The 144,179-nt window shown below is 36.2% G+C and overlaps 1 long non-coding RNA gene across 1 annotated transcript; it reads left to right on the forward strand.

Annotated features, from left to right (window-relative positions):
* The first annotated feature begins 5,156 nt into the window (after positions 1 to 5,156).
* On the forward strand, positions 5,157 to 92,882 carry LOC126948373 (uncharacterized). The gene is made up of 3 exons (XR_007723421.1): positions 5,157 to 5,364; positions 47,617 to 47,685; positions 92,585 to 92,882. It is a non-coding gene; the product is annotated as an uncharacterized LOC126948373 (long non-coding RNA).
* The last annotated feature ends 51,297 nt before the right edge of the window (positions 92,883 to 144,179 follow it).

Raw genomic sequence — 144,179 nt, forward strand, 5'->3', positions numbered from 1 at the left:
ATTTCATGTATTTTAAATATGTTTATTAAATGCATGTACTTTTAGGACTATTATGTCCTCCTGATGAATTGACCCCTTTATCATTATGTAACTGCCTTCTTTGTATTAATATTACTCATTGCTCTCAGAACTTCTTTTCTGATATTAATATAGAAATTCCAGCTTGCTTTTGGTTAGTGTTTGCATATTATCTTTCAGCCTGTACTTTTAATCTTTTTTTTCGTATTTCAAGTAGTTTTTCTGGTTAGATGGTAGTTTTTTTTTTTTTTTTTTTAATTCAATTTGACAAGCTCTACCTTCTAATTAGAGTATTTAGACCATTTATTTTCCATGTAATTATTTCTATGTGTAGGTTTAAATCTATATTGGTGTTTTTTTTTCTATTTCTCTTGTCTGTTCTTGTTACTGTCACCCTATTTTTTCTCTTTTAGATAAAATGGACATGTTTTATGATATTTTGTTTTCACTCTTGTCTCAGCATATGCGCCTTTTTGTTTGTTTAGTGTTTACTCCAAAGTTGACAACATGATGTTTAACTTTTCAGAGTTTACCACCAAATAATGTTATTCCACTTCATGTAAAAGTGTAAGAATCTTATGATATAGTATGCTTCTATTTTTCCTCCTCTTCTCTGTTTTTTTACTTTTATAGTTTACTAAACCCTACAATAATGAACCATCATTTTTGCCTTAAACAATTATTATTAAAGCATTTAAAGTGAGAATCTTTATATGCTTAATCATACATTTGCCATTTTTATAACTTTATTGTTTTGTATAGATGCAAATTTCTAATTATATAATTTTACATCTACCTTAAGAACTTGCTTTATCGTTTCTTATGTAATAGCAATAATTTTTTTAGTTTTTGTCTGAAAAATGTATTTAATTATTAAAAGATTTTTTTTTGGGCTTAGATTAGTAAATTGGTGATTTCACTGTTTTGTTTTAGTGCTTTAAAGTATGCTCCATTGTCTTTGACAGTTTCTGATGAAAAGTTGGCTGTAATTCTCATCTTTGTTCTCTTGTAGATGATATGTCTATTTTTCTCCAGCTGCACTCACTAAAGCATGACTCTCTGGGGTCTCTTCTGAATGTCCCCACTGTTCCTGGATGTTTCTTCATTCTAAATGGTGGAAATCTGTCTTTTGAACTATTGTGAACTCTGAAAATTGTTTGCTCTACAGTTTTCCAGTGATTCTTTTCCTGGTCTTAAGTGATTTCTACTCACACGTGGGCAGATCAATTGTGAGTTAATATCTGGAATGGATCTCCATGCAGATCTTTAGATATCTATATTTTGATAGCCTTAGTATCCTCAGTATTGTTTCCCACAAATTTTAGCTGCCTTGGCCTCCCAAAACTGCACTCTGTCTCCCCAACTCAGTGAGATAGCAAAGCTCTGTATGGCTTCCTTCTTTCTCTGCTACTTCTTGGAGACTGCATGGGGTTTCATTTTCTCGTTTCCCATCTCTCAGAGTCATAGTTCAGCGTTCTTGTTATGCATTGCCTGGAAACAGTGTTTTTATATAGTTATTCTGGTTTTCTTAATAAGATGGGCACATAAAGCCTGGTATCTGTTACTTCAATTTGATTTAAGTGGAAACCTATAGTTTCTTTTGAACAAAGATGACCAGTGCCAGCAAATAAGCTTGAATTTTTTTTTTTTTTTTTTTTTTTTTTTTTAATGGGAGATGGAGTCTCTCCCTGTCCACCAGGCTGGAGTCCAGTGGCACAATCTTGGCTCACTGCAACCTCCGCCTCCCGGGTTCAAGCGATTCTCCTGCTTCAGCCTCCTTAGTAGCTGGGTTTACAGGCGTGTGCCACCACACCTGGCTAACTTTTGTATTTTTGGTAGAGACAGGGTTTCTCCATGTTGGTCTGGCTGGTCTCGAACTCCTGACCTCGTGATCCACCTGCCTCAGCCTCCTGAAGTGCTGGGATTACACTTCCGTGGGTGTAGCATGAGCCACCACACCCGACCATAAACTTGAATTTCAGTGATATGCTGATATTGTATATATCTCCATCTGGATAATTTATTCTAAGTATCTACTTCTCTTGTTGATTTATTTTTCACCAGTACCATACCAATGTAATTATTTCATCTATTTTTAATGAATATCAACATTTAAATTATAGTTCATAATTATATAACTGACATCTTTCTAATTTCATGTAAATTTTAAATATCCTTAGAGTGTATCTGTTTGTTTCCAAAGATTGGTAAGATCCACTGGACTCTCAAATTAAATTGCTTTTGGAATTACAAAATCCTTTGCAGAGGTAAGGTGAAAGAGGAATTTCATATTGTCAATATTGTTGCTTTCTGTGAGCTCTTGCTTTTACTGAAAAAATTCGGTTTAGAGATCTTTTTGTCATCTATGCTTGCTGAATGTTTTTCCATTGTGTTGTTCCAGATTTGAAATTCATCTTCATTTACAAAATCTACCCATAAAAGACATAAAAAATTACACCTTATTATAAATATCTGGATTTGGAGAGACAGCACTTCAGTGTAGTACTAACAGATAATTTCACATGAAATATGAGGCATCTCTGTTTTTGAAAGTCCTTTTGTTACTCTAATACCGGATTTTAATTCTGCCACTTCTTTCAGCATCATGTCCTGCCTTTGTTTAATTCAGTATTGCTGCTGTCTTTTTTTTCTCTCTCTCTTCCCCTTGTCAGCCCTCTTCTCTGTAGCCACCTATCCTTACATTTTTGATCATTTATGATGCAAAGCAGATTAGCTATCCTTATTTATATACTGGAGCCTAACATAGCAGGCTCTTTGATCCTACTTTCACCCCAAGTGAATTATCAATGATGTTTTTTCTAAATTAATTCCCTCTGTAAGAATGATTCTGTTGCTCACTGTTAAGATAATGAATTTTCCACCCCACTACCTTTGTGAAAATGATGCTCCATATTTTGTCTTTTAATTTTATATTTTAATGTTTTAAAATTATAAATGCATATTGTTCCTATCTTTAATGGCTGTGGGTAGCACTTCAAATGCTGCTTGCTGCCTTAAACAGTTTGGGGCAAGAGCAACAACAAAGTCTCTGTGTTTATGTGTCATAAGAAAAAATGTTTATATAAAGAGCCATATAGTAAAATATCTATAATAGAAAACCAGTTGCTATATAAAATTCCCAATTCAAGACATAAAATATGAAATACTTATATTCAGTTATTTCCATGAATCTAATCAAGGATTATGTATATTTTTATTTGTTTAACTATCAAGAGAGTTGACTAATTACTAGACAGTTATTAAGTAGTCTTTTCTATAGGGAAATGAAAATATCTGTACACATGAATAGATGAAGTTATATATTGTAGATCCTGTTTCACGTTTGGGTTCTTTTTTCATAGGAGTATATTTGCTTTTATGTTATTTATTCTTTCTTCAAAATTTTGTAAATGTTTTTGTATTTTTCTTTGATCTAATGTATGATGTTTTATTATCAACCTCTGGAGAGTATAACTAAAGACAATTTGGAAAATAACAGTACTGCTTTTTACTCAGTAAAACTCTTTCATCATTGATTTTTGCTGCCCCAAGAATTACTTTTGTGTCACCATTAGTAAATTATTACACTGGGTACCTGAGGCTTGTCAAAAGAAATACTGGCTTGCTACCTATTTCCAATGTGATAATACCTAGTTGAGGTCATAGAATATTCATCAGTGAAATTACTTATAAAGAATGTTTACAAATGAGTTCAAATTTAATACTCTAAATATATTTCAGAAATGAAACAAAGATTCTGAGAGAGCAATTATAGTGAAACAATATTATCAGGAAGGAATCATTAGGTGAGTTTGGAGCAAGTTCTAAAAGAGAGAAAAATAATATTTCAGAAAAGGCATTCAGGTGGGGAGATGCATGTATATAGGAGGATATGAACACAGTATAAACGCAGGATAGCCCTTTTCTATTGGGCTCATACTTAACTATTCTTTTAAGACTTGTAACTGTTAAACCCCTAGGTTTGGAATTAACAAAATCTTGCTTTAAATTCTCTTTTGCCATGCACTGGCTATGTGGCCTTGAACAGTCTCCATTTCTCATTTTTAAAAATGGGGCAAAATCCTCTTCCTTGTGGATAAAATGAAATGGTGTCTTGAAAAGTCTTTAATATGGAGTTGGGCAAATAGTAACTGCTAGTTAATTACATTATAAGTTTCAGTATGCGTTTTCATTATAAACTACTTAGCACATTTTACAGGGCTTATTTGTCACTCTTGCTAGGCTACAAAACATTGAAGGGACAGCTTTTTATATATCAGGTATTATATTAATATTATAGATGTGTGACCAATTTTCATAGAACAAATATTTGGCTAAACTAGAGAATCTTTTTGGAAAAGTGGTTGAAATCAGAGAAGTGACAATTGGGAAAAAAAACTCTTAAAGGCTGAGTAAAGTTTAGATAGCACATAATTGGATTGAATCATGGAATTACGTTTGGCAACATTATTGACAACAGTGATTCAAGGTTATCTCAGGACAGTTTGGACATTTTCTCAATACAGTGCCTAGAAAAAGGCTTTAAAAGAACCCTTTAGATGAGTGATAATAGCAGTCTTAGATAACAATAGAAATTAAGCATAGGCAAAAGGGAAAAGAAAAGAAAGAAGTTGTAGATTAAGAGGAAAGAGCAAAAGCAGTAACAAAATATGAATAGAGAAAAAATGGCAGGTTGACCCAACTTCTTGGCTTCTTTTGCTACCAGAATGCCATAAAGTATTTATTGTTGATTTTCATACTATCGTACAACTACATTGGCAAACGAAAACTTGTTTTATATTTCACGGTCTTCATACTGCCTCCCTTTGTTTTTCTTTTTTTTTTTTTTTGAGACGGAGTCTTGCTCTGTGCCCCAGGCTGGAGTGCAGTGGCGCGATCTCGGCTCACTGCAAGCTCCGCCTCCCGGGTTCACGCCATTCTCCTGCCTCAGCCTCCGGAGTAGCTGGGACTACAGGCGCCCGCCACCTCGCCCGGCTAATTTTCTTGTATTTTTTAGTAGAGACGGGGTTTCACCGTGTTAGCCAGGATGGTCTCGATCTCCTGACCTCGTGATCCGCCCGTCTCGGCCTCCCCAAGTGCTGGGATTACAGGCTTGAGCCACCGCGCCCGGCCCCTTTGTTTTCTCTTAATGGAGTTGTAAATGTTGTGTTCCCAGAGCAAGCACTTCTAAAATAATAGTAGCACGTTTTTTCCTCATTGCACCTTTTAAGTATTCTGACAGCAATTTTATTTGTTAATGACATTAGTCATTATATCTTTAAAATCTTCTTTGTTCAGGTATCAGTTATGCATCTCCTCATTTGACCCACTGCTATATATTTGAAAGTAAGTACTGTCTACTTAATGAAACCTTTCTTTTTCCCTCCCGCCTTGGGGGAGTAAGAAGTTTACTACTTTGACGTCAGTACACACAGTAACTCACCTTCTATTTGTAGACATTCCACTTCTGCCTGATAATTCTACTTTACTAACCTAGAGTTGGATTTGGAAGAGCTCACAGGGTCTTTAGAAATTGACTGGGCTTGGCAATTCATTTCTTACAGTTGCCCTAGGAAAATCAGCTTATTTAACATGTATCTTGGTATTCATTTGAATGAATTTGAAAGGCTGTCTACGAAATTATTCATTTAACAAAGATGATAAAAATTGATCTGTATACTCTTGTCTAATACAGGTGGTTCATTTTTATATTCCTTTTGCTTAAAATCATAAGTTAGTTGTGAAACAACTCTGATATATAGTATTGTTTTTACTAAATTTTTATTTTCACTTAAAAGAAAATTATGAATGACATGTTTTTATGCTAAATGATAAAAAATTCACACAAGTCATTTCTGTAAATGTTGTTATATATATAAAGAATAGTGATTTCGAAATTTGAAAAAAGAATTTTGGAAAAAATCAAATGAATTTCAAAGTCTAATATTTGACAGTATTATAATTTAAATTATTCTTTAGGTTTTTAAAACATATTTTAAAATGTAATATTAGCTAGGAATAAATTGTGAAAAGCTCACTTGCTATAATTACTTTTAATATTAATTTTTAAATGAATTAGATGTTCATATAGTAAAACATATGCTTACAATGTAGGTTGTGATGTGAAGATTTATTTTTTATTTTATTTTCTATAAGAAAAAATGAACACAGCTTTATATTCTCATTAAGATTTATATTTATAGGGGTTTTGGGGGTTGCTGTTTGCATTTTGTCTATAGTTTATTAAATGTTATAGAAGTGACTGCTTGTCTGTGCCACTGGATCATTCTTTTGCCAAAATAAAGCATTATGTATTTTCATCTTTAATTGGAGTGCTTTCAGAACAAGTATCTTAGCAGTTCCTTTTCATATCCTTGGAATTATATTTGCTTATTAGATTTAATTGAAAATAGTGTTGGTACAAATATTAGAATACTTTTCTGGTAAGGTAGTCTAAAATGGCAAGTGTTTCTGGTTTTACTTTTGGTATTCTTTCTCTTTCTTAATCACTTTTAAAATAATTTTATCTTAAGAAAATCTAGATGAGGTAGTTAGCTAATGAATAGCTGATTCTGTATTTGGTTCATTTTGAGAAGTTTTAAATTCAAAGTGAACTTTTAAAATGTACTTTTTCTTTTTTGGAGAGAAGAGATTTGAGTTGTTATCAGACCAAAGTGACACCCAAGTGATATGTGGCACTAAGTTAAATGAAAGCTTGTGATTACTCCTACATTGATGATACAAGGAATTATTCTGTTAACCTTCTCACGTCCCTATACGTGTTTCTTTCAGAAATCTCTAGTATATTGTTTCTGTCACTCACTGATTTCCTCCTGAAAACAGAATGTCATTTTAAAATGTAATTTTAAATGACAGAATGTCATTTTTTAAAATTAAGTAAAGTATTTACATATTATTTTATATACAAGTCCCAATCTCAAATGCCTGTAGAGGCAATATAGGTGAAATAGATGACTGAAGTGTAGAGGTGATCCGTGGTAATTAACAGATGGTATCCATGCTGGTAAGAAAGTAAAAAGTTGCGCAGACTCGAGGAAACTGGAGAATATATGCTCTGTTTAAGAGGAATAATCACTAACCAGCTGTAGTCAGTTTTTACTGTTTGAGAATGATGGCCCAAGATCTTCCTGTTATCTAGGGAAGCTACAAATTGGGATGTATGTGCCTGTGTGTATGTAATTTCCTGATTTTGAAAGTTTGGCAAATTTTTAAAAAATACTGTCTGGACCACCATTGGCCATCAGCTACATATAAGCAAATTGCTTTAGGATCTATCATTTAATGATTTGTCTTTAATACTTTCTGTTTAATACTTTCTGTCCAGTAATGGGAGGCTTAGGGATAGTTTTTTATATAAAATAATTTTAAATACTTTTTGATTCCCAACTTTTTAAACTCATCTTTTAGCTGATTAATGCCATTGCTTCCTAACTGATCTCTTTGCTTGTAGTGTTTCCAAGTCCATTATCACATTTCAGATAGAGGAATGATCTTACTATAAAGTAAATCACAGCCCTGCTTCCCATCTTTTAAAGATTCTTCATTAACCTCAGAATAAAATTTAATCTCCTTAACATGACCTGTAAGACCCTTATTATCTGGCCTATCTAACTTCATCTCTTGCCATTCTTTTTTATATTCCATGTTTTAGCCAGATTTAATTCCTTCAATAGTTAGTTAGGTTTTCTCTTGTTTATAAGCCTCTTTCCCTACCCATTCAACTTAAACCATTAAAAAGTTTACATATATTCTCATTGTATTGAGCACATGGTTATCTCAGTTGCCCTTTCAAAGACCGTAAGCCTGGTAACCTTTTGAGAAAGCAGAAGTAGTTGCACTCACATGATAAGTCTCTTTGTATTCTGCATTTTTTTTAAAGGCAAAAGCTCAATGATTGGAATTATTCAGAGTAGAAAAATCTCTGATGACATTATAAAAATTTATTATAATATCTCTGAGTTAACAAGGTATCCCTCTGTATTTATTTATCTCTCTTTCTCTGTCTCCATCACCTACCACCTGCAAGACAAACACATTCAACATATAAAATATATTAATGAGAGTTTTATTAGAAGCAATAATAATGGTTCAAACCAATATTTGGTAAGTGTGCTTAGTATACAGATTTTATATTCTTAAACATAGGGATAACATTGTCAAAGGAGATAATTTTCTCAGAGGTCTTTGAAACACAAGATAATTTGAAAGCTTCAGTATTACGATTAATATTAGCCCTCAGCAAAGTTTTTGAAATAAGTGAATGAATGAAGGTGCTCTTTTTTTTGAGACAGGGTTTCACTCTTTTTGCCCAGGCTGGAGTGCAATGGTGTGATCTCGGCTCACTGCAATCTCCGCCACCCAGGTTCAAGTGATTCTATTGCCTCAGCATCCTGAATAGCTGGAATTATTAAATGCATGCGCCACTATACCTAGCTAATTTTGTATTTTTAGTAGAGACAGGGTTTCTCCATGTTGGTCAGGCTGGTCTCGAACTCCCAACCTCAGGTAATACGCCTGACTCGGCCTCTCAAAGTGCTGGGATTACAGATGTGAGCCACTATACCTGGCCAGAGTTTTTTTTTTTAATGCTCCCTGTTTTTCATTGATTACCCTTCTCTTACCCTTCTGTTTTCAATATCTCTTTCAAAATGCCTTGTACTAACCAGAATTAAAAGCAAAAATCATATGGTCATCTCAGTAGATCAGAAAAAGCATTCAGTAAACTCCAGCATCCTTTCATGATAAAAACCCTTAACAAACTATGCATCAAAAGGAATATACTTCAAAATAAGGAGAGCCACCTATGACGAATCCACAGCCAACATCATACTGAATGGGAAAAGTTGAAAGCGTTTAACATTTAAGCTGAGAACCAAATCAAGAACACAATGCCCCTTACAATAGCCACACACAAAGAAAGTAAAATACCTAGGAATACATTTAACCAAGGAAGTGAAAGATCTGTACAAGGAGAACTACAAAACACTGATGAAAGAAATTGTAGATGATATAAACAAATGAAAAAACATCCCATGCTCATGGATTGGAAGAATCAATATTGTTAAAGTGACCATACTGCCTAATCTACAGATTCAATGCAATTCCTGTCAAATTACCAACGTCATTTTTCACAGAACTAGAAAAAACAATCCTAAAATTCGTATGGAATCAAGAAAGAGCTCGAATAGCCAAAGCAATCCTAAGCAAAAGGAACAAAGCTGGAGCCCTGACATTACCTGACTTCAAACTATACTACAAGGCTATAGTAACTAAAAGAGCATAGTACTGGTACAAAAATAGGATCAAATCAATGTAACAGAATAGAGAACCCAGAAATAAAGCCATATGCCTACAACCAACTGATCTTTGATAAAGTTGGGAAAAATAAACAATGAAGAAAAGACACTGTATTCAATGAATATTCCTAGGAGAATTGGCTAGCCACATTCAGAAAAATGAAACTGAAACCCTATCTCTCACTTTATACAAAAATTAAGTTGGATTAAAGACTTAGATGTAAAAGCTGACACTGTAAAAATTATTGACGAAAACCCAGGAAAAACTCTTCTGGACATTGGCCTAGGCGAAGAATTTATGCCTAAGTCATCAAAAGCATATGTGACAAAAAAAAAAAAAAAAATAGACAAATAGGATTTAATCAAACTAAAATGCTTCTGCACAGCGAAAGAAATAACCAACAGAGGTAAAAGACAGCTTACAGAATGTGAGAAATTATTATCAAATTATGCTGCCAACAAAGGACTAACATGCAGAATCTACAAGGAACTCAACAAGAAAAACACAACCCCATCACAAAGTGGACAAAGGACATGAACAGACATGTTAAAAAGAGGACATACAAGCAGCCAAGAAACATGAAAAAATGCTCAACATTAGTAATCATCAGAGAAATACAAACTAAAACCACAATAAGATATCATCTCACACCATTTAGAATGGCTATTATTAAAGAATCAAAAAAAACAGCAGGTGTTGGCAAGTATGCAGAGAAAAGGGAACACAAACGCTGTTGGTGGGAATGTAAATTAGTACAACCTCCATGCAAAACAGTATGGAGACGTCTCAAAGAACTAAAAATGGAATTATTTAATTTACCAATCCCACTATTGGTCATCTACTCAGAAGAAATCTTTATAAAAAAAAAAAAAAAAAAAAAAAACACATGCTCTTGAATGTTTATTGCAACACTATTCACACTAGCAAAGTCACGGAATCAACCTAAGTGTCCATCAACAGTTGCATGGATAAATAAAATTGAATACAATTTGGTCATAAAAAAAGAATGAGATGTTGGGGGCCGAGGCAGGTGGATCACTTGAGGTCAGAAGTTCGAGACCAGCCTGGCCAACATGGTGAAATTCCATCTATACGAAAAATACAAAAATTACCCGGGCATGGTGATGCATGCCTATAGTACCAGCTACTCAGAAGGGTGATGCGCAAGAATCACTTGGGCTTGAGACTGGGAAGACAGAGGTTGCAATGAGCCAAGATCGTGCCACTGCACTCCAGCCTGGGTGACGGAGCTAGACCCTGTCTCAAAACAACAACAACAACAACAATAAACATGTCTTTTGTTTGCAGCAACACGGATAGAGCTGGAGGCCTATAGGTAATTATCCTCAGTGAAATATCTCAGAAACAGAAAATCAAATACCACATGTTCTTGCTTATAAGTGGGAACTAATTGATGAGTACACATAGACATAAAGATTTAGTGAATAGACAATGGGACTTCAAAAGGATGTAGAAGGAGAGGGGAATGAGGGTTGAAAAATTATCTGTTGGATACATTGCTTATTATTTGGGTGATGGGTACACTAGAAGTCCAAGCCTCACCATTACACAATGTATGCATGTAACAAACATGCACGTGTATCCACTGAATCTAAAATTTTATTAAAAATATAGCCAGGCGTGGTGGCATGCACCTGTCATCCCAGCTACTTGGGAGGCTGAAGCAGGAGGATCACTTGAACCCAGGAGTTCCAAGCTACATTGAGGTGTGATTGCACCACTACACTCCAGCCTGGGCAACAGAGTGAGACTGTCTCAAAAGAAAAAAATAAAGCTGTGTACAGTGGCATTCTGTTAATACACATCTCATAGACTATAGTGGGATATTTGTCTTATATTTCTTCTGCTTTGTTCTAGTATTAACATAGCCAAAAATTGAATTGACTTGCAGTGAACTGAGTGTTTTATGTCTCTCCTAGTTTCATACGTTGTAAACCTAACCCCCAAGATGATGGTATTAGGAGATGGAGCCTTTGGGAGATGATTAGGTCATGAGGGAAGAGTATTTGTGAACGAGACTAGTGTCCTATAAAATAGACTTCAAGAGCTGAGCTTGTTGGCTCACTCCTGTAATCTCAGCACTTTGGGAAGTTGAGGTGGGAGGATTGCTTCAGGCCAGTAGTTTGAGACCAGCCTGGACAACATAGACTTCCTCTCTCCAAAAAGAAAGAACGAAAAATTACCTGGCCATAATCTCAGTTACATGGGAGGCTGAGCTGGGAGTGAGATTACAGTGAGCCATGATCACACCATTGCAGTCCAGCCCGGGCAACAGTCCAAGACCATGCCTTAAAACTATGAGAAAGAGAGACTCGAGAGAGAGCTCTTGCCCCTTCCACCATGTGAGGACACAGCAAGAAAGCACTGCCTATAAAACAGGAAACGGGCCCTCACCAGAGAGCAAATCTGCTGGTACCTTGCTCTTAGACATTTAGCCTCCAGAACTGTGAGAAATAAATGTCTTGTTAGTCTATAGTATTTTATTATAGCAGCTTGAGTGAACTGAGACAACTGTTTTGGTAATCATCATTAACTTGTAGACACCTAAACTTGTTAGGTGACGAGACTGATGTTTAAGAAACTCATTTGTTTTATTTAACATACTTAAATAATAGCAGTGCCATTAGAAATGATGTAGAGTCTTCTATAAAGAAAACAATCTATATATGTATATTCTGGTTATACTTAATAAATTCAAATTTTTATATCATAACTCTTTTCCTGTTATTTCAGTGTTATTTCGGTTTATTTTACATGAAAAATCACCTCCATCAAAGCAGAGATCAATGATAGGTAACAAATGAATATTCTGAAGTTTGTATCTACATCACTTACACAAATGCATTTTGTTTAAGCTTTCCTGTAATAAAGGTATATAATAGGTTGGTTTAAGTTTGAAAACAGATCCTAACACATAGTGGCAACAATGGATTTACATGAAGAATAATTGCTTGGTGCTACCTGGATGAATAGAAAACAGTTGAAATTTGCTGCCTGCTGGAACTAATCTCACTAACTTTAACCCACTTGAGGCTTTCTACTGCCTATTTATCTCATCCATGGGGATATGTCTTCTTCCTTATTTATGACTTTACTACTCTTAAATTGCCAGGTCATTGCCAATTTGTGTTAAATATTGCAGCATAATTATGTGTCTTACTATTTTAGTCATCATAATCATATGGTTGTATAACATTATTTTGCTTTTTTCCTCTTTTTAAAACTCAGTTTGTGAATGGGGCTCAGCAAGTATGAAGTGTGCCCCATTATCTCTCTTAGAGAAAATTAGACAATTAAAAAAAATTTATGAATGTACTTGGTCTCTTTATTCTTTTTTTGCTTGTATCTTTGTCTTTCTATCTGTTCTTTTTGGACTTCTGAATTAACAACACCTCCTTGAAATATTATCTATTTTTTATGATTGTGCATAATGTCATATAATTAATGTATCATGTGTTAAAAAATTTTACTGAAGTATAATTTAGCTACGTTAAAGTATGATTGCCACTACCTCTTTATTTAATGAGTAATATATCAGATGGCATCCAGCAATACAATTCTTTCCTATTTTTGATGTATCAAGGCTCACATAGAAAATGATGAAATGATAATGTTTATGTAGCATATTGGGGAAAATAGATGAGGATGTTGCTTTAAACTGAAAGTGAACAGATGAGAGTGGAGTGGAGGGTGGATGTTCAGCCTGTCCTAGTCCTGTGAGGCTTGCTTAGGCTTGAAGGGATGTTCACAATATACTGTAGCCGCAGACAAGGTAGGAAGCTCTGTGAATTGAAATAATGTCTTAATACAGTCATACACCTTATGTAACAATGTTTCATTCAGCAAGGGACCACATATATTTAGGTGGTCCCATTAAATTACTAGTTTTTTGAGACAGAGTCCTGCTCTGTTGTGCAGTGGCATCATTATAGCTCACTACAGCCTTGAACTCCTGGGCTTAAGCCATCTTCCCACCTCAGCCTCCTACTGGGCAGCTGGGACCACAGGTACCTGCCACCATGACCAACTAATTAAAAAAAAAAAAGAAAACATTTGTAGAGATTGGGTCTCACCATGTTGCTCAGGCTGGTCTCAAAGTCTTAGCCTCAAGCAGTCCTCCTGCCTTAGCTTCCCAAAGTCCTGGGATTACAGGTGTGAGCCAGCATGGGCAGCCTGTAAGATTATAATAGAACTGAAAAGTTTCTATTGCCTCGTAAAGTTATAGCCATCCTAACATTGTAGCACAAAGCATTTCCTTTTCTGCGTTTAGATATGTTTAGATGTACAAACACTTAGCATTGTGTTACAGTTGCTTAGAGTATTCAGTAGAGTAACATACTGTATGGGTTTGTTGCCTGGAGCAATAGGCCCTACCCTATAGTCTGTGTGTGCAGTAATCTGTACAGTCCACATGTAAATATCGTCTATCATGTTTGCACAAAGACAAAATCACCTAATAGTGCATTTCTCAGAACATATCCTTGTCATTAAGCAACACATGACTGTAATTGGGTAGATGTAGTTGTTTCAGATGAAAAATTGAGAGAGTCTTCTAGAGAATTTGTCTTCATGACTCTGCTAGTCCATTCTTGTATCACTATAAAGGAATGCCTGAGGCTAGGTAATTTATAAAGAAAGGAGGTTTAATTGGCTCACCATTCTGCAGGCTGAACAGGAAGCATGATGCTGCCGTCTACTTCTGGTGAGGCCTCAGGGAGCTTACAATCATGGCAGAATGTCAGATGGTGAGAACGATAGTAAGAGCAAGAGAAGAGGGATGTCTCAGACTTGTTAACAACTAGTTCTCGTGTGAACCCAGTGAGAACTCACTTATTACCAAGGGGATGGTGCAAAACCATTTATGAGGGATTCACCCCCATGATCCAGTCACCCTCCACCAGGTCCCACCTCCAACATTGAGAGTCACATTTCACAGTAAAATTTGTAGGGCACAAACATCCATAGCAGTGATTAATTATAGCTGTATTTTTAATGATGTTTTTAGATAATCAGGAAATTATGTGAAGTCAGAAATAACACAGACAAGTCTTTCAGATGTTTGGATGAATTTTTAACTTTATCCAGATCTCTAGCATCTCTTCAACTTGTTATATCAATACTTTCATTTCTGTACTTAAAAGTGAATAAACAAAACTTTGACTAATAAGAGATACCATTTTTGGGGGCATCCACTATGTCCTGGTCCCCCATGAACATTTTTAATCCTCATCATAATAGGGGAGTATGGATTTTTATTCTGATCTTATATAAGAGTAGTCTGAGTTTCACAGATTTTACTTAGTCAAAAAACTAGCTAGTAAGTAGTGGAACTAGGATCTAAATATAGGATAATCTGATCCTAAAGCCTGAAATAAATGTGTTTGCCATGTCTATAAGGAGGATTTACTGACTTATAGCATTTGTTGAATAATGACTTTTGGGTCTTTAGGTGTAAATTTTCCAGTGCTTCTCCCTCACGTACCAGTTGAGGCTTATACATTTCTGTGTTCACCTCCAACTTTTGTTTCATCATCCCTTTTGCCAATGGTGATATTTTGCACGCATAGTGTAGGGCATACTGGCAATGTCAGTGGACTAGCATTTCTGTGTAAACAGTCATGGCTTTGGCCTCATTAGCATTGGGAACCTAGACCACCAGCTTTCGAATTCTAGCTCTGCTACTTACTAGCTGTGTGACTTTTGGAATGCTTTACAACCTCTTTGTGGCCCAGTTTTCTCATCATTGTATAATGATAGTAATAATAGTACCTACCTTATAAAGGATTGCTTTGACTAGTAAATAGTTAAATAAATGTATAGCACTTGACGTATTTCCTGGCATATAATATATATTGATTATTATAATTTGTGGTAACTGGATCATGATAATTGATGAATCACTTTTATAATTTTTTTTCTGTGTGAAAGAATATTAGAGAAGTATTAGTACATTAATTTAAAAAATAGCCAGCTAGCTTAATAATTGTATTTTGTAACACTGAAATTGTTTTTCTTTTTCTTTTCTTTTCTTTTTTTTTTTTTTTTTTTTTTTTTTTTGAGATGGGGGCTCATTCTGTTACCCAGGCTGGAGTACAATGGTGTGATCTTGGCTCACTGCAACCTCTGTCCCTGCAGGTTCAAGTGATTCTCCTGCCTCGGCCTCCTGAATAGCTGGGATTAAAAGCATGTGCCACCACACCCAGCTAATTTTTGTATTTTTAGTGGAGATGAGATTTTACCATGTTGACCAGGCTGGTCTCAAATTCCTGACCTCAAGTGATCCATCTGCCTCACCTCCCAAAGTGCTGGGATCACAGGCGTGAGCCACTGTGCCCGGCCTGAAATTTTTTAATAGTAGTTTATCACTAAAATAACTTAGGGTCATACTGCAGCTACTAACATTATCTGTTCCCAATTTTGTATGTGTTGTGATATATCTACACAGTAGAGGGTGGAGTGAAAAGAAGTCACAGTGTTTAAGTTGTGATGAAGATGCGCTTATTCAATAATTTATTCTGTTCTATTTCTAATGTAGCAAAATATTTGCATTTCTAGGAAAGAGTTAAGAAAACAGACATGTTAGTAATAGAAAAGAAGGTCTTGGCTGGGCGTGGTGGCTCATGCCTGTAATTCCAGCACTTTGGGAGGCTAAGGGAGGTGGATCATGAGATCAGGAGTTAGAGAACAGCCTGGCGAACATGGTGAAACTGTCTCTACTAAAAATACAAAAATTAGCTGGGTGTGGTGGCACGTGACTGTAATCCCAGCTACTCGGGAGGCTGAGGCAGGAGAGTCGTTTGAATCTGGGAGGCGGAGGTTGCAATGAGCCAAAATTGCGCCATTGTACTCTAGCCTGGGCAACAAGAGTGAAACTCCGTCTCAAAAACAACAACAACAACAATAAGAAAAAAACAAAAAAGAAGGTCTTTTATTTTTGTTTTTAAATGTAAGTAAGCTTTTAATTACCAAAATTTGATGTCTAGACTTTTGTCAAAGCCATCTCAATTGCCAAGGAAATTTAATGACAGGGAGCTTAGGAAGAGATTTTTGTCTAGTTGGGAAAGTCAAAAGAATCTGTCTAATAGAGGCAGGAATTTACATGGGCAGTATAAAAAAATATATTTATAAAACGTTCACCACATTTGCTTGAATTGTATTCAAATGTGAATGTTTCTTATGTTCTGGGATTTCAGGGGTTATCTACAAAAACTCTACCTGGCCTTGGTCCCTTTCTTGCTGTTTCGTATTGGAAAGGGGATGTATCACTTTGAAACTGATGAACTAGACCAGGGGCTGGCAAATTATGGTCCCCAGGCCAAATCTGGCTCAACACCTGTTTTGGTTAATAAACTTTTACTGGAATACAGCCATGCACATTCATTTATATATTGTCAGTAGCAGCTTCACATTTAGACAGCAGACCGAATAGTTGCAACAGGGACCGTGTGGCCAGAAAAGTCAAAAATATTTAGTATTAATATATTTTATTATAAAAAGCTTGTCAATCTAAATTCATACATAAGAGCTTTTCTTGCACTTTGTTTTGTACTATCTCTTTTGAGAATATTTTCTCCACTAGATTTACTCAAAGAAGCAATAGTACTGAATAAAAATGGCTATTGTTTCATATATATTAAATCTTTTCCATTTCATTTAGATTATAAACATTCATAGTGTGCATATTTTTATGGAAATATCCTTCTTATATAAAATATTACAAATGTAGTGGCCAGGCATAGTGGCTCATACCTGTAAGCCCAGCACTTTGAGAGGCCAAGGCATGTAGATCGCCTGAGGTCAGGAGTTCGAGACCAGTCTGGCCAACATGGTGAAACCTTGTCTCTACTAAAAATACAGAAAATTTGGGTGTGGTGGCGTGCACTTGTAGTCCTAGCTACTCGGGACGCTGAGGTACAAGAATTGCTTGAACCTGAGGCAGAGGTTGCAGTGAGCCGAGATCATGCCACTGCACTCCAGCCTGCGTGTATTTTCATACTGCTGATAAAGACATTCCTGAGACTGTGCAATTTACAAAAGAAAGAGCTTTACTGGACTTACAGTTCCACATGGCTAGGGAGGCCTCACAATCACGGCAGAAAGTGAAAGGCACGTCTCACATGGTGGCAGATAAGAGAAGAGAGCTTGTGCAGAGAAACTCCCATTTTTAAAACCATCAGACCTCATGAAAATTATTCACTCCCATGAGAATAGCATGGGAAAAATTTGCCCCCAAGATTAATTACCTCCCACTGCGTCCCTCCCACAACACATGGGAATTCAAGATGAGATTTGGGTGGGGACACAGCCAAACCTTATAATTCTGCCCCTGGCCCCTCACAAATTTCACGTCCCCACATTTCAAAACTAGTCATGCCTTTCCAACAGTCCCCCAAAATCTTATTTCAGCATTAACTCAAAAGTCCACAGTCCAGAGTCTCATCTGAGACAAGGCAAGTCCCTTCCGCCTTTGTGCCTGTAAAATCAAAAACAAGTTAGTTACTTCCTACATACAATGGGGTATAAGAATAAGGTAAATACAGCTATTCTTGATGGGATAAATTGTCCAAAACAGAGGGGCTACAGGCCCCATGCAAGTCTAGAATCCACCGAGGCAGCCAGATTTTAAAGCTCCAAAATGATCTTCTTTGACTCCATGTCTCACATCCAGGTTACACTGATGCAAGAGGTGGGTTCCCATGGTCTTGGGCAGCTCTGCCTCTGTGGCTCTGCAGGGTAAAGCCTCCTTCCCTGCTGCTTTCATGGACTGGTGTTGAGTGTTTGAGGCTTTTCCAGTGCACAGTGCAAGCTGTCAGTGGATCTACCTTTCTGAGGTCTGGAAGATGGTGGTCCTCTTCTCCCAGCTCCACTAGGTGGTGCCCTTGTAGGGACTCTGTGTGAGGGTTCCGACCCCACGTTTCCCTTCAGCACTGCCGTAACAAAGGTTCTCCATGAGAACCCTGCTCCTGCATCAAACTGTGCCTGGACATCCAGGCATTTTCATGCATCCTTTGAAATCTAGGCAGAGGTTACCAGACAGCAATTCTTGACGTCTGTGCACTGGCAGGCTGACATCATGTGGACACTGTCAAGGCTTGAGGTTTGCACCCTCTGAAGCCACAACCCAAGATCTATGTTGGCCCCTTTCAGCCATGGTTAGTGCAGCAGGGACACAGGGCATCAAATCCCTAGGCTGCACACAGCACGGGGACTTGGGGCCTGGCCCACAAAGCCACTTTTTCCTCCCCAACCTCCAGGCCTGTGATGGGAGGGTCTGTTGCAAAGGTCTCTGACATGCCCTGGAGACATTTTCCCCATTGTCTTGGTGATTAACATTTGGCAAATGTTAATCATTACTCATGCAAATTTCTGCAGCCAGCTTGAATTTCTTCTCAGAAAATGGGATTTTCTTTTCTATCGCATTGTCAGGCTGCAAATTTTCCAAACTTTTATGGTTTGTTTCCCTTTTAAAACAGAATGCCTTTAACAACACACAGGTCACCTCTTGAATGCTTTGCTGCCTAGAAATTTCTTCCACCAGATACCGTAAGTCATCTCTCTCAAGTTCAAAGTTCCACAGATCACTAGGACAGAGGCAAAAATGCACCAGTCTCTTTGCTAAAACATAAGAAGAGTCACCTTTGCTCCAGTTCCCAACAAGTTCCTCATCTCGATCTGAGAACACCTTAGCCTGGATTTCATTGTCTATATCATTATCAGCATTTTGGTCAAAGCCATTCAAGTCTCTAGGGAGCTCCAAACTTTCCCGAATGTTCCTGTCTTCTTCTGAGCCCTCCAAACTGTTCCAACCTCTACCTATTACCCAGTTCCAAAATTGCTTCCATGTTTTCAGATATCTTTTCAGCAGCACCCCACTCTGCTAGTACAAATTTACTGTGTTAGTGTGTTTTCATGCTGCTGATAAAGACATACTAGAGACTGGGCAATTTACAAAAGAAAGGTTTATTGGACTTACTGTGTCCAGAATTGGTGGGTTCTTGGTCTCACTGATTTGAAGAATGAACCGTGGACCCTCGCAGTGAGTGTTACAGTTCTTAAAGATGATGTGTCCGGAGTTTGTGCCTTCTGATGTTCGGATGTGTTCGGAGTTTCTTCCTTCTGGTGGGTTCATGGTCTCGCTGGCTTCAGGAGTGAAGCTGCAGACCTTCGTGGTGAGTGTTACAGCTCTTAAGGTGGTGCGTCTGGAGTTGTTCTTTCATCCCATCCGGAGTTGTCCATTCCTCCTGGTGGGTTCATGGTCTTGCTGGCATCAGGAGTGAAGCTGCAGACCTTCGTGGTGAGTGTTATAGCTCTTAAGGCGGCGCGTTTGGAGTGTTCGTTCCTCCCGTCCGGAGTTGTTAATTTCTCCCGGTGGGTTTGTCCTCTCGCTGGCCTCAGGAGTGAAGCTGCAGACCATTGTGGTAAGTGTTACAGCTCATAAAGGCAGTGCGGACCCAAAGAGTGAGCAGCAGCAAGATTTATTGCAAAGAGCGAAAGAACATAGCTTCCACGGTGTGGAAGGGGACCTGAGCAGGTTGCAGTGCTGGCTTGGGCAGCCTGCTTTTATTCCCTTATCTGGCCCCACCCACATCCTGCTGTTTGGTCGATTTTACAGAGAGCTGATTTGTCCATTTTGACAGAATGCTGATTGGTGCGTTTACAATCCCTGAGCTAGACACAGAGTGCTGATTGGTGCATTTATAATCCTTTAGCTAGACACAAAAGTTCTCCAAGTCCCCACTAGATTAGCTAGACACAGAGCACTGGTGCTTTTACAAACCTTGAGCTAGACACAGGGTGCTGATTGGTGCGTTTACAATCCTTTAGCTAGACCTAAGGGTTCTCCAAGTCCCCACCCAACTCAGGAGCCCAGCTGGCTTTGCCTAGTGGATCCGTGCCAGGGCCACAGGTGGCGCTGCCTACCAGTCCCCTGCGGTGCGCCCCTACCCCTCAGCCCTTGGATGGTCAATGGGACTGGGCACTGCGGAGCAGGGGGCAGTGCCTGTTGGGGAGGCTCAGGCCTGGCGGGAGCCCACTGCAGCGGCAGGTGGGGGAGGGGGCTCGGCCATGGCAGGCTGCAGGTCCCTAGCCCTGCCCCGCGGGGAAGTGACTGAGGCCTGCTGAGAATTCAAGTGTGGCGTGGATGAACTGGCAGTTCTGGGGGACCCAGCGCTTCCCCACAGCTGCTGGCCTGGGTGCTAACCCCCTCACTGCCTAGGGCCTGTGGCACCAGCCAGCTGCCCCAAGTGTGGGGCCCACCTGGCCCATGCCCACCCAAACTCGCGCTGGCCTGTGAGCACAGCTCACAGCCCTGGGTCCCGCTCGCGCCTCTCCCTCCACATCTTCCCCAAGCAGAGGGAGCTGGCTACGGCCTCTGCCAGCCCAGAGAGGGGCTCCCACAGTGTAGTGGTGGGCTGAAGGGCTCCTTAAGCTCCTCCAGAGTGGACACCGAGGCTGAGGAGGGCGGAGAGCAAGCAAGGGCTGCCAGCACGCTGTCACCTCTCATTACACTTCCACATGGCTGGGGAGGCCTCACAATCACAGCAGAAGGTGAAAAGCATGTCTCACATGGCAGGAGAGTGGGTGAATTCACACCGAGTGGGTGAATACTTACCCCCCACTGGGTCCCTCCCATAACACGTGCGAATTCAAGTTGAGATTTGGGTGGGGACACAGCCAAACCATATCACTGGGTGTCAAAGGAGACTCCATCTCAAAACGAAAAACCTACACAGAAAGTAGGAAATGTGACTTAAAATATTGAATGGAACAATAATTCATCTCTTGTATGCTCATATTGTTTTGTGAAACCTGAACAAATTGGTTGAAGCAATTTATTGAGGTAAAGCACACTGACCTACAGTTCATACGACTTCTGAAGAAGACAAATACAGTATTAAAGCATTAGGACAAATATACAAGCTAAAATGAACATCATCTAGTTAGCTCACATTTAGTGTAATTAAAAAGAAGCCTAGTTATTGATACTGACATTTTCATTTATTTGGTCCTTTGTTTCTATGCATGGTGTATGTTTCTATTTCTTTTATTTTTTAATCAATTTTTAGTACATTTTCTTTCACGTTTGCTCATTTTTAGTCCTTTAAGTCATTATTTCCATGGCTCTGCATTTTTTTTTTTGTTTGTTTTATTCTTTTGGTTCTGTCTTAGCTTGGAGTCAAAAATTGAGATCAGAACTCAACTAGAGCACTCATTGGTGCAAGAGTGATAGTGGGATTACCATCGACTCATGTCATCTTGTGAAGAGGCACTGTGCATCATCGTTATCATCAACAAATAAAATCCACGTAAAGGCCACCTCTCCAAAGCCTGCTTTCTCTTTTTAAAAGTAAATTTGAATAAACATTATGGGTAGAATTTATCAGGAGCAAAGTTCACTGAGAGTAAATCTTTTGTGAGGATTTTAGAACTTCTTATAATTCATTTACAGGTAAGTGTAGTTTACCTGCTCTAGGGAAATGATGTTTATTATTTAAAAATCAGAAATGAAAGAAGAAACCCCAAAGTAAGATGATTTATTTGCTTTTTGGTAAACTCGATTCTGTTTTGTAACCTTTGAAACATGGATTTTACGAATGATTCTATTAAAATGTATACTCCCTCTAGCGTGTGTTAATCATTATTGCTCTGCTGGGCCTACGGATTACCTGTCTGCATTGTAATGCAACATTGCTTAATATTTACAATAGAAATACATAAGACATCTCATATTTCTGTGAATAAAATGGGATTCACAAGAAATAAGGACTTGCCTCCAGAAACACATTTCAAAATATTAAAGTCCTCATAAAAATTCCTAGCATTATTTAAACCAGTATTGATTTAAACTAATGAAATAAAATATCTGACCACAATTATTGTACTTTAATGCTTGAAAAGGTAGATGAAATCATTGCAAGTACAGTTTTAGTATAAACGGAGCAAAAAATAGGTACTTCATTTATAATTGTGTTCAATGCATCAGACATTTATTAAGTCTCTAATTTGTGAAGGTCCTTTTCAGTTTGTGGGGGAAGGGGAAGGGATGCAGAGATGAAGTCAGATCCCTGTCCTTGGGTAAGGAGGACTGAGACAGACATGAGCATCTATAACTTTTTTTAGAGTATGAAGATCCGTTACTATGACATAAAAGCAGTAAGTGATCCATAAATAAGAAGATGATCCCAAACCAAACTCAGGCCATGAGATTTCTAGCTCTGCCAAGTTTTTATCACTATTGAGAGGTCAGTCTTATAAATATTTGAGTAGAGAAGGAAAGGGGGAAGGTATGGAGATTGCCTAAATTTAGGGGTAAGAGGGACAAAGGCCTTTTTAGAAGGAGCTATCCTAGTGGAATCACATTTAATCATTGAATTCTATATGGAACTCAAAGAGTACTGTTCAAAGAGTTCTGTTCTTGGGTGCTTATAGAATGGTGAGGGAGATAAAAGTATAACTGGTTTCCCCAGCTACTCTGAAGGAAAATTCGGTCGAGCCCCTATTTCACTACCTGATCTATTCTGGATGGAATGTGCTCTGAGAATTTCTGTCTTTCTTTTTTTTCAGCACCTTTTTCCTTCCTTACTGCACGTTCTTAGCTTCAATTTTTCTACTCACTTCTCAACTTCACCAAACTGTATCCCCTGTGGACCTTTGCAGGAAATCTATCACATTAAGCGTAACATGAGAGTTATAAATTTATTGAGGATTTGGTAGTCATAGCTGTGGGATATGATGAAGTTTCCATTCAAATAACCTGATCAATCTTTTATTTTTTAATTCATAATAGCCCCCTCCTTTTTTCCTTTTTCTCTTTTTTTCTCCTTTTTTCCTTTGTTAGATGCCCAGGCATGCCACAGTACCAGGTATAATCAGTACCAGCTCACATTCCTTTCCTTGTTCGGAAAGAGGACTAACTTTCTAGCTCATTACAGACACCCCTTCCCCTTTCCTCTCCACTTTCTTTTACGTGCCCACCTTATCTAAAAAAATCAAATGTTTAGCCAGCCGGGATTAGTTTAGATTGTACAACCTGACCCCAGCCAATGGGGAAAGGGTACAGGGACAGGACTTACCTCAGGAATAAAGGCTCTTGTACCTCTTTGTTTAGGTGTGCTCTCATGGCGACTGGCCAAGGAGGCACCCCTCTGCGCAGAAGTAAAACTGCTTTGCTAAGAATTCTTTGTTTGAGTGTTCAGTTTCCTTAGGAGTTTGAGTGTTATTCCTAACATAGGAAAAGAGATCATACCATTGAGGCCTCTTAGCCTCAACTCCTGTTTTCTCCTCTCTGTTAATCTCTATTGGCTCTTAAAAGCTACAACTCCCAATACATGTTGCTCTCTGACTCACCTAACAAATCCCATCCACCAAGCATAGTCTAGTCTTCTCTTTCTCCACAAAAATCCTGGTGAATATTTCTGAAATTATTCTTATTGTTAAATAAACAATACAGGAACCAGAGAGGAGGTGGAGAGAGGAAGAAGAAACACAAAGGAAATTAGTTTGGAAAAAAAAAAAAAAAAAAAAAACAGATTTAAAGTGTCTAATTGGAGCATAGTGATTACAGTGTATGTCACTTAAAGCTCCATAATAGATCTTACAGCAAATTCTGATTAATCTCATTCCAACTGTGTGGTTGAACAATAAAGCATCATTCCAAAGTATCCTCATTATTTCCTGGTCCAGGAAAGTATTGCTTAAAGAAAAGAGAGGACTTTTCAGAAACAAAACTGTAGTCTTGACATTTTAGAATAAGACATACAACTGGCAAGAAATGCATGCTATCTATAGAATCAATTAAAAACAGACAAGATTATTAGGAAGTCATGCAATTGTTGTGGTTGGATATTAAAAAAACTCATTTTTCTCTATAATATAAACGACAATTTTTATAAAAGCAAGTGCACATATTTATAAATGTGGGGGATGTAGAAAATAAATTTTAATATTGCACATTATATATATTAAAAAATTGGAACAAATTAGTACTTATAAAATATTCAAAGGGCAGAATCTACTATTACATTTCTTATGTCTGTGTACATACGACACAATATTTCTTAGTAAAATGTGCTATGAAACCATTTAAGTAAAACTAGGACATTGTTTAATTTCTAAGGAAAAGTAAAGCATTTTTGCCAGATGTTTTAATTCATAAATATTTCAAAATATAAGCAAAAGAAAATTTTAACCTAAGTTAGTCTTGGGATATAGTCCATTTTTTTGTTTGTTTGGAATGCTATTTAAGTTCAAAGTGCTTTGATGTTACCTGAATTTTTTTTTTACATAATTCCAGATATTGGGCAAATTATTTGAGCAGTTGAATGACATTATCACAGATTCTGTTTCTATTATTCTGCTCTGCCATCCTCACGATGTTGGCTTTGGCTTTAGACTAACTTCCTCCTTGCTCCCAAGATGTCCAGAGCAGTCCTAGCCATCACATCTGTACACAACCACAGGAAACAAAGGATTTTTTTCAGAAGAGTGGAAAACTTAGAAGCCCCAAGAACACCTTTCCTACCATCTGACTGGCTAGCTATGGATAACATATATACCCCTAAATCAATCCCTGGCAAAAGTAATGGGGCCATTATGATTGAGTCTAATCAGGATCGCCTTAAACCTATGCATACAGTCAATCTCTCCAGAGTTGCTTGGAAAGAAAGAAGACACGGAAGATGAATCAGCGTCTTGCAAAGAAGAGAAAAAAGTGATTTGTTTGGGAAGCCAACAGTGTTTTTTGGAGAAAAATTGTATCAGACTACCAGTGGTTCTTAATCTTAGCTGCACATTAGAATCATCTGAGGAATTTTAAAAAATATTGATTTAACTGGTCTGAAGTTACACTATAGCTATTGGCAATAAACACACCCTTCTGGTAATTTTAATGTGTAAGTTTGAGAGCCACTGCTCTAGGTAAATTAAAAATAGAATAAAGAGACAAAATCTTCATGAGTCTGCACACATTTAGATTCTCAAGCAGTTTTGTTTATAAGCCCTACTGAACATTACCTGAAAATTAACAATTGACCAGCAGGGCAAAATTACCAACACAAGATCTTAGACCACAGTTAACTTGCCAAACTGAAATGGTGCTCACTGCCATATTCATGGTATTTATTACAAGAATGTATGATATTAGGGTACTTAAAGTACCCAGACAACTTTTATAGTCAAGCTGAGTTCTAGCTTTATGTAAGTATAGGAATACAGTATCAGTCCCATTTTGGTCAGAAAACTGAGTTGCAAAGTGGCTGTTAGTGGAAGAGACAGAACCAAAGGTAATAGTATTATCCTAACGATAGTGTTCCCTCATTCTACTGTTGTTAGTAATTTTGTTATTGTATTTGAGAAATATCATTTGTTTTGGCTAAAGCAAAGCTTTATAATAGCTACCATTTATTGACAATTTGCTATGACCCAGGAGCTGTACTAGGTGATTTATTCCCACCCTAACTTTTATTTGATCCTCGTGACACTCTTATAAAGTAAATATTACTTTACAGATAAGGAAATTGGAACCCAGGGAGTTCATTATTCCGCCAATGACTCGTATTAGTTCATTTTTCTGGGATCTGGATATGCCCATAAGGCTGTGGGTTACATTGCCATATATAATTTGTTGAGTTTATCAGTTCAACAAATACCTGTTGGTTGACTAACAGCTGATAGGTGCTGGGTTAGGCTCTGGATTGGATTGCATTTTCCCTCTACATTATAATTTACTTTTTTTTTCTTTCTTTAAGAAGTAGGTTTACACCAATTGATTTGCAGCTGCACCAAACACTTAACATCTGATCAAAGAACAATTGAATGAAAAAATGAATTCAATCTTTAGATTGTGATAATTTGGAGTTGCTCTTATTACAAAGACTAATGAAATTTTACCTAGACAAAAATTTCCTTTTCCTTAGGAACATCAAATATAAAAATAAAAGCGTTTTTAAAATGCAGCTTAAAGAATACTACCAGATACTTTCAAGCAAATATTGAGTTTCTGGTATGTATGTCTTGAGTTGTTCTCACACTCCATAATTCTGTTTTTAATAAAAACAGCATTCTTAATGAGAAGAGGTAATTGGTCTGAAAAGCTGACATACATTTAGATACTTGGTTTAGAATGTTTTCTACTGATTGAAAGATAAGGGGAAAATAAACTGGCCCACAGCTATTCAGGACTTGCTACTTTAATTTTTCATAGGGATAACATTTTCCAAATTACTGAGATACGATATTGAAAATGAAGGGCAACCTTCTTGTTGGGTGAAAGTGTTAGAATAGCCCTAATGCAGAATCTCATTAAAGCAACTGTCAGGATTCCTCTATTTTACCATCACCTCCCCTATTCTGTAAGAAGCAACTGTCGTTTTGAGTGAGTGTACTGCCAAAGAGGCATTTACAAATAAATGAAAAATGTCACAATTGATTTCACTCCTTTCAGAATACTGTGTGTCAGCTTTGTCACAAACTGTCTTTGCTACTCTCTGTTTTAGATCTCCCAGCTGGACGTTCAAAATAGCTTTTGATGTTTTAGGGCCTCTTTTATTCGACCCTAGGTAAGCCCTCTATTGGTGACCTTTTATAAATATTTGTAAAGCTGTTTGAACTGTTAGAGAAAATGAAAACCCTTTCTCTCTGTAACTACTGTTTTTGTAAAATAGCATCCAGATGTCAATTGTTTACATACACATTTGGTCATCTGGGGGATTTTATTTCCATTACAAAACATTATAAAATGTTATAATAATATTTCACATTCTCTTCCCCAATACAATGGTTTGTTATTATGCTTAATTTAACAATAATGCAAATAACAATGTTACTTGTAAATAAGACATGGCAAAGTTCTTCCTGTATTTTGAAAGAACTCAACAAGTGTCTAACTTTATCTTGAATAAATAAATCATATGATTTATATGTAATATCAGTGATATATATTCATTGTTGCCATCACTATAAACCAGTCCACCAACACTACTGCCATCATACTAATGTTACTGAAGACTTATACTGAGCCATATGCTTTGCTCAATTCTATGAATTATAGAAATGTATCACAAGGGTGTCTAAATCCTAAATTAATATGGATTTGGAAAAAAGACAACTAATTAGAAATTGCTAGCAGTTTTTTTTTATTATGGATATTAAATTAAAGAGAAGCACATCTTTATATAATTATACTGTAAGAGATTTTAATCAGTATAATTAATTATAGATCATGCTATCATTTGTGATTACTTAGCTTGCTACCGTTGACTTGAAAGATCATGGAATGGACCAATTAGCAATATTCTATTTCTCTTTGAAAATAGAGGTTTAAGCAGTTCATTAATTCAACAAATATTTATTGAGCACTATTAAGTGCCAGGTAGTTTACATTGAAGGCGTGATTGTGAAGAACATGTATCTATTCTTGAAGAGTTTAAAGTCTAGTGAGAGTCAGGGAAACATACAAGTGCAACATAGTGTGATGAGTGGAACAATAGAGATAGCATGGAATACAATATGAGAAATGATGTGGGCACCTAAGCCAGGCTAGGTATGGCTACTCGGGGAGTGATGTGGCAGTAGAATGTGTAAGAATAATTAAATTTTGAAGAAAGGAACAGATTGTGAATGGCCTCAAAGGTCATATTTAAGAATTCAGACATAATCGTGTAAAGTGGCAGTTAAACTGGAAAGATTCATATAATATCGTACAAAGTCAGGCTGGTGATATTCTCACAGAGCCAGCTAACCATGTTTAATAACTAGGAAAGCAGGCTATTCTTCCTTTCACAGCTATATAAATGGAATATATTTTCTAGAATATAAGATCTTTGTGAGCAAGAACCTGGTCTAATTTCCTTGATTCCCCAGGATCTATTGCAGTACTTTACACATACAGGCTCTTAGTATTTATAGTGTGGAATGATAAAATTAAATGTAGATATCTAGAAAATGGATAGGTTGACCCAGTGGAGGCTCCCTCAAAGGTCGACTATTCATAACTATATACTCTTTTTATCCCTGATCAGTTGTCACAAATGGCAAAATTCCTTTCCACATCTCCTTTTTACTTTTAGATTCATAATGAGGGTCTTGTAAACCAAAAATAAAATTCTAAGTCCCCAACCAATTGAATGGACCCCTCCTATTAGCCCATGGCATTCCTAAGTTAACTGTAAAAATTAATTCCAGCCAGGATGGGAAGTGGAGGTTGGACCTGCTTCATTATATTAGCCACCCTTTGGAATTTAGGCACAACTGATCGGCATTTAACATTCAAGTAGAGACCTCAAGACTGACAACGCAGACTCTTTGTAGCAATAAGATACCAACATGACAGCTGGTCCTAAAGGAAATCAAAGCACTTTACCCAAAATAAATTTACTTGACGTATTTTGAAATGACCCTGCAAAGCTTTCCGTAATGGGACACAAGGGGAAAGGAAAAAAGACCTTCCCTTTCCAGGTGTCTTTCCTGATCCAGGAGAGAATTAACTAAGATTCTGGCATTTTTTTTAAGTTGGGTAAGAAACATTTACAATCTATTCTCTCTGAAGCCTGCTACCTGGAGGTTTCATCTGCATAATAAAAACCTTGGTCTCTATAACCCCTTATCTTAATCCAGACCTTCCCTTCTGTTGATTCTAGGTCTTTTGGATAAACTCTTTCAACCAATTACCAATCAGGAAATCTTGGAATCCATCTTTGATGTGGAAGGGTCCATTTTGAGTTGTCCTGCCTTTATGGACTGCACCAGTGTACATCTTAGATATATTGATTGATGCCTTATGTCTCCCTAAAATGTATAAAACTGGGCACATGTTCTCATGACCTTTTGAGGTTCTGTCACAGCCATGTCCTTAACCTTGACAAAACAAACTTCTAAATTTATTGAGATCTGTCTTAGCTACCTTTTAGTTTGCAGGTAGATACCTTAGATACCTTTTTGAAAATCAACATAAGATGCAATTTTTCAAATAAGCAATTTGATAATATGTATCAGTAAAATCTCTGTAAACAAACTAAAGAATTGAATAAAACTAAGACTAAGTAAAGAAAATAATTTTCAGCAAAAGCAATAACCAGTATGTCCAATATTTATTTAACTTTAGAAAGTATATACTCAAATACATTACAAAAGCTTTCTTTTACATACAGAGAGATAAAATGATAACTATCATTAAATTAATCATATATTGTAAGATAATGTACCAAGGAGATACATTTGATTTGTTTTATAATAAATTGTTTAATGAGTCTTTAAAAATTAGGTACTATAATTCACAAATCACAAAATTATTTATTTTAATAGTATGTATCATTTTATATTGTGGACACTTTTGGTTTAGTTTAACCCAATATGGATTCTGTCTTTCTTGCCTTTGTTAAGTTCTTCATTCTAGAGACTTACCTATGACCTGCCTTTCTGGGGTGATTTCTTTAAAATGTGTTATCTTATGGTCACCTTACCTACAGATTTGTCCTTGAAAGCAGTAGAACATTTCTGTGAATTTATTTTTTTTGTGGCCACATCAAATTCTGAAAGGACTGTGAACACTCATCCAAGGCACAGAGTAGTATATCAGCTCTCATTTTTTTAAATTGATCTAAGGATAAAGCATCACGAACTAATAGTTTCAATAAATCCAATAATTTTGGTAGGTCACTTAAAGCATTGTTTTACAAAATGAAAATAATTTTTAAAAATTAAAAACCTGGCTATATAGAATATTCAAGCAATAAAGAAAACATGAACAAAGATGCCAAGATAGAGTATCTGTCAACCTCAGAGTAACTGATGATTGCCCTGTTGTCCATGGGGTAATTGTAACATTTTGCCAAGAGAGTAGTAGGAAGTTCTCAAAAAAAAAAGAAAGAAAGAAAGAAAAAAAGCTGCCTGATGTTTTGAAATAATGGGCATTTATCTATCTTGCTATCAGTCAAAATACAGGGTAAGAATGGCCAAGTATTAAAAAGCCTAATGGAGGAGTACAAAAGTGGCAGAAACAAGTAATATAACTGGGAAGCGTTGAACCAAAAGTTCAAAAAATAGAATTTATTCTACTAAGAGGGGCGAAAAAAAAGCAGATGAGGCCAGGTCTGCCAGTAGGATGTGTAAACACCTGTGAGCTAGGCGTCAGTCAAGGGCTGGCTTCTGGCTAGCTTCTGGCTGGGCCAGGTGGTGGTAACAGTATGCAGCAGAGACTCCCTTGTTTTGGGGTCATTTCCTATGCTTATTCTCTCTGTTGGTTTCCTTCTTTTGCTTCCACCTCCTCATTCTGACAGCACCTGTTCTATAATATTACTTTGGCAGGCAGCCTTAATGTACATTTTAACAAATTCTCTGTGCCAAGTTTTCTCTTTAAGTTACTAAAGGTAATTGTTAAAAAACTTTCAGAGCAAGTGGCATAAAACAAAACTGTTCTATGGAGGCTATAACAGTCAGTCAACTATGCTAGTAGCCGGAAGACTTCTTATGAATTTTAGGTACTACATTAGAAGCTGGCTTGTTGACAGGAAAATCTTTAAAAGTTTTTTATTGTCTCTACAATGGGTCATACATTTATCTCATTTCATTCATGCTAACATGCCCCGTTTGACTTCTGTTTTCCTTTAATAAAGCTATGTAGATTCCCAGGGACTGAGACAAAAGCAGTTGATTTGCATTAGGACAAAGCATTTTCCCAAAAATACAATGTGACTCTTGACAATTTGTTGCCTTGGAGACTAAAAACTTTACATGTGAGTTTTCCGAATGATAGGTATTTTTAATTTATCTATAGAAGATTCAGTAGAATTTTCTTATCTTAATAGCTACTGCCCAACTATGTACCTTTTGCCATATGGAGGTAGAAGGGGAAAATTAAAATGCTTCTCAAAACAGGAATGGCACAGTTCCTGTTTGGAACACATTAGATCTACTGGAAGTAAGGTTTTGCATCCAGTAGAACCAGAGCTTTTCACACATTATTTCCTCTTACCATGTTGCTCTTCTTTAACTCCAAACTCTTATACTGAATATTTATCCCTGAAATATTAAAATTCAGGTAACATTAATTTCAAAGAAACCTTCTCTGAAGCCCCTTTCTCTCAATACCTATTATGCCACACTTCACATTCCATTTAATTTTTATTGGGAATGAAGTGAGATATGAATTATCAAGAGAATTTTCTCATAAATTCTGTTAACAGATTTTTTTGATTGCCATATATCTGAATGATGTTTTTAAAAATTTTTACATTCCAATTTATGTTCTTCTAAATTAGAAAATTGGAATGTGTGACAACATAGCTTGATATGTGCTAAAAGCACAGGTGTCAGAAAGATGAAAGGTGATGGTTGAATAACATGAAGGTTAATAGTCAAGGAATTTGACAGCTTTATAAGAACAACATATTTACTTAATAAATTGAAAGTGGGTTAATCAGTCATTCAGCATATTCTAAGTGTGTAGTATGTGCATGAAAATACACTGGATGCTATGAAACATTTTTTTAAAAGCAGTTAAAAAGCATTAACTTGGCTCCATTTATGATTTTTGTCATTGTGAAATGTAGAATTCAGTATGTTTCTTGCTACACAACTCTTTCCAACTATAGGAAAACAAAATAGGCAGTAAAAAATAAAATAGGCAATGATTAGGGACATATTTAAGTATTTAATATTTACTAATTGTGAGATAAAGACACTGCTGATGATGCAGGGCAGATGAGCACCAAACTTGGGGCTTAGCCTGGGAGGATTCTTGACTTCACTCAGGAAACAATTCAAGAGTGAGTCGGTGGTGGAAGAAAGCATGTCCATTGAAGCAGCAGTGCACAGCAGAGTGACTACTTCTTGCAGAGCAGGGCTAACCCATAGGCAGAGTGCCCAAAGTAGCAGTGTATAGGCTGTTGGCCAACAGTATTTATATCCACTTTTAATTGTGTGCAAATTAAGGGATGGGTTATTCAGAATTCTCTAGAAAACGAACGGCAACTTCCAGGTGCTGGCGTGGCATTGTAAACTGTCATGGTGCTGGTGGAACTGTCTTATGCTGATACACATCAGGGAAACTAGAAGTTGCTTTCAGAGCAATTTGCCACTTCTGTCTGATTTCTTCATTTTATCCTGTCAGGACCAAGAAAGAAGTCCTGCGAATCTACCTCATTCTCTCCTCGGAGAATATATACTCCTCGTTAAGTTTAAGGGAGTTGCAAAGGGCAGAGGTCTCTCTTGTGTTACTGTTTCCTGCTGATCTTATGGGCATGGGCCTTGCTTAGTGTTGGAAGAGTAAACATCTCTGGATGCCTGATCTAAGGGGCTCAAAGGCAAGACGTCTTTATTTCCTTGGTCAGAAGATGGGATGAGTTGGAAGTCTTGTGCCAACATCTTCTTTATATGGAAACTTTATAGTCTGGGAGACTCAAACTATACTGAGAGGTTAAACAAGCACGGGACAAAAATTAGCAGTAACAAGTTAGGTATCAAAGGTCCCAGGAAAGGTAAAAGCCAGACAAGACTTGAGAGGGTACTTTTGATAGTCAACCAGAAAGTTGGGGTCAGTTCCCTGGTTATAGCTATGTAACCAGGTAGCTTGTTTATATATATCCCCACTTGTCCAGAGTAATATACTTACAGCAAGTCTTATTAATAACTGCACAGACTCCACCTTGTTTATCTAGTAAATAGTTGAATGCTAGTCTGTTGTCAAGGACTACATTTGCAAGAGTCTAGGGACTATTGAATTCCCTTTAATGCCTGACCTGTGTTAATGGCCATTGACTATAGGGTTTGAGTCAAGTTTTTTTAGGGTTGGTTCATGGTGGATTAAGCCACCCCAGGGAGCTTCTAATCCTACTGTTGCCCTGATTCCCACCAGAATTAATACTATTACTTATTTCTGGTATTCTTGGGTCTTATGGGGTTGTAAGCCGTGACCCCAGGAGGGATCAAAGTTGAGACCCTGTGGGGTGTGACATCTAAACTGTGCTGCCAAGTAGGGTTTACAGAAATATTTTTCCATTGCTCTAATTAGGATTGTCAAACCACCCTTGTTTTCCACAAAGTTGTGGTACTACCACCTTCCGAGATTAGACAGTTGTTTTTCCCTTGCAAGTTCTGATGTGGGAGGAAGCACCACATATGTTTTTTCAGTTACAAGTAGAATCTGATTTCCTTATCCATGGCCTTGAAAACTTGGTCACTAGGGTTGGATCAGAGCATCATAGGAATCTTCCATTTTCATGTCATTAACACAGCAATGGGTGCAAAAGATAGTATCATTAGTGCACTGGAGGTCCAGGTACCCAGTCTTCCAGGTCCCAATAACAGGGGCAGGGGAAGTTCAGTAGAATTTATTAAGTGGGGGAGAGTTCCACCTAAGAAGTAGAGGACTGGGTATTTGGGGACCACTATGGAAAATTAGGAGATCTGGGGAGATGGCCATGAGATTTTCTGAATGTGCCAGAAGGTGGAATTCTCTATCTTGGGGATGTTGATGACAAATCTGGCAACCATGATGATGATTTCCTGATATTATAATTTTTGAAATATTTGCTATAGAATTTTTTCCCACCCACACTGGATTAAATTAATTGGGAGAGCAAAGAGGATTAATAGAGGCAACATGATGTCTGGTTGGGTCTTAGAGTGGCCTTTACACTCAAAATGGACCAAAGATGTGTTTCCCAGGAGGAGGCAGTTTACCAAAGTAATGGAAAGGAACTATTAAAATCAGGAAGAAGAGAAAAAATGTGTCTATGCCCACCCATAGCATTTTGTTACCACATTTGGCTGAGTGTTGATTCTTTTAAATAGGTAGAGGAGGTCTTCCAGAGGTGTAGGTTGTGGTGTCCTCCTCCTGTGCCTGTGGGGACTCAGAAGAAACAAACTTAACCCTGGACAGGTGCATTCAGCCAGTGATCCCTCCTCAAAGCCCAACAGCAGCAGGAATACCCAACAACACATGATAGGGGCCTTTCCATCCTAGTTGGAATTCATCCTAGGGGAATCCTTCCTTCCAAGTTTTTAATGGGACTAAGTCTCCTAGTTGAATAGGGAAGCTATTCTTTTCCCTTGTGGGAAAGGGCAATATTTTATTTCCATATTTTTGAAGGGCCTTTTGAACCTGACCTAAATTCCAAAGTGGAGGGCATAGTGAGGCACGTGCAACCCCCTGTTTTCCATCATGTGTTGAATTAGTTTTCCAGGTTTCTTAAGCAAATTAAATGCTTTAGGCCAGATGGGAATGGATGTTGTCAGACATCCACTAGCCCTTAAAACCCTTTTTAAGCAATATAAGAATCAAAAATCAAAAGCCAAAAATATGGGTACCCACTAAGAAAAATCAAAAGTACAGAATCAAGTTATACTGGAGGAAAACATATAGACCTCTAAGATAAAATATTTCAGCATCAACTCGTAACAACAGTAAGAACCAGAGGAGAAGAAATTATAGAAACTGTTGAAAAAGCTGAAGGAGAGAGTTATCATCTCAGGCTTTCTCAATACCTTAAGAAAACCTTGTTTTAACATAGAGGATCATTTTTTAGAAAAATTATTATAAACAATTCCCTTTTAATGACAGCCAACTTAATCACATACAAAATCAAACCTTATCACAACTCACACAGACCATTTATAACATGCTTAGATTTTCTGACTTGTCTTACACTACCTATTCCTTAAATAAGCAGTCATTTTACTTTAGGACGATAATTTACCATACAGGATCTTTTTTTCATATACAGTTATTCTCTTTTCTTTATAACCTTTCTTACCATAAATATATCTTCACATCTATAACTTTCTTCACATTTCTCTCCCCTTCTTAACTGGTTCCTTCCTACTTGGTTTCATAACTAACCTTTTCAAGTTCGTAACTTGAATCAACCTTTAGGTAACTTCTAAATTAGACATAATTAATTTTTTCTAAATAAGAATATATCTTAATTCGGTATTTGTTTTTTTTACCTGCCACATGAAGAGGTACCCAGGACTCTTCTGTGGAGATGGTAAGGTGTTAAGTGGGAGTCCTGCTGGAGCACAGGCCCTCTTAGTCTTGGGCTTGATTGGCCTAGGCCCCCTTTGAAGCTTGTAACAGTCCCTTTTTCAATGGCCTTCTTGCTTACGGAAGACACACTGATTCCGGCCTATGGAGCAGTGAGTCAGGGGCTCTCATCTGGACATCTGAGACATCAATCTTGTGACATTTCCTTGGGATGGGTAATCCTGAGTTGCTGGAGGGACTTAAGGCTGCCACTAAAAATTGTGCTTTTGGGCTATTTCCTGTGGTTCCCTCCACCTCTTTTGCCCTGTACCTGTTGTTATAAATTCTAAAGACCATGCTTAATGGTTGACTCATAGAGGTTTGAGCTCTCATTTCTGCCTTTTGTAGCTTCCTCCTAATGTCAGTGATAAACTGAATGATACAGTGCATACCCGGGAGAGCTTGCCCTTCCAGGGAGTCTGGGTTTGCATTAGTATATTTTCTGAGTATCTTAATCAAATGGTCCTGAAACAGAGTGGGATTTTTGTTCTTCTCCTGAGATACTTCTCTAACCTTGTTATAATCAGCTGGTTTAAACATACATTTTAAAATATATTTTATTAAACAAGTCACTATGTGATATCTGTGTTTGAAATCTTGGGATCCCTTCTGATAATCCCATAGAGGGTCTTGGACCATGAAAGCCTGTAAGTAAGAAACTTTTTCCCATTTTTCTTCTTTTTCACAAAGCACATCTAATTGTAAAGTAGTATGATACTACTAAGCTGGGATCACAGCTTCACCCATGTGATAAATGGCATGACCCTGGTTAGGAGCAGCCATTCTGTCAGCATTTTTATGGGCACTACCCAGAATCCTTTGTTTCTTTTTTACACAACAGCAAGTTGACAAAAATATTTGCAAGTCATGCCAAGTTAAGTCAAAGGACATGATCAACTTAACAAACTCCTCTATAAAATTCCCTGGATCCTCTGAAAACTGGTCAATTTTTTTCTTGCTAAAAGCTAAATCAGACATAGCAAAAGGTACAGATACTCTGATTGTCCCCTCATCTCTGTCACCTACCTCACACAATGAACATAGGTTCTATTCTGGGGGCTATTAACACCCCACTCCTGGTAGTACTGGTTGTGCTTACTTCCTTGGGCAGCAAGAGGAAGGGGCTAGTTGGATAAGGGGGAGGGGTGCCTGATGACCTTAGGGTGGAACCCTCTGCTGGAGAACTGGTGGAATCTCACCTCAGAATTGGAATACTAAGGAGGCTATGAGGAGGGCATGGGTCTTCTAGGGGTAGTAGCTAGGAGGGGATCACCAAAGATATCAGGCATGGCTTCTTGGTGCCTGGGAAAACCATGAGTCAGACACATTCTACAATTATCCTTTAAGTCAGGATCATAGTAGAGGACTGTGAAAGCTTATAAATAAGAAACTTTTTCCCATTTTTGTTCTTTTTTACAAAGCACATCTAATTGTAAAGTAGTATGATAGTATAAAGAGACATTTTTTTCTTTTTAAGCATTCTACTTTAAATTCTCTCCAATTGCCTAAAAGGCACCATAGTGGTGAGTTTTTCATCTCCTGGTGATGGGTAAGTGTCCCCTCTGTGTCCCCTTGGGTATTGGGTGAACCGGGAAACAAATCTTCTGGCTAAGTGGTCAATTCAGAGTCCCTGCCATTTGGGTGCCTTGGACAGAAGTACAACTGACCAACTATATACTTGTCCCCCATTCTCTCAGTCCTTTCTCCCCTAATGTCATTGTTTTTTCCAACAACAATTTTATCTTTCACCATGAAATACATGTTTTGTTTGCAGATTTTGCTTTGGCTCCCTGCTAACTGTATTTGTGCAATTTTTTAAGGCAGGGCACTTGGTTGTGAGAGGTCCCCCACTGTTGACTCTGGGATGTTAGTCACATTGTTCTCTGACCCCAACTTGGCTGTTGGGGTTCACTGTTGCCTGTCCCCCAGATGCTCCAGAATTTTCGGCATTTGGTATGGGAACTCTCCTTGGACAATACTCAGGTCCTCTGAGTCCTTTGGCATTTGATACTGTTGGCCACTCCCTGCGTATTCCAGGGTTTTTGGCACTGGCATTCCCTCTAGGATTGTGGGTTAGAGTCTCATCCTAGGGGATTCTTGGTCTTGGCCTCTTCTTGTTTTCTACCCTAAATTTATAATTTTCCATAACAGCATATTCTTTTCTTATTGTCCGTGTATTTACACTTTTTCTTCTATTCTTTGCATACATAAAAATACATCTTTTGTCATACTGTGTTCACTGGCAAATGCAGTCATCTATGGCCCCCTCATTACTTATAATCCATTTTCAGGATGCTTTGCTACAGGAGGTGGGAATTTGCAGGGGAAAATAAGGGAACTCTTGCTAAACTGAGAGAAGCTTCTGTGTCTGATAGAGGTTCTTCTTACACATGGGGACAGTAGAAAGCATCCTGAAAGATGCTGGCTCTGAAATAAGTCTTTGGCTAGTGTTCCAGCGGTGCTGTGTTAGCAGCTCTTTAATGTTACAGACTCTGTGTTACATTGCTGCAGCTTCTGTTGCTGATTTCACCTTGCTGCTTCACCAGCACCTCGTGTTGTCTTCTTGAGCTGCACATTTGGACACTAGATGATGCAGGGCAGACCAGCCCCCAAACAGAGGCTTAGCCCTGGAGGGTTCTTGGCTTCACTCAGAAAGGAATTCGAGAGCGAGCTGGTAGTGAAGTATGCAGGTTTATTGAAGTGACAGTGTACAGCAGAATGACTGCTCCTTGTGGAGCAGGGCTAACCCACAGGCAGTACACCCAGAGTAGTGGCATTGGCTGGCAGTATTTATACCCACTTTTAATTACATACAAATAAAAGGGTGAGTTATTCAGAAATCTCTAGAAAAGTGGCGATAACACACAGATGTTGACATTTCATTTGTAAACTGTCATTGCACTGATGGGAATGTCTTATGCTGATGAACAGCAAGGGCAACTACCTGTTGCCTTCAGCACCATTTGCTGGATCTGGCCAGTTTCTTCATTTCATCCTGTTGGGACTGGGAAAGAAGTCCTGCTGGTCTCCTGCCTCATTATGAGAATAATTAGAGGAGGGCTGAATATGTGTGCTGTGGAATTTTCCGAGAGGGCATTTTAGAGGTGATAACGGCTTGAGCTGGGCTATGACAGATGGGGAGAATTTGGGTGGCTGAGCAGTAAATAGAAAACTTTGTGGGATTACCCAACAGCATGAACCATAGAGGCGGTACTTTAGCAGGTAATGCCAGGGAGATTGATAGTGCAAGAAGGAGACATTAGTGACTTGAACAGAGGATTTGTCCTGGAAAGTTATTAGATGTGAGAAACAGGTACAGCTTTAAACCTAGTTGATGGACAGTTGCATGCTCTTGAGCTGGAAGTGCCATTATAATAATATTATCTTCTGAGGAATTAACTTGAGCTGGGATTAGAGGCAAGATGATTGGCTAGGAGAGAGTTTTGGGCATTATGCACTAGATGAAGTCGGCTGAATGGGAGTGGTAATGGGGGAGTCAATGAAGAAATACAGTCTAAGTAATTAAGCTATATTTCACCGATACTTATTTCTTATTTACAAATATAGTACAACAGTTAACTCATTCCAGAGACAGTAATTAGCAATCAGGTTAAATTACTTTGATTACCTCTTTTACATTTAATTAACAGCATTTTAAGAAAACTGCTTTCTAAGATATTTTATAGTCTATATAATTTCTGTTTTGCTTTTCCTTTATTCTTTCCCTCTCCCTTTCCCTACTTCAGCCCATTTTCTCTGTCCCACTCTTTCCTACTTTCCCTTTTAAAAGGACAAAATTTTAGGGGATATTTTACTAAAGTGAAATGAATCAAAATAATCATGATTTCATGGAAGTATTCTGTAAACATAATTTAAAAGTCACATAGGCTGGCCAGGTGCTGTGGCTCACACCTGTAATCCCAGCACTTTGGGAGGCCGAGGTGGGTGGATCACTTGAGGCCAGGAGTTTGAGGCCAGCCTGGCCAACATGGCGAAACCCTGTCTCTACTAAAGATATAAAAATGCACTGAGTGTGGTGATGTATGCCTGTAATTCCAGCTACTCAGGAAGCTGAGGCAGGAGAATCACTTGAGCCCAGGAGGCAGAGGTTGCAGCAAGCTGAGATCATGCCAAAGCACTACAGCCTGGGTGACAATGAGATTCTGTCTCCAAAAAAAAAAAAAAAAAAAAAAAAAAAAAAGGCTTAAAATGAAACAAAACAAAAATACACCAACAACTCCTCCAATACTTCTCTCACTCTTCCCACCCCAATCCAGTCCTGATTCTAAGAGGCAACCATTTCCAACTGTTCCAGGTTTTTCTTTTGATAGTTCTATGCTTATAAAGTTATTTCTTGATTTTTAAATGGTTTATATTACCCACTGACTTCTTGTTTTATTGGTTGAGAATTTGTTTTTCTAGATCTGACATTCAGCAATATCAAATATTTTTCCTTCATTTTAATTACAAGGTTGTATCACATGTGTTTGTTAAATTAGTAGTTTTTACATTTATAACAACTATGTGAATATTGTTTGAACCAAACCATATATTATGATTTTTTTTCTTTCTCATACATTAAAAAAGTCCTCAAATTCTTTCCTTTTTTTTCAGTTTTTAGCGCATCTTTCACTATTTGTTCCCAAATGCTCCATTACAAATGTCCTAAATGGCTATCAATAATCTTTTAATTTTCTTTTCTTTCTTTCTATTTTTTTTTTTTTTTTTAGACAGAGTCTCACTCTGTTGCCAGGCTGGAGTGCAGTGGTGCAATCTCGTCTCACTCACTGCAACCTCCATCTCCAGGATTCAAGAGATTCTCCTGCTTCAGCCTCCCGGGTAGCTGCGATTACAGGCGTGCGTCACTACGCCCAGCTAATTTTTGTATTTTTTGTAGAGACAGAGTTTCATCGCGTTGGCCAGGATGGTCTTGATCTCCTGACCTTCTCATCTGCCCGCCTCAGCCTCTGAAAGTGCTGGGATTACAGGTGTGAGCTACTGCACCTGGCCTTTATTTTTATTTATTTATTTATTTGAGACAGAGTCTAGCTCTGTTGCCCAGGCTGAAGTGCAGTGGTATGAACATGGCCCACTGTAGCCTTGACCTCCTAGGCTCAAGTGATCTTCTCACCTCAGCCTCCCATGTTTCCAGGACCACAGGCATGTATCATCATGCTTGACTAATTTTTTAAAAACTTTTTGTAGAGACAAGGTCTCGCCATGTTGTCCAGGCTGGTCTTGAAATCCTGGGCTCAAATGATCCTCCTGCTGTGGCCTCCTAAATGTGGGGATTATAGGCACGAGCCACTGTGCCTGGCCTCAATAATTTTTTTAAATGGTCAAATTCACAAAATAACCCTTTAGTTACCTTAAACTTTTTGTTTTTGTTTTGGGCCTGATAATGTTCCTGTTATATCCCTTTATTCTCCTGCATCAATTTTAACTGTCATTTCTAGGCCAGGTAACTGTCATCCTGGAACTTTTCTTTTACGCTTTTATGTGTTAGGATTCTGTGTTACCTGCATCCAGTACCTTCCTAGGAAAGGGTGCCTGGGAAAGTTTTTTGACTTCTTACATGCCTGAAATGTCTTTATTCTGCTCACCTGTGTGATTGATCGTTTGATTTAACATAGGCAGCTGCTTCTCAGAACTTCAAAGCCTTTGTTATCTTGTGGTATTTCTTTTGATAAATCAGAGTCCATGCTGATGGTTGGTGCTTCTTTACTCAGATAATGTTATGATCACTTTGCTGGATAGCTATATGCCTTTTCAAACTGGACTTTCAACTTCGTATTTTTGTTTTGTTTTGTTTTTATTGTTACTATTGTCATATTCCTTCCTGTGATTTCTATCTTCATTTCTGAAACTTATATCAGAAAAATGCTAGCCATCCTGCATTGATTCTCTGATATTCTCTGTATATCTTGTGATTTCCCATTTCCTTTTGTTTCTGATGAGTTCCTTAGTTTTATTTTTTATTATTTTTTTCATAATTTTAGAAACTATTTATTCTGCAATTATTCCTATTGTATGTTATTCTGTTTTTGTTTTATTAATTATATAAATTATATATTAATTTCTATTTTGTTGAAATCTTTCTCACTGTCTGCATTGTCTCTGTTTCTTCCTGTTTTCCTTTTTTTCTGCTTGTTTGTTTTGGTCTTATTCATGTTGAGGCATTTCTCATGTATTTGATAATTGTTAAATACTAATTTTAAGAATGAAACACTAAGAGTTGATAACTATATGCTACTTCTTAGGTAGGATTTGTTTTTTGGTGAGTTTCACTATGAAATGATGAGGAGAAGGCCTTTCCATTTTTACTTATCTGATGATACTTTCTCAGCGGGTAGAAGAAACTAATTGAACAGAAGAAACTATTCTGGGACAGGAAGACAATGAAATTCCCACAAGTCAGTATGTACACTTTACCCAATTCCCTTGTTTTAACTTTGCACTTGGTATTCGCAAGTTTGAGATACTCTGGTTCAGTCTTTCTAGGACGTGTACCTTTGCTTTTTTGTTTGGAAGAGGTGAGAAGAGGGACCAGTCTTCTGGTTCTGCAGTCAGAGGAGGAGACCTTATTTGAACATTCAAGGAGTCCTATTCTTAACCGCTGCAGTTTTCACCTGATTTTCATAATACCTGGTAATGCCACTTGCTGAACCCCTGAGGGGTTCTGTGGTGCAAACTGACATTCCTTATTGATGACTTCCTCTGCACACTCTTATGTTGTACCTTGTGCTCTGCTAATTCAGTTACACTTCTTCTACCCTTTTTCTGTCTTATGACAGGTGTTTTTTGTTGTTTGTTTTTATTTTTGTTTTGTTTTGTAGACAGAGTTTTGCTGTGTTGTTCTTGCTCGAGTGCAGTGGAGTGATCTTGGCTTACTACAGCCTCGACCTCCTAGGCTCAAGCAATCCTCCCGCCTCAGCCTCTGGGGTAGCTGAGACTACAGGTGTGTGCCACCACACCTGGCAAATTTTTATATTTTTTCTAGAGATGGGGTTTCACTATGTTGGCCAGGCTGGTTTACAGGTATGTAAATCTCTTGAATATTATATCTTCTTTCCGGTTCTCTTTGCCTTCATGTGTAGTACTTTTTTTGAAATTTCCCAATTCTTATTTTAGTTGGATTTGGGGATGGAGAAGAGGTAAAGATGTATTTAACCAGAAATTAACTCTTTATTTTCAAAGAGAAGAGTAAGGCATTATATTATTCATTAGATTGATTAGTTTTTGTTGGTTCACAAACTTAATTTTATAATGTGAGACTCGAAAGTGTGTATTTTCTTTCTATAAGTTTTCTCTAGATCATGTTGGCCCAATTCGAATAGCAGTAACATAATCATGAAATGATAGTAAGCATAAGTGAGTACCAACAATGTGGCACTCACTGTCACATAAGTTGCCTTGCATATGCACTCTGATTAGCAGCAGTGACAAGTACATTTTTAAAGGGAATGAATAGGCAGTTTCTGGGTTGATTACCAATAATTTACTTAAAATCATAAAAAGTATCGATTGCTTATACATTGTTAAGCTCTAGGATGTGGATTATAGTGTCCTGAGTGGGAATAGTAGGTTAATTTATAGGTACTTGTGGCAATAGCAAGAAGTTTCAAGAGATGAAGGTGGTGAGCAGGACATGATCACTCTCTCATTTCAATGCCTCCTTGGGCCTAATAATTTAAAAGGATTCACATTCTACAGATAAAAGTTCTTTTCCTTTCTCAGTATTCTGTTTTATTCCTTAGGTCCATATGACCAAATCCTACATTCTTCCTAAGATATCATTTTTCTGTATATTTTTTATCTTCATTTTATACTCCTAGAGCAATAGTTCTGAGTCAAGTCACATTGGGACATAGTTTGGTGAGAATAGTTATAGCTCTTTAAACTTCAGATTAAATAAAAGTTAACATAATTGTGAGCATATTTTGACACGTTCTCTGAAGCCTTTCAACTTATGGCATTTCACAAAATGTTGAAATAGTAAATTACAAAAGAATTAAAATGCTTCACGAATTTGTACCTCACTGATGTCGTCATAATCTTGCAGCATAAAGCTGGAGGTGAAAAGGAACCACCTTTATAAATTACCGAATGAAATGTAAATATGTGCAATCTTTTTGGAAAGCAATTTGGAATATGTATCAACAGCTTTTAAAAAGTGCCTACCTTCTGATCTAGACATCTAATTTTAGAGTTCTCTCCAAAAAAGGAAACCAGAGATGTTAAAACCACATTTAGTTCATTATGAACTGTGTAAACATAAAATTGGAAGCAACCTAAATTCATACAGTGGGAGAACTTTAAGTACATTTTGGTGAAACTGTATAATAGAGTATTATATAGCTCTTGAACACTATGTTTTTAAAGGGTACATAACACACCATATGGAATTTCTGATGTGTTAAGTGAAAAAACAGAATGCAGAATTGTACTCATAGTACAGTATAAAGTGGGTTCAAATTAATGTACATATGCACAGAAAAAAACTAGAAGAAAATAAACCACGCTGCAGATAGTTTTGTCTCTGCATTATTGAATTATAGACAATTTAAATGTTCTCACGAATTCTTACCTACAATTTCTAGATTTTCTAAAGTATGTATTACTTTAAAAATACAAAAAGCATATAGTCTTTAAAAACACTTAGAAAAACAGAAAAAAAAAATCTTATCAGTTTGCTGGTGACAGTAAGTCAGGCTAAATGTTGTTTGGTTCTTCCCTACCTTCATATCATCATCTGGGAATGGTGCTAATAGGATAGAATTGCTCTCTTTACTGCACTGGATTGTTATTAACAATTTTCTGATTTGGGAAAAGGCACTGACTCCTATCATTTATATTGCCTCCTTTCTTCAGTTACCTGAGTCGACTCTCCCATCTTCTATATCTTAAACACAACTATTGAACTGTCATATGATTAGTTGCTAATATATATTTTATTACTATTTTTTGAGACAAGGTCTTACTCTGTTGCCCACCCTAGAGTGCAGTGACACAATCACAGCTCGCTGCAGCCCCAATCTCTCTGGGCTCAGGTGATCCTTCCACCTCAGCCTCCCAAGTAGCTGGAACTACAGTCGTGCAGCACCATGCCCAGCTAATTTTTGTATTTTTTGTAGAGACCGGGTATCAACATGTTGCCCAGGCTGGCCTCCAATGCCTGGGCTCAAATGTTTCACCCGCTTTCGCCTCCCAAAGTGCTGGGATTACAGGTGTGAGCCACCACGTCTGGCTTGCTAATGCATGTTTTAAACTTGTGTATTTTTATTTACAATGCAACTTTAAAGAAATTGGAGCTGTTTTCTGACACGTTTTTAAAACATTTGTTAAAGGTTTCCTAGTACTACAGAGCAGATCTAACATATATAAGAGCTGGAGAACTGAGATGGAGTTGTTATATGTGAAATCACTTAGAAAAGAAAATCAAATGCGAATAGTTTAGCAGGATGACCGAGCCATGTAGACTCCTTGGCCTATGGCAAAGTTCTATGCCAATGATTTTATTTGGAGTCTGGGAACTGATAGCTTGATATAGAATCACCTGCTGTCAATTAAATATACAAATCTATCTTTTTAATAAATAGAATGAACCTTTCTTGTTTGTTTATTCAATAATTGTAACTTGCTATGTCAGATACTAAATTAACATCCTTAAGGAGGTCACAATCTAGGAGGAACATGGGCAAACAGTTCCTTATTTTATGGCATACGCTAACTCTGAAAGTTCAGCAATGATGTTTTAAAATGTTATTTTTTATGAAGTAAAGGAAAAGCAATTTTAGGTAATCATTGGCTTTTATAAACTGAAATGTCATTGACAGCCGGGATTAGAGTAAAAGTATCCCCAAACTGGAGGAATCCCCTCCCCATCCACATCATATAGCATCTCTCTCAGGACCCCCTCTTACTGCAAAACCTAGCCTCTATTCCAACAGTTCTGGGGATGGGCAGCATTTATTCCATAAAAGTGTTTTTTTTTTTTTTTTTTCCCCAGTGTCTCTTTCAAAGAAAAAAATACTTTCTTTTGGTCTAAATTGTGAAAATACCCAAAACATTTGATAGAAATTGAACTCTGTCAACAGTGTTCTTTATACTAAGATCAGGACAATTTCTTGACATCATATTATTTTATTACTAAGTTTGGCTTTTGTTTTACAAATGTAATGTTCATATTTGAATTTTCAGATTGGTTAAATGTTAATGAAAAGCAATCCAGTTAATTTTTAGTAGTGCCTTTTCTCTGTATGCCTTTATTTTATTTTACATTAATAATTCAAGTTTACCCATCAAAATGAAGATTTTTTTCCAAAATTAAAAAAAAAATATGGTTTCCTAGTGACAAATGTTATATATGAGAAAAGTTAGAGGTGTGTAACTGGGTTTTATGAATAAAAAAATGGGGAAAAATCATCCTGATTACCTGTAATTAATATTGGTATCGTGTCTAGACTATTTTTAAGTAAACAGACATTTTTTATGTAATTTAATTACTAATTACAGTGATTTTAAACACCTGAGCTTCCTTTTCACTATCTGTAAAACTCTTTAGAAAATAAAAATTGGCCGGGAGCAGTGACTTATGCCTGTAATCCCAGCACTTTGGGAGGCCGAGGCTGTCAGATCACCTGAGGTCAGGAGTTCAAACCAGCCTGGCTAACATGGTGAAACCCCATCTCTGCTAAAAATACAAAAATTAGCCGGGCGTGGTGGGAGATGCCTGTAATACTGGCTACTTGGGAGGCTGAGGTAGGAGAATTGCTTGAACCCAAGATGAATCTCAGCTACACCAAATTCTTCTAGAATATAAATTATATAAGCAGCACTGCCAGTTTTGAGAGTATAATTTTAATAATAGAATATTTTCAAATGAATATTTAAAAACATATACATTTTTAAGTTCAAAGTGCAGATAATTTGGTCAAATTAAATGATAAATCTCTGTAAGGTGGGGCAATGGATACTGTCTTAGCTTGTTTTCTGTTGTTTGTAACAGAGTACCTGAAAATGGGTAATTTTTAAAGAGAAGGAATTTATTTCTTAAAGTTGTGGAGGCTGAGGAGACCACAGTTAAGGGGCTGCTTCTGGTGACAGTCCTGAACCTGTGCAGGGCATTCCATGAGGAGACATGCTAGCCCAGGTCTCTCTTTCTCTTCTTATAAAGCCAGCAGGTGCACTCCTATGATAACCCATTAATCCATGAATTTATGAATGGATTAATCCATTCCTAAGGGTGCAGCCCTGATGACCCAATCACCTCTTAAAGGCACCATGTCTCAGTACGCCATACTGGGGATTAAATTTCAACTCTTAAAGGCACCGTGTCTCAGTACGCCATACTGGGGATAAAATTTCAACTCTCAAAGGCACCGTGTCTCAGTACGCCATACTGGGGATTAAATTTCAACATGAGTTTTGGAGGGGAGAAATATTCAAACCATAGCAAATACTATGTTCCTGAATATTCAAGAGATGGCACTATGCTGATTTTTTTTCTGTAGTCAGTGTGCAAACATTAAGCATCCAGGAGCAAAGCCTTGATCACTCTATTAAAAATGAAATTATAAAACATATTGGCTGTTTTTGATATGATTATTATAAAATTTTAGAAGACTGCAGCAATTAAACAGCAATGTTAAAATAGTGCTTAAGGCCAGAGGCAAAGATTATATTTGGCACAGCTTCAATAATGAAATATAGTACATTAAAAATACAGATATTTCTAGTTTTGCCACTCTTCCCAATAGATTAAAGAATCTTATGTTTGATCGAATTGAATTGATTACTATCATGTGTGTTAATTTTACAGTTGTGGAAGGGTGCTTTTAACTTTAATATTTTACATTTAACCCAGACGACTTTACATTTTCATCCACTGAAAAGAGGAGAACCAAATAAGTGTCGTCACTGCTGTAGGGTATAGCTTTCTTTTCTTAATTGTAGCTCCTGATATGCTGAAAAGTTGTCACATACTTAGGTTCCTCCTGGACCGAAATCCTATTTGTGACTCTCTTTTTCCATCTGATGATCTCTCAAGGCTTCGAATCTGTCCCCAGATTTCGTTTATATTGTCAAAGCTACATATATGTATATATGTGATGTTTTCAGGTGGTCTGATTCCGCAGCATAGTTAAAAGAGATGATTAAATTAAAGCCACAGACTTGTTTTCTTTTGGCTAAAATATTTCACCTTTGTTAAATAAGCAATTGTTTCCTTTTTTGTTTTTTAGGAGGCCGAGGGAAGAAAAGGATAATTTAAATGAAATTTAGTTTCTATAAAGAAAACGATTAAAAACAAGGTAAGTTTTTATCTTAGATATTTTATCCAGGATAAAGGCAGAGATTCAACCAAATTTTTAATTATAATTAGGTATAGGAAATTAAAGTTTAAAGTATGCTTACAATATGTCCAATTGAGTATTCTGTTTCAAAAAGGAAATTTTATTGAGTTGTTTGTCTTTTGGGGGCAGTTGTTTACTTATTTTCCTTTTAAAATAAGCAATTAATCTAATAACTTTATAGCATTTTAAATAATCATAAAATGTATGTGATAAAGTGACTGCTATATGTTCTGTATATTTTTATCTATTAACTATGGATTGTTTCTAAAAACATGCCTTGAATAATAAAGGATTCTATAGTGTATATGCATTTTAAACATAATATGCTTTGTTTTTGAAGAGATAGCAATCTAAATTTTTTCAATCTGCTCTTGTGTTTAAATGCAAATAAGTTCATTCAGTTTTCTATTGGTGCTGTATTTGATACTACCAACTTTTTATTTACTAATGTAGGACATAAAAGGCACCCCCTATAAAAACATCCCGCAAACTACTCTATGGTTAGTGTATGGCTAATATATTACCAGATATTGTGGACTTTGTACATATTCCTCACGTAAGTTATTCAGATAATTGTTTATATTAGAAAAATGTTATTTATCTAAACCCATTACATCATTTTAAATTAAATGGTTCATGAGAAAGAGCTGGATATAGTTGTTAGAATGTTAGAATCAGGGGTAGCCTTACCAAAAGGCATGTTTCAGACTGACAAAAGTCATGTGCTTGAGTGTAGTGGAGGCTAAGAGAGCCCATGCTCCTGCATCCAGGTCAACTGTCAAGTACCATATTATTTGGTGATCAGAAAGCAATGTTTTAAGCAGTTTACTAATAACTAATATCCAAATATGGTAGTTTGCCACTTAGAGTTTTAACGTGTTTTATGAAATCAATTGCATATTGAGGTTAATGTGTACACATACTAATATTTTCCATTTAATATAATAGGAAATAGACAACTGGTTAGCTTTTTCATGCTGAGTTTTACTGATATTCAGTGGAAGATACCTGAAATCTATTTTGAAAGGCTGATGTGGTGGAAGGAACATAGGCTTTGGTATCCACAGTCCTTGGGTCAAATTCTGCCACTGCTACATTTATGTATATTTGGAGAAGTTTCTTAAGTGTTTGAGCTTCAGTTTTTTTTCTATGTAGAATGAGAATAATATTCCTCTTTTACAGTTGTTTGAAGATTCATAAAAATACACATACAACATTCTAGTGCCTTGTGGATACTAATCGTATTAGTGAAGCCTATTACGAATACTAATAATCTATAATAATTAACTATGTAAGACAATAATAATAGCAAATTTTCTATATTGTCTTACAATCATTGGAACACTTTCAAATACAACATATATAATCTTCCCGAAAACTCAGAGAAGGATCTTATTATTGTTGGCATCTCCTATATACAATTCAGGAAGGTAATGCTCAGGGAGATTAATTGACATGACTAGTAAATGATGAAGTAAAAATGTGAGCCTAATTGTCTAATATTAGAATTTCTGCTCTTTATACAAGAAATATCCACTTTTCATTAATAGTTTTTAATTTCACATTCTCAATGACAGACATATCTATTTGGCCTAAAAATTTTAGTTTAGATTGATAAATAAATTCCTAGAAACCAGGTGTTAATTTAGTTTTTACTACAAATCAATTATAGGCCGGGTGTGGTGGCTTATGCCTTTAGTCTCAGCACTTGGGGATGCTGAGGCAGGCCTATTGCCTGAGCGCAGGAGTTTGAGACCAGCCTGGGAAACATGGCAAAATCCCGTCTCTACAAAAAATACCAAAATTACCTGGATGTGGCAGCATAGGCCTATAGTCCCAGCTACTCGGGAGGCTGAGGTGAGAGGATCATTTGAGCCCTGAAGGTTGAGGCTGCAGTGAGGTGAGATTGTGCCACTGCACTCCAGCATGGGCGACAGTGATACGCTGCCTAAAAAAAAAAAAAAAAAAAAAAAAAAAAAAATCAATAATGTATGGAGTTAGCACCAAACAATTTCTTGTAATTGCACATTGATTTATAGTTTCCTGAGTGCTTTTTACATGCTTTAATTAGTTGAGGCACCAGTGGGGGCAGGATATAGGTGACTATACACATATGTTACACATTATAAACTTTAATTCCAAAGAGGTTGTGTTTTGCTAAAGATGATGAGATTAATAAACGGTGGACTTTTGTGTCTCCAATGTTGTTTTTGACTATGGGTTTTATATATCAGGTTTTACCCAAGTGAACTAAATTCTATTTCATTCAGCACTTGTAGGAAAAGTTTTATGTTTAAAAGTAGATATTCTCGGAAATGCAAAATGAGCAAGACAAATTCCTTGCCTTTATAGATTTTAAACTTGGGAGTAGGGGAGACAAAAATGTATTTAAATGGCAAATGTTATAATAATCAGAAGCATAAGTGCAATGACGTGTAAGAAAGCAAAACCGAACAAATCTGGATTTGTATATTTGGTCAATTAAACTCGTAAAAGGTGTTAATAGTTTACGTGGAAGAAAACTGGAAGTGACCATAGTTTTCTTATAATCTAAAGCCATGCAGTTTTGCACTATAATGAGTTCTCAACAACGCGCTAACATTTATTATAAGAAAAATAATTAAGCAAGACAATGTTGCTTTATATTGATGCTTAATGTAAATGCGTATGTGTTCATTAAGTTTCGAAAGTGAAAAACTTAGTTCCATGTCTTAATTCATTCCACTTACGTTTAGGTGGGAATTAGATTTAATGAGTTATAATCATCTTTAACATTTGATGTATATGTCTTCATCTGGGACACTTAGCTCCATGGTACTTCAAGTAGCACATTAAGAAGAAAAATTCTTCCCTTGATTTCACCTGGGAATGAAAAAATTCTTGAAAAAATTGAGTATATGTAGTTTGGAGTTAGAGTCGTTTTCCATTTCTTGTGATTAATTCAGGAAATGAACAGTCTGGGATTTCCATTGTACATTCATTTTAGAATGGGTAGTTTTTTGTTTTACATTTAAAGGTGCTGCTTTCAGATGAGTGTTAGGCAATTCTATCTTTAAGCATAATATAAACCGTTAGCTAAATGTGGTCATTTTAATTCAGCTAATTATGTTCTGCATGTCATATTTTATAGGTAAAGTAGAACTTTCTGTTTTAAAGAAATCAGAACTGACATTGTTGATGAAATTAAACAATTGGATGTGCTACTAGCCTTTTGTCTTTAGAGAATGCTCACATTATATTTTATAAATATCTTTTAAAATATTTATATTTTGTCTAGAAAACAAAAGAAAAAAATGAAAAATTAACTATTCTTCCACCACTCATTATGTGTACTTTGCCTTTAATAAAAGCTTTATACATAAATAAAATAGTATCATATCTTTAATGGTTTTGTAACTTGATTTTTAAAGGTAATAGCAGATCATGAATATTTTTCAATATTATTAAATATTCACTTATAACACAGTTTAATGGTGAAATTTAATAAATACACTGTGAAATGAATTATACAATTTATCTAAATGCTTATTGTTGAACATCGACACCCCTTTCTCTTTTTCTTCCCTTCCCTTCTCTTCACTGCCCTCCCCTGCCCTGCCTTTTCTTCTTTACTCTTTCTCCTTCCTTTTCTCCCCTGGTTCCTTTCTTCTTTCCCACCTTTTAATGTTTCCTCCATTGTTAAAATGTGACAATTAAAAAAAAAAAATCTATGAAGCATGTCATTTATTATTCATTTAGAATAATTTCATAGAAGTAGTACTGATAAATTAAAAAATATGTACATTTGTGAGGGTGTTTTAAAGTATTGTACTTTTCTCCATAAAAGATTGTACCAATTCACATTTGTGTATTTATGGTGTGCAATTCAAAAAAATTTTTGTAGTCATATCTACCAATAATTTTTTTCCTTTATATTGTAGAGAATTGTCTTAGTAAATTTGGGGCAAAATATTTTAGACTGGGCAATTTATAAACAATCAAAATTTTTACTCACAGTTCTAGAGGCTGGGAGGGTCCAGATCAAGAAGCCAGAAGATTGTGTCTTGTGAAGTCCCATTTCTCATAGATGGTGTCTTCTATGTTTCTTCACATAGTGGAAGGGGCAAACAATCTCCTTTGAGTTTCTTTTTTTTTTTTTTTTTTTTTTTTGAGATCTCGCTCTGTCACCCAGGCTGGAGTGCAGTGGCGCAATCTTGGCTCACTGCAAGCTCCGCCTCCCGGGTTCACGCCATTCTCCTGCCTCAGCCTCCCGAGTAGCTGGGACTACAGGCACCGCACCACCACGCCCGGCTAATTTTTTTGTATTTTTAGTAGAGATGGGTTTTCACCGTGTTAGCCAGGATGCTCTCAATCTCCTGACCTCATGATCCGCCTGCCTTGGCCTCCCAAAGTGTTGGGATTACAGGCGTCAGCCACCGCACCCAGCCTGAGTTTCTTTTTACAAGGGTATAATCCCATTCGTTAGGGTTCTGCCTTCATGACCTAGTCACCTACTAAAAGCCCTGCTCTTATTATTGTTGCAGTGGAGATTAGCTTTCTACATATGAATTTTAGGAGGATGCAAGTATTCAGACCATAGCAGTGAGAAAAAATAGCATCTTTTCCTTACCCATTGCAAGTTTCATGGCTGATACCCCTATAAGGAAACACAGAGCAAGAAGAGAAGAGTGTAACAAATTTATTTAATATAAGTTTTATGAGACACAGAAATCTTCAGAAAGACCCAAAGCCACAGGGAAGTTATTATTCATTTTTTGAGACGGAGTCTCACTCTTGTCGCCCAACCTGGAGTGCAATGGCGCGATCTCGGCCCACTGCAACCTCCGCCTCCTGGATTCAAGCGTTTCTCCTGCCACAGCCTCCCGAGTAGCTGGAGTTATAGGCGCCCACGACCACGCGCCACTAATTTTTGTATTTATTGTAGAGAAGGGGTTTCACCATGTTGGCCAGGCTGGTCTCAAACTCCTAACCTCTGGTGGTCTGCCTGCCTTGGCCTCCCAAAGTGCTGGGATTACAGGCATGAATCTCTGTGCCTGGCCGAAAATTCAATTTTTTGAACAGTTGTGCAGAAGAATGATTGGAGAGCAAAAGGACATGATTTAATGGTAATAAACTGGGGAGGAGCTGAGCAAGACCTCTTTGTTCAGATTCTTCTTGGCCTTTCTATAAGCCATTCCATCCTTCTGGGTATAGGGGATGACTTCTCTAGAATGAGGATCTTATTACCTACTTTCAGGTCAGATAATTCTTTTATGGCCAGTTCTCAGAGGAAAAGTGTGAAAGATCATAGTGTGACCTTCCTGTTTCCACTGGTTTCTCAGTTTCCGAGGTGCTGTATTTGGGGGTGGTTGTTTCCACCACCCCATCGATATTATTTGCTTTTGGTATATGCTTAGAGAGAAGCCTTATCCTCTGTGTGTGTGTGTGCGCGTGTGTGTTTCTTCTGGTACTATCTATAATGGTTAGAATTCATACATACAGATATAGATGTTGGTATAAAACCATAAGTTTTCTTTTAATATCACTCAAATTTAAGGTGCTGGGTGATTACATTCAGTTTAGATGTCAGGAAAAGGGATCTCTGTGTGAACTCAGCCCTACCCTCAAACTGCTCATTATTCTATTCCCTGTCATGGGCCATGATGGGAAGTGGAATGATTTGCCACCTAAATGAGTTTACTATCTACTCTTGTTTTATCCTTATATGAATAAAGATCCTGGATATCTGGGAGACTGATGCTGAATTTTTTCACATCTTTAGCAAGTATGTGTAGCAGTTCTGTTCTTTTGCCTTAGATTTTCAAAGTATTAATCTTTCCCATTTGAATATTTAATATCATCAGAAAAATAGCTAACTTTTTTTTCTTTTGCTTGCTTCCTTTCATTGTGAAAAAAATTTCGACCTGTTTCTTAAATAGAAAAGAATGCATTCTCTTGGTTTAAAAAAAAGTAAACAACGTTGGAAAATATTGATCTGGCTTTCAAATCTAGCAGTTGTCTTTCTTAATAGACAACTTATAGAATTGTGAATTATTTCTCTCAGGAACTACTTTACATTAAGGAGAGCTGTGAAGCTCAGTTTTTAAGAATATTTGTTCTTGAAATGCAAAGAGCCAGACATTGGATAATTTTAATAGATTTTAAAATTCATTTTTTTTTTTTTTTTTTTTAAGAGACAGAGTCTTGCTTTATCACTCAGGCTGGAGCACAGTGGCACAATCATAGCTCACTGCAGCCTCAAACTCCTGGGCTCAAGCAATCCTCTCGCGTCAGCCTTCTGTGTAGCTAGGACTACAGGTACACACAATCATGCCTCACCAATTTCTTTTTAATGTTTTCTAGAGATGGGGTCTCACCATGAATTGTTCAGGCTTGTCTTAATATCCTTGCTTCAAGCAAACCTCTCGCCTTGGCCTCCCAAAGTGCTGGCATTACAGGCATGAGCCACCATGCCCAGCTACATTTTTATAGAAATATATTTTTATTATATGACAACATGTAATTGCTATACAAAAACAACATTCAAAGCTGTGTATTTTTATATTTGTTAGAATATTAATAATGATTAAAGCATGTTACAAATTATGTACTCTGTTTTGGCCTTTTTACTCTAATAACAAAAACTCAATTTTTTAAATCATTGACCTACGTGAAATTGTTGACCTACATGCAACAAAAACCTTGTTATTGACTTAAAAACACAAAACTTTATTTTTAAACTACTATGAATACTATATAGCACTGTGAACATAAAAATTTAGCTACTTTTTAGTCATTTCATCTCATTAAATATCTTTTGGAAAAACTTTTCTCAAGGGTCCGTTGCATTTTTGATGTGTTTGATTAATATCATAAATGTCTATGTTAATGTTTGAGGAATCTTTTTAAACTCTGGGGATCATTTTCTTGATTTCTTTTTTTGCAATGGAAAGTTTTTAATATAGTAGACTCCTTTAAGAAGTACATCTGTATTAGGATTTCAGTAAATATGCAACTGGTTTTTCTTGTTTGTTAATCTGCTCATGGAGAAATATTTTCATCCAGTTACTACCGTTCCTAGCTGATTTTTAACATCATGAGGTAGTCGTCTGGAGGAGCCTGCACTACTAGAACTGCTTTTTGTGTTCTTCTTTAAATGTATCTTTGTCAGGAGGATCCCAAGCACCCCGAAGTTTGATGACTTGCTAGGTGGACTCACCAGACCTAGCATATAGTCATCCTCATGTTATGAGCTATTACAGTGAAAAGAAAGGGTGTATGGGGAAACCAGGCACAAACATCCAGAGCCTTCTGGTGGAGTCAAACAGGAAGCACTTAATTCCTCCAGCAATGATTTTCGACATCAAATGTGAAATGTTAACCAGTGAAACTTCTTAGAGGCTCTGCACCCAAGATTTTTCCTGGGGGGTGGTCAGGAAGGTAGCCCCTGCCTGGCATGTACCAAAATTCCAGACTCTCAGAAGAGAAGCAAGTATTCAGCATAAACTATCTTGTTTGTGTAATCAGTTTAGGCACACTGAGCCCACTCCTACCAGTTCTGAGAATAGTGGGAACATTTCTGATATCCAGGTTTCCAGATGCCAGTCAAGGGCCAAAGTTGTAAGCAGCCATTTCAAAGGATATAATTAGGCCTTCTGGGTAACTCTTTCCTGCAGTGTCTTAATTTCCACTGTGCTTGTTTCCTCTAACACAGTGGTCCCCAACCTTTTTGGGACCAGAGACTAGTTTTGTGGAAGACAGTTTTTCCACAGACTGGGTATGGGGGGATAGTTTTAGGATGATTCAAGTTCATTACTATTATTGTTACATTGTAATATATAATGAAATAATTTTACAACTCACCATAATGTAGAATCAGTGGGAGCCCTGAGCTTGTTTTTCTGCAACTAGACGGTCCCATCTAGGGGAGATGGGAGGCAGTGACAGATTATCAGGCACTAGATTCTCATAAGGAGCACACAACCTAGATCCCTCGCATGTGCAGTTCACAGTAGGGTTTGCACTGCCCTGAAAATCTAATGCTGCCGCAGATCTGACAGGAGAGCAAGTTCAGGCCGTAATGCCAGCAATGAGGAGGGGCTGTACATACAGATGAAGCTTTGCTTGCTTACCTGCTGCTCATCTCCTGCTGTGTGGCTTGTTCCTAACAGGCCATGGACTGATACTGTTCCATGGCCTGAGGGTTGGGGATCTCTGCTAGAACACAATTTCATCAGTTTTATCAAACATTTTTCCAACATGTACCTTCCAAATTCCTGAAAATGTGTGACTTTTGGAGACTATGCTGAAATAAGCAACTGCTTCCCCTCCACTTGCTGCAGTTCTGTATACATGAAAATATGACATCAAACAGTGCCTTTCAAATCTGATCCATTAGAATTGGCCTCCTGGGACATTCACTTCAGAATGATTGTTACATAAAGCTTGGGTTCATGTAACCCAAGGGAAAGATTAGTGACTTTTATCTTGGATTTGAAAGGGGCTATGACAGACCATTTGCTTGTTATCCCTGGAAAGGGTGCTAAATCAGATATCAGGAGACCCTGTGTATTTCATGGTGAGCAGGTCGATGCAAACTTAATCCCAAAGAGGAAACTGAGAGGCCAAAGAAAAAGGCTGACAAATCCAGTTTCTCAAACAATTAATAGGGACTTACAAACAGAAGCCATGCCTTGGTGTTGGCAAGACAAGATGGTGGATCCCTGCACCATTGCTACCCCCTACACCCACCATACCATTGTGAGAGATTATATGTGCTTCAGAAGGAATTTTCAAGACAATTGAAGTAATTTGATTAAGGACAGGATTTATGGTAAGTACTGTTCTTAACAGTAGATAAAGTAGAAATTTTAGAGGCATTCCTGAAACTGGGGTTAATCAGAAGTCAGCATGGCAGATTATCATGCAAGATGGAGTTGCTTTAGCTTCCACGCTGTGCCTTAGACAGCTTGGGCTGCTATAACAAAATACTATAGACTGGGTGACCTATCAGCAACAGAAATTTATTTCTCACAGTTCCGGAGGCTAGAAGTCTGAAATTAGGGTGCCAGCGTATTATCTTCTGGTGAGGGCCCTCTTCTTTGTTTTATCCTTGTTGTATGATGAAAAGAAGGCCGGAGGGTCCCTTTTATAAGGGTGCTAATTCCATTTATGAGGGCTCCACCCTCCCAAAGGCCCTACCTACTAATACTGTCACATTGAGGATTAAGCTTTCAAGGAATGAATTTTGAGGCGGACACAACATTCAGTCCATTGCACTACCTTGTACACGGAATTAGCTTCAACTCTACCACTGACATGTTGTTGTGTCTTTGAGCAAATCATTTTTACCTTTCCAAAACTGAGTTTTCTTTTTTCTTAAATCTTAAATGGGAAGATGTACTATATAATTTCAGAAATAATTTTTAATTTTCTAGTTATTAGAATTTTAACTTTTAGATAGATGTTTCCTGGTCTGTGTGGATCAATGAGGTTCTTTTTAAATTACTTTTTGTCTCTAGCCTTTAATAGTGATACATCATAGATGAGATGTACAGACTGTTACTGCCCTTAGGGTACTTACGTTTTAGTTTTTTCTGCTTTTACAATTTTCACGTCCAAATATAAAGTTGTATCTTACATTAAAAATCCAAAAGGAGAAATTAAGTCATGGACTGAATAGCTTTAATGAAAATAGGTACAAAAGGTGACAGGGCAAGTACTTAATCCCCATTGAACAGACTAGGACTTGATAATTTAGAGAAAATAAGTAACTTGTAAATGTCTGCACAGCTAATGCAAAGTAGAGCCTAAAAAGAGTGTTGTTCTAATCACTCAACAGAAAGTTCTTTGAGGGCAGATACTGACTTTTTCTTCATGCTCTATCTTCAGTGACTGGAATACAGGAGTAGCTCAATAAATTTTAGATGGATAATAGTTTTATAAACTTGCAAACCTTTTTGAGAGCTTAGCTATGAAAAATTCTTTATTTTAATATTCTACTGTATTTTGATTGATGTTTTTTGTAATTACGTTTAGTGTTTCCAATTCACCTGGAACCTGGCTTTGGCTGTTAGAGACTTTATTTCTTCTCTCTAGAACTTTACTATGTGCCTTTTTTCTAGCAATTTATGCCCTCTTCCTCTCCATACTGAAGGTTATCTGGTAAACTGTGATTTTTTATTTGGCATCTTAGTCTGCTTTCAGGTGCCGTTCTGGTCTAGAACGCAGAAAAATCTCTCTTTGTCCCTGTGCAACCATCGCTGAGATAAAAGCTCTCAAACAGCACTGTTTCAAAGAAACCCTGTAATAGACTAAGATAAAGCAATTTACCATTGTTAAGGAAACAACTTTTAAGTACCACTTGTTAAAGCACAGGAGGCTTAATTCAGGACAATTGTGATAGGTATAGGAACCACTATAGCAGGGTCTTGTGGGGAAGAGAGATTAGGCTTAACTTTGAATACAGAATGGGCAAGTGGTACATTTATAACCCAAGAGCAGGGTGATCAGTGGATGGAAAATTACTAAGAGGAAATATGGAAGTAATGGGGATTCCTTTTTCTTTTTTCTGGGAAAGAGTCTCGCTCTGTTGCCAGGCTGGAGTGCAGTGGCGTGATCTTGGCTCACGGCAACCTCCAACTCCCTGGTTCAAGTGATTCTCCTGCCTCAGCCTCCCGAGTAGTTAGGATTACAGGCACGTGCCACCATACCCAGCTAATTTTTTTGTATTTTTAGTAGAGACGGGGTTTCACCATATTGGCCAGGATGGTCTTGATCTCCTGACCTCGAGATCTGCCCTCCTCGGCCTCACAAACTGCTGGGATTACAGGCATGAGCTGCCGGGCAGGGCCACAGGATTCTTACTTAACTCAGGCCAGGGTGATCAGACATCACCTAAGGAGTGATGAAGGATGAGGAACCTGATCAAATAGAGAGGATAATCAGATATTGAGGGTAGAGGATTCTTGCTAAACTGACTTAGTGAAGTTTTTTGCTGCGACTGGATTTAGAAGGAAGAGCAGAGATGGGCCTAGCAGAAGAATCAGAAGCCTGACTAGAGAGATGCCAAGCGAAGAATCTTTGAGACCATTTTCAGTGAAGATCAGTGGCCACACTTTTACAAATCAAAGAGAATTATGATGCTGTCACATTATTTTTAAAAATGCTTTCTATATATCCTGTGCTGACATTTTCTCTTTAATAAGTTAGACTTAAAGTATAGCTCTTCAAGTGCATTTCGGAAATTTTATTTTTGTACAAAAGTTTTTGTCAATTCTGGAAAATTCTTCAATAATCCTATTTTCAAAATATTTTACTAGAACTATGTGAAAAAAATCACTATAACTAAATTTTTAATATTAAAAGCACTTACTAAATTATTTTAAAAAGATACACTTAAGTGAATACAGAAATATTATTTCATACTTAAAATATTGTGCATTGACAGCAGGATTCTATCATTTCAAATTATATCTTTGTAATTTCAGTACCATATTTAACTAATTACATTTATAATGTACTTAACTCAACTCTTAGGCATCATAGGAAGAAGGCATTTTAAAGCACCAAGTAATTTGGAGTTTTATGATTAAACCTATTCATACAAGTTTGATGCTTTGAGATTGTGAAAGAAAATGTTAATTAGTTTGTAATTTAAAATACCAGTAGCCTTAAAGGTGTGCTGTTGATATGGTAATATTTTTGGATCACTAGAAGAGATTTTTGAAGCACTAATTTAAAACAGAGAGGATAGAAAAAGAATAATATGTGAAAAATAAGAAAAAAATTTTTGTGGAGCTATAGAAATGACAAAGTGGTAGAGTGAGATATCCAGACTATGGTAGAACTGACATTTTAAATTTATGTTTATATCCGTGTGCTTTAATTTTGTTAATTTTGAATCGGTCATATACTGGCATTCTTTTTGCATAGTTGTCTGTGAGCAGGACCACAATATTGCACCTTGCTGGACTCCATTCTTATTGTAGTCTATGTAAGTAATGTCTACTGGAACTATGCAAGGAGAAGCAATTATGGCAGGAACATGCAATTTTATTTGGCATCACAAGATCGTGATATTCTATCATGAGACCTTCTGTAAAAGTTGATATATTTGTAAACATTGTATTTTGTAATAATAATATGGAAGTTGTTTTATTGTGCTCACTAAAAAGATTCACCATTTGACCTTTCTGAAACTAGTTGGGAATTAAAAGTAACTCTTCAAAGTATTTATCTTCAGATCTAGTTAAATTTCACACATGAACACAAAGTTACATTTCTGGATAACTCAGTAATAAATACTTTAAGATGTAACGACAATTTAGTTTTTTGTGACATAGCAGTTTTCAAAGCAGATTTAAGTAGTCATTTAAGCAATATATTGTTTTGGCTGAAATGATTTTGTTAATTTTCTTCATTTTCCACTCAATTTTTCACATGAAAGAATATCTAGAAAATTAAGATTTTTTTCTTTTATTTGAAGATAGTTTCTTGTTTATAAATGCTTAACCTACAATAATTTTATGATGCTGCCAATTAAATGTATCTTTAGCACATTTATTATTTCTTCTCCAGATATTTATAAGTATATGGTATATACATTTTGGTGATATCAAAAATATTTTAAAAGAAACATTTAAGTAACAAAGAAGTTCAGAAATTTCTTTGAATTCTTAGAAATTTTATGAGATAAAAATTAAAATATATTAATATGTCATAACCATCAATAACTACAAAACTCAAATCATATTCTTAAAAATGTGGGAGCTTTTGTCATGGAGAGTAGAAAGATTTATTTGGATTAATTTATTCAGAGGCACCTAGACAAAACTTAAGACTAATATGTCATTTAAACTTACAATGTCATTTTAGATACTACTAAGTTAATGACGTTTTACAAGTTATTATCCGTAGTATTCTTATTATTATTCCCTTCTAAGTATTTTAAAATTTCCATTATGATTATTTTCTGATCCCTAAGTTATTTAACTATGTGTTTTTAAAGTGTATGTTTGTAGGTTTGTTTGTGTTTACAAACTTGTAATTTAATTACATTCTGATCAGAGAAGGTGATCTGTATATGTTTTGAAATTTTTCAAGACTTACTTTTTGGCCTAGAATATGGTCAATATTCATTAATATTATATGTTTGCTTTTTTTCTTTGGCTAAACCCATCATAAGAGTCACCCCAAGATTGGCTGCAAGAGAGTTCCTGCAAGGTACTCCTTTAAACCTTCTGTAGATGGGGCTGGTTGGAATTCCAAAGAAATAAGCACTGAACACTAGGGTGATCTGTCCAAAGCGCAGGGAAACTTACAGTGTGCTGCGGTCTTCCAGGCAGATAGCAAAGCAAAGATGTTCTACTTAGGTATGCTCGACCAATGTTAAGGAGTTGGTAATGGAGTAATGGAGTTCATGTAAGATTCATATGAGTTTAAGGATTTTGGCTCAGAGCCAGGGGGAGTAGACTGGGGGCTGGTTGGGTTGGAGAGGTACTTTCTACATATTTAGCAAGATTTTAATCTCCTACTGTTTTTGAGCCTCAACCTGAATAGCTTTATCAGTGCCTGGGAATGTTTAAGGCTCTGGATTGGTTTACATCCTTTGGGAGAAAACATGTGGCTGGCAAGGTCACAGAGTAATCAAGGCATTTAATCTTTCTAGGTTAGGACACAGAATAAAAGGAGGAGGATGTCAGTGAGGGTAACAAGGTAGGAATGGAGACCTGGAGGACCTGGTGGGTGTGGAAACTTGGGAGACCCTACAGTACTTGAAAAGAATGTGTATTCCCTAATTAGTGATTGTATGGTTTAGTGATGTACATGAAATTAATTTTGTTAACTTTATTGTTATACGTTTCTATAACTGTTAATTTTGTCTAAGTAACCTAATAGTATTTCAAAGTGGTGTGTCAGTCTCTTTTAATGGTTTTGATTTATTAATTTTTCTATTTTTCTCAGCTTGTTCTTTATGTATTTTGGGACTTTTAAATTGTGTACATACAATTTAGAATTGTTATATATTCTAATGAATTTAATGATTTATTATAACAAAATTGTCCTTCTAATCTCTAGTAACAATTTAGTTATATCTTGTCTGAAATGTATTTGGATATTTCAGATTTCCTTTGGTTTGCATTTGCTTTATATATCTTTTTTTTTTCCATTTCTCTACAGACTTTCAAAAGTGTATGTTTTACATTTGTTTTGAGTCTCTATAGGTGAATTTTTTGATATTAAAAATGTTATATTTAATTTTTACAGTTTTTTAAGAAAATTGATAGACTATTTTTTGAGCAGTTTTAGAGGGTATATGCAAACTCCAATTGCTTCTGAATTTTCCAATTTTACAGGACAATTCAGAAGAAAATACAGGGTTTGCATATACCCCCTTACCACCATCCCCCCTTGTTTCCCCTATTATTAACATCTTGTATTAGTATGGTATATTTGTTACAATTAATGAACCAATATTGATTCAGTATTATTAATCTTAACTAAAGTCTATAGATTACATTAGGATTTTCTTTGTATTGTATATTCTATGGGTTTTGAAACATGTATGATGACATATAGCCACCATTGTAATACCACACAGAATAGTTTTGATGTCCTAAAAATTTCCTGGGCTTTACGTATTCATTCTTGCCTCCCTTCCCCCGAATGCTCGGCAATCACTGATCTTTTTTACTGTCCATAGTTTTGCCTTTTCCAGAACATCATATAGTTGGAATCATCAGAATGTAACATTTTAAGATTGTCTTCTTTCATTTATATATGTGTACTTAAGGTTTCTCCATGTTGTTTTATGGTTTAATAGCTCATCTATCTTTATTTCTTGACAGTATTACATTTTATAAGTGTTCCAGGTTTTTTATCCACTCACTTACTGAAGGATATCTTGGTTGCTTTCAATTTTTGGTAATTGTTAATAAAGCTGCTAAAAAACATTCATGTGCAGGTTTTTGTTAACTCATTTGGGTTGAATACTAAAGATTGGGATTGCTGGATTTGTTAAGATTTTGTTTAGTTTTGTAAGAAACTGCTAAAATTGTCTTCTGAGGTATCTGTACTATTTTGTATTTCCACCAGCAATGAGTGAAAGTTTCTGTTCATTCACATCCTCACCAGCATTTGGTGATGTCAATTTGAATTTTAGTATAACTAGAGTCTAAAAAATATCCAGCAGACATTTTCTTTTGTATAGCTGAAGAATTATTACATTCATATTTATTTTGATTATTGTTATTTGTCTCACTGTGTCTTTTCCGTTTATATGCCCTACTTTTTTGTGCCTTTTCTCTTCATTTTGAATTGACTAAATTTTGCATGTCTTTGTTTTTTATTCCATTTTCTCCATCTTCTGTTTTGGAATTTATGCCCTCTATAACTATTATTTTAGTGGTTATTCTTGAAATGTACTGTATATAGTTGAAATATAAGTTAAATTGTAATATAGTACTAGGATCTTAGCACACTTGGATCTGATCACCCTTCTGACTTAATATTTTAATTTTCTTTTTTCAATAAAATCCCTACCATTTAGAAATTATTATTAAATACAGATATTTTTGTAGATTTAACTTTCATCCTAAAATACAGTTTATTCAGACACAATTGTTTCAGCACTTTGAAGATAATATTTTGTAGTTTTCTGAGGTCTGTTGCTGATGTGAAGGAGTTTGTTACCAGTGAGGCGAGGCTTCATTTGTAGAGGATCTGGCTTTTTTCCTCTAAGCTGCTTTTCACCTCCTCTTTTTACCTGGTTATCTGAAGTTTTACCATGATGTGCCTAAGCATGTATTCTTTTAATTGCTTTCACCAGTTGGACATTTTTTAGTCATTTCTCTTCATGTATAGACTCTTTTTCTTTTTTTTTTCACACTGCACTTCTAGTTCTCTGTTGAAAGTTATCTTAGCTTCCCTCATTCCATATTGCATGTCTTTAATTTTTTCCCTTATTTTTCTATCTTGTTTATGACCTGTGCTCCAACTACGTTAATTTCTTCACTCTGTTTCTCTTCACTGATTCTTTTTTCAGTTCTGTTTAATCTGTTTTTAAAAATTTTCCTCTTGTTTAGTTTTCAATTATTGTATTTTTATTTCTAAAAGTTCTGTTTATTTTTTCTTTTCAAATCGCTGGTATTTGAGGAGTCTGTTGTAGTATTTGAGTGGTCCATGATTAATTTTTTTAAGAAAACAACAAAGCAAAAGGTATATTTTATTAATGATAGGGTTTTTTTCCAACTTTAAATTCTACTTAGATAAGTATACATCAAAGATGCTGACACTGTTGTGGCCATTTCAATAGTCATCTAATTTTTAAATTGAAAAATTGGGCATATTGTACTAGTGTGCACCATAATGTCTTAGGTTCTCATTCCAGAATGCAAGAGAGACATAGCAGAAATAACCCATATCAGGGATAGGTTGTGACACAAATAATTCAATATTTTAGCTACATCTTCAGAGATGGTAATAGATATTCTGGTTTGGCATGAGTTATGACATTTCATGTTATTAAAATTTTTATTACGTTTTACATTTAATAAAATTGGAAATATAATGTGTACATATATACATATTTTAAGTATTTTAAATAATAATTCATATCTAAAATCAATATGGGATTTCTTTGCATAACATATTTAATTTTTAAATACTTATTAGCAGTTTAAAAGTAGATATAGACTTTTTGTTTATAAACAAATTTCTTCAATTTTTTTTTCAATTATATTCAAACAGGCACTGAACTTCTAATTAGAGCATTTTCCCTAATCATATTAATTTTACCTACCTGACTTGCAAATTTTCGTGCATATTATATTTCTGATACACTTCAAGTGTCATCATACCTGTAATTGATTTGAGAATGCTACATATTTCATTCAATAATACAAAATGAGTTACAAATTTTATGATAGTATCAGAAGGCAATCTGTTATAGTCAAATGACTCAGGCCTAGTTTTAAATCATACTTCCTTTTAAAAATAAACAAATCAATATGATCATATGTCAGTTGTTTAGTGTTTCTGAATATCAGTTTTGTCATTTATAAGATGAGGATAATAGTGTTAATATAAGTATTAAATGGAAAGAAAAGGACCTTATGTAGTATCTGGTACCCAGTAGTCTCCCAAAACATGAAATAGTGATAGTTATAATTATCATTATTATTAATACACAGATAGATGCAAGATTTTATCGTTTGAATATTTTCATTTGAAGGTCATAGAAACTCTACTACAGAAAGTAAAGCATAAAATAAAAATTACTTCTTCTCTATTTGTTCAAGATTATTTCTATGTGTTGGAAGTGAGTATTTATAGCTATTTTCAGGCATAAATCCATACAATAGTAGAATTATGATATAGGTAATGTCTACCTGTTAGGATATTTTAAGTATTCATGTCATTTGTGAGCCACAGTTTCTTTCTTCTTTGGGAAAAACAAGTAGATTTGTTTGGATTTATTGTTCACAGACATACTAATCTATTTTTCTGTCCTCTATCAACACTAACTTCTATTTATTGATACCACAAATTAATAACTTAATTAATTACATACATATTGATTGAATACATACTTTGTAAAGATCACCATTGCAGGTGATCTCATTATTATGAGACATAATTTTTAGAAGTACAAGAAAGTTTTGTTAGTGGAATAGCAACTCAGTTTAGAATTAGGACTCAGTTATTTCTGAATCTGTTTCCGAAAGTCTTTTCACCACACCATATTGCTTGCGCATGAAATATGGTTCCTGTCCTGAAGAAAGGGACATAACACGTACATATATGAAAAGCTATATTGAATTAAGTGCTTTAGTAACAGTACAAATAAAAAAGGAAGGAAAACTGGGAAAGGGCTGTAAGAAGGCAATGCATGATTAATTGCTGAATGAGCCACACAGAAAATCATGCTTTAACTATTCAGCGAATGAAGCTGTATCTTTTTTTGTGATTTTATTAGTACTGATATATGTATATATATCTGGGATATGTCTGTTTTTTATTGGTCTTATAACCCACTGAGACTGTAAGCCCATATGCGTAGGAACCAATATTTTTATTTTTCTGAATCCCCATGCCATATAACCTTAGGTACAATTGCTGAAGGTGTTTGTGGATTTATTCCACATTCATTATTATTATTCATTTTTGTAAAAAAGAATATTTTGTGAAATATAACTGCATTTATCTTAATACAGAATATTCTTTAAATTATACCATAATTAAATCTATACTGCAACATTTCCAGGTTCCTAACATTTTATCTATACAAAAGCTAAGTTGTCCAATGCATGCTACAGTTTCTCAATATGTATATGATTATATTGTATCTTTATTGCCTAATAATGAAGTTTTCAGAATTTCAGCCATCAAAATATGTCATACTTGTTTGATCATATTATAGCTTTCATTAATATTATGAATTATATTTAAAAGTGAAAAGATTGTAAGATTAGCTAACAGAAGTTGCAGAAGAGAATGTATTACATGTACACTATATTTTGGAGGAGTAATAACATTTGTATATCATTTTCTATAAGAAATAATGCTTTTAATAAGGAGACTTGATCCAAGGACATTATTAAATTTATAAAATTAATAATGTAAGAATAGTATAGAAATTAAAACTTTAAACATTATATTAAAAAAACTCCCCAGTTGAAGATTAATTTATATTTGAAAAGCACCCGTAAGTGTACAGTTCAATGAATTTTGACAACTATGTGTACCCATTAGCACTACATATTTACAACAACTGTTTTACAATCTTTATCTACTATTGCCATCCTCTCTGTCATTTTAGGATCTCTTTCTATTGTCTGATTTTTCTCTAGGTAATGAGTATCATTTCCCTGCTTTTTTGCATGTCTAATAACTTTGACTAGGTGTTTGAGTGTTACAGTACTGAGTGCCTGAGTTTTTTGTTTTAAAGTTTGTTGAATTTTGTTTTACCAAGGAGTTAAATTATGATCAGCTATATTAGTTTTAAAATATAGTTTATTCTATGCTAGTTTAGCTGTACTGCTATGAGATGACACTTTTGGGTTAACATGCAAATGCTTTAAGTGTTCAAGGATATCTCTACATCCTGGTTAGAATTTTGGGAATGATTTAGCCAACAGCTTCCCTTGCTTGTTTTTGCTCAGCCTCATAGTTTCACCATATATGTGAACTGCTTATTATTAGGCAAACAACTCAGGACTCCCACTGTGAAGCTTCCTATAGCTCTTTCTCTGTATGGTGTCATCAACTTTGGTACTCTCTCCTGCAAATTTTAGCTTCCAAAACTTCCCCTAATGCTATCTCTTTTTCTTCAACTCTGTGAGACTTCTTGCTTTGCATCTGGAAAGCACTTCCAGTCAGAATGCAACAATGATTTTAGGATCACATATGTATATTTGTTTTCTTCCAGGGATCATAGTGTTGCACTGCTTGTTTTCATGTCTGAAAGCAATTGTACATTTATTTATTTATGCTTTTTTTAATACCTATGGGAGGGCAAGTGTGGTCTCATTTATTTATGTATTTTTCATGTCTTGCAGCAAAAGTTTAGCATTAGATTTTTATAAAATTTAAACATATATTTTATACATAAATGAGTGTTATTAACATTTGTATAGCTACCTGAAATGTGGGTTAAATTGAGCTCATAAGTAAGAAATAAATAGGACATGACAGGTTGATTTGTATTTCATATAAATAATTTATTAGATTGTTGTATTTTAAAATCGTAAAAGTTTTAATATAATCCTGGAATCCTTATAGTCCTTTCTCAAATAATGTAGTGAGAGAAATAGACATGTAAGCCAATATAAGGCACGCTAGGGGATTCAACAGTAGGAAGTATCTTTTAGTTAAATGTACACAGAGTTCTTTCAGGGCCTTAAAACATTTGTATATTCTAGCTTAAGGGTCACAACTTTAAGTAGGATCCCTTGTATTTTCCTTTTCACATTTGATATGTCATGGCTGTTCAAACCTGCTGTAAAGATAACTTTTAGGCCCTGATTCTAGAAATTACATTTCCATCCTAACTAGCATTGTGATATTATGGTGCATTTTGGATAATACTAATTCTGTAACAGTTTTTTTTTTTTTTTTTTTTTTTTTTTTTTTTTTTTTTTTTTTTTGAGACGGAGTCTCGCTCGTCGCCCAGGCTGGAGTGCAGTGGCGCGATCTCGGCTCACTGCAAGCTCCGCCTCCCGGGTTCACGCCATTCTCCTGCCTCAGCCTCCCGAGTAGCTGGGACTACAGGCGCCCGCCACCGCGCCCGGCTAATTTTTTGTATTTTTAGTAGAGACGGGGTTTCACCGTGGTCTCGATCTCCTGACCTTGTGATCCGCCCGCCTCGGCCTCCCAAAGTGCTGGGATTACAGGCGTGAGCCACCGCGCCCGGCTGTAACAGTTTTTTCTCAGAAATGTTAGGTGGTCCTGGTAAGCTCCATAGTAAAGAAATTGTTAAACTTCCTTTAACTCAGCATTTTCCTAATATATTTGATCATGAATCCTTATTTAATCAATGCTTACTTATAATCGGGTGCATCTAATGATCTATAACTGTGATTCTCCAAATTTACTTAGTTATAAACTACTTGGTGATCTTGTTAATTGTGAATTCTGATTCAGTAGGTCTGGGGTGGGACCTGAGATCTTGCATTTCTGATAAGCTTCCAGGTGATGTTGGTGCTGCTAGTCTGTAGACATCTCTGAATAGCAAGGAACTATACAATACTTTTGGAAAATATAGGTGAAGTCTTTTGTACATGACACAAAATACACCTGGAGAAAGTAAAACAACTTGTTAATATTATCTGATTTTAGGCTAAAAATTGGGATAAACTAAAAACAGAAAAATCTTTCCAGTCTTTTTAATGAGACTATTGTAATTTTAATAGCAAAACAGGCCAAAGACAGTAGTATCAATAAACGTATAGATCAAATTCACTAATGAATATATATAATTTTTTTTTTTTTTTGAGACGGAGTTTCACTGTTTTTGCCCAGGCTGGAGTGCAGTGGTGCAATCTGTGCCCACCAAACCTCCACATCCTGGGTTTAAGCTTAGATTTTCCTGCCTCAGCCTCCCGAGTAGCTGGGATTACAGGCATGCACTACCACACCCAGCTAATTTTGTGTTTTTAGTAGAGACGGGGTCTCTCCATGTTGGTCAGGCTGATCTCAAGCTCCCGACCTCAGGTGATCCACCTGCCTCGGCCTCCCAAAGTGCTGGGATTACAGGTGTGAGCCACCACTACTGGCCCATATCTTTAATTAAACTGGGTGATGAAGTCTGGCTTTAACTTGCTTGCCTACTGAGAAGCAAAGATAAAGTTATAGAAGCAAAAATAAAAGACCTTATATGTTTTATAAGGAGCTGGGTGGGTAGGGAATGACTCAAGAAAAAAATATGTCTGATTTGACCCAGAAACACTGAATAAATTGAATTACTCAACAAAAACTACATAAAGTATTAGATCCCAATATTTTTTCAGGCTAGTTTTACTAAACCTTCAAAGAAAAGATAACCCCATTGCCTGCAAACTTTTTAGAAAATAAAAATGAAGAAAGCTACCCTGTTCCTTTCATGATACTCCAGGTAGTATAACCTTGATAGCAAAACTGGACAAGGAAAAGATTACAGGCCAAATTCACTGGTGAACATATATGGATAATTCTTCTTCCTTTTTCTCTTCCTCCTCTTCTTCTTTCTTCCTAGTTATTGAGAGAGAGTGCTGCTCTCTTGTTCAGGCTGGAGTGCAGTGGTGTGATCTTGGCTCACTGCAACCTCTGCCTACCAGGATCAAGTGATCCTCCCACTTCTGTTTCCTGAGTAGCGAGAACTGGAGGTGCATGCTGCCACACCTGGCTAAAATATTGTAGTTGCTATGGAGGTTGAAAAAAATTTGATAGCATTACATAACATTTTATAGTAAAATATCTTAGAAAGCTATGACAGAATGCAACTTCCCTTATTTTGTAAAATGTATTTGCCAGAATCATATAGTAAGCATCACTGTTAATGATGAATTTGAGAAGCATTTGTTTTACTGTTAGAAACAAGACAAAGATGCAGTAATGATTTCTTTTGGCCAAAGCAATAAAAAAGAAAAGAAATGAGGTATACAAATTTGCAAAAATAAAATATTGTTATTAAAAAATGATATTGTTACACAAATAATTCAAGAAGATCTGCCTATAAACCATTGTGTCTAATGAAAAAGTTCAGCAATTTTGAGGGACTCAAGATCAATATAAAAAAAATCAATAGCATTTATATATAGCACAACCAATTAGAAAATGTAACTTTAAAAATGTTATTCCTGGTAGCAATACAGGCTTAAAGTGTAGGATTAAATCTTTAATAGTGCAAGGCCATATTCAAATAATAACAGTGATAATTACTAGAATGTTTGGAATGCAAGGAATTTTCTGTGTATATTATCTCATTTAAATCTTTAAAACAACTCTGTGAGGTAGGTAATGGTATGATCCTAATTTCCCATATAGGAGTAAGAGACCCAGAGAAGTTAAGTAACTTGATCCAGGTCACACACCTAGTAAAGGCAGAAGTAGTATTCAAATTCAGATATTATGGCTCCATAATCTACTCTCTTAACTAACAGCTCATCACAGATTACCACCACATCACTACCTTACTATATGTGTATATATATCATTTGACCTCTTAAAAAGTTGTACTCAATTATTTGAATTCATGTTATTTCATACTCTATTAACATGGCTTAGACAGTGGTGTGCTGGTAAATTCTCACAGCTGGCAGTTTGGGGCAGAAAGTGCTGAACTGTAACGTTTGCTGATTTCTTTCCTTTTCTTCTTATTTTTGTTAATTTTTAGAGATATAGTGTTACTCTGTTGCCCAGGCTGGAATACAGTGGCACAGTCATAGCTCACTGCAGCTTTGACCTCCTGAGTCAAGACTGAGCTCAAGAGAGCCTTCTGCCTCAGTCTCCTGAGTAGCTGAGAGTAAAGGTGTCCACCATCACACCTGGCCAAAATTAGCTGATTGCATGGTGTAAATATTCCTGCTGTCTCAGTCCATTTTTGTGTTGCTGTAAAGGAATATCTAAGGCTGGGTAATTTATAATGGAAAAAAGTTTATTTGACTCATGGTTCTGCAGGCTTTACAGGTAGCACGACACCATTATCTGCTTCTGGTGAGGGCCTCAGACTGTTATTGCAGAAAGTGAACAAGAGCAGGTGTGTGCAGAGATGACATGGTGATAGAACAGAAGCAAGGGGCAAGGTGAGGGGGAGGGAAGGTGCCACACTTTTTTAAGCAATTAATTCTAGCAGTATCTAATTGAGAACTCACACTCATGAGAATGGCACCAATTCATTCATGAGGGTTCCGTACTCACCATACAAACACTCCCAGCAGGCCCCACCTCCAACACTGGGGATCATATTTCAACATAAGACTTGGTGAAACTAAATATACCATATCTAAACCATAGCACCCGCCAGAGCTAATTTCAAGCTACCAATGTGACAACATTTAGCATAGGGAAGAGATGTACACATTTAGTTCTCGTCAACCAGTGCAAGCTGGCCCCACTAGACTTAGAATTTATAACAGTTAATTCCCTTGTGAATTAAAGCATCCCTTTAAAGAATGTATATTCACCTGTGAATTTTAAATTTTGAATAGTTTTCTGTGTTCACTTAGGTAGTTTCTGCTATATAACTTCTACTCATCTTCAAACTAATTTGGGTCAATTGATATGATTTTCTGAATTCCAGTAGATATATGCTAAAGAGCCTTTTAAAAGAAAATTCAAGAAGAGAGAATTTTTGACTTTTTTGTAGATTTTGATAAAATTTTTGCTACATTCATAATGTTTGTTAAAACTTTCTAACTTATACTGTGTTTTCATATACATTATATTTTTGAACTTGTAAACATTTCAACATTGCCTCAGCTGCTCTGTCTGGAAAATTAGATAGTTCTGTTTTTTTTTTTTTTTTTTTAAAGCAGAGTAAGTAGTAATTAATGTTTTATTTTCCCTAAGTATAATATAGATAAAAGGATGTTATGAGCATGATATGTTATATTTGATGTCATTGTATAAAAATTTCTGATCACACAATAATGATGCTCTGTTAAGCAATTATCTGAATAACTTTTTTTATTGAACTATATACACAGTGAAATACTCAAATATTATGCATATCCATCATTCAGATTGATTAGTACATGTCAATCAATATATGAACATTTTTCTCACTTCATTAAATTTTCTTGTGTCCTTCTTCAGTTGGTATTCCCTGTAGAAGCAAATATCTATCACAAGTTCATTTGGTCTCTTCTAGAATTCAAATAAATAGAATCAGACATTATGTACTGATTGGCTACCTTCACTCAGTGTAATTTGTTTTTTGAGATTTATCTATAATGTTGCTTGTATCAATAGAGTGGTGTATTTTTATTTTCTGATACGATTTATAAAAGCAAAACGAGTTTATCCATTCTTCTCTTGATAAATATCTGTATTATTTCCAGCTTTGGGCTGTTATGAATGAAGCTGCTATAAATATTTTTATACAAATCTCTTTGTAGACACATATTTTTATTCTTTTGGAAAATAAAATAGAATGTAATGGCTGTGTCATAGGGTAGCTGAATATTTAGCTTTTTAAAAAACTGACAATGGTTTTACAAACTGATTGTACCATTTTGGTTAATTTTTTAAAAATATATTTAAAAATTTGGTATTAGAAGTACTCATATTTCTCTTGATCAACTCTCCATTGCAGGAGATAATGAATAAATGAGAATCAAGTTATATTTTTATGAATAATTTACTCATTTTATATTGTAGACAACAAAATTAAGTCTCTGGCAAAATTACGAAAGCAGTGAACACTTAAAAGATTTCTACCTAAAATATACATTTCTGACTTTCTCCTTAGTTATTCAGCATCTTCAGTGGAGTTGGTACTTTGTCATCAATTTTTTACTCTTTGACTATTTGACTACTCAGTTTAAAGCCCAAACATTTTCTAGTTAGTGATGAATTAACCTTAAAATTCTTAGGTTATCAATGATGGTAAATATTATAAATATGTTATTTCTTGTTCTAATTTTAAAGCATTCATGAATATTGTCAAGAGATATGTAAATTGGTGATTTTGTGTAACAGTGGCCAGAAACTATGAGGAAAAACCTGGTTATAAATCTTAAGGAATATTCCATCGTGAAATTTCTAAATTTAGTGACAGTCACTGAAGTTACATATACTTTGTGTGATCAAAAGTCTATAGTAAGTTTATTTGGAAGAGGAATTTGTAAGAAAAAAGGTAGGTATGCATTTCAGCTGTATATTTATTAATTGTTAATTTAGTCATTCATTTACTCAATACATATTTCTTAGATACCTATTATGCCCCAGACACTGAGCCAGTCATTGGGTATATATAGTTTGTTTGTTTTTTTGTTTATTTATTTATTTATTTTGCTCTTGTTGCCCAGGCTGGAGTGCAATGTGCAATCTCAGCTCATAGCAATCTCCACTTTTCAGGTTAAAGCGATTCTCCTGTCTCACACTCCCGAGTAGCTGGGATTACAAGCATGCCCCATCATGCCTGGCTAATTTTGTATTTTTAGTAGAGACAGGGCTTTGTCATGTTGGTCAGGCTGGTCTTGAACTCCTGACCTCAGGTGATCCATTGACCTTGGCTTCACAAAGTGCTGGGATTACAGGTGTGAGCCGCCGTGCCCAGCCTGGGTATATATTGTTTAACAAAATAGATATGGTTCCTAAACTCTAGAAGCCAAGTGGAAAATAGAATAAGCAGAAATTAAAGAAGTAGACATACAGACAAAAAAATTATAAAAACTTGAATTAAATGTTAAGAAGGCCCGGGAGGCGGAGCTTGCAGTGAGCTGAGATCCGGCCACTGCACTCCAGCCTGGGTGACAGAGCAAGACTCCGTCAAAAAAAAAAAAAAAAAAAAAAAAAAAAAAAAAAAAAAAAAAAAAAAAATGTTAAGAAGGAAAATTATATGAGAGTACTGTGGTTAGAGGATACTTTTGATTTGTATGGAATTTATGTAGATACACTTTTGGGTTAAATCACTATGAGGGGACTATAGATGTATTTCCTTCACTTTTATGTGAAGTTCTCTTATAAATGATAGAATTGTTTTGAGCTTTGTAAGAATTAAAATATAACCATGTGAAATGGAAGTAATATCTAATATTTCTATTTAGATTTAACTGTGTACATTATATACACAATTTCAAGTAGTTTTTCATTGTATGTATTTACTGCTGAATGGATGACAGTGATGTTGAGCATTTTTTACTTCATTGCACTATATTTCTTTACTGTTCTTATCTTCTTTAAATTTAAACAAACCCTGAGGGAACATGGCCATTCTGTGTTGGGCTTGACAGCTTAATAGCTTTGCTGCCACTCTTTCAAGAGAACTTGTTGAATGTAATACAATGAAGTAAGGTTTAAATGATGGCTTCCTTCATATTTTAAGAAAAGTAAAAAATAATTATGTTCTCATTTCATTGGTATGCCATTTCCTTTACTATGACAGTCAATTGCATTCTGCAATGTGAGAGAGTAAAATATAATGCTTCTTAATCTGGAGAGACTGATTTGTTTTAAACTAGATATATTTTCAATGCCCGTTATAAGAAACTATAAAAACATTTGAGCAGATATTAAACATTACAGGGAGCTTCAGGATAAATGCTTAAGTTCCTCTTGGTGACTTATATTAGCCCATGATTTGACAATCAACTGTCTAGATGAAAAATAAAAATTCAAGTGTTTAGATGCCTACATACATATAACACATTCGATGCAAACAATCTGAATAATGGGACATTTTAAAAAATAGTTTTCTCTTCTGTTATTATGTTCTCTTTTTAGAAAACCAAATATCTGATTAAGTCATATTATTTTAGAGGGATATTTGAGAAATGTTAAAATGTTATAAACAAATGTTGGAACTTTACTGATGCTGTTATAGAATAGTGTATTGATTAACCTGCCAGCAGATGTCAAATATAAATAAAAGGCAAGTATTGGACAAATTGTACAGTGACCAGAAGTAGACAGAAACTGGGGATACTTGCATTTGTGTGATTTGCCACCCAATGATGCATAGTGCAGGATGGCTGGAATCTAATAAGAAAGTCGTGTATAAATTCTGCCAAATCCTTTCTTGACCTCTGGACTATGCAAAATGACAACTGAATATTAAAAGGACTTTGCAGAGATTTTAACTGCTGCCCAATATAAGGAAGATAAGAATTTTAATAGCCAAGTTAACTATCTACTGGAATGCAAATCACCCTCTTCAGAGGATGATAATAGAATCCGGAGTGTTTGCAAGGTATCCTCCACAATTTAGATTACCTAGTCAAAATTTTCTAGACATGTGAGGTAACAGAAGAATATTAATCATAATTAAGAAAAAATGATCAGCATAAATTTACTCAGATGAATCAGATCTTGAAACTATCTGACAAGAACATTAATACAGTGCTTTTAATATAGGACTTAAAGAAAAATATGATTCTGATTAGTGAATAGATGGAGAATTAGAGCAGAGAAATAGAAACTATATTTTAAAAATGGAAATTTTAGAACCAGAGAGTACAAAACTTAAAATAAAAATTGCAGTGGATGGGCTTAACAGCAGGTTAGGAATGGCAGAAGAAATGTTTAATGAAGGTGAAGAGAAATCAATAGGAATTATTCAATTTGAAGAACAAAGAGAAAAAAGGTTTTTAAAAGTTAACATATTATCAGTGACCTGTGGAACAATACTATGAGTCTAGCATATTTGTATTTGCTATTTCAGAAAAAGAGGAGGGAAATAATGGAGCAGAATATAATTTGAAAATATATTTGCCAAAAAATTCTTTTTTTGTTAACAATAATTGATTTTTATATCCAAAAATTTTAGGAAAACAGAACAGGATAAATATAAAGAATCCCTTACCTAGGCACATCTTAAGCTAACTCCTGAAAACCAAATGTAAAGAGAAAATATCGAAAATCATTACATTATATATAGAGAAAAGATGATGGAAGTTATCACTGACTTTTCATCAGAAACAAAGGAGATCAGCAGACAATGGGACAACACATTTAAAGTGTTTTAAGAAAAAAAAACCCTCAAATTCTGCAGTCACTAAAAATATTCTTCAACTTTAAGCTGAAAGCAAGATATGTTTACTTAAAAGAGACTGAGTGAATTTGTGAAGGGCAGATTTGTAGTACAGGAAATGTTAAAGGAAATTCTTCATACTGAGGGAAATTGACAACAGATGGTAACTTTGATGTATGGGAAGGAACAGAGTGGCAGAAATGGTACCTATGCAAGTAATTACATAAAAAAGTATTTTAATTTCTTTAACAGTCATATAAAACCATAGGAGGATTCTATTCATAACTGGATATAATCAGGGCATGAAACTCTATCAATATAAATTATATGAATTAAACTTCATCAAAACTAAATATAAAGTCCCAATTTAGAATGTGATAAGCCACAAACTGGGCAAAATATTTGCAAAATATATATTTCACAAAGGCTTCATCATCCAACCAAAGAAAAAATATAGCTAAAAATATCAGCCAAAGGTTTGAATGTACATTTCACAAAGAAAAATATGCACATATAAGTAATTAAAATCAGTTGTCAGGGCAATGAGAACAAAAATCACACAGAGACCACTAACATCTTGAATGACAGAAATGAAGAGTGACAACACCAAATGTTGGTTGTTGATCAAAGGATAACATGGCACAATTACTTTCAAAAAAGTCTCAGCATTTTCTTATAAAGTTAAACAAACACCCACCCATGGCCTAGCAATTGCTAAGCAGTTACTCAATAAAAATAAAAATATATGTCTTCCTAAATTCTTGCATGTGAATCTTCATAGCAGCTTTACCAATAATGGACCTAAACTGGAACCAACAGAGGTATCTATAAAGAGGGGAATGGATGAGCAATTTGTGCCATATTCATTCACTGGAATACCACTCAGAAATAAAAATAAATATACTAACACAAGTAACACATAGGTGAATGTCAGAAACATGATGGTGAAGAAAAGAAACTAGACTCCCAAGAGTATACATTGTCTACTTCCATTTATTTGAAATTATAGAACGTGCAGAGCTAATCTGTGGTGAAGTCTACAAATAAATGATTGCACAGAGACATGGGAGTGAGGAATACATGAGTGGGCATGAGGAAACTTTATGGAGAGATGAATGTGTTCCTATCTGGATACATTTGTTAATTATACACATAAATGTGTTTGTCAAAATGTATTGATTTGTACACTTATGATTTTTGTATTTCACTGTAAACATTACATTAAAAAATGCAAACAAACTAAAAGAATGTTGAACATCCTTCTAGATATGGCATTAAACTGTGATTGCTACAGAATTGTCACGGTGACTGGGTATACACGTATGAATATTTTAAGCCCACCTGTATATTGGATGGTAGCCATAGCTCACATTCTCAGGTGGCTTCATCAACTGTGCTTATGTTGACATAATATTTACTTTGTATGGAGCCTGGAGATTTCATATACCTTGTTCTACTTTGTGATCATATGCCCAGTGAGAGGGAAAAAATAAGAAATTGCTATTTTTTAAAAGATGATTATCTAACATTCCCGGAAAATTAAAGCTATTTTATTTGAAAACAAGCACACTTAAATTCTACATTATAAATTAGTTGTCTCTCTGCCCACTTAATTTAAAAGACAGCAGTGAGAATCATCACTGCTCTCTCCATGTCAGTGATGAGCTGTGAGGACTGAGAGGATTGGGTGCAGAATGAGATGTCACAAGTTTCGTCTGATTCTATCATGGATTTATCATGGTTGTATGAGGAACTAACATGTGCAGGAGTCAGTTGATAAATCATGCTAATTCTAAAAATTAGTCAGTCTGCTTCAGAAGTGGAAACTGAATTAATCAATTTTTACTGTTACTCTTGTACTAATTTCAGCCCAGACTCATAATTGAGAATTATTTAAAAAATTAAGATGATATAACATCGGTTATTCTCAGTAGTTCATTTTTATTCTTTTATAGATGTACAGTACTTGTTTGAATTTAATCCAGGTTTTACAATTGCATGTATAAAGTTTGAAACACTAAGGTGCCAACTTTTAAGCACATTTTTATTTTTCCTGTGAGAATGGTGCTAATCTCGAAATATTCCAAGTGAACTTATAAAAATCATTAACATGAATTAACTAAGATTCAACTCTTAGTTGTAAGATATATAACCTTTAAAAGACACTTCACCTTAGAGAATGATTCTGAGATATCTAACCAATATATATATTTCCCCTATAAACAAATAAAATCCAAAGAATCAAAAAGTTAAATTTTAGATATTCAATTTAATTTCTATATGGATCATTTAAAAATTTCTAGTGAAGTATTTAAATTTATACAGTTACTACCAAAGTCATCAAGTAAATAAATGAGACTTTAAACTTTAAAATTATTGAACTTTTAAAATTAGCTTGTTTAAGAAATTGATGGGGTTTTAACATTGTTTTTTCCTGAAAAAAAAAATAAGGAAAAATGTGTAAGGATATAAAAGCAAGTGTTTAGTTTAACCTTACAGAAATATATAACAGAAAAGGATAATTTAACATAAAACATTTTATGAAGCTGTTGAGTAGTCATGGTAACAAAAAATTACACACTTTTGAACATTTGTAAGTTTTTTCATGTGGAAAGGCTTTTAGTTCTTAAAAATTGCTGTTGTTCTCTCATAATTATGTCAAAAATATTTTCAAGATGAGAAACGTATGGCTAAGTTTAATAATTTGTTAGAAAATCCACTCATCTTTTTATAAACAAATTTATTGGGGAATACTTGACATACAATAAACTGAACATATTTAAAGTGTACAATTATGCAGTTTGAACTCACGTATATACATTTGAAATCCTCACCAAAGTGAAGATGAACATGTTCATAACTCCTTTTAATCCCTTTCTCCCGTCACTTCCTGTGCCACCTTTTGTTTCCAGGCAACCACTAATCTGTTTTGTGTTGCTATAAACACTTTCTAGAATTTGATATCAGTTGATTCGTATAGTATTCTCTCTGTCTCTCTATTTAATATATATCAATACTTCATTCCTTCTTATTTATAAATAGTATTAAATTGTATGTATACCACAATTTGTTTATCTATTTACCTGTTGAAGGAAATTTGGCTTGTTTTCAGCTTTGGGCTATGAACATTTGAGTATAAGATTTTTTACAGACATACGCTTTCATTTCTCTCAGGGAGATACCTAAGAGTGGAATGGTTGGATCATATGGTTAAGTGTATTTTGACTTTTTGAGGAATTGACAGAATGTTTTCCGAAGTGGTTGTGCCATTTTACATTTCCATCAGCAATGTACAGTATATAAATTCCATTTCCTCCACATTCTCACCAACACTTGTTATGGTTAGTGTTTTTAATTTTAGCTATTATAGCAATGACAGTGTGCCTCATTGCGGCTTTGCATAGAATGATGCCATGGAAAGCAATCATGGAAATTGTTTCAAAAAACAAGTAATCTAATAGGTTAAGGGACAGACAAATAAGCCAGGATTCAGTCTTTACACATGTTTTTGAGTTTATGATTTAATCTCAAGTGCCAATAACCTAAATTTGAAAGAATGTATTATCTGACTTCATTGTTTACAGTCCAGTGGGGAGACAACTGCAAATGAGTCAAAACGTATTTACATTAAGGCAGGGAAAGTATATGCAAAGTATGAAATAAAATCTGGGTGGGGTCAGGGAAGACTTCAGAGGAAAGGTGTATTTTAAGATAAAACTGCAAGTATGAATAGTTTCCTAATACCAGAGAAGCAGATTAGTAATATGTATAAAATGTCCATGCATTCAAGAACAGGCCATTTTCTTAAAAAAGTGCAAGCAACATATTATCACTGGAACACAAATACTGAGTGTTGGGGATAAAAAGAATTGGGAAGGGAAGAGATCAGAGAGAAAGAAGAATCGATACATAGGATAATATATTTGATTTTGTCTTACTAAGGAAGTTTGAAAAATTCTGAGCAGTGGTGTGTTGCAATTTGTACTATCTACCACATTTTTACAGACTCTCCTAATTCTCTTTCCAGGCATATGATAGGATTATACTTCCTGATCCTCCTGGTTAGGTAGTCACATGACTAGTTCTGTCCAGTGAATTGTGCAAGGACCGATGCATGTCATCTTTGGCCTCATGCTGATGCAAGATTCTGCAGAGTTTTCTGTTCCCTCTGGCACAGTGATAGGCAAAAGTCAGTATGGTGGATACTCCATCTCTTGCTTCTTTGAATGGCTCTTGTCTCTATTGTGTTAAGCCACGACAATTTGGAAGTTGTTTGTTTCTGTAGCACAGTTAAATCTTTTATGACTGAGACAGATACTGCATAGCACAATATGCTATTGATTTGATTGGCTTAAGCAATAAAAGAATGGCTGAGATAGATAGGTAGTAAGGCAATCGAATCAGTAGCATATTGTGATTTACCAACAGTACAAAGAGGGACAGAGAGAAATCTAGACTAATGAATTGTATAAAGGATTATCCTTTGGACTTAGTAGTTACGTTGCCACTTGTGATCTTCAAGAAATCTTGAAGGATTTAGTGGAATATTGGAGAAGCAAAGTACATAGAATGGACTATAGAATAAATGGGGTTTAAAGAAGTGGAGACAACTAATGTTGAAATCAGTATCATGAATTAGACTGGCTGGCTATGGAATATCTTATGTGGCAAAATATAAACGTACTTCCTTCTATTGTTTTTTTTACACATTTTACATACTACATTACCAGAAAGTGAAGTAAATATAACAAACAAGCAAACAAAAAACCTGTGACTACATTTAATAGTTTGAATATACCAACAGTCTTGGGAAATGAAGGATTCTCATTGGATAATATAGAAGCTATAGTTTCTGGTTTTCTTTACAAATTCTATCTTTAATTTATATCACAGAAATTCATCATTTATTTCTAGACTTTATTTATTTATTTATTTTTGAGACAGAGTCTCACTTTGTTGCCCAGGCTGGAGTGCAGTGGCGTGATTTCGGCTCACTGCAACCTCCACCTCCTGGGTTCAAGTGATTCTCCTGCCTCGGCCTCCCAAGTAGCTGGGATTACAGGCACACGCCACCATGCCTGGCTAATTTTTGTATTTTTTTAGTAGACACGGGGTTTCATCATGTTGGCCAGACTGACCTTGAACTTGTGACCTCAAGTGATCCACCTGCCTTGGCCTCCCAAAGTGCTGGAATTACAGGCATGAGCCACCGTGCCCCGTCCAGACTTCACTTCTTTTTGATGCTTTTCCGAACATTTCTAGTTTTCTAAACTTAATATTTTAGGAGATGAAACAGGAAATGTCTAAGTTCATCTAGCTAACATGCAAATGTAATTCAAACTGCAGAATAGACACAACGTCCATTATAGTTGTACTGCAAAGGCAAGGAAAGCCATATTTGCCTTTTTTATTGCCACCTGTATATGAAATATAATAACTTAATACAAGGTTACTAAATAGCAACCGAGGTAACACTAATGCAAAATGATGGCAAATCTATAATATGGTAAGTGCTGCCAATTATACTATTTCATTCTGAATCACATATAACCTATCAAACTGTGCCTGTCTGCACTTTTAAACATGCTGCTCCCTGAATAATTTTTTTCCGTTAAGTTCTTTAAACTTTGAATAATCATCAAAGTACCATGCCATTTTTAGTTTATGGTATATGTAGTCTTAAAGATTCTGGAAGGCCATACAGACTTGGAAGAAGGAAGCAAGATATTTTAGATAGCCTAAAAAGTAACATGGGATGGTTCAATATGGCTTATTTATTACACATATAGTGACAGTGTCAAAATTGTTATTGTGGAATTGTATTAATGTAGAACCTATCCAAGGTTAAGCATTTACAGTAAGTGTTTTATTACAGCAAACGCTGAACTGTACTCCTTAGGGTCAAATCTACAGGCATTTAATTTCAGCAATTGCCATAATAGAGGCATTATGATAATGTCTCAGTCTCTTGGGTACACATAGAGGTTGAATGCTATTATGTTGTTTCTTTTCCTCTCCTTTAAAGCTTTTGTCTATAATCCATACACTGCTTGGAAAAGCAAGAATTTATATCCCTCTTTATTTTAATATTTGGAATTTCATTTCAAAGGCTGAAATGAACATAGTCTGAGAGAAAAAATAATGGGATATTACAAAAAGGGGAATAACTTTCCATATGTTTTAGATTTTTAGACACAAGGGACTCATCATAAGAACCACATGTACTTTTGCTGAGTCCCACCTTCAAAATTAATGAACAGCAAAATGCTTTATATTTCCCATAGGAAAGCTTCAACTCAGTTATTCTGTCACACCATTTTGTTCGTTGATTTGTTATTATTATCTAAAAAGGGCATATTTTAATAAAGTGATAGTCTTTTATCTGATAAATTAATAGGCACGATTACTGTCAGCTGGATGGTAACAGGCTAAGATATAAAGTATCATTCATAAGAGAAACCTGAGAAAGACTGAGAAAGAATGACTGGTAAAAGGGTTGCAGAACCAGGCATGTGGGGTTTATAGATGGAAAAATATGTTCAAGAAGGAGGTAATCAGAGAAACGTATGTCGAGTGAAACAAAAGCAAGTAAACACATACACATAAAGGTAAAATGTCACTGGGTATAGGGTGTAGAATAAATACTAGCAGATGCAGTGCATGTTTTAAAGATTTACTGTGTGTACTTCATCCTTCTACAAATGAAATCCCAGAAAATTATTTTCAAATTTAGTTTTTAGAACATCAGATTTATTTTTCTTTTTATCATGTATGTGTTAAAGATTTGGTATGTGTGCTTCAACTGTCTACACATAGACTAGCAAAAAGTTATTTTCAAATGTTGCTTTTATGTTAAAATTTATTTTTCTTTTTTATCAGTATTGATTCAAAACATTATGGTCAGATTCCCTAGGTCTCACTTTTAAGTACAAATCTCCGCAATGCATGATAGTTAATTATCCTGGGGAAGGATACCATAATTTTTTATTTAGTACCATCTCAAGTATTTAATCCGGTTTGCTACTATGCGTTTTGTTAGTCCTTTGTGAATTTTTACTAAATCCTTGATTCTGTTGTGTATAAATTGAAGCTCTATTATTTACCAAGCCAATATGATTTCACTTAGAACACAGTTCCAGTTTGATAAATGAGACTGATTATTCACTGGGAATGCACTCTCTTGGTCAACTTCACAATCTTCCTTTATCAGATTTTGGTTTTGCACTTATTGTTTTGCCCTTATGCTCTTTTATAAATCTAATATTTCAATCAGACATGATAATGTATGTTTAGTAACTCATTCTTAATATTCATGTTTATTTTCCCATTTTAAATGAAATTACAAAGCCCTTTTTCATTTGTATATATAAGAATAACATATATTCTGAAATTGGCTGTTACTCAGTTGCAGTTACCAATACTGCAACCCTGACCCCTGAAATATTACAAGTAAGGTCAGAGCTGTACTGTAATACATATACTGCAGAAACTCTCAACCTAGGCTGTGCATCATAATCATTTGTGGAGTTAAAAAAAAAAATCCAGTAGCCAGGGTTGAGAACCACTGCATTGGGCTATATTGTATGAGTACCATCTGAGCTCACTATATCATAGAAATCTCCTAAAATATTGATTCCAATCTTCTGCTAGTAAAAGGCAGGGCTAAAGCATAAAAACTTTGTGTTAACCTTAAAGAAAAAAAAAAAGATATCAGTAACATGACTTCACATGGACGAGAGCAAGAGAACAATGTTTATGGATTAGAACAGTATTGTTCTTCTACCCTGTAAGATGTCAAGGTTCAGAAGAACTCATCGCCCAAATTCATTTCAATTTGGACACATCCAAAGATGTGGAGCTGCGAAATACCAGAATTTCTACCCTGGATCTATGCTAGTAGTTCTCAGTCATAAGCCTCATAGCGTTCTTGTCTCTAGCTCATTGTGGAATCAAAAGATAGTTTTTTTGTTGTTGTTGTTTTACTTAAAGAATGACACATTAATTCACAATTTATTGTAGAAAAAGGAGAAAAAATTGATAAGCAAAAGCAATATTAATAATAACGATCTGATAACTAGAAACAACCACACTGTCTTCATGTTGAATAGTCTTCCAGACAAGTGTATTTTCTGGTTAAGAGCACAGACTCTGGAGACATGTTGCCTACTTTTAAATGCTGGCCTTGCTAGTGATGAGCTCCATAACTTTGGGCAAGTTATTTAACTGCCCTATGCTTCTATTTTCTGGTCTGTCCAATGGGGATAATAATACTATATTCTCCATAAGACTGTTATAAACATTAAATGCATTAATATATGAAAATTTTCTAGAATAGTGGCTTTTACATAGCAAGCTCTTTACAGGTGTTATCAAAATTATTATATGTGTACACAAATATATGGTTAACAGATACTAGATAAAACCACTTCAGGCAACTTAAGTAGTTACTGAGAATTTCAATGTATATTTGTTTGTCTGTGGACCAAGCAATTATTTATTTGGCACTGATTGTGTGCTAGGCACCATACATTTAAATTAACTTCTTTAGGGATGGTATTCAGTTGTACAGATTATAATACATTTTATTCAGCCAACACCCTAGTGGTAGACATTTTTTTTTTTTCAATTTTAAAAATAAGATAAATAAGGCCGCAATGAATATCCTGATAGGTAATTATGTGTGCACATCCATTACAAATTTCTAGAAGTTTCTGGGTCAAAGGTGTTGTGCTGGACTCCTGCTAACTTCAGTTTGGATGGCACCAGCTTCAACAGACTGAAGAAGAGACCCAGAAACAGCCACAAGACCATAGAGTTTATTGGGAACTTACATACAGTGGTCCTGTGGCGGTTGGCTGGGTAGCAGAATGGCTGATGCCTTCAGGAAACATGTAATTTATGTAGCATTTTCACTTAACATCCTCCCCCAACAACCTCCACTTGGCAACCTTTATTTAACCCAAATATTCTGTGGGTTGGGCCAGGGGCTCACATGTTCCTTATAGATAAGGAATGAATCTCTGAGTTGGCCATGCTTGAAAGTCTAAACACATATTCAGATGTGTCTGCCATGTAGCGTCATTTCTCAGGGTATGCTTAAGTTATTGCTGTGAGCTGCATCTACTATACAAAAAGGTATGCAGCTTTCAGAGATATATATATATATATATATATATATATATATATATATACACATACACACTTTAAGTTCTAGGGTACATGTGCACAGTGTGCAGATTTGTTACGTATGTATACATGTGCCATATTGGTGTGCTGCACCCATGAACTCGTCATTTACATTAGGTATATCTCCTAATGCTATCCTTCCCCCTCCTACCACCCCGTGACAGGTCCCAGTGTGTGATGTTCCCCCCCCTGTGTCCAAGTGTTCTCATTGTTCAGTTCCCACCTATGAGTGAGAACATGCAGTGTTTGGTTTTCTGTCCTTGTGATAGTTTGCTCAGAATGATGGTTTCCAGCTTCATCCATGTCCCTACAAAAGACATGAACTCATCATTTTTTATGGCTGCATAGTATTCCATGGTGTATATGTGCCACATTTTCTTAGTCCAGTCTATCATTGATGGATATTTGGGTTGATTCCAAGTCTTTGCTATTGTGAATAGTGTCACAATAAACATACATGTGCATGTGTCTTTATAGCAGCATGATTTATAATCCTTTGGGTATATACCCAGTAATGGGATGACTGGGTCAAATGGTATTTCTAGTTCTAGATCCTTGAGGAATTGCCTCACTGTCTTCCACAATGGTTGAACTAGTTTACAGTCCCACCAACAGTGTAAAAGTGTTCCTATTTCTCCACATCCTCTCCAGCACCTGTTGTTTCCTGACTTTTGAATGATCGCCATTCTAAATGGTGTGAGATGGTATCTCATTGTGGTTTTGATTTGCATTTCTCTGATGGCCAGTGATGATGAGCATTTTTTCATGTGTCTGTTGGCTGTATGAATGTCTTCTTTTGAGAAATGTCTGTTCATATCCTTTGGCCACTTTTTGGTGGGGTTGTTTAATTTTTTCTTGTAAATTGGTTTAAGTTCTTTGTAGATTCTGGATATTAGCCCTTTGTTACATGGGTAGATTGTAAAATTTTTCTCCCATTCTGTAGGTTGCCTGTCCACTCTGATGGTAGTTTCTTTTGCTGTGCAGAAGCTCTTTAGTTAATTAGATCCCATTTGTCAATTTTGGCTTTTGTTGCCATTGCTTTTGGTGTTTTAGACATGAAGTCCTTGCCCATGCCTATGTCCTGAATGGTATTGCCTGGGTTTTCTTCTAGGGTTTTTATGGTGTTAGGTCTGACATTTAAGTCTTTAATCCATCTTGAATTAATTTTTGTATAAGGTGTAAGGAAGGGTTCCAGTTTCAGCTTTCTACATACAGCTAGCCAGTTTTCCCAGCACCATTTACTAAATAGGGAATCCTTTCCCCATTTCTTGTTTTTGTCAGGTTTGTCAAAGATCAGATGGTTGTAGATGTGTGGTATTGTTTCTGAGGGCTCTGTTCTGTTCCATTGGTCTGTATGTCTGTTTTGGTACCAGTACCATGCTGTTTTGGTTACTGTAGCCTTGTAGTATAGTTTGAAGTCAGGTAGTGTGATGCCTCCAGCTTTGTTCTTTTGACTTAGGATTGTCTTGGCAATGTGGGCTCTTTTTTGGTTCCATATGAGCTTTAAACTAGTTTTTTCCAATTCTGTGAAGACAGTCATTGGTAGCTTGATGGGAAGGTATTGAATGTATAAATTACCTTGGGCAGCACGGCCATTTTCACGATATTGATTCTTCCAATCCATGAGCATGGAACGTTTTTCCATTTCCTTGTGTCATCTTTTATTTCAATGAGCAGTGGTTTGTAGTTATTCTTGAAGAGGTCCTTCACATCCCTTGTAAGTTGGATTCCTATATATTTTATTATCTTTGAAGCAATTGTGAATGGGAGTTCATTCATGATTTGGCTATTTGTCTGTTGTTGGTGTATAGGAATGCTTGTGATTTTTGCACATTGATTTTGTATCCTGAGACTTTGCTGAAGTTGCTTATCAGCTTAAGGAAATTTTGGGCTGAGATAATAGGGTTTTCTAAATATACAATCATATCTGCAAACAGGGACAATTTGACTTCCTCTTTTCCTAATTGTATACCCTTTCTTTCTTTCTCCTGCCTGATTGCCCTGGCCAAAACACGCAACACTACATTGAATAGGAGTGGTGAGAGAGGGCAACCCTGTCTTGTGCCAGTTTTCAAAGGGAATGCTTCCAGTTTTTGCATATTCAATGTGATATTGGCTGTGGGTTTGTCATAAATAGTTCTTTTTATTTTGAGATACATCCCATCAATACCTAGTTTATTGAGAGTTTTTAGCATGAAGGGCTGCTAAATTTTGTCAAAGGCCTTTTCTGCATCTATTGAGATAATCATGTGGTTTTTGTCTTTGGTTCTCTTTATATGATGGATTATGTATTTTGAACCAGCCTTGCATCCCAGGGATGAAGCCAACTTGATCGTGGTGGATAAGCTTTTAGATGTGCTGCTGGATTCAGTTTGCCAGTATTTTATGGAGGATTTTTGCATCGATGTTCATCAAGGATATTGGTCTAAAATTCTCTTTTTTTGTTGTGTCTATGCCAGGCTTTGGTGCCAGAATGATGCTGGCCTCATAAAATGAGTTAGGGAGGATTCCGTTTTTTCCTATTGATTGGAATAGTTTCAGAAAGAATGGTACCAGCTCCTCCTTGTACCTCTGGTAGAATTCGGCTGTGAATCCATCTGGTCCTGGACTTGTTTTGGTTGGTAGGCTATTAATTATTACCTCAATTTCAGAGCCTGTTTTTGGTCTATTCAGGGATTCAACTTCTCTCTAGTTTAGTCTTGGGAGAGTGTACGTGTCCAGGATTTTATCCATTTCTTCTAAATTTTGTAGTTTATTTGCGTAGAGGTCTTTATAGTGTTCACTGATGGCAATTTGTATTTCTGTGGGATCGGCGGTGATATCCCCTTTATCATTTTTTATTGTGTCTATTTGATTCTTATCTCTTTTCTTATTAGGCTTGCTAGTGGTCTATCAATTTTGTTGATCTTTTCAAAAAACCAGATCCTGGATTCATTCATTTTTGGAAAGTTTTTTTGTGTCTCTATCTCCTTCAGTTCTGCTCTGATCTTAGTTGTTTCTTGCCTTCTGCTAGCTTTTGAATGTGTTTACTCTTGCTTCTCTAGTTCTTTAAATTGTGATGTTAGGGTGTCAATTTTAAATCTTTCCTGCTTTCTCATGTGGGCATTTAGTGCTGTAAATTTCCCTCTACACACTGCTTTAAATGTGTCCCAAAGATTCTGGTATGTTGTATGTTTGTTCTCTTTGGTTTCAAAAAACATCGTTATTTCTGCCTTCATTTCATTATGTACCCAGTAGTCGTTCAGGAGCAGGTTGTTCAGTTTCCAGGTGGTTGAGTGGTTGTGAGTGAGTTTCTTAATCCTGAGTTCTAGTTTGATTGCACAGTGGTCTGAGAGACAGTTTGTTATAATATCTGTTCTTTTACATTTGCTGAGGAGTGCTTTACTTCCAACTATGTGGTTAATTTTGGAGTAAGTGCAATGTGGTGCTGAGAAGAATGTATATTCTATTGATTTGGGGTGGAACATTCTGTAGATATCTATTAGGTCTGCTTGGTGCAGAGCTGAGTTCAGTTCCTGGATATCCTTGTTAACTTTCTGTCTCATTTATCTGTCTAATGTTGACAGTGGTTTGTTAAAGTCTCCCATTATTATTGTGTGGGAGTCGAAGTCTCTTTGTAGATGTCTAAGAACTTGCTTTATGAATCTGGATACTCCTGTATTGGGTGCATATATATTTAGGATAGTTAGCTCTTCTTGTATATTGATCCCTTTTCCATTATGTCATGGCCTTCTTTGTCTCATTTGATCTTTGTTGGTTTAAACTCTGTTTTATCAGAGACTAGGATTTCAACCCTGCTTTTTTTTGTTTTCCATTTGCTTGGTAGATCTTCCTCCATCCTTTTATTTTGAGCCTATGTGTATCTCTGCACATGAGATGGGTCTCTTAAATACAGCACACTGATGGGTCTTGACTCTTTATCCAATTTGCCAGACTATGTCTTTTAATTGGAGCATTTAGCCCATTTATATTTAAGGTTAATATTGTTGTGTGAATTTGATCCTGTCATTACAATGTTAGCTGGTTATTTTGCTTTTTAGTTGATGCAGTTTCTTCCTAGCATCAATGGCCTTTACAATATGTCATGTTTTTGCAGTGACTGGTACCAGTTTTTCCCTTCCATGTTTAGTGCTTCCTTCAGGATCTCTTGTAAGGCAGGCCTGGTGGTGACAAAATCTCTCATCATTTGCTTGTCTGTAAAGGATTTTATTTCTCCACTTACGAAGCTTAGTTTGGCTGGATATGAAAATCTGGGTTGAAAATTCTTTTCTTTAAGAATGTTGAATATTGGCCCCCACTCTCTTCTGGCTTGTAGAGTTTTTGCCGAGAGATCCACTGTTAGTCTGATGGGCTTCCATTTGTGTGTAACCCCACCTTTCTCTCTGATTGCCAATAACATTTTTTCCTTCATTTCAACTTTGGTGAATCTGACAATTATGTGTCTTGGAGTTGCTCTTCTCAAGGAGTATCTTTGTGGCATTCTCTGTATTTCCTGAATTTGAATGTTGGCCTGCCTTGCTAAGTTGGGGAAGTTCTCCTGGATGCTATCCTGCAGAGTGTTTTCCAACTTAATTCCATTCTCCCCATCACTTTCAGGTACACCAATCAGATGTAGATTTGGTCTTTTCACATAGTTCCATATTTCTCGGAGGCTTTGTTCATTTATTTTTACTCTTTTACCTCTAAACTTCTCTTCTCACTTTATTTCATTCATTTGATCTTCAATCACCAATGCCCTTTCTTCCAGTTGATCGAATCGGTTACTGAAGCTTGTGCCTGTGTCACGTAGTTGTTGTGCCATTGTTTTCAGCTCCATCAGGTCATTTAAGGTCTTCTCTACACTGTTTATTCTAGTTAGCCATTCTTCTATTCTTTTTTCAAGGTTGGGTTTGAACATCCTCCTTCAGCTTGGAGGAATTTATTATTACCGATCCTCTGAAGCCTTCTTCTCTCAACTCATCAAAGTCATTCTCCATCCAGCTTTTTTCCATTGCTGGCGAGGAGCTGCATTCCTTTGGAGGAGAAGAGGTGCTCTGATTTTTTGATTTTCAGCTTTTCTGCTCTGGTTTCTCCCCATTTTTGTGGTTTTATCCATTTTTGGTCTTGGATGATGCTGACATACAGATGGGGTTTTGGTGTGGATGTCCTTTCTGTTTGTTAGTTTTCCTTCTAACAGTCAGAACCCTCAACTGCCGGTCTGTTGGAGTTTGCTGGAGGTCCACTCCAGACACTGTTTGCCTGGGTATCACCAGTGGAGGCTGCAGAACAGCAAATATTGCAGAGGGGCAAATGTTGCTGCCTGATCCTTCCTTTGGAAGCTTCATCTCAGAGGGGCACCCAGCTGTATGAGGTGTCAGTCGGCCCCTACTGGGAGGTGCCTCTCAGGCTTCTTGGGAGTCAGGGACCCACTTGGGGAGGCAGTCTGTCCATTCTCAGATCTCAAACTCTGTGCTGGGAGGACCACTACTCTTTTCAAAGCTGTCATACAGGGATGTTTACATCTGCAGAAGTTTCTGCTGCCTTTTGGTCAGCTATGCCCTGTCCCCAGAGGTGGAGTCTACAGAGGCAGGCAGGTCTCCTTGAGCTGCAGTGGGCTCCACCCAGTTGGAGCTTCCTGGCTGCTTGGTTTACCTACTCAAGCCTCAGCAATGGCGGGCGCCCCTCCCCTAGCCTCACTGCCACCTTGCAGTTTGGTCTCAGACTGCTGTGCTAGCAGTGAGCAAGACTCCGTGGCCGTGGGACCCTCCAAGCCAGGCACAGGATATAATCTCCTAGTGTGCCATTTGCTAAGACTGTTAGAAAAGCACAGTATTAGGGTGAGAGTGACCCGATTTTCCAGGGGCTGTCTGTCACGGCTTCCCTTGGCTAGGAAAGGGAATTCCCTGATCCCTTGCACTTCCCAGGTGAGGCAATTCTCTGCCCTGCTTTGGCTCACGCTGGGTGGGCTGCTCCCACTGTCCAACAAGCCCCAGTGAGATGAACCCGGTACCTCAGTTGGAAATGCAGAAATCACCCATCTTCTGCGTTGCTCATGTTGGGAGCTGTAGACTGGAGCTGTTCCTATTCAGCCATCTTGGAACCAGGTCTGAGATTTTTTTTATTTACTGGCAAATTACCATTCAGTGAGACTGTGCCATTTATGGTCACACCAACAGTGAGTGAGAATAGAAGGCAAAGATCTTGAGCAAATGTAGTTGACTGAACCATTAGTAATTTCAGAATAACTTGAACATTTTACACCAAGGTTAGCATTCATTAGCTAGGAAGAGCCAATAAACAGCTGTCAATCAAAACGGTTTTGAATATTTTTAATTACTAAGTTATATTAACTTTTGGTAAACTTTCAGCAAGTGGAATACTAGATTATTAAATATCCAAGCCCTGATGTTTTTTAAACCCTTATTGGTAATAGGGTTGTTGTTGTTGCTGGTTTTTTTTTTTTTTTTTTTAATGAGTCATATATATACTTGAAAATGCCACAAATAAAACATCCTGTTATTTCTTTCATTTAAAGGTGTGTTCTTCATATCTTTACATATTAATTATCAAGGGCCAAAACATCTTGTTTTAGGTCCGTGCTGGATTTTCCCACTGTACCTGAGACAGTAACATTAAGGAAGAAAAGCAGAATTCCTTTTTTAGAAATTAGGCTTATTTTGTAAAGTTGCCTACTGATTATAGCACTTATCTACCCTTTTTCTCTTTTTTGTGGTCCTTCTCAATTGATCAATCAGAACTCTAGATTTTTTTCCACACAGTTATATGCAAAGTTCTATAAGGATATGTTGGTAATCAACTCAACTAGATCTTTCTTGTCCCATCCTAAACATGAAAAAGCTATGCAGTTAATTCTTTATTTCAACCATATAGAATTACACAGCTATAACTCTGCCTTTTATCCTGGCATTTAAAAAATGTACCATTTAGCATCTATCCAATAGATAATATTTTAAAAGATACTGTATAAGGTTTGCATGGATTTTTTTTGACTTAGAGTAAAATTATGAATCCAAGTATAAATATAAATAATCTAAATGTTTAAAAGCTATCTTGAAAAGATAATTAAATTTTAATTTTTTTTACTGATAGATTGTGGCCATCTCATTAGTATTAAAATTTAAAATGTAAGAGTTGCCTTATTGAATGTCAACAAAACACTATCCACAATTTCATAAGTGAATAGAGCAGTGAGTGTGGTCCTTTCAGTAGTATAATTAATCTCTTAAGTTCTTGGTGCAAATTTTAACTCCACTATTTGCTTGCACAAGCCATATAACTTATCTAAACCTCAGTGTCTTAATCAGTAAAACAGGCACAGTAACAGTACTCATCTCATAGTTCTTTAGTTTGTTGTTGCTGTTGTTATGAGGATTAATTGAGATAATGCATGGAAACTTTTATTACTATTTGACTGGAAATAGACATTCAATAAATACTAGCTATTCAGTGAAACGAAAGGGAAAAAAAAAAAACCCTTAAAAACAGGCTTCCATTAGTATCACATGTTTCCTTTCTCCACAGTTGCTGCTGATACTGAATCCAGAGAGGTGAACAGATTTCCCCTTCCTAATAATACAACCACAGCAACAGCAGCTGTGACTGAGGAGAAACCAGAACTAACATCTCTTCAAGAGGGAACCCACTGATTCACCAGGCTTTATTCATTATCTGAAGGCTGGGAAGGAGATTGATAAACTAAGAACCTTGGCTGATCCTCTGGAGACAGACTGCTCATTAATCTTGAGATGGACAAAGCTCCATAAGCCTTCCAGTGGTCTTCTGACAATATGGCCTTGAATTATATTCTTTTCTAACCTGGCCTTCTGATGTATTTTCTAGGTCCCTAAGGAGGAGGAGAAGGGCAAATAGGGAATTGTGTTTGGGTTGGCTGGACATATAGAAAATGATGGTGCATGTCAGATAAAATCACAATAGACTACAAAAATATTTCTGAATTCATCATTCTACAGTAATATGGTAGTATGAGCATTCAATATTACCATCTGCTATGGCATAATGAGCTCAGAGGGTATCTCTATTGACTCAGGTAAAGGAAAACTTGTCATTTGAAGTTGGTAGCACACCTGATGGATGGAGCATGAAGTGAAAACTTCCCATCATCTTTCTTATAAGGGAACCTGATGCTTGGATTAGTTAAATGGACCAAAACAGAAATATAAAGTTCACCTTGCACACTTAAAGGCCATTGCAGAATTTTTTGATACTATCTAAAGACTTGCCATCATAAAATACATTTTGTGCCTTTTTTCTCTTAGAGAAATTTCAGTCTTTTTATAGTTGTGAATTTCCTATTCTTTAGTTAGAATGAAATTATAGTAAACAAGGCACAGACATCTATAAAGAGTACTTCTCTTTTGTTTTTTATTTAATTGGTTTGTTGGTTTATGAGTTTTGCTGTTTGGGATTTTTGTTTATTGTTTATAGTTTATTGCTTATAGTTTCATTAGTAAGGTTTTTGTTTGTTTGTTTGCCATAATAGCCTATCAGACATAGGTCTGTGTATTTTTCACCAGTTGTCAAGATTTTTATTTTCTTGGCTGAAATGACTTATAAACTTTTATTGTTGCTTTAATGATAGTCTTAAGAAGTGTCATACCTGTGTGAGTTTTTTTAAATGAGATTTCGGCATGAAATAGGTATAGTAGAACCATGCCCCGTGTAAACTGACTGATTGAGAGATATTATTCAATAATTTATTGTGAAGAAAGATGGCCTAGCATTTTGTGTCATACAGGCTGATGGAATTTTGATTTTGGAATGGAGTATTTCTTTTTTAAAGATGAGGTAGTACGCTTTATTTTTAGGCTGTCCTGAAGGAGCAATACCTGAGAAAGGAATTAGAATCAGTAGTTAGGTAAGGATTGGGACCTGTGCTCAGGAATGATATACATAATTCTGATATTATAGGACTTTCCCTTAGAGGCTTTTTCATCTTTAGATGATCAATTAGATATTTAAAGTGAATACATTTACTTGATCCCATCTAGAGAGAATGTTTACAATTGCAACATATGAAGAAATCATTTTAGAACTGCAAAGTTGTTGTCTAATTTGGCTCCTCACTAACAGAGATATTTGCTCCAGATAAATTATTGTTTCCATTATTAATCTGTGTAACAATGCCCCTACAACAATTTCCTTAAGCCCTGAGGACTAACTCTAATCCCCTGCATAGGATCTATTATGACCTAGACCTACTCTTTTTTTGCACGGATAAATTGTTTAGCAACAGATTTGAATTTAATGTGTTGAAGTTTGACTGTATTTGCTGTACAAGGTATGTGTGTGTGTGAGAGAGAGGGAGAGGAGAAAGAAAGGGGAAGAAAGGAAGAGGTAGAGAGAGAGTGAGAAAGAGACAGAGGTTTTCAGCCTTCCTAGCTATCAGTTTTCCCAAATCGAACTAACCAATCAGATAATGAGCATGCAGACTGTTCAGACTCACTGTAATCAAGGTTTTCAAATTCTCTTGTAGGACAATCAGAATAGTCAAATATATTCCTTAGATCTTGGATGGTAGCTAATTATAATACAGAGGAGTTTTCATATTAATCTTCCTAATGAATTAATTTAACTATAAATTGCTAAATAAGTTATTCTTACTATCAGCATAAACTGTCTAATTCCTATATGGTATAGTTAGATTCAGGGATGGAGTTTAAATGTGTAACAGAGTAACTATTAGCAAATTTTTCCTTGTGGTTAGTACATGTCAGACACTGTTCCAAGTGTTTTATGAGTTTTAATTAATTCAGTGTTCACTTTTGAGGAAGGCACTGCTATTCATATCTTTATTAGGAAGGTGGGGAAATTGAGGCACAAAGAGGTTTTTGTGTATTTGCCTAAGACCTCACAGCTGTTATATGACATGGGTAGAATTCAAAATCAGTATGGTGTCAGAACCTACTCTCTTAACAAGTGTGGCTATGTTGCTTTCCTAAAAACAAGGGAGAAAGCTGATTTTTATATAGTAAGTAATGCTTCTTATTTAGGCATGTAAGTTAAGATGACCACATACTTTACTCTCAAGATGGTTAATTATAACACTCAAATTCTGGTATCCGAAATCCTTGTATATAGCCTATTTTGGAGTAGTTCATTTTCTCATTCATGGACTTTTATGACCATGAACTAATTTTGTCTTCTCACCTGACACTTACTTTTCTAGTTTGATGGAGGGTAGATGTCCAATTTTTGTAAGACACTAATCATATGCAGCATGTTAGCACCCTGAAGAGTAATGATGGGTAAGCAGTAATTGAGACTAACACTGTTGCTTAATGAAAATTGCTACCAGATGCTGGCAGAGTTCTGTGAGCCCTAGCATGTTAAATGGTCATTGCTATTGTGGTTTATTAAATAGTTTACTGAGTTTTTTATTTTCCTGTGACATTTACATGGTTCCAGAATATGGATGTCTGAATTCAATGGTTCACTTGTTTTAGATTGCGAATAGCTAATAATATCGAGGAATTTTTTTCTTTAGTCAGCTGCCTTACTTAATGGGGAAAAAATTCCTTATACAAGTTTACTTTCATGAATAATACTTGGGCATAATAATTACCAATATACTTTGGCATAATAATATGCCAAATTTGCTTCCTAAAACTTTAATCCATGACGGGATGCAAAAGCAAACTGGTGAAGTGGTTGGAACATGGTACCACCCCGTTTAAATCCTGTCTTCATTGCTCAATGTGTTTTCATGCCGATTTCTTAACTTCCTCCAAGCTTTATTTACCTCAACTGTCAAATAGAAATTATGTTATGACATTGTTGGGAAGATTTGCAAGGCCTGATACCTCTAATCAAAGAATGATGCTTAGAATAATCTCTAGGCAATTTCTTTCTGACATTTTTTATAGGCTGTTCTTCTTCCTCATACTTTACCTATGTCATAAGGACTACAACATATAGTACTATCCAATGCCCAACTTTCCTCAATTGAGTTGTGGCTCTGAGTGCTCTGGGTCTTAGTGACCCAGACTAGCTAACCAAAGAAGGGCCTGGAGGGACTGTGATACTGCATAGTATTTTTCAGATCCGACTGCTAATAAGAATCACGTAATAGGTCATATAGACTTCCAGGTCCTTTCCTTGGAGGTTCTGGTTTAGCTGGCCTAGAGTGGGGTGTAGAAATATATGTTTTAACCAGACATCCAGATGATTTCAATGATAAGGGGAAATGTAGAAAGAAGTTTTAGAGTTGATATATCTGAGTTGAGATCCTAGTGCCACTTATCAACAGCTAGGTGGTGATTTAGCTTTTTGTGTCCTAGTTTGTAGGTGGTTAACACAGATGGTAGTTCCTTTTCTTATATTTTTGCTGATGGAGTCCAGAGTAAGTAAACTTGCAAGTGGCCAATTCCTTGCTTCATTACTTGATCATGTCTCAGCACTTTCTAGAGGTATGCTGGTAATATTTAACAACTCTCCAGAATAGCAAGCCCTATTTTTGCATATTTCTGTTTCATAGACACTCATCATGGCCATTTTCTAGCTACCAGTATTCAGTCACTAAATGCATAGTTGAGAAGAGATGTACACATTCAGGTCTCATGAGCTGGAGGGAGCCACTCCTTCCAGCCACACCTCACATCCATCAGTTTTCTCTTTCTCCTCTCCCTCTGCTCGCTTCTTGTCTCTTTTTTCCTCTCATCCCCCTATTTCTGTCCCTTTCTGTCTTATTTGTAGGGCTACTTTCTTGAGAAAGTAGAATAAGTTATATCATTTCTTCATTAATTGTTTTATAAAATGTTTACTGAGTCTCTACTGTGTCAGACATCAGAAATGCATAATGGCTTTTTAAAGTTTAGCCTGTATGCTTTATATTTGGCCAGATAAGTAACACAGAACGAAAATCATGCAACTTGCGGGGAGAAAAGGCTATCCTGGAAATTAGTAATTGAGCTCCCAACACTTCCTATCAATCCTTTTCTTCATCTCATCTTTCTGCATGCGCTCTCTTTTCTTTTGTCCTGTACTTTGCTCTACTGGTTACTCTCTTTCTTTCCACTATAAACTGGCAGCTTCTCCTCTGTTGCTTTGGCCTAATACATGGTCAAGTCTCTACTATCTTAAGAAAACAACAAAAACAGACCAGGCACGGTGGCTCATGCCTGTAATCCCAGCACTTTAGGAGGCCAAGGCGGGCGGATCACCTGAGATTGGGAGTTCGAGACCAGACTGAACAACATGCAGAAACCCTGTCTCTACTAAAAATACAAAAAATTAGCTGGGCGTGGTGACACATGCCTGTAATCCCAGCTACTCGGGAGGCTGAGGCAGGAGAATTGCTTGAACCTGGGAAGTGAAGGTTGCGGTGAGCCGAGATCATGTCATTGCACTCCAGCCTGGGCAACAAAAGCCAAACTCCATCTCAAAAAAATAAAAAATAAAGAAAACAACAAAAACAATATTAATAACAAACTGCCATGACTCTGTCAGGTCACTATAAAATCTTATTCCTCTACACTTAGAATTCTGGAAAGAGTAGCTTGCTCTTTGTTTTTACTTCCTCATATTCTGTTTTTTATCTTTACCATTTTTCTTCTGCCCTACTACTTTAGTGAAATTCCTTCTGGTAAAGCCAAGGTGCCAATTGCAATGAGCACAACAAATTCCTTAACTTACTGGGCCTCTCTACTACCATTGATGCTGCTAATCCATAACTCCTCGACTATCTTCTCTCACCCAATTTTATGTATATTATTGACCTGCTTCTCTTTAGCTTTCTGACTATATTTCTAGTCCCTGACTTACTCACTGTTATTTTGTACACACTATTTCAGTGGTTCTCAAACTTTAGCTGTATCAGAACCACCTGGAGGGTTTGTTGAGTCAGATTACTGGGCCCAGATTTTCTGATTCTGTAGGTTTTGGGTAGAGAATGAAAATTTACTTTTCTAACAAGTTTCCAAGTGACCCTTCTAGTCTCAGAACTGCACCTCAAGAATATACTGCTCTAACTTCTTGAGTTCCTCTTTTACTTCCTGCCCTTAACTGGTAACTTGGTCTGCCATTTAACTCTTCTTGCTAAGTACATTGTTTCTAAGTACATCTCTTCTCATGGTTTTGATGGCTTATACCATCTGACACTAAAAATGTTTATCTCTTGTGACCTCATGGCCAATTTAGATTAGGATATCCAACTGTATGCTGGACATCTTTTATTAAATGTCCCAAAGGAATGCTTTGCCCATGGCCAGTCAGTGATGGAGGTGAAATTTGAATCCTGACTGTTTGACTCGAATGCCCCTGATTTTAACCATTAACTTCTATTAGACTCTCATCCTTCTTATGATTTCTCTAGTTCGGGACCTTCTATCTCTGGGAAGATGAAGCTTTCTGTGTTGGAGGCACCCAACACTATCCCGAGTTCACAGGAGGATTCACAAGACTCTATATAGTGTTGTATTTATGGCCATAATTTACTATAGTGAAAGGATACCAAACAAAATCAATATGCAAAAGGTGCATTGGGCAGAGTCTGGAAGAAACCAAGTGTAAGAGTCTACTCTGAGTGGATTCATACAGCACATGATTAATTCTTCCAGCAATGACTTGTAACAACAGGAGTCTACTAGGGAAGCTCATTAGAGATTTTGCCCAGGGTTGTCATCGTAGGATGATCACATAGGTACCCACTGCCTAACACATAGCAACATTTTAGTCTCCCAGAAGGAAAGCAGGTGTTCAACATAAACTATATTGTTTTCATACACAGTTCAGGCATAGTAAACTATTTTTATCAGTGAATGCTTGGAACTCTCCTGAAATCTATGTTCCTAGACGTCAACCAAGGGCCAACCTTGCAAGCAGGCCTTTTGTAAGGATAGCAGTCTCAGGCCTTTTATGTTAACCATTTTCCGTACCTTCTAATGAGACTTTCCATGTACAGTATTTTCCTTTCTCATTTTCATCTCCATACTGCAGCTGAATGAGGTATTTAAAATGCAAATCTGGTCTTATCCATCCTTGGCTTCAAACCCTTTGCAGTGCATCTTTTCTAGTTCTTGATAAACGGAATAAAAGGGGTTCATTGGGAGAAGTTTTTGGGAGCATAATTTGTACTGCAATTAATGTGCTGAATTTTTTATGTAAGCTATTCACCCACTTATTTTAATGTTAAGACACAGAGGAGTTTCCCACTGAATGCTGTAGTTGAGAATCCCTCTTTTCTCCACAGCTCATATTCCAGACAGATTTGATCTTTCTTAACTTTGAATTGACTTAACAATTAAGTTTTCTTTTCATAGCACTTACCACTTTCTCTCTTGTATTGTAGGTTTTTTTTTCTGTACATGTCTCACCTCTATATTATAAGTCTTTGAGTTACAATCTTTCTCTTTATTCCTCAAATTAATCTCCAGTAATTCAGTATTTACCAGTTAGCTTTCAATAACCATGTTGAAGAACTGAATAAACTTGACTAAAAATGAAAAATAATGATCTGTACTTTATTCTGATAAAGTTACTTACCTAGTTTTCTTAGTAGCTGTTGGTAAACATCATTTAAAATAAAGATCCTAATAAACTAAAGGAAACCTAATAGCAACTCAAGCGGAAATTAATTATGAGTCCTTATTTTTAAAAGGTCTGGTCATAAACTGTGAGTTAGTATGACTAGAATTAAGTGTATTTGTTTTTACTCTGCATCAATTTTTAATTATTTAGAGCCTTTTATATTCATTTTCTCCCTCTAAAACCACATTTCAATGGAAATTGTCACTTAATTAGGTCTGTGCTAAATAATATACACAAAACTTATTTTTAAGATTAAGTGAAAATGGTAGATTTCTGTTCAGCCAAAGAAACCCTGTTATTTCTTGGTATCAGACACTTATTATTAATTAATTAGTTCTCTGAAGTGGTATGCTGGTATGTTTTTAAATCAGTTAAGCAAAGACATACTCCCAGTGTCCTGATAAAGAGAACCATGAAAATGTATAATTTGTTCATGATAAACAGCTTTTAGTGTCTATCAGATTTCCAGTAGTAACTTAATAATAGTAAAATTAAGGGCTTTTAGATTTGGACAGCAAAAGTTAACCAAGGAGATGTCGACTTAGACATTACAATAGAAAATAAGTACATAGATAGTTTAGCAAATGGATATACTTAGGAAGATATACTTAGCCATCATATATTGCTATCATATTTGAAATGCTAAGAGTGCAATATTTAACTTTCATGTCTATTATGTGTTGAAAAGTCTTTTGTGGATATACCATTGTCATATGTCTGTGGCAACCATAAGCATGCTGTCTCTCTGTGGCTACAATATGCAGATGTATGGTAACAGCCCCATGTACCATTTTAATAGTGCCTTTTCTAGTCTACTGTGACAAGTAATTCTACTCAGCTTGTCAGTGATGACAGCTGAGACTTTTTGCTTAGATGCCTTGACAGTGCTTGTACTAAACAGCCAGAGCCATATACTCCATTAAGTTTCTATAAAATGAACTGTTTGCTTCTTGCTGTTTTGCTGATAGTGGCAGCAGTTGTAAGCTAATCCTCTCCAGTCGTGGATTGCTCGACTGAGTGCTTTCACTCATCAACAAGTAGTAGATCTCATAGTTTTAGTAGAGTGGCCACAAGGTTGATAGCTATGATAGGCAGACATAATTTATTTCAACACATTTCTAAAATGGCTATTTACTCTAAATTAGGCTGCAAATCTGTCCCTAACGAGGAGAAAACTGACTTTTTAGATGGTGAAGTAATTGATGGTTCTTCCCCAACACATAATTATTCATAGGCTCTTGGTGCAAAAGACATAAATATGAGAAAGGTGTGTCTCAGAGTAAACTATGTCTACTTGTAAGTGTGTGTGCACCAGTAAAAGCTACATGTTCCCTAATATGTAAGAGTACATTTAAGAGGAAATAAATCAGTATCCTTCAATATCTTAAGCAAAGCTAGATCATTAGAAATACTGATACCTGATTATTTTCAAATATATGGGAAAATACAACTTTTACTTTTTTTCTCTTTTAAATAGATGATGATCCATTTAGGCTGTTTCTTATTACATTCATGCATTGTATTAAACTCTTGTGTTTCTTTATTCTTCTCCTTCCCCTGCTGCAAAACAGAAATATGTATGATAATTCTTCTCTAGGTGTTACAAAGACTGCTTTCATCAACAAATCCCTGGCATTTGACCTGAAAAGCAATGAAAGCCTTAGTGCTCAATTTTTAGGCAGTTTTTCTATTCTATCTGACATCACTGGGCATTATCAATAATGGAGTAAGTCTTTGAAGAGGACAAATAAGGACAGAAGTGTTTACAAAGCTGAGCATTAGACTTGATAGAAAGTTTAAGAATTCAGTGCTAGCTTCAAGTAACTGTAGATAGGAATAGCATTATTTATAATATTCTATATAGTTTACAGTATTATTTACAGTATTCTATTTTTTCAAAAAAAATCCCTTACAATGTCTCCTTGGATTTTTATGCCTCACCACACTTTAGTGAAATAAGAAAGTTTCAGTGTGGTTTCTCAATACAATTTTTTTGCAGATAAAACTGATAATATAGATTTGGAAATTAAGTTGTGCTCAGAGCTTTTCAATCTTTAGCATGGGGATTAAACACATTTTTGGTAGTATATGAGGAATTCTTTTTTTAAATCTTAAAGCGATTGTATTTAGAGAATTCAAGAATAGTTGGTCAAATACAGTTGGCCAAATTACCTTTTCCAATATACCTTCAGTGACATATGTATTTCAATATATGGCTATATGGTTGTCAGATATATACATTGATTCTCTAATTCCCTAACTTCTCTGAAGTCTTGGATTATAATTTAAAATTTAAGATTTGTCTTTGAAGAGTCAAATATAATTCTTATTTAAAATTTTTAATTTTTATGAGTACATGGTAAGTGTAGTCTGTTCTCACCCTGCTATGAAGAAATACCTGCGACTGCGTAATTTATAAAGAAAAGAGGTTTAATTGGCTCATGGTTCCACAGGCTGTACAGGAACCATGGCTGGAGAGGCCTCAATAAATTTTCAATCATGACAGATGAGAAAACAGGCATGTCTTACATGACTGGAGCAGGAGGAAGAGAGAGCGAGAGGGGAGGCATCAAACAATTTTAAACAACCAGATCTCGTGAGAACTCTATCATGAGAATAGCACCAAAGGGGGAAATAGGCTCCCGTGATCCAGTCACTTCCCACCAGGCCCCAACTCCAACACTGGATTACAATTCGACATGAGATTTGAGCGAGGACACAAATTCAAACTATATCAGTAGGTATATATATTTATGGGTTACATGACATATTTTGATACAGGCATGCAATGCATAATAATCACATCAGGGTAATTATGGTATACATTACCTTGAGGATCTGTTCTTTGTGTTTCAAACAATCCAATTATACTTTTTTAGTTATTTCATAGGAGTGCAGATATCTCTTCAATATACTGATTTTCTTTCTTTTGGGTGTATACCTAGGAGTGGGATTGCTGGATCATATGGTAGCTCTATTTTTAGTTTTTTTGAGAAACCTCCAAACTGTTCTCCATAGCAGCTGTACAAATTTACATTCACACCAACAGTTGTACGAGGGTTTCCTTTTTATCCACATGCTCACCAGCATTTGTTACTGCCTGTCTTTTTGATAAAAGCCATTTTAACTGGTGTGAGATGATATCTAATTGTAGTTTTTATTTGCATTTCTCTGATGATCAGTGATGTTGAGTACCTCTTCATATACCTGTTTGCCATTTGTATGTCTTCTTTTGAAAAATATCTATTCAGATCTTTTGCCCATTTTTAAATCAGATTATTAGATTTTTCTTTTTTTTTTTTTGCTATAGATTTGTTTCAGCTTCTTATATATTCCAGTTATAAATCCATTTTCAGATGAGTAGTTTGCAAATATTTTCTCCCATTCTGTGGGTTGTCCACTTTGTTGATTGTATCCTTTGCTATGCAGAAGCTTTTTAACTTGATGTGATCCCATTTGTCTATTTTGGCTTTGGTTTCCTGTGCCTGTGCAGTATTTCTAAAGAAGCTTTTGTCCACTCCCATGTCCTGGAGAGTTTCTCCAATGTTTCCTTGTAGTAGTTTCTTAGATTGAAGTCTCAGATTTAAGTCTTTAATCTACTTTGATTTGATTTTTGTATATGGCAAGAGACGGGTCTAGTTTCATTCTTCTGCATATGGATATCTAGTTTTTCTAGCACAATTTGTTTAAGAGAATGTCCTTTTCCCAGTGTATGTTCTCAGAAACTTTGTGAAAATGAGTTCACTGTAGATGTGTGGATTTATTTCTGGGTTCTCTATTCTGCTCCACTGGTCTATGTGTCTATTTTTATACCAGTGCTCTGGCATTTTGGTTACTACAGTTCTGTAGTATAATTTGAAATTGGGTAATGTAATTCCTCCTCATTAGCTTCGCTGAGCATAGCTTTGTCTATTCTATTTTGTGGTTTCATATAAATTTAAGGATTGTTTTATTTTTCTATTTCCATGCAGAATTTCATTGGTATTTTGATAGGGGTTGCATTAAATTTGTAGATAGATTTGGGTAGCATGGACATTTTAACAATATTGATTCTTCCAATCCATGAACATGGAATATCTTCTCATGTTTTTGTGTCCTCTTCAATTTCTTTCATCAGTTTTTATAGTAGAGAACTTTCCTTCTTTGGTTAACTTTATTCCTAGGTATTTAATTTTATTCGTACCTATTGTAAATGAGATTACTTTATTGGCTTCTTTTTCAGATTGTTGACTGTTGGCATATAGAAATGCTACTGACTTTTGAATGTTGATTTCATTTTCTTCAACTTTACTGAATTTGTTTATCATTGTAACAGTTTTCTTGTGGAGTCTGTAGGTTTTTCCAAATATAGGATAATGTAATATGATAATTATATTTCAAATATAATTTGACTTTTTTTTTTCCAATTTGGATGCCCTTTATTTCTTCGTCTTTGTCTTCTCAGATTGCTCTAGCTAGGACTTATAGTACAGTGTTGAATTACAGTGAAAATGGTGATCATCCTTGTTGTGTTCCAAATTAAAAAAAAAATACTTTCATATTTCTCCCATTCAGTATGATACTGGCTGTGGGTTTGTTATGCATTGCTTGTCTTATGTTGAAGTGTGTTCCTTCTGTACCCAATTCATTAAGAATTTTTATTATGAAGCAATGTTGAAATTTATCAAATGATTTTTCTGTATCAATTGAAATGATTATACGGTTTTTATTCTTCATTCTGTTGATGTAATGTATCACCCTGATTGATTTGTGTATGTTGAACCATCATTACATTCCTGTGATGAATCCCACTTGGTAACGATGAATTACCTTATTAATGTATTGTTAAATTCACTTTGCTCGTATTCTGTTGAGAATTTTTGCATCAATATTCATCAGTGATATTGGTCTGTAGTTTCTTTTTTATTTGTCTTGGTCTCATTTTGATATCAGGATAATGTGGACCTCATAAAACGAGTTTGGAAGTATTTCCTTTTCCTCTATTTCTTGGAGTAGTTTGAATAGGATTGGTATTAGTTCTTGTTTATGTTAGGTAAAATTTAGCAGTGAAGCAGTTGGGTCCCAAGTTTTCTTTGCCGAGAGACTTTTTATTACAGCTTTGATCTTATTGCTTTTTATTGGACTGTTTCAGGTTTTGGATTTCTTCATGGCTTCATCTTGTTAGGTTGTATGTGTCTAGGAATTTGTGCATTTTTCAACTTATTGCCATATAATTGTTCATAATTGCCACTAATGATTCTTTGAATTTCTGTGATATCAGTTGTAATATCTCTTTTTTCATCTCTGATTTTATTTATTTGGTCCTTTTATTTTTCTTAACCTGGCTATAACTTTGTCATTTTTGTTTAACTTTTCAGAAAACCAACTTTTAATTTCATTTATCTTTTATATATTTTTCCAATTTTATTTATTTTTTTCTTATACTAATTTTGGGTTTGGTTTGCACTTGCTTTTCTAGTTCTTTAAGATGCATTGTTAGGTTGTTTATTTGAAGTTTTTCTTTTTTTATTCCATGTAGGCACTTATAGCTATAAACATTCCTCTTAGTACTGATTTTGCTGTATCCCATAGGTTTTAGTATGTTGTATTTCTATTATCATTTGTTTCAAGAATTTTTAAAAATTTTTTCTCTTAATTTCTTCATTGACCTAATACTGGTCATTCAGGAGTGTATTGTTTAATTTCCATGTATTTGCATTGTTTCTAAAATTACTTTTGTTATTGATTTCCACTTTTATTCCATTATGGTCAAAGAAGATGCTTGATATTATTTCAAATTTTCTGAGTGTTTTAACACTTGTTTTGTGACCTTACATATGGTGTATCCTTGAGGATGGTCCAAGTGCTGTTGAAAGAATGTCTATTCTACAGCCATTGGATAAAATGTTCTATAAATATATGCTAGGTTTATTTGGTCTATAGTGCAATTTATATCCTATTTTTTGGTGTCATTGATATTCTAATTGGAAGATCAGTGCTGAAAGTGAGATGTACTGATAGTGGGATGTTGAGGTCTCTAGCTATTATTGCATTCGGATCTATTTTTCTCTTTAGCTCTAATAATACTTACTTTATGCATCTAGGTGTTTCAGTGTTGAGTGCATATATGTTTAAAATTGTTGTATCATCTTGCTGAATTGACCCCTTCATCATTATATAGTGACCTTCTTTGTCTCTTTTAGTCTCTATCTTGAAATCTATTTTTTTCTAATTTAAGTATAGTTACTCCTGCTGTTTTTTCATTTCCATTGGCATGGAATATCTGTTTCCATCCTTCTATTTTCAGTCTATATGTGTCTTTATAGGTGAAGTGTATTTCTTGTAGGTAATAGATCATTGAGTCCTGTTTTTTGTTTTGTTTTCCATTCAGCTACTTACGTCTTTTGGTTGGAGAGTTTAGCCACTTACATTCAATGTTATTGTTGATAAGTAAGGGCTTATTCCTGCCATTTTGTTATTCATTTTCTGTTTGTGTGTGTGTGTGTGTGTGTGTGTGTGTGTGTGTGTGTTTGTGGTCTTCTCTTCTTTCCTCTCTTCCTTTCATTAAAGGTAATTTTCTCTGGTGATGTAATCTAGTTTTTATTTTTTGTGTATCCATTGTATGTTTTGTTCTTTTTTTTTTTTTTTTTTTTTGAGATGAAGTCTCACTTTATTGTCCAGGCTGGAGTGCAGTGGCGTGATATTGGCTCACCACAACTTCCACCTCCCAGGTTCAAGTGATTCTCCTGCCTCTGTCTCCCTAGTAGCTGGGATTACAGGTATGCACCACCACTCCTGGCTGATTTTGATGGGGTTTCACAATATTGCCAAGGCTGATCTTGGACTCCTGACCTCAGGTGATCCACCCACCTGAGCCTCGCAAAGTACTGGGATTACAGGTGTGAGCCACCATGCCTGGCCCATTGTATGTTTTTCTGTTTGAGTTTACCATGTACCTTGCAAACACCATCTTATAACCCATTATTTTAAGCCGATTACAACATAACACTGTTTGCATAAAAAAACAAGTAAAAGTAAAACAAATACAAACTGTATACCTTAACTTTATCCCTCTGCTATTTAACTTTTGTTGTTTCTGTTTATATCTTATTGCACAGTCTATGTCTTTAAAAGTTGTTCTTTTTTTGATTGGTTCATTTTTTAGTCTTTCTAATTATGATAAGAATACTGCACACACCACAGACACAGTGTTATAATATTCTGGTTTTCTGTGCACTTACTATTACCCGTGAGTTTTGTAGCTTCATTTCTTTTTTCTTTTCTTTTTTTTTTTTTTTTTTTTTTTTGAGACAGAGTCTCACTGTATTGTCCAGGCTGGAGTGCAGTGGTGTGATCTCGGCTCACTGCAACCTCTGCCTCCCGATTCAGGCTATTCTCCTGCCTCAGCCTCCCGAGTAGCTGGGATTACAGGCGCATGCCACCATGCCTGGCTAATTTTTGTATTTTTTTTAGTAGAAATGGGGTTTCACCATATTGGCCAGGCTGGTCTCGAACTCCTGACCTTGTGATCTGTCTGTTTTTGCCTTCTAAATTGCTGGGATTACAGGCATGAGCCACCACACCTGATCAGATAATTTCTTATTGTTGATTAATGTCCGTTTTTTTTTTTTTTTCCTTCCTTGAAGTGCTCCCTTTAGTGTTTTTTTGTAGGACAGATCTGGTGTTGACAAAATCCCTCAGCTTTTCTTTGTTTGGGAAAATCTTTATTTCTTCTTCATGTTTGAAAGATATTTTCACTAGATATACTATTCCAGGTTAAAAGTTTTATTTCCTTTAGCACTTATGTAATGCTGCTCTCTCCTGGCCTGTAAAGTTTCCACTGGTAAGTCTGCTGTCAGATGTAATAGAGCTCCACTGTATGTTGTTTTTCTCCTCTTGCTGTTTTTAGGATCCTTTCTTTATCCTTGACCTTTGGGAATTTTATTATTAAATGTCTTGAGGTAGTCTTCTTTGGGTTAAATCTGCTTGTGTCCTATTACCTTCTTGTATTTGAATAATTATATATTTCTCTAAGTTTGGGAAATTATGTTATTACCCCTTTGAATACACGTTCTGCCCCATCTCTTTCTCTACCAGCTCTTTAAGGCCAACAACTCTTAGATTTGCCTTTTTGAGACTATTTTCTAGATCCTGTATGCATGATTCATTGTTGTTTATGCTTTTTTCTTTTGTCTTCTCTGTGTATTTCCAAATAGCCTACCTTCAAGCTCGCTATTTCTTCTGCTTGATCAATTGTTATTAAAAGACTGTGATGCATTCTTTCATATTCAAATTGCATTTTTAGCTCCAGAATTTCTACTTGATTCTTTTTAATTATTTCAATCTCTTTAATTTATGTGATAAAATTATGAATTCCTTCTCTGCAATATCTTGAAATCCTTTGAGTTTCTTCAAAACAGCAATTTTGAATTATCTATCTGAAAGGTCACTTACCTCTGTTTCTCTTAACTTGATCCGTGGTACCTTATTTAGTTCATTTGGTAAGGTCATGTTTTCCTGGATGGTCATGATACTTGTAAATGTTCATCTGTTTCTGGGCATTGAAGAGTTAGATGTTTATTGTAGTCTTCATAGTCTGGGCTTGTTTGTTCCCATCCTTCTTGGGAAAGCTTTCCACACATTTGAAAGGACATGGTGTTACGACCTAAGCTGTATCTGCATTAGGGGGCACCTCAAGCCCAGTACTTCTGTGGTTCTTGCAGACTTGTATAGGTATACCTTGAAGGTCTTGGACAAGATCCAGAAGAATTCTTTGGATTACCAGGCAGAGGCTCTTATTCTCTTCCATTAGTTTCTCCCCATCAAATGGAGCCTTTCTGTCTGTTCTGAGTTGCCTGGAGCTGGGAGTGGAGAGACAAAAGCTTCCATGTGGCCACCATCACCAGGATTGTGCTGGGTCAGACCTGAAGCCAGCTTGGTACTGGGTCTTGCCCAAGGCCTGCTGTAACCACTCCCTGAAAGTCATCTCTGTTTTCTCAAGGCCCTGGGGTTCTACAATTAGCAGATTGACAAGCCAGCCAGGCCTTTGTCATCCCTTCAGCACAGTGAATTCCTGCAGGCCCCAGTTGGGTTCAGAGATGCTGTCTAGGAGTCGGAGACTAGAGTTAAAAACCTTAGAAGTCTATTTAGTGTGCTATTGTAGTGTGGCTGAGCTGGCACTCAAACTACAAGATGCAATCCTTTCCACTCCTCTCTTCTTTCTAAAGACAGAAGCCTCACTCCATGACCACTGGTACCACAGGACAATGGAGACAACTGCCAGGCTACTGCTGATGTTCCCTTAAGTCCCTGGGGCTCTTCTGCCAGCTTGTAGTGAGTGCTACCTTGCCCGAGACTCACCTTCAGGGCAGTAGGCTCCCTTCTGGTCCAGGGCAGGTCCCAAAATGCCATCTAAGAGACAAGGCCTGGAATCAGGACCCAAGAGTCCATTTGGTAGTCTACCCTTCTGTTGCAAACTGGTACTTAAGGTACAAGGCAAAGTCTCATTTACTTACCCAAGATCCACAGCATACTACCTGGGTATTGCTGCTGGTTATTCAGGGCTCAAGGGCTCTTTAGTTAGCAAGTGATGAATCTTTCCGGGACTGTGTTATTCTCTTTAAGGCAGCAGGTTCCCTGTTGTCTCAGAGTGTATCTAGAAATGCCATGTGTGAGTTTGTTCCTAGAAAGGGGGTCTCAGGACTCTGACTGATGTCCTATCCTGCTATAGCAGAGGTGGTATCCAAAATAGGAGACAAATTCCTCTTCACTCTTCCCTTTCCTCTCCTCAAACAGAAGGAAAGGGTCTCTTTTGGAGTTGTGAGCAGTGCAGTCTTGGGTTCAGGGAGGGTTAGCACTAGCATTCCCATAGCTGCCCCAGCTGGTGTAGTTCAAATGTCCCCCTCCCCCCATTTACTGGCTCTGAGCCCAGCTGAACATTAGTACTCTCCTAGGAGTTGCAGTCCTTGTATCCTTATAGCCTTGACTACCTTTCAAGTTTATTTAGAACTCCAGGGCACTTTGTCTTGTGGTGACGAGGCTTGCAAGAACTGAAGTTCCAACCACTGAGATGGGCGATTCTCCTCTGGGTAGGGCTGGTTCAAATGCTTCTTCCATGATTGGGCATCAGTTGAGTTTGGTCTAGTTTTGCTTTCTTCTAAAACAGGGCTGCACTCAGTCCAGTGCCATGTCTCACCACTTTTGTGCTCTCCCTTTCCTATGCACTGAGATTTCCTCTAACACCACACTGCCACTGTCAAGGGATGGGCAAGAGGTGGCATTGATGATTCAGGACTGTTTGTCCTACATCTTTTTTTTTTTTTCTTTTTCTTTTTTTTAAATTATACTTTAAGTTCTAGGGTACATGTGAACAACGTGCAGGTTTGTTACACATGTATACTTGTGCCATGTTGGTGTGCTGCACCCATCAACTCATCAGCACCCATCAACTCATTTACATCAGGTCTAACTCCCAATGCCATCCCTTCCCCCTCCCCCCTCCCCATAATAGGCCCTGGTGTGTGATGTTCCCCTACCAGAGTCCAAGTGATCTCATTATTCAATTCCCACCTATGAGTGAGAACATGCAGTGTTTGGTTTTCTGTTCTTGTGATGGTTTGCTGAGAATGATGGTTTCCAGCTTCATCCATGTCCCTACAAAGCACACAAACTCATCCTTTTTTATGGCTACATAGTATTCCATGGTGTATATGTGCCACATTTTCTTAATCCAATCTGTCACTGATGGACATTTGGGTTGATTCCAAGTCTTTGCTATTATGAATAGTGCCGCAATAAACATACGTGTGCATGTGTCTTTATAGCAGCATGATTTATAATCCTTTGGGTATATACCCAGTAATGGGATCGCTGGGTCATATGGTATTTCTAGTTCTAGATCCTTGAGGAAACGCCATATTGTTTTCCACAATGGTTGAACCAGTTTACAATACCATCGACAGTGTAAAAGTGTTCCTATTTCTCCACATCCTCTCCAGCACCTGTTGTTTCCTGACTTTTTAATGATTGCCATTCTAACTGGTGTGAGATGGTATCTCATTGTGGTTTGATTTGTATTTCTCTAATGGCCAGTGATGATGAGCATTTTTTCATGTGCCTGTTGGCTGTATGAATGTCTTCTTTTGAGAACTGTCTGTTCATATCCTTTGCCCACTTTTTGATGGGTTTTTTTTTTCTTGTAAATTTGTTTGAGTTCTTTGTAGGTTCTGGATATTAGCCCTTTGTCAGATGGGTAGATTGCAAAAATTTTCTCCCATTCTCTAGGTTGCCTGTTCACCCTGATGGTAGTTTCTTTTGCTGTGCAGAAGCTGTTTAGTTTAATTAGATCCCATTTGTCAATTTTGGCTTTTGTTGCCATTGCTTTTGGTGTTTTAGACATGAAGTCCTTGCCCATGCCTATGTCCTGAATGGTATTACCTAGGTTGTCTTCTAGGGTTTTTATGGTTTTAGGTCTAACATTTAAGTCTCTAATCCATCTTGAATTAATTTTTGTATAAGGCATAAGGAAAGGATCCCATTTCAGCTTTCTACTTATGGCTAGCCAATTTTCCCAGCACCATTTATTAAATAGGGAATCCTTTCCCCATTTCTTGTTTTTGTCAGGTTTGTCAAAGATAAGACAGCTGTAGATATGTGGTATTATTTCTGAGGGCTCTGTTCTTTTCCATTGGTCTATATCTCTGTTTTGGTACCAGTACCATGCTGTTTTGGTTACTGTAACCTTGCAGTATAGTTTGAAGTCAGGTAGCGTGATGCCTCCAGCTTTGTTCTTTTGACTTAGGATTGTCTTGGCAATGTGGGCTCTTTTTTGGTTCCATATGAACTTTAAGGTAGTTTTTTTCCAGTTCTGTGAAGAAAGTCATTGGTAGCTTGATGGGAATGGCACTGAATCTATAAATTACCTTGGGCAGTATGGCCATTTTCACAATATTGATTCTTCCTATCCATGAGCATGGTAATGTTCTTCCATTTGTTTGTGTCCTCTTTTATTTCACTGAGCAGTGGTTTGTAGTTCTCCTTCAAGAGGTCCTTTATATCCCGTATAAGTTGGATTCCTAGGTATTTTATTCTCTTTGAAGCCATTGTGAATAGAAGTTCATTCATGATTTGGCTGTTTGTCTATTACTGGTGTATAAGAATGCTTGTGATTTTTGCACATTGATTTTTTATCCTTAGACTTTGCTGAAGTTGCTTATCAGCTTAAGGAGATTTTGGGCTGAAACAATGGGGTTTTCTAAATATACAATCATGTCATCTGCAAACAGGGACAATTTGACTTCTTCTTTTCCTAACTGAATACCCTTGATTTCTTTCTCTTGCCTGATTGCCCTAGCCAGAACTTCCAACACTATGTTAAATAGGAGTGGTGAGAGAGGGCATCCCTGTCTTGTGCCAGTTTTCAAAGGGAATGCTTCTAGTTTTTGCCCATTCAGTGTGATATTGGCTGTGGGTTTGTCATAAATAGCTCTTATGATTTTGAGATATGTTCCCTGAATACCGAATTTATTGAGAGTTTTTAGCATGAAGGGCTGTTTAATTTTGTCAAAGACCTTTTTTGCATCTATTGAGATAATCATGTGGTTTTTGTCTTTGGTTCTGTTTATGTGCTGGATTATGTTTATTGATTTGTATATGTTGAACCAGCCTTGCATCCCAGGGATGAAGCCCACTTGATCATGGTGGATAAGCTTTTTGATGTGCTGCTGAATCCGGTTTGCCAGTATTTTATTGAGGATTTTTGCATCGATGCTCATCAGGGATATTTGTCTACAATTCTCTTTTTTTGTTGTGTCTCTGCCAGGCTTTAGTATCAGGATGATGTTGGCCTCATAAAATGAGTTAGGGAGGATTCCCTCTTTTTCTATTGATTGGAAGAGTTTCAGAAGGAATGGTTCCAGCTCCTCCTTGTACCTTCGATAGAATTCGGCTCTGAATCCGTCTGGTCCTGGACTTTTTTTGGTTGGTAGGCTATTAATTATTGCCTGAATTTCAGAGCCTGTTATTGGTCTATTCAGGGATTCAACTTCTTCCTGGTTTAGTCTTGGGAGATTGTAAGCATCCAGGAAATTATCCATTTCTTCTAGGATTTCTAGTTTATTTGCATAGAGGTGTTTATAATATTCTCTGATGGTAGTTTGTATTTCTGTGGGGTTGGTAGTGATATCCCCTTTATCATTTTTTATTGCATCTATGTGATTCTTCTCTCTTTTCTTCTTTATTAATCTTGCTAGCGGTCTATCAATTTTCTTGATCTTTTCAAAAAACCAGCTCCTGGATGCATTCATTTTTTGGAGGGTTTTTTTGTGTCTCTATCTCCTTCAGTTCTGCTCTGATCTTAGTTATTTCTTGCCTTCTGCTAGCTTTTGAATGTGTTTGCTCTTGCTTCTCTAGTTCTTTTAATTGTGATGTTAGGGTGTCCATTTTAGATCTTTGCTGCTTTCTCTTTTGGGCAGTAAGTGCTATAAATCTCCCTCTACGCACTACTTTAAATGTGTCCCAGAGACTCTGGTATGTTGTATGTTTGTTCTCATTGGTTTCAAAAAACATCTTTATTGCTGCCTTCATTTCGTTATGTACCCAGTAGTCATTCAGGAGCAGGTTGTTCAGTTTCCATGTAATTGAGCGGTTTTGATTGATTTTCTTAGTCCTGAGTTCTAGTTAGATTGCATTGTGGTCTGAGAGACAGTTTGTTATAATTTCTGTTCTTTTACATTTGCTGAGGAGTGCTTTACTTCCAACTCTGTGGTCAGTTTTGGAATAGGTGCGATGTGGTGCTGAGAAGAATGTATATTCTGTTGATTTGGGGTGGAGAGTTCTGTAGATGTCTATTAGGTCCGCTTGGTGCAGAGTTGAGCTCAGTTCCTGGATATTCTTGTTAACTTTCTGTCTCGTTGATCTGTCTAATGTTGACAGTGGGGTGTTGAAGTTTCCCATTATTATTGTATGGGAGTCTAAGTCTCTTTGCAAGTCTCTAAGGACTTGCTTTATGAATCTGGGTGCTCCTGTATTGGGCACATATATATTTAGGATAGTTAGCTTTTCCTGTTGAATTGATCCCTTTACCATTATGTAATGGCCTTCTTTGTCTCTTTTGATCTTTGATGGTTTAAAGTCTGTTTTATCAGAGACTAGGATTGCAACTCCTCCTTTTTTTTGTCCTCCATTTGCTTGGTAGATCTTCCTCCATCCCTTTATTTTGAGCCTATGTGTGTCTCTGCATGTGAGATGGGTCTCCTGAATACAGTAGACTGATGGGTCTTGACTCTTTATCCAATTTGCCAGTCTGTTTCTTTTAATTGAACCATTTAGTCCATGTACATTTAAGGCTAATATTGTTATGTATGAACTTGATCCTATCATTTTGATATTACTTGGTTATTTTGCTCATTAGTTGATCCAGTTTCTTCTTAGCATTGATGGTCTTTACCTTTTGGCATGTTTTTGCAATGGCTGGTGCTGGTTGTTCCTTTCCATATTTAGTGCTTCCTTCAGGATCTCTTGTAGGGCAGGCCTGGTGGTGACAGAATCTCTAAGCATTTGCTTGTCTGTAAAGGATATTTCTCTTTCACTTGTGAAACTTAGTTTGGCTGGATATGAAATTCTGGGTTTAAAATTCATTTCTTTAAGAATGTTGAATATCGGCCCCCATTGTATTCTGGCTTGGAGAGTTTCTGCTGAGAGATCTGCTGTTAGTGTGATGGGCTTCCCTTTGTGTGTAACTCGACCTTTCTCTCTGGCTGCCCTTCAGATTTTTTCCTTCATTTCAACTTTGGTGAATCTGACAATTATGTGTCTTGGAGTTGCTCTTCTCAAGGAGTATCTTTGTGGCATTCTTTGTATTTCCTGAATTTGAATGTTGGCCTGCCTTACTAGGTTGGGGAAGTTCTCCTGGATGATATCCTGAAGAGTGTTTTCCAACTTGGTTCCATTTTCCCCCTCACTTTCAGGCACGCCAATGAGACGTAGATTTGGTCTTGTCACATAATCCCATATTTCTTGGAGGCTTGGTTCATTTCTTTTTCCTCTTTTTTCTCTAGGCTTCTCTTCTCGCTTCATTTCATTCATTTGATCTTCAATCATTGATACTCTTTCTTCCAGTTGATCCAGTTGGTTACTGAAGCTTGTGCATTTGTCACGTATTTCTCATGTCATGGTTTTTATCTCTGTCAGTTCGTTTATGGCCTTCTCTGCATTGATTATTCTAGTTATCTATTCTTCCATTCTTTTTTCAAGATTTTTAGTTTCTTTGCGCTGGGTACATAGTTCCTCCTTTAGCTCTGATAATTTTGATCGACTGGTCTTCTCCTCCGAACTCATCAAAGTCATTCTCCGTCCAGCTTTGATCCCTTGCTGGCGATGAGCTGCGCTCCTTTGGAGGGGGAGATTCACTCTGATTTTTTAAATTTCCAGCTTTTCTGCCCTGCTTTTTCCCCATCTTTGTGGTTTTATCTGCCTTTGGTCTTTGGTGCTGATGGGGTTTTGGTGTGGGTGTCCTTTCTGTTTGTTAGTTTTCCTTCTAACAGTTTGGACCCTCAGCTGTAGGTCTGTTGGAGTTTGCCTGAGGTCCACTCCAGATCCTGGGTATTAGCAGTGGAGGCTGCAGATGATAGAATATTGCTGAACAGCGAGTGCTGCTGTCTGATTCTTGCTCTGGAAGCTTTGTCTCAGGGGTGTACCCCACCATGTGAGGTGTGAGGTGTCGGTCTGCACCTCCGTTGAAAATGCAGAAATCACTCATCTTCTGTGTCGCTCACGCTGGGAGCTGGAGGCTGGAGCTGTTCCTATTCGGCCATCTTGCTCCCCCTTCTGTCCTACATCTTAAGTACCTCTTTCAGTGATGTGAATTTAAAACCAGGTACTTTGAGTGCTCATCTGATTTTTGGCTCTTATGAAGGTATATCTTAAATTTTTTCTGTAGATATTTGTTAAATTGGTGTTCTTGTGGAGGTGATGATAGGTGAAGCCTTCTGTTTTGCCACCTTGCTTCTGCTTTTTGTTGTTGTTGATTTTTAAAAATTCTTAGTGTATTATCTTTTTCCTAGAATGTCTAAACTCTGAATTAGTCTCCTAAAGGTGGGGAAGAATTTTATTCAACTGAGATGGGGAAATTTTATACTATAATGAACTGTTCTCCAGTACGAAGTTCATTAACTCCACAAATTACATAGCCAACAATTAGAAACCTAAAAGCAATAATTTTGAAATAATTTAGTGCTCTGTAATAGTGCATTACCTCACATAGGTGACTGTTTTTCTGCTGTACGCCATTTTCTAGGTGAGATTTCTATAGGGCAAGGAAAATTATCTTTATTATTATGGTTAGAAGGAAAGTTTTGATGAGTTAGAAAGTGTATCCAAAAAGGCTTGCCCACAGGCCCAGCTGCATTTTAAATGTGGAGGTAGATGTTAGACTACTTTAAAGATTGAAGTGTTTATCCTTACTTTTAAGAAAGACTGGGAACTGGATCTGAGCTATCCTTCTTTCAGGCTAGAGAGCCGTCTTCTAATGATGGTTTAGATAGTGTTCCACCAATCTCTCCGCCCCAAGCTATCTGATCTATTATGCCTTTAACAAAACATATTCTTCCATACATTTACAACATCAATTATTTTGTTCAAGACTTTGTGGGCACTCTATAAATACTCTGAGACTGATAATCTGGGTATGGGGGGGGCAAATTAAGTACTCTTTTAGTAGAAAACTATTCCCCTTATATTCACAACCATCTGCTGATCATTCACTTTGAAATGTTAGTTCTTTCAGCAATTGATAGAGGTGGTTTTTCTTCCTGTATTCCTTCTGTTAACAAAAATGGATTAGAAGAGTGAGGGAACTCAGGAAACAGTCACAAAGCAGTAGCACTATCATTGGGAAGATTTAGAAGGGTATTGCTTGGGGTATTAAGGAAAATTGTTTTTTAAACTTTCTTCTAATGAGCCTGAGGAAAAAGTTGTAGGAGAATTGGGTTTTCTTTTCTTAGGGATCTATATCATTGATTATTTTAGCAAAGTTTGTGTCACCTTAAAGTGACCTCTGTATATGATCTTTTTCTCTCCCTCTCCCTCTGTTCTCCTCTTCCTGCTGCCTCTGTCTCTTTTTTTTTTTTTTTTTTTTTTTTTTTTTTGAGACGGAGTCTCGCTCTGTCGCCCAGGCCGGAGTGCAGTGGCCGGATCTCAGCTCACTGCAAGCTCCGCCTCCCGGGTTTACGCCATTCTCCTGCCTCAGCCTCCCGAGTAGCTGGGACTACAGGCGCCCGCCACCTCGCCCGGCTAGTTTTTTTGTATTTTTAGTAGAGACGGGGTTTCACCATGTTAGCCAGGATGGTCTCGATCTCCTGACCTTGTGATCCGCCCATCTCGGCCTCCCAAAATGCTGGGATTACAGGCTTGAGCCACCGCGCCCGGCCTGCCTCTGTCTCTTTCTCTTGCTCTCTCTCTGTCTTTCTCCCTTCCTTTTTACTTTGGGATCAGTACGAGGAGTTTAACTATAAATTTTAAAGTGAGAGAAATACATAATATGTAGGAGGCAGTTAAAGTTTACTTAATAACTGAGTAAACGAATCCATGGTTTTTATTTTATTAATTCAAGTTGTAGTGCTGTACCTTAGGAAGAGGATCTAGAATATATGAAATTAAATTCCTATACAGTACATTGAAAGTGTTCTATAGGAGGTTAACTCCAAAGCACAGAAGTAAATCTGAACAACTTATTTGCACTTAAATCCATTATTTAGCAACATAAATTCCCTGTGAATATAAGAGGACTAGTTTTCTTCTAAAAGAGTACCTAATTTGCCCCCCTGTACTGAGATTATCAGTCTCAGAGTACTTTTAGAGTACCCACAAGGTCTTGAACACAATAATTGATGTTGTAAATGTATGGAAGAAAATGTTTTGTTAAAGGCATAATAGATCAGATAGGAAATATAAAATGATAATTAACACTGCTTTTTATTATGGCATTTATCCAAACACTTTAGATTACACTTAAGAAAGAGACAAATATATATCAATGTAAGGTACTAGAAGTGAAGTTGGGAGCACACTGAAGACTTTTGAAGCATTATACCTTTTTGTAATTTTAGGTTGTTATTTTAAAAAGCAAGGTACTTTTTTGACACAGGCTCTGAACAATGACCAACTGTTTATACATCTAGTTAGATTTTTCACTGGTATTCTGGGAACATTCATTCAGAATCACTTTGAATTAAGCTGGCAGTTGCAATTTCTAGTACTAAGAAATGTATGTATATTCCCTTGTAGAATAATATAAGAAACTGTGTACTATTGTTAATTTCTTGAATACACACAAGTCGAATATTCTGATGCCAAAATCACATGAGTTTTCTTATCCACTGTATCTCTATTTGGCAACAGCTAAGAAAAATAGATACTAGTACATCTTCCACTAACAAAGCTGATGCAGTAAGGGCAAGCTGCATCTATGATAGAAAAAGTGACTTCCAGAGATTCGAATGTAATATAACAGTTAGATGTTCTTTATAATAGAAATATATCTGGTTTCTATTCTTGGCATCTTGATATTCTTGATTACTTGTATAGAAAGTTAGAACTTCAGTATATACACATTTACATTTTTATAAGTTGAATTATGTATGCTTGTGTATACCTGTTATATTGTTTTAATATTCATTAAATCTTAATAGTATGTAAAATAGTAAGCATAGTTGGTCTTAATATGGAGGTTAAGGAAGTGACTAACATAATATGATTTGGAATTTTTAAATCATTTAGTTAACTTTGTCTGGGTATCAAATACCCTGCTAGGGCCCAGGAATACAAAGATGAATGAAATATACCTGCTGCTTTAAGTTACTAAATCTAATGCAAAAGGCTATTAGTCAACTAGTTTAGCTAGTCGAACAGGTAAATTTGATTGACAAAATGCAGCTCAAATTTTCAGAATATTTTTGTATACTTACAGAATAATTCACTTAACATTTAAAAAAAAAATTATGTCTGTTAGGTGCCAAACTCTGTGCTACCTGTTTCCTTTAAAAGAACACTATAGAAGAAAATATATCATAAATTTAGTCATAGTGATCTAATTACAATTCCCATTTTAATTAAGATTTTATTGGGAATAGGAAAAAATGATACATTTACAGACAAATTGTACAATTTAATATAAGAAAGTATATGGTAGTAAAATATGCTTTATACTGGAAAGAGTTTTTATATTGCATGGGATTGATTTGACCCATCAATTCAATTTTGGGAAGTAATTGTGAAACTAGGCCGCTTAAAACTTAGAAACTAGGCCTCATAAAAAAGAACTTAAAAAAATTAACACCAGGTGGCTCTGGATAGGGTCCCACCCTGCCTCAATAAGGTCCTACAAACTGATAGGGTCCTACCCTGCCAATAAAGGAATTGTCCCACCCTGCCAATCAGAGTCCAAAAGAGATCATCTTGACATAAGGTCCTGCTCTAATTAGAACAAGACCTACAGGCCTAGACAGACCCAATTACCAGTAAAGCTTTGTTTTCTTTATGATAGATAATTTAAAGCTTGTTGTTCCTATATAAAAAGAGTTAAATGAAAAAGGCATCTGTGGTGATGCATAAAATTGTGTGCTGACCCCTGCCCAGCAGGTGCAAGATTTAGAGCTGATTCTTAATTAGACCTTAGAGTCATTTTTCTTCTATGATGGATAATGATAAAGCTTGTTGTTCACTGAAGAGTTAAATGAAAAAGGCATCTGTGGTGATGCATAAATTGGTGCTGATTTAGCAGGTGCAAGATTTAGAGCTGATTTACCAAGGATAATTTATACACTGGGTGGGGAATGGACTTATTTTTTTTTCCTTTTAATGGAATTTAAAAATATTTCTGTGTAATTTTGTTTATATACTTTAAAATGTGATCTAGCTATATGCTATAAAATCTCTAAGATGGGAATACATGATATGTGAACTTATCCTCTATAAAGGATCATAACTATTCTCCATCTTCACAGAGGTTAAAAGAAGAGGACAGCATCTTAAATTGTAGAAGGAAGAAATTCTTTTAGATATGAAGAAGAAATTCTTGACAGCATTAAAACCAGAACTGACTATCTAAAGAGGTTTTAAATTTTTCTTTTTGGATGCCTTTTAAGAATGTAACAGATAGTAACTCAACATAGATGGTTTAGGTATAGCCATTTCTTGAAGGGTATATACAAAATGATATCCAGAGGTCAGTACTGCTCCATAATTCTGTGCTTTCATTACCTGTTTTAAAATTTGTTCCATAAATTGCTTGTCCACGTTTAGTAAGTTGCTATATTTCCTAGGGAGAAGGTTGAATAAAGATTCTCATAAATTCAGCAATGCTGTATTGTGGCAAAAAGATATAAGTAAAGAATCAAAGTATTAAATTCTGTCAAGTCTTTATTATCTGCATACAGTGGGGCCTTAATTTTTTTTCATTCACTCTGCTTAATTGAGTATTCTAAACATAGATAAGATTTTGTTTACTGTAACACAGCAGAAGAAAAGGTTTTTGGCTTAAAGGAGTTATTTCCTGCCCTGAGGAGTACAGAAACTAACAAGCTCAGAACTCACCCTTGGATTAATGTACTGAAAGTAATCAAGAATCATGTGACCATTTCTGCAATGTTACAGGTTGAGGAAGAGCGAAATCTTTTTCTGAGACAAAACTGAAGTTTTCCTTATAACTTCTACTTTATTTGGTGATCACAACCAAATATAAGTTCAAAAGCACTTATATATAAGTTGAATGGCTCAATATAATTTTTTCTAGTGTCTTTTCTTCGCGCAGCTACTTTAAGACTGAATTTTATAAGTGCTATTTTGGTTATAAGATAACTATTTAAAGAAAAGTATACATTATCTTAGGTAATTGTAACAGCTTTCTCTATTAACACCAGTTTTAGAAGCTAACAATTTTTAGTAAAACCACATTCAAAGCGAGGATATTTGAGACTAAAATAGGTACAAGAACCTTTCAATGATTATGACAGAAAGCTTACAAATAAATAATGTGTCTAATTCTTTAAAAAAATTAATGCAGAAATGGTTCAAATTAACATCAACAAGTTAGCTTTTTACACTGGTCAAGGTTGAAGCTGAAGTAAATCCTCATAGATATTGAAATTAGATTTATGCCGGTTTTTACTAATAGGAGACAGATGGGTAGATCACTTTGCTTCTGCTCTCTTGTTACAGATGTTTAGTGAAATTGTTGAAATTTAAAAATCTATTTTCCCTTTAAATGATCTAAGCAGGGTTTTCATTTATACATTACATCTGAAATTAGCTTGAACCACCTTTTCAATCCTAGCACCCTGGGTTTTCTTGACTTTTCACTGTTGCCTTTCTATCTCTTTGTATTTATAGTTGGAAGGTTGATGCCAAATTTTGTAAAACATGTTCTCTTCCATGCTGAGATCCTCTATGCCAACAATCTCCCTGGAGTGTGTGCTTTAGTAATAAGCCCTGAAAATGGGAACTGATAATGGAAATACTGGCAGCCCCTTTACAACAGGGGTGCTAGCCTGTTTCTGTAATTAGGAATGTAATTTGAAATAAGAGATGCTTTTGGTCTTCAATTTCAAGCCATGAAATGAAAGGATTTTAGTTTGTCTCACTTTTGGCAAATGGCAAATTTCAGTAACACTTCAGCTTCCTGAGTCTGGCCACAAAGAACCTGTTGTTTGAATGTATTTTCAAAGCGTCCTAACTGTGCTTTCTTAATCTATTTGTAACCACAGCTTTCTTTTTGAAAATAATTTCCCTGATTGTCTTCTTAATATTTTTAGGTTTTATTTACTTATTTCTCCCCACGAATCCCAGACTTCCGTGTGTTGTCTTCTATGACATAGAATAGCAAAATAATAGTAACAATAGTATTTATCAAATAGTTATATACTGTACATTATGCTAGGTGAATTACATGTATTTTTCATTGAATTTTCTTGTCAGTTCCATACAGTAGACACTATTATTACTTCCCATCTTACGTATGAAGGAAGCACAAGCGTGTATCTAAAAAGCAATAGAGTCCATATTCTCTATCACTGTGCTGTGTCACCACTTTATATTACAGAGTACCCAAATCCACAGGTAACTGTTTTACTTAATTCAATGTTAATCTCCTTGGTCATTTATTCATAGCCATCCTCTTTCATTTGGAAATATTAATTAACACCTACTCTGTGCCTGACACTTTGGAAGACTCTGGGAATATAAGGATGAATGAGTCTAGTTCTTGTCCTTGAGATGCTTACAGATGAATTAAATAAAACACAACAATGCCTACAATCATAACTATCAAAATGGGCACTGATTCGCCCCATGTACCATTGCAAATGCACAGGGGTGCTGTGAAATATTTAAAATTTTTATGGGAAACACAGCAACACCTACTGGATATTACATGAACTACTTTCAATTTTTGTGTTTTTTTTTTTTTTTTTTTCCAACTGGCTACTAAGTTAATAGGGCATTAACACTTGTGGAATTGTTAAGACCTACTCATTTAGTAAACAGAACTGATACAGATTTCTTTTGGCCTAGAATATTGTGAAAAATATTACTAAGGACACTATTAACAGAGAACATTTAGGAATCTCTGGCCCAAGGAAAGATGTTTGATATTTTTATCAGAGCAATTAAAGAACCCTTAAACAAAACTGAACTAGGGAAATCTTGTAGGTACTCAGGGTTCAGGAGAACAAAATGGGACTGTGAAACTGGTTATGAAAGTGCTATTCAGTTGGGTACACATAAATACTTATGTATTTTACTCACAAAGATATTTAAATAAATCTCATTTTGATGAGCTTGAGTGGTTTCAGGGTAATAGTTGTTTTGAATCCAAATTATAAAAGATTTTTAGGAAATAGGTCAAAACACTTTGAGTGAGCTAATGACATGATTTGGCTTATGTTTAAATAATAAAAACATAATAGGCTATCAATCTTATATTTGAAGATGGCATTTTTGACACTTTATTTTACTGCTTCTAACCTTAGGTAAACTGAATGTACTGACTAGGAAGAGCATATTATGCTGTCACCTTAAGAATATATAATTATAGCATCTCAGCAGATGGGTAGACATCTCATAGAAAAATAACTGTAAATCTGAGAGAGAGATGTATTTGACAGTCTAACATCTCCACATTTCTAGTTTCCTTTAGTTCAGAATTGCCACAAGCTTCTCTACTAATTTGAGGCCTTGAAGCAGATTGAAATTGCTAGCAATGTTCCCGTAGCTACCTTTTTCATGAAAAGATGATTATGTGATGCTAAGAGGATTTGTTGACAAGAGGAAAAATTTTTATTGCACAAGTCTGCTTTCAAGGAAAAAAAATCAATGGAAAATAGCAGTTGGATCGTTTTCTGAAAGATTAGAGAGATTATCACTGGGACTTGATCCACCCTCTTAGAGCTAAAATTTAACTATACTATTTATATCATCAAGTGAAGGACTAAAGGATGTGAAAATATGAAAGCTCCATTAGGGATAATATATGTAGTATAAAATAATATACATGAAATAAATGATGACCCTTGAGGTCTACATATGCATGTATGAAGAGTTTGGTGGCATTATAGAAAAGATCACTTTAATTTAGAGAAAAGGATCAGGACTCCACTCTTGTTTCTGCCATTTATTTAGAAATATAACCTTAAACTTGTTATTTTACCCCCATTGACTCTGGGTTTCCACAACTAGAAAAGAACATTGCAGGAGGGAGTAAATGAGAAAATCCAGACAAAATACTATACTTACGGCAGGGCCTTGTATGTAATAAGCATAATGAGTCACATTTGACTGCTGGTAAAAGAGTCACTAATGAGATGTAAAAAATAGAAGCTTATTTATTTATTTATTGTTGTAAGAAACATGTGAAAAAGTTGCAGTCATCATCCAGTAGGTTGTTTCATAATTTCATTAGCATTCATCTGTTTGCTTCTCCATCCTGACAAAGGACTCTCGAGATCTCATCCTGATTTAAGCACTACCCATCACACTCAGATTGGATGCAGGAAGCAGGAGGAAAGGGAAAAAGAAAAGGAGAGCATGTGATAGCTTTCTATGATCCTTTAGATGAGGTTACCTGAATATTATATTTAATAATTTGTTACTTTTTTTTTGCTGTAACTGAATAACCTGGCCATGCATAGATACATAGATAGTCTAGAAAATGTTGCCACTTAGCTAGGCAAATGGATTTCTGGAATAAAATAGAGCCCTGCCTGTTACAGGGTCTTCTTAGAATGAAGAGGAGGATAGGCAACTCATGGTCTCTTGCTCTAAATATTATTCATTTAATATGAAACTTTATTTCTTCACCTCTAAACTAAGTATATCTGTTTTCTTGGATTGATAAAAGGATGAAGTGAGATTATATGTGCCTATCAAAGTAATCATTTGTTAAAGAAATACAAGGACACTGATGTTTAGATTCTAAGGTATCATTTAGCATCTACAGTTGACCATTGAACAACACAGGGGTTAGGGGCACCAATCCTAATGCAGTTGAAAATCCACATATAACTTTTGAATCCCTCCAAATGTTACTACTAATATAACCTACTGTTGACCAGAAGCCTTACTGCTAGCAAAACCGTAAATTAATGCCTATTTTGTATATGTATTATATGCTGTTTTGTTATAACAAACTAGATAAAAGAAAATGTTATTAAAAAAATCCAAAGGAAGAGAAAATGCATTAACTGTACCGATTTATCCATATTGTAAGTTTATGTCATTTGTTTAATAAGAGGAATCATGTGTCTGAAATGGTGGGCATCCCTAGGGGCACTTCGTATGGGTCCCGTGGTGTTATTAGAACACAATGAAAAATACGGAAGAACTGCAAGAGATCACTTTTTACTGGAACACACAATTTACTGGAGAGATGAACTGTTCACATGGAGATGATCAGCATCCACGGCAGTTTAAGCAGATACTTGGAACACTTAAGCTTACTGCAATAGTGAAAGGAAGTGGCTACAAAATTATTACATAATATGTACTACAGTTAATTTATGCAGTAATGATTTAATACTGCACCTTTACATTTGTTTACATTTCTCTGACTGCCAATGGCACCATGTACAGTAAGGGTTCATGTGTGTAAGTTAGTAAATTTCAACTTTTTATAATAGATTTGTGTATATTTTATTGTACTAAATGATAGAGTAGTATATACATGCATTTTATGCATTTGTTACATACCTTTTTCTTTTAAAAATATTTCTAGGCTATTTAGAAATATTTTTAAAATATTTAAATATTTACATATATTTAAATAAATGGTGCAACTGTGAGTTTTTTTTCCAATTGTTGCATACCTGCAAAACATTTTGCAATATATTTATTGAAAAAAATGTGTGTACCCATGCAGTTTAACCCATGTTGTTGAAGGGTCAACTATGTTGTCTCTTTAAATTGCTCTGATTTCTAAGTGTATAGTCAACTTCTTGAATATTTTTGATGCTCTTGTTATCAGAAACCACACAGATTCAGGAATCTTATTAATGGATTTTTATAGAAGGTGATTCAAAATCTCCTTCTATCATGTAAATAGGAGCCAATTCACTTTATATAAAACTTTGCAAAGTGCAATCCATCCAAAGTTACTTGGAAAGTAGGGTGATCGATTTAGTCGTATATTTGCATTAGCATTATGTTTAACATGAAATAATGACAACTCGAATGAAATTCACTTACAATAATATTTTACTAAGCATAGTTTAAAATATCATTCAGAAAACACTTAGATGTCTTATTTTAAGATATTTTAAAATGTTTTACATTTGCTTAAAATTTTACAATTGAGGAAACATTTCTACATATACATCATATCTCATTTCCTTATAATAATAATTCTGTAAGCTTATACACTTAAAAAAATAGCAGAAAAGTAAGAAAAACTGCTCAAAGACCCACAGGCCATTTTAGAATTATAATATTAATTCTGGTCTTCTAAATTCAGTGCACATTGCATTACATGACAGTCTTGTCCATATTTAGCAACAGAGATAAAAATATTGGCATCGGGGCCGGGTACGGTGGCTCACACCTGTAATTCCAGCAGTTTGGGAGGCCAAGGCAGATGGATCATTTGAGGTTAAGAGTTCAATTCCAGCCTGGCCAACATGGTGAAACCCTGTTTCTATTAAAAGTATGAAAATTAGCCAGAAGTGGTGGTACACACCTGTAATCCCAGCCACTTGGGAGGCTGAGGCAGGAGAATTGCTTGAACCCGGAGGTGGAGGTTGCAGTGAGCTGAGGTCATACCACTGCACTCCAGTCTGGGCGACAGAGCAAGACTCCATCTTAAAAAAAAAAAAAAAAAATGTTGGCATCATGTGGAAATTGGACTACTGTGATCTTATGTCATAAACTGTTCATTTCAAAATAACTAATAGTTCCTTAGATTGTAAGCTCTAAAAGGTAGGATTACGATTTTCATTTGTAACTTTGAAAGTGCCTTGTTAGTAGTCACTCAAATAATTTTTGAGTGCTATTTATTTAGTTTTTCAGGCTATTAGCCAATAAGCATTATTTGAAATTAAATAGTTTATTTGAAACACTGTTACATATTGATGTTCACAATAATATTTTTAATTTAAGAAAATTATATTCTGCATTCTCTTTAGAAAGTATTTTTCTGTTGGTAGATTTTTCATGTAGAGTCTGAAATGTAGTACATATTTATAAATAGAATGATCTAGATAATGTCCTCAGAATTCTATTGCTATCTCTCTCTCTCTCTCTCTTTTTTTTTTTTTTTTGAGACAGGGTCTTTCTCTGTCACCTGGACTGGAGTGCAATGGTACAATCATGGCTCACTGCAGCCTCGACCTCCTGGGCTCAAGTGATTCTCCTGCCTCAGCTTCCTAGGTAGCTGGGACTACGGACACACACCACCACTCCCAGCTAATTTTGGTATTTTAGTAGAGATGGGGTTTCACCATGTTGGCCAGGCTGGTCTCCAGCTCCTGTGCTCAAGTGATCTGCCAACCTCAGCCTCCCAAAGTGTTAGTACTACAGACATAAGCCACCATGCTTGGCCTATAAGTTTCTTTGATGTAATGGCTGTACACAGAAAATTCAAATCATTACTTTTTGCTTTTTGTGATAATCATGTTATGACTAAAAGCAAAAACCCATAAAGTACTGAAAATTTGGCATTTTTTCTTTTGCGAACATTGTCTTTTTGTAAAATAACACTAACCTAAAAAAAATCCAAGTGATACAAAACATTTCAGTTTGAAATAAAATACTTAAAGTATTATAATTTTTAAATCCTAAATAATCAGAAATGTACACAAAATACTGAAATACATTTATACTTGTGAAAAATGTCCAAGTAGAAGGAATAGTTAAATAATTGACATTATATCTATATGATGTTACCCAACTCTCAAAAATAATGCTTTCAAAGAATATTTTATAACAAAAAAAGTTCACAATATGTTATGTTGAGAAGTGATGCCAAACTGTATATACATTTAATTGCCATTGGGGTTTGTAGAAATATTCATACCTGTGCATGTATACATACTTTATTTGAAAAAAAACTGGAGGACTATTCTTCACAGGGTCAGTATCTTTAAGTTGTGGAGCACAGGTCGAGTCATTTTATCATTTATGCTTTTACATATTTTATAAATTTCTATAATTAAGAGGTATTCAAATATGAAACAAAATTGTTTCATTTCACTAATTCAAATATATTTATTGTGCACAACTAGACATTTCTATGCATATGTATAACTATAGATTTATTTTTTTTTTGGTAATCTGACCAAAATGCGGATCATGCACTGCATTGGATATTTTTGTAATTTACTATCCAATTTCCTTTGAAAAGATTTAGTAATGAGATTTGGGGTCAAAGGGTAGAGTTAATTTTAAATTCAGATATACTATACAGTGTCATAAAAAATTCTACCAATTGGCCAGGCGCAGTGGCTCACGCCTGTAATCCCAGCACTTTGGGAGGCCAAGGCTGTCAGATCACGAGGTCAGGAGATCGAGACTATCCTGGCTAACACGTGAAACCCCGTCTCTACTGAAAGTACAAAAAATTAGCCGTGCGTGGTGGTGGGTGCCTGTGGTCCCAAGCTAGTGTGGAGGCTGAGGCCGGAGAATGGCATGAACGTGGGAGGCGGAACTTGCAGTGAGCCGAGATCACACCACTGTACTCCAGTCTCATAGAGTTTTCAACTCCACATCATAGAGTTGAAAATGATTTTAAAGAGTGCATGTGGCCAAGAAATATGAAAAAAAAGTTCAGCATCACTAATCATCAGAGGAATGCAAATTAAATCCACAATAAGATACCATCTTACACAAGTCAGAATGCCTACTATTGAAAAGTCAAGAAACAACTGACATCTGCAAGGATACAGAGAAAAAGGAACATGTATACACTGTTTTGGGGAATGTAAATTAGTACAACATCTGTGGGAAACAGTATGAAGAGTTCTCAAAGAACTAAAAATAGAACTAAACTTCGATCCAGCAATCCCACTACTGCATATTGTGTTTTATCCAAAGGAAAAGAAATCATTTTATTAAGACACTTTCCATGTGTATGTTTATTGTACACTCTTCAAAATAGCAAAGTCATGAAATCAACCTGTGTCCATCAACAGATGACTGGATTAAATATGTGTTATGTGTAGGCACATGCAAACATACACCATGGAATACTAGTTGGCCATAAAAAAGAATGAAATCATATCTTTTGGAGCAACATGGATGGAGCTGGAGGTAATTATCATAAATGCAATGACTCAGAAACAGAAAAAAGACACATGTTCTCATTTATAAGTAGAAGCTAAACAATGGGTATGTACAGCCACACAGAGTGGAATAATAAACACAGGAGACTTCCAATGCTGGGAGGGTGAGAGGGGGATGAGGGATGTAATACTATGTATTGTGTACAGTGTACACTATTCAGGGGATGGAGGCACTGAAAGCCCATACTTTACCATTATGCAATATATCCATGTAACACAAGTGTATTTGTAACCCTAAATCTACAAAAATATAAATTAAACATAATTGTTGTTAAGAAAGCTTCATGGCCGGGCGCGGTGGCTCAAGCCTGTAGTCCCAGCACTTTGGGAGGCCGAGACGGGCGGATCACGAGGTCAGGAGATCGAGACCATCCTGGCTAACACAGTGAAATCCCGTCTCTACTAAAAAATACAAAAAACTAGCCGGGCGAGGTGGCAGGCGCCTGAGTCCCAGCTACTTGGGAGGCTGAGGCAGGAGAATGGTGTAAACCCAGGAGGCGGAGCTTGCAGTGAGTTGAGATCCGGCCACTGCACTCCAGCCTGGGCGACCGAGCGAAGAAAAACAACAACAACAACAACAACAACAACAACAAAAAACATAAAAGCTTCATTCCTCAAGTCTTTGAAGATACAAGTCATAGAGTGGAAAATGATTTTTTTTTTTATTTTTTTTTTTTTTTATTTTTTAAGACGGAGTCTTGCTCTGTGGCACAGGCTGGAGTGCAGTGGTATGATCTCGGCTCACTGCAAGCTCCGCCTCCTGGGTTCACGCCATTCTCCCGCCTCAGCCTCCCAAGTAGCTGAGACTACAGGCGCCCGCCACCACGCCCGGCTAGTTTTTTTTTTATATTTTTAGTAGAGACGGGGTTTGAGACGGAGTCTTGCTCTGTGGCACAGGCTGGAGTGCAGTGGTATGATCTCGGCTCACTGCAAGCTCCGCCTCCCAGGTTCACGCCATTCTCCTAGCTGAGCCTCCCAAGTAGCGGGGACTACAGGCGGCCGCCACCGCGCCCGGCTAATTTTTTGTATTTTTAGTAGAGACGAGGTTTCACCCTGTTAGCCAGGATGATCTCGATCTCCTGACCTCGTGACCTGCCTGCCTCAGCCTCCCAAAGTGAAAATGATTTTAAAGATGATCTATTTCTGGCCAGTCGCAGTGGCTCATGCTTGTAATCCCAGCACTTTAGGAGACCAAGGCGGGCAAATCACGAGGTCAGGAGTTCGAGACCAGCCTGGCCAACATGGTGAAACTCTGTCTCTACTAAAAATACAAAAAATTAGCTTGGCATGGTGGTGGATGCCTGTAATCCCAGCTACTTGGGAGGCTGAGGCGGGGGAATTGCTTGAACCCTGGAGGTGGAGGTTGCAGTGAGCCGAGATGGTGCCACTGCACTCCAGCCTCCAGCCCAAGTGACAGTGCGAGGTTCTGTATCAAAAAAAAAAAAAAAAAAAAAAAAAAAAAAGATTATCTGTTTCTATTCCCTTTTTTTTTTTTACATAAGAAAATTATGACCCAAACAGATTGAATGGCTTAATCAAGATCATATTGCTGGATTTCCAAATGTTTCTTGGTTTTTGGTTTATCAAGGTATTCCCATAGCATAAAGAAAGAACGATTCATGCTGACAGAGCTATTGTTTCCGTCTTTTCTAACCTTTCGTAGCACTACTGATTTATTTCTGAGACTTAACCACTTTTTGTGCATTATATACAACTGTTAATACTGATACCTCTCTGTTCTCATTCAGTGATTTTCCCTATAAGCATATTGGCTCTCTTCACTGTCAGATTAATTTTTCTGCCCTGTGTGTACCCTGATCAAAGAACTTTTTAAGGAATATGTGTAAGGTAAGATGACTCATTTATTCTTTTCTTCCCATGAACATTTGTACTTATTTCTGATAGCTGGTCTTAAAATACCTGTGTGGTTGAAGGCAAAGAAAAACAGTGACCAGGTTACAAAACTAATTGTTGTTAAACTTGTGGTTAGTCCTACTAAATAAAAAATTCTATTAAATGACACCCTCGAAAGTCAGCCTTCTATAGTGAATCACTAGTGACAAACCATTATTCTTACTAGATGAATGTACAGATGAGGCAATTATATTATTTAGGGGAAGTTATGCTTATATTTAACGAGTTGATTTTCCTTCCTGTAGAAAGAAATACTAGAAACATAGAAGAGTTGTTTTTAGGGTCCTAAGTGAGTCTGTAGTTGATTAATTAGAGGGGTATGACATTTAGTTACCGTGCCCTCATGATGAGGTCTCAACAAGTGCTTAAAAGCAGTTTATCTTTCAAAAACAGCACGTGTGTTTCAGAATAGAGAAAAATAAATAGCTTGACCATTGGCTTAAACAATTCCTTTAACTTTTGACATTTGTTCTATTTAATTCTTCTCAGTAAGTCTTTAGAGACATATACAGCATCACTCTTAATTTGCACACAATATATTAAGAATGCTAAAGTGAATTCCATAATGATAGTACGTTTGAAGTTATAATTTTATTTTGTAATGTATTTATAATATACTTTTAATGAAGAGTAAAACATTTCAAACAACCATCTTTCAGGAAGGTATACGCTTTTGAATCCTAAATCTGATACCATTATATCTTTTTCATATTAAATAAGTGGCTCCCTTCTGCAGGGCCTGCCCTCATCTCCATTTGAGCTTTTCTTGAGGGGCTTAGCTATTCCTTCCTTCGCTGACTTTTACCTACGTATATATGCGTATGTTACAGAGACTATGTGAGTCCTGTGCACACAAAGCCAATATTCAGCTAAGTATGTAGTTCTTGATAAATGGGTAAGAAAATGAGCAATTTCGCCCTGTACCACAAATGACTGATTAGCTCTGGAATTTTGAAGTGGAAAGGGTAGCTATTAGTGTAATGTTACGCACAAAGAAATTTGGTTGATACAACTCTAAAACTTTCAATAATATACCATTTGGTGCAGGTTTATGTATATTGTGGTATAGTAGTTACTTTTTAATTATCTTTCCCATAGTATAAATGAAAGGTAATGCATTATATCTGTAATGCTTACTAATTTAAAAACTAAACTACATATTTCTGGAACACAAATATAATTATATTTTTTCATTTTGTTGGTTAAAATACAATATTTAATAACACTGTTAAAGTATGATTTTCATATTTATCATTTTGTGACTTTCTTTGATGTCACTACTTATTTAGTAAGTATTTTGCCTTTTTGAGAAAGGGCAAGGAACGGCTCTTTAATTGGAGTATGTAACAGCACTTTGTTTCTCCTGTTTTAGAGAAAACCTGGGTCATATATTTTCATCATAACTCATAACATTGTGAAAATAAGTTTTAAAAACTCATTTATAAGCTAATATGACTTCTGCATAGATGTATGATATGTTTATGATTTTACAAAATTTATCCTTACTTTTCCTGATAATTTCCCCATTCAAAAAAACAGGAGTGGAAGAAAATGTTCAAACATTTGCATCATGGTTGACTGTTACCTTTTCAGACTGTATCTTTCTTTATTCTGAACCACTACCTGTGCCAAGGTTTTGACTTATTCCAAATTTGTTGGTAAAGAAGTCAGTTGGGGGAGTGGGAAAGGGTTAGAAATGATTACATTTATCATTTCAACAGCTTTGTCTATGTTTACTAAGGAATTTGTAAAATAGAGAAATGGAGGTGAATTACAACAGATTTTGAAAGCTGTAGCCTGTATCCAGCATGCCATTACATTACACATTTTACAGTCACCTTGGCTTCAGGTGGGATCCATCAGCTTATAAGGCTAAATGAGATCCTTCCTAGTAGAACCTCTCTGGGGCCAGTTAAATAATTTCCAGTTACCCTGAGTAAAGAATCAGTTCATTCAACCTCCTTTCACTTTCAGAAGGGATTTTGGGTCTATATTTTGTCCTACCTTACACTCACCACTCCAGAAGAGCCTGTCATGGCATAATATTCTTTTGTGTGACTAGTAAAGTCTAGGGAGTAACAATTTTTACTTCCTATAGATTCTGCACATATTATTATTGTCCCTTAGTAGTCAGATTCTGTTTCTCATGGTTACATATTGTTTACTGTATCTAGTGAAATCTTGCTTCTGATTTATTCCATAGATCATAAAGAGTAAAGAAAGCAGTAGATAAAGTAGTAAAGAATACAGTAGATATAAAACAGCTCAGACAATCTTTCTAAAAAGTTACTTAAGTCTATTAACTATAATGTTCCAGCCTTAAAATCTTCACCAACATTATCCTAACCTTCTCACTCTAGTCTGCTAGAGTGGTGGGAAGAAAATAGTGAGTAGGAAAAGTAGGATCTGCTGGATGATTATTGTTTCTTTCACCATTCCCTGTAACTAAGATACTTTTTTGAATTTGGTGTTTTCTGAACGTAATAATCTCTTTCTGTTCTGCGATGACAAAATGCATTCTTCCCATCGAGTTCCTGAAATGTTGACTAATCTTTACTTGTGGCTGTCATTATTGTTTGAAAGCAGAAAAATAATAAAAGTGTGTATATGTGTTGGTATAATGGAAAATGGAATTGCTTGATTTTATTTTCCAAATTGGCAAGACAAGAAATATAGGAAAAAAGTAAACAGGACAAATATATATTGCAAAGTGGCTGTGTGTACTATTAAGTTTATGCTGTATGGCGTGTGAAGGCTCCAAATATCTTTAATTTTTCACAGTTTTTTCTTTCAAATAAAGTCCTTACATAAGCTTAAATATTGTGTATAACGTATTTTCTTGTCTCAGGAAATGTTTCATGACATTCAGGTTACTGGATCTGAGAGAAAACTGGCTGTGGCATCTGTCAACACATTGATTTCCAGGGTTGATACAGATGGTCTGAGCTGATCTCTGGTCTCTCTTACCACACCATTTGTGTCCCTTCCAGACCTACATGCTCATTCAAAGTGAATGACCTTCTGAAAGAGGATCAGTCATGAAGGGTATTTAAAAGATATATTCCCTTTCTGTAACTTCTAGACATGTTCATAATTTATTCAAACATATAAATCTGTAGAACAAAATAGACAACCTTTGGTTGGGGTGAGTCCTTTTTTGAGAAGCAGTGTAGTCAATAAAGGCTTGACTTTGGGAGTCCACAAACCTGCCTGAGTAGTTATTTGCTTTATGACTTTTCAGGTTTAGTTTCTTCAATGAAGTGGGTTAATACTATCTTAAAGGATTGTTTACAAACACTAAACACATTGAATAAACCAACATTTTTGGGTACCGACTATTGACCATGTTCTATTCAGGCTTTGATGCTACACCACTAAAGAAAGCAGTTATAAATAAGTAAAAAGCAAATAATTAAAATAGTCATGCCCTCACGGCGATTACATTAAAGTTCGGGGAAAAAGGCAACAAACAAATACATTTGTAAAATATATACTATGCTTAATGGTAATAAATGCTATAAAAGCAAAACATGGAAGTACAAGATACAATGCTGGAATGGGGGTTGTAATTTTAACTATGTTGATAAGGAAAACCTTTATTGAGTGTTCATTTTGGGTGAAGATCTAAAGGAGGTGAGAATAGGCAATAGATTTCAGGAGGAAGAACAGTAGCATTTAATGCTGACACTTGTAAATAAAATCAGCGCAGGCCGGGTGCAGTGGCTCACTCCTGTAATCCCAGCACTTTGGGAGGCTGAGGCGGGCGGATCACGAGGTCAGGAAAGACCATCCTGGCCGACATGGTAAAACCCCATCTCTACTAAAAATACAAAAAATAGCTGCGTGTGGTGGCGCGTGCCTGTAATCCCAGCTACTCGGGGGGCTAAGGCAGGAGAATCGCTTGAACCCAGGAGGCGGAGCTTGCAGTGAGCCCAGATCGCGCCAGCGCACTCCAGCCTGGTGATAGAGTGAGACTCCGTCTCAAAAAAAGAAAAGAAAAGGAAATCAGGGCAATTGCTGGCTCAAAGTACAGTAAGTGCTTAATGCATATTTCTTGTTATAAATAATTTTGGTTTTAAGACGAGATTTTTTGATATGAAATTTGTTATTTCACTTTGTGATCATGGAAATAGCATGTGACTGAGTTCATACTGCCAGTATTTTGTTGCCTTTCTTTTTGGCATTTGACATGTAAAAACATAATCCAGAGAACAACATAAAACAGTCTTAAAATCTTGTGTTCAGGAAGATAATTTGCTTCCTTCAGATACATTTTTGTTTTTTCCAAAACTTAAAACTATAATTATTCCTTAAAAGTTGAATCGAAACTATTCTTTAAAAACGGATACAGAAACTGATAAAGCCAAGTTATGTTTTTACTAGAGGAGTCTTTTAAAAGACTTAAAGCTTTTTTTTTTTTTTTTTTTTTTTTTTTTTTTTTTTTTTTTTTTTTACCTTATTATTGGGAGAAAGCTAAAAATAGATGAGCCTGAAACATTGACTTTTATCCATCTTGAATTTCATGGAGCATCCAGAATGATGCATCTTTCCCTTCAAATATTTATCCATCACTTCCAGACAAGTAGTGTATGAGGCAATAAATAACGGATAGCTGGAACAGGAGAAAACAGTTTTTTAATGCCTTGTGCTTAAACTGTCACTCCGCCAGGAAGTAATAACTGAATGCTGCATTATTTAAGGCAAGGTAATAGACTACTTCCTTTTAGAGGCAAATTACTTTGGGATCTCCTACTTTACTCTCGGAAGCCAGGGCTTCCTCAGTGAAAAACTGGAGTTGTTAGATTTGATGTGATGTGATTGACTACTGAATCTTAATGCTTTAGATACCAGAAAAGAGTTTCCTTTTCTTCTGTTCATGATTCATCATTAAATGAAGAGTCTTGCCAAGTCCCGCTTTTCCACAGGAGAGGTAGTAGAGTGCACTGTAAGGAGCATAGACTTGGAGCTACGATGCTCTGCATTTGACTCCACTACCCACTGAATTGTATGCTTTTGGATAAATTATCTAATGTCCTTGAATAATTCATTTTGTTACCTGTAAAACGGAAGTAGTAATACTAACTTTATTGAATTGCTGAGATGATTAAATTATGTAAAGATCTGGGCCTTATTTTTTGGTGCCAACAAATACATATTTATTACTTATGGATGAGTTAAAGATCTCAAGTTTGAAGCAAATATGTAAGTTTAGCTGTTGAGTTTTCAGAATAGGTGTTGCAATTCCTATGGCTGGTGTATAAGGCACCTAGAAAATATTAGTACCCTTTCTTGTTCCCTCTCTTCCTTTGACTTTTTAAAAATCATAAAGTTTGTGATCCGGAAGATCATATTCTACTTGAAAGCTGTATATTAAGCTTCTACCTCCACAAATCTTTGTGTGTGAAATGTCTGTCCAATTTTAAAAATCATCTAGTAAATGTAAGAGAACAGAGTTATAGATCAATACTATTGTGCACAGTCATAGAGTTGGTTGACAGAGTTTGGGCCTATTTGAATGCCACTATTTTAAAAATGCATCTTCTACTCAGTTGGACAGTTGTACTTGATGTAAAAAAAAATATATGTATATCCACTATTGAATATACCCTACTCTCAAATACACTTATTTACATATTATTGCAAATTTACTTGCTTTTGGATGGTACTCATGACAGATCCCCATCAGAACCTTAGAATATAAGATTTTCATGTTCTCTTTGTAGAGGTGTTTATTATGTGGTCTATAGGATAATAGGCTAAGTTGGACCAATGACTAGGAATTAAAATTAGCTGTTATGCTTCTTCACTTTTTAATTTATTTTGGATAGATACACAATAGATGTTTATTTTCATAAATGATTGTTTTACTTTTTAACTATTTTACTCCTTATTAAAATAATTTTGTCATTTTTTGATGGGATGTGAATTTAAATTTGACAATGTTTATAATAGTGTTACAAGTTGTTACAGATGCAAGCAGTGCTATTTTCTGTATTTATTGAGATTTTAATCACTAGAAATTTTTAATTAGTAGGATTTTAAACAGACATACTGTTTTTGGTTTCTCCTGTTAATGCTATTTTGATATTTTAAACAATATTGACAAAAATGTGATCTTGCTTCAAATTGTTTTATGGTACACATTCCCAAACACACTAATCTTTGAACATGTAAACACTTGATCATTTCTATCTTAATTCTTTTGTGTAATGGCCTTCTCATTCTAAGTCCAATGCTTGTTTCATTCCATGGCAGTCATCCTCATTTTGAACATCAGGTACATATTTATTGGCATCATATAGAAATTGGAGTGTACTGACCATCTGTTATTAACCTAAGTGGCTAATTTTAGAGTAATTAATCATTACAGGGATTTCCAGCTCTAAAAGGTAAGGATTATATTTGTTTCTTCTCTGTAGCTTTGAAAGTGCCTTGATAATAGTTACTCAAATGTTTTTAAGTGCTATCTACTAACTTATTTTTACAAGTTATTAGTCATTAAGTAGCGTTATTTAAAATTGAAATATATTTGAAACACTGTTACATTTTGATATTCACATTGTTGTTGTGGTGGTGTTTTTTTTTTTTTTTTTGAAACGGAGTCTCGCTCTGTCACCCAGGCTGGAGTGCACTGGCGTGATCCCGGCTCACTGCAACTTCTACCTCCCAGGTTCCAGCAATTCTCCTGCCTCAGCCTCTCAAGTAGTTGGGATTACAGACATGCGCCACCATGCCCGGTTAATTTTTGTATTTTTAGTAGAGACGGGGTTTCACCATATTGGCCAGAATGGTCTCGAACTCCTGACCTCAGGTGATGCGCCCGTCTGGGCCTCCCAAAGTGCTGGGATTACAGGTGTGAGTCACCATGTCCGGATGATAGTCACATCGTTATTGTTTACTAAATGATAGTATTTTTTGCAATCTCTTTAGGAAGTCTTTACCTATTCATGGCATTTTTTTTTTTTTTTTTTTTTTTTTTTTTTTTTTTTGAGACGGAGTCTTGCTCTGTCGCCCAGGCTGGAGCGCAGTGGCCGGATCTCAGCTCACTGCAAGCTCCGCCTCCCGGGTTTTTACGCCATTCTCCTGCCTCAGCCTCCCGAGTAGCCGGGACTACAGGCGCCCACCACCTCGCCCGGCTAGTTTTTTGTATTTTTTAGTAGAGACGGGGTTTCACCGTGTTAGCCAGGATGGTCTCGAACTCCTGACCTCGTGATCCGCCCGTCTCGGCCTCCCAAAGTGCTGGGATTACAGGCTTGAGCCACCGCGCCCGGCCTATTCATGGCATTTTTATATGTGATGTGAGATAGTCATAGAAGGATCTAGATAATACCCTGAAAATTCTATTGTCCTAGGTTTTTGTGATTTAATAGTTGAAAGCAAATCATTTCTTTTACTCTTCATAATATTCATACCATGACTCAAAAATAGCCAGAAAAATATGGAAATGCAAGTGTTATTTTTTTTCCATGTTTCCATGTTGAAGGCTGAAGAAAATACTCGAGTGACACCCCTCTCTTCAATAAATGCTTAAAACTAAATAATCATATGCACAATAATGAAACTGGACCCCTATCTTTCACCACATACAAAAATCAATTGAGATGTATTAAGGACTTAAACATAATACCTGAAACTATAAAGCTACTAGAAGAAAACATAAGGACAATTCTTAAGGACATTGGTCTACTCAAATATTTTATAGCTAAGACCTCAAAAAGCACAGGCAACAAAAATAAAAGCTGACAAATGAGACTATGTTAAACTAAACAGATTCTCCACAGTGAAAGAAACAATCTATAAAGTAGAAAGACAACTTATTGAGTGGGAGAGAATATCCAAAATAGACAAGGAACTCAACAGTAAAAATATACAAATAACACCATTAAAAACTGGCCAGTGGGCATGAACAGACATTTCTCAGAAGAAAACATACAAATGGCCAACAAGTATATGAAAAAATGCTCAACATCACTATTCATCAGGGAAATGTAAATCAAAACCACAATGAGATATCATGTTACCCTTGTTAGAATGGCTTGTATTAAAGTCAGAAATATAACAGATGTTGGCAAGGATACAGAGAAAAGGGAACTCATATACACTGTTGAAGCAAATATAAATTAGTACAGCCATTATGGCAAACAATATGGAGAGTTGTCAAAAAAAAATACTAAAAATATAAAACAGTATATTTATTTTGATCCAATTTTCATTTATATAAAAATATACATGTATATCTGTGTGTACATATTTGGAGATTCCATAAAGCCAAGTCTTGATTTCCTCTGCTAAAACTTTATTTTTTTTCAAGTTATGTTTACAAAAATGTGGCTTTGTTGCAATAACTTGGTGATTTATGAGTAGTGTGTCAGAAATAATCTAAATGGGTAATCTAGCCTTACATTTTTAAATATTCAAAGTGTTCATATTTATTTAAATAAAGAAATAAGTGGTGAAATGCACCAATAGTAGCATTTTCAAATAATATAATAGTAATAGGCTGATGATTGATTTTCACACCTTCATACAGACTGCCTTTTGTTGCATGTAGATGAAATTTAAATAAAAATATTTACTGTGTTTTTGCTTATTAAAATGCACAATATGAGCTTACTGTCTTACTGCAATCACAATGGCAAGATTTTAAGACTTTTCTGCATGGCCTTCATTCAGTTGGTAATTATGGAGTATCTAGTTTATCAGGCTTTTTGGCAGGCCATGGAGATAATAAAAAGAATAAGAAATGTTTTTGTGTTGTTAAGAAGCAGAATTTAGTTGAAGACCAATTTTACAATATAGTATGTCATTATTAATGTAATAGAGGCACACATAGGGAGCTGTGGGACAAAGGGCCCTAACTCTGGCTGGAGTTGTCATGAAAGGCTAAACAGATTGATGCATCTGAGGTGAAGCTGGAAATGTCAGTCTAGGATGAAGTAGAGGTAAACAGCCTTTTGCACATAGAAAATAACGTTAACTAGAAGTATAACTATAGCATAGGAGGTGTTGAAGAAGGAGGGTCAGGTGTTTTTAAAAAACTGATAATATGTTAACACTGTGAATACAATCAATTAAGAAAACTAAGATTTTCAGATGAGAGATATAATGAAGGCAACTATAAAAATATGCTTTTGCATACTGCATATTAACAGTATTCAGAAAAATTGGTGAAGGAATTTTTCCACATCAGTGAATTTTCCAATAGATACTTAGGGAGATACACTTTAATGTATTCATTTTTGAGAAAAATGTTTTTCACTATTTTATTGCTTCATTAAACAATGTGTAAATAACATGTTTTTCCCCCTTTAGTGCTTTGCTTCTTTAAGAGTTTTTGAGGTTGGTATAATTATCAAGAATCTATTTTGCTCTCTGCTCTAACACAAGCATATCTTTCTAGACTATTTGGAGAGCTAGAACTCTTTGCCCTTTCTTTTAATGGCCCTGGGTTGCTGTGACTTTTGTAATTCTTATGATTGCTTTTTATGTCGTCTCTTGTCTCCCTCTGGGTAATGAGTTCTGTACCTGTTTCTAGTTAGCTCTTCTTTCAGGTAGCACCTTTGACGTACTCAACTTTTGAATTTTTGACAATTCCTTTGGCTAGTTAAGAATTCCTGTTACTTATTTTCTGGTTGGCTTAATTAAGGTTGTGTGGTATCACGGTATACACTAATTCTAAATAACTTAAATGCTTTATACAAAAACTTTGTTCACCTGTATAATATGTTTATTTATTATTGAGTTCTTTCAATGTAATGGAACTTTCCATATTATAAAGCCCTCCTAAAGTTAGCTTGTTATTTGTAATGCTTTAAATCCATGTTAGGGGGAGGGAAGCTTGGTATATAATTTGATTTAGCCTAGAAATGCCAAAGCGCCTGCAGCGTTTCTCAATCATGGGTGCCCATCAGAACCATCTGAGCTGCAGCTCCGCTCCCAGACAAATGTTCTTAGCTCCTGCCCTAACTGCTTCTCATGTAGGCAAATGTTTGCTGTAGGGAAGCCAGTGAGAAGACAGGGAATTAGTTCCTCTTTAGCTCTGCCTCAAAGGAGAGGTTTAAAGGGTGTCCAACCCTTAAAGGCTGTGTGATCCCAGGGAATCCTGGTAAAATGTGTGAAGAGCTAATCTCCAGCTGTCTATGATATCTTTAAACTGGCAAGGTCCCCAGATCAATTTTATAGAAGATTGATCAGTGTGTGGAAGGGGAAAATGGGAGGGAGTTCACCTCCACCCAGGGGAGCCTTATAGGATGGACTTCTGCCTTCCACTCCTCTTCTAGCGTTGACAGTGTGGGCCAGCAAGCCAGGCCAAGCTGGTAAAGTGCTTGCCCCAGGGCTCCATTTAGGACCGGAACCCTCAGGAGGGTCTGGATAGAGCCAATTTGGCCAGGGTGTCTGGCCCTCGGGGCCTTTTTGCCTTTAGCTTTTCTGATGCCTTTGCATCTGCATGAGCTGGATTTTGCATATGGGCTTGAGGCATAAAAAAGGCAATTGCTGGGGCTGGCATTGCTTGCTGCTAGGCAGACTTAAAGCCTGGGATGATTTAGTTATAGGAGAGGGCATTCCGTTGTTGAGAACATGGACTCTGGTTTCAAATTCTGACTCTGCCATGAAAAAAGTCACCTGAGGAGGAACTATTAAAAACGCATGTTGCGCTCTTTCCCGGAAGCACTGAGGGAGGTAGCAGAGGCCACTCCATCCCCTGGGCTGCACCCTCCCCTGCAGGGGAGATGGGCGCCCCAAAGGCAAATCCAGGGGCTGGTGGGGCCAGAGCAGGTGACTTGGAGTTAATCAGAAGGGAGATTGACCTGGGCGGGCCTGGCTTGCTCATGTGTGCCCTTTAAGAGATTGGAAACTGCAGAGCCGCCCCCTCCTGCTGCCAAAGAAGCAAATGGCCAGGGTCTCCACAGCTGCAAGAAATGGATTCTGTCTACAACCACGTGTGCTCGGGAGAGGACCGCGGGCCTCGGTTGAGATCCCAGCCCTGGCTGACACCTTGAGTGCAGCCTGTGAGTGCCTGAGTGGAGGTTCAGCAGCCCCCGGACTCCTGCTACACAGAAGCCATGTGGTGACAAGTCTTAGGTTCGGTGACTTCACTAGAAGGACTCACAGGACTTAGCCTGTCATCATACTCGTGGCTAAGATTTACTACGGTGAAAAGATTCAACGCAGAATTAGCAACAGGAAAATGCATGTGGGTTGAAGTCTGAAGGAAACCAGCTGACAGAATCAAGGACACACACCTTGTTAACGATGCTCTCAAGGCTGTGAGGAGAAAGACAACCGGTGGAGTGACACTGGGAATTCAACACGTCAGTCTACCTGTCCCTGGTAACATAAGCTACTTGAGATCCTAAGAGTCAGTCTTCAGCTGCTGTCATGGAAAGTACTGGGAGTCAGCTAGACATCAAAGATGAGAGGTCAGGCCCCCAGCACAACTTCTTGTTTAAGCCAAATAGTGGCTTTCTCAAATCCTTTTTGCAAAAAAATTTTTGGTAGAGATAGGGTCTTGTTCTCTCACCCAGGGTGTATTGCAGTGTTACAGTCATGGCTCACTGCAGCCTTTACCTCCCGGGCTAAAGTGATCCTCCCACCTCAGCCTCCTGAGGAGGGGAGACCACAAGCATGAACCACCATGTCCAGCTGAACTTTAAATTTCTTTTTTAGAGACAAGGTCTCACCATGTTGGCCAGGCTGGTCTCAAATTCCTGCGCTGAAGCGATCCTCCTGCCTTGGCCTCCCAAAGTGGTGTTGGGATTACAGGCGTGAGCCACTGCCTAGCCAACTTGGATTTGTTTCTATTTTACAGGACAAGGTCCTTAATATTCACATGAATGACAGTGAGACACTCAATGCTTTCTAAAGACTGGTTTTACATTCTGTTTATGTGAAGGAAATCCATTTTGAATAAAATTAATTATTGTTAAAAAAATGCAAGTTGCTGGCCGGTCACGGTGGCTCACACCTGTAATCGCAGCACTTTAGGAGGCTGAGGTGGGTGGATCACTTGAGGTCAGGAGTTCAAGACCAGCCTGGCCAACGTGGTGAAACCCTGTCTCTACTAAAAATGCAAAAATTAGCCTGGCATGGTACATGCTTTTAATCCTAGCTACTCGGGAGGCTGAGGCACAAGAATCTCTTGAACCTGGGAGGCGCAGGTTGTGATTAACTGAGATCACACCACTGCATTCCAGCTTGGGTGATAGAGGAAGACTCAGTCTCCAAGAAAAAAAAGAAAGAAAAAAAAAAAAAAAGCACGTTGCCACACACGGCATCTATCCCACCATCTCTAAATCAGGATCACCTGCACAGTGTACACGACTAGCTCCTTGTGTTTCCTCTTTCTCTTCCTTGGGCTAATAAGAACCATTGTCAGAGACCTCTTGCAGTCTGGCTGCTTGTTTCAAGTAAAAACATTTATATTGTGTGACTTTAGACTAAAAGTAATATCAGTACCATGAAAAATATATATATACACATACATATATACACATACATATATATATATATATTTTGAAATTGGATCTCACTGTCTTGCCCAGGCTGAGTACTGTGGTACAATCACAACTCACTGCAGCCTCAACCTCATGGGCTGAAACGATCTTCCCACCTCAGCTTCCCGAGTAGCCCGGACTATAGGCACATGCCACTACACCAAGCTAATTTTTTATTTTCTGTAGAGTCAGGGTCTCACTATGTTACCCATGCTGGTCTTGAACTCCTGGGTTCAAGCAGTCCTCCTACCTCAGCCTCCCAAAGTGTTGGAATTATAGGCATGAACCACCAAATCTGGCCACAAAAATGTAATTTTAAGGAAGAAAAGTGTTGGCTAATGACACTATTCACTTGTTCAAGATTTACTGAGTCACTCTTATAATGCCAGCCACTATTTTCAGCCCAGAGTAGTCCCTGCTCTCATACAGCTTGCATTCTAGTGGTGATGGGGTGGCTGGATGGATATTGGTGGGACAATAAACAAGTAAGCAAATAAGTGAATAAGATAATCACAGATACTGAAGTGATTTGAAGAAGGGAGAACAGATAATGACTACAATATATTAATTTTGGAATATTAGAAATTTTCCGGCTGGGTGCGGTGGCTCACGCTTGTAATCCCAGCACTTTGGGAGGCTGAAGCGGGCAGATCACAAGGTCAGGAGTTCGAGACCAGCTTGGCCAACACAGTGAAACCCTGTCTCTACTAAAAATACAAAAAATTAGCTGGGTGTGGTGGTGGGCGCCTGCAATCCCAGCTACTCGGGAGGCTGAGGCAGGAGAATCGCTTAAACCTGGGAGGCAGAGGTGGCAGTGAGCCGAGATTATGTCACAGCACTCCAGCCTGGGCAACAGAGCTAGACTCCATCTCAAAAAAAAAAAAAAAAAAAAAAAAATTCCATATGGTAAGTTTAATTTCCTTGCTTGTACATTGCTTTTGGAAATACCATTTTGAGCATGCATAATCAAAACTAAAAGCTAACTCCGTGTTTTTGGTATCTAATTGTTGCAATATCATATTGTTATTTAGATACAACAGTGAAGTCACAGCAGACCTAATAATTATAGACCCTACACCTAACAGCAGTTAAAGCAAGAAAAATACATAATAAAAAATACATGGAAGGAAGACAGCAGCAGTTGAAAAGATCCTGTGTTTCTTCTATTATGTTACAGATAGTAGAGACTTCTCTTTAACTCAGTTTATGAAAATGTGTTAAATTTAAGGTCACTACCACAGTAGTTTATTGTATAATTTTGTTTTATTTTAAACCAAAGAGATCCACTCATGTTAAAAATCAGTTTAATAAGATTAGCCTTTTAGGAGGTGAATCATTGTCTAACATTTATTCATTTATTCACTAAAA

The sequence above is a fragment of the Macaca thibetana genome, chromosome 2 (assembly GCF_024542745.1).
Source record: "Macaca thibetana thibetana isolate TM-01 chromosome 2, ASM2454274v1, whole genome shotgun sequence".
NCBI lineage: Eukaryota > Metazoa > Chordata > Mammalia > Primates > Cercopithecidae > Macaca > Macaca thibetana.